The following is a 108,844-nucleotide window of genomic DNA, read 5'->3' as shown; positions in this document are numbered from 1 at the left end:
GACATTGTTTTTCACCTTTATGTTTGACTTGGGTCTTTTTTGTATCTTCTATGTCTCTACTTAACATGCTCAGTCGTCTTCTACTCCTCCCTTCCTCCTTCCAGCAAGCCCCCACTGACACCTCTTGTGGGCCAGGCCTTGTTGCTGGGTGCAAGGGAAACAGAAGTGATAGATGCAGAATTGTGGAGTCTTGTCAGAAAAGTCTTCTGAGAAAAGCCAGTGTCCAGGAGATCAGAGGTTACTGTCTATTATCCATAGACAGTATCCCCGACCCTCTGTGGACAAGGCCAAAGGGGACCCTGCTGGGAGGGAAGGTCTGGATTCCACACTATTCTTCCATTGCTCAGCTCTGGGCCTCAACTTTCTATGGGTATAAAGGGAGCTAGCCCATATGTCTCCCGGGTCTTTTGGGGACTCGGATGAGACAAGGAGGGGCAGTTTTGGGGCAGGTGCTGATGTGATCTCTAGTCTTGCCTTCAGGTCACTGGCAGGTGGCCTGGTCTCACCAATGCCCTGGTTCTGCAGCAGTGACTGTGCTCTTTCAAGCAGCATCAGCAGGCCAGGCTCCAGGCATCAGGCAGCGGCCGCGTCGATGGAGCCTTATCGGGATCCACAGGCCCCGCTCTTCGGGCCCCGCCTGGCTGCCAGCCCGACCCCAAACTTTGCCCGTGGTCCCGGGCACCCTGGCAAGGGCTTCTGGATGCAGACCAGCACAGGGCTGGGCACAGGGGGCAGGGGGCAGGGTCCGTCCGCTGGAGGAGTGGGCGAGGAGGGCAGGGAGAGGCCCCCAGCCTCAGGCTGAGCAGGGCCTGCAAACTACCCTTTGGTAAGCTCTCCTGCGCATCGCACGAATTTGGCCCGCAGGAGACCTCCACGAGCCTGACCAGCAACAATGAATGAGTGACGGAGCGGCTCTGGGTGAGCGGGCGCCGCTGGCACGACGGCCCGGCCTGCTTCAGCGACGAGGCATGAGGGGCTGCAACTGGCCGTCCCCACTCTTTGGACCCTGCTTCGTCCGCAGGGGGAGGGCGCGGCCCCCGAAGTCCGTCCCCGGAAAAGCGGTGGCCAGAGGCTGTAACCCCTCCCGCCGAGGCCCCACCCCACCTCTCCCGCCCTCTCTCAGCCAATAGCAGCACGCGTTGCTGGGAGGTGCAGCAAGGGCTGGGCCTATGGGGTGGTGCGTTGTTGGGCTGCGGCGCCTCAGGCCGCACCCAGCTCGGGCTTCTGGGGCTGTGCGGAGGGCTGAGGGGGCGGGAGGCCGGGCAGGCCGGTGGGGGCAGCCGGCAGGGTACGCGCGGCGGACAGGGGGCGGAGCCGGAGCGACGGGCGGCGGCTGCGCTCAGAGCTGGTAGCCTGTCCGCTGCCCGCGATTCGACTCTGAGGTGAGGCCCGTGTGCGGGACGGCGGCAGGCCCGGGGCTCCAGGCCGGGCGGCGGGGCCTGTGGCGGCGGCGCCTGTGGCGGCGGCGCGGAGAGTGGAGGCGGCCCCGGGGGTCTGTCCTGGGCGGGCGGGGGTGGGGTCCCCGTCGTTCGACCGTCGGCCTTGACTGGCGCAGAGGGGCCGACGCCCTGCAGACCCTTCGTCGCACGGGCTAGTCTGTGGGAGCGCCTGGGCAGCTCGTCGGTGGACTGGGTGGTGGGCTTCGGGCGCCCGTGTGGGAAAGGAGGATCCGGGCCGGACGTTGGGTCAGCGCGGTGCTCGCGGCCGCCGGGTCAGTGGCCCGGAGGGCTGACGGCTCCAGGGTTCGAGCACAGGCGCAGACAGACGCGGGCATCCGGGTTCTGCCCGTCTGCTCTCGTGTTTTTGAAAAAACGACAGCTTCTGCCCAAACAAAAGCCATATCTGCCTACGGATGGTAATAGGGTTGTCCTGCAACTTTATTAGAGAAGGAGCTGTTGGTCATCTCGCCCTCTCCTTCCTTCCTTTCTTTTTCGTTTGTTTTAGTGGGGCGGGGGGGGGGTGTCAGAGGGTCTCTGCCTTTAGCAATTACTTTTATTTTTGCTCTTGTAATTCATGGCTCAAGATATTTACCAGGTGTTTGTGTTCACTTCATGCAGTCTTACCTTAAAGTAAGTATTTTGGTTAACCTCCAACGGCTGGTGGTGTGACCATATGATTTTATGCCTAAATGACATAAAGCAATTTGTCCTATCCCCAAGAACCAAAAACATAGCTGAGAGTGGTGTGCAGTGCTGATAAGTTGTTACAGAAAGGTTTTTTTGCGGGTGAAAAATTGGTTAAATCTTAATGGGGATAGGAAGTAGGCTGCTGTCCTCTTTGCTGAACACATCAGTAGAAGCCCCCAGTGAAAACGAGTCGGAGTCAGTGAGCTGGGGTTCAGCAGGCACCAAAGAGGGGAGGGCATCCCAGGCAAAGAGGGTGAATTGTATGAGGGTGGGATTGTAATAGCTGCAGTCTTTAGTTAATGGGCAGGTGCCAGCCCACGTGTAAATTACTTTTTAAAATCCAGAATCTTAGTATTCTGACTGTGGGTTAAACTAGAATAGTAAAGTTGGTTTTTCTTTTTAGCATCTTTATTGAAGTATAATTACTTTACAATGGTGTTTTAGTTTCTGCTGTATAACAAAGTGAATCAGCTATATGTAAACATATATCCCCATATCCCCTCCCTCTTGCGTCTCCCTCCCACCCTCCCTATCCCACCCCTCTAGGTGGTCACAAAGCACCGAGCTGATCTCCCTGTGCTATGCGGCTGCTTCCCACTAGCCGTCTTACATTTGGGAGTGTATATATGTACGTGCCACTCTCTCACTTTGTTCCCAGTCCATTTGCAGATCTGTTCCAGTCCATTCGCAGAAGACGCAGTAGGTCTGCGTCTTCCCGTCTTGCCCCTAGGTTCTTCATGACCATTTTTTTTTTTTTTTTTTAGATTCCATATATATGTGTCAGCATATGGTATTTGTTTTTCTCTTCTGACTTACTTCACTCTGTATGACAGACTCTAGGTCCATCCACCTCACTACAAATAACTCAGTTTCGTTTCTTTTTATGGCTGAGTAATATTCCATAGTAAAGTTGTTATTTAGAGAAGTGGATGGTTTTGGCAGTCCCAACTGCTTTTCAGAGTTTTGTTTTGTTTTGTTTTTGTTTTTGTTTTTGCGGTACGCGGGCCTCTCCCATTGCGGAGCACAGGCTCCGGACGCGCAGGCTCAGCGGCCATGGCTCACGGGCCCAGCCACTCCGCGGCATGTGGGATCTTCCCGGACCGGGGCACGAACCCGTGTCTCCTGCATTGGCAGGCGGACTCTCAACCACTGCGCCACCAGGGAAGCCCTTTTCAGAGGTTTGACGTGGGTTACAGCAGGACAAATGGTATGATTTGTTTTACTGCTTGTGTGGTTTTAGTTACAGAGGCTCACTGAATGACAGGAATCTAAATTCCACCCAGTCTCCAAAAGGTGGGATAGTTTCCTTTCTAAAATATAATTTATACTCCTCACCGTTTCTCCTTTAACTCTTTGATGCTATCCGATATTGGTAAGGTTTTGTTTGGTATTCAGTTTTTTGTTATTGATTTTACTATAAAAACTGTTTCTTTAGATCGGTTATTAGTTTTTAGTTAGTTCTTTCAAGTAGTCCTTGTATTGAATCAGAAAATACTGAAATGCTTTAAAAGATACTTTAAAAAAATTAAAAATAATCAAATATCCAGCCAGTGTTAAAATTTTATTGATCATCATAATTTTTTAACAGTTTGACAGTTAATATAAAAAAGACATTTTTATTATGTGAAACTTAGAGTTTAACTGGACTTGTTTATTTATTTATTTATTTTGAATTTTTGAGTTTTATTGTATTTATTTTTTTATACAGCAGGTTCTTATTAGTTATCTGTTTTATACTTATTAGTGTATACATGTCAATCCCAATCTCCCAATTCATCACACCAGCCCCATCACTTTCCCCCCTTGGTGTCCATACGTTTGTTCTCTACTTCTGTGTTTCTGTTTCTGCCCTGCAAACCGGTTCATCTGTACTATTTTTCTAGGTTCCATATATATGCGTTAATATACGATATTTGTTTTTCTTTTTCTGACTTCACTCTGTATGACTGTCTCTGGATCCATCTGTGTCTCTACAAATGACCCAATTTTGTTCCTTTTTATTGCTGAGTATGTGGACTTGTTCATTTATTTTTACATGTTTAATTCTTCCCACACATGTAGAGAGACTAGTATAGTAAACGTCTCTTTACCCTCATCCAGCTTCAGCAGTTATTAACTCATGGCCAGTTTTGCTTTATCTGTACCCCCAAACCCAGATGTCATATCATTTTAGCCATTAAGTATTTCTGTATGTATATCTATATACTTTTTTTTTTTTTTTTTTTTTTGCGGTACGCGCGCTTCTCACTGTTGTGACCTCTTCTGTTGCGGAGCACGGGCTCCAGACACGCAGGCTCAGCGGCCATGGCTCATGGGCCCAGCCGCTCCGTCGCATGTGGGATCTTCCCAGACCGGGGCACGAACCCGTGTCCCCTGCATCGGCAGGTGGACTCTCAACCACTGTGCCACCAGGGAAGCCCTATATACATCTTTTTAAAAAGATAAATACAGATATCACTATCACAGAATTCCTTATTACCTTCAAATATCCAACTAGTGTTGAAATTTTCTTGATTTTAACAGTCTGAATCAGGATCCAAATGCTATTCATACATTGTGGCTTATTTTAATCCATAGGCTCCTCCATCTTTTGTTATCTCTTGTAATTTATTTGTTGCTGAAATTGGTGGTTTGTCCTGTGGAATTACACACAGTCTGGATTTTATTCTTCTGTAGTTTACACAGAATTTGCTGTAAATGTAATCTAATTTAGTTAGAGCTGAAGGAGTAGTCAGATTCAGGTTTGATTTATTTTTGGCAAGAAGACTTCATAGGTTAGTAGGCAGGTAAGGATTAGTAGTCTTTTTTTTTTAATTGAATATAGTTGATTTACAGTGTTTCAGGTGTACATCAAAGTGATTCACATGTACTTTTCAGATTCTTTTCCAATATAGGTTATTACAAGATACTGAATATAGATCCCTGTGCTATCCAGTAGGCACTTGTTTATCTACTTTATGCATAGTACTATCTGTTAATCCCAAATTCCTAATTTATCTTACCCCAGCCCCCTTTCCCCTTCGGTAACCATAAGTTTGTTTTCTCAGTCTGTGAGTCTCTTTCTGTTTTGTAAATAAGTTCATTTGTATCATTTTTTTAGATTTCACTAAAGTGATATCATATGCTGTAATATGTGTGATATATGATATCATACGTCTTTCTCTGTCTGGCTTATTTCACTTAGTATGATAATCTCTAGGTACATCCATGTTGCTGTAAGTAGTCTTTCTTCTTGTTAGGAGCCCTTGATGCTCAATGTTTAGAGTCATTATTTCATGAGGCATTAAAAAATGTTGATAATTTAATTATATAACTTCATCATTGATTAGCTGAATATTTCTATAAAGAGTAATTTCCCCTCCTTCGTAATTTGGTTATCTTGAATTATAACTCTTTAAGGAAAGGCAAGATAAATGCTTAATTCTGCTCCATTTTTTATTAGTTTTCAAAATAATGAGTTGGTGTCCCCCCAAAATAGCCAATGAATTGTGTATATGTATTTGTGTTCTTGTGAACTCATGGATTTAAACGTATTTGATATGGTTCAATTCATTGTAGACCCTTATTGAGGCTCAACTTGTTCCGTCGTTGTCCAATAGGAATCTGTTCAAATCGGCTCCTAAATCCTTTAGACACAACTCTTAATGGTCTTTGATTGCTCTTCTTTCTGGTATGACAAACTGCACCAGGCTCACCTTGTACATTTTCTGTCCCAGCCCTGGAATCATCATTTCTCCAATGGGCCTTGGTTTCTTTTAATGAAAAAATAGTATTTAGTAATCACAATCTGTGCCCTGGAGTTGTTCATTGCTACTAAGTTGATCATTGTTTCTAGGTCTTTTCAGTGCACACATCATGGATTACTGATACTTCTAGTTGTAAAGCAAGAGGACAGAATTCTATTTAACCTTCTTAATCTTGCACCTGTACAAGACAAACATCTTGATTTTTTTTTTTCTTCTAAGACAAACATCTTGATTCTAATTTTTTTTCTTCTAAGACAAACATCTTGATTCTAATTACTCATTGTTTTATCCCACGCTGTACATATTTCAGTATCAGAAGAGTAATATGAACACTACCACCAACTGATATAAAGTATTTAAGAGGTTTTTTTGCATCCTTATTTGGAATATGTAGTCAAATTACCGTGTTTTAAAGTCACTTTGAATAGTTACTCCATGATTTTGCCACCACTGGATGCATAGTGTTCGTTTTTTATTTTGCTTTCAATGTTTAGGAATTGCTTTTTTTTGATCTTTTTTCTTTTTTTTAATTGAAGTAATTTGATGTACAATATTATATAAGTTATAGATAGTGATAAATAATTTTTAAAGGTTATACTCCATTTATAGTTATTATAAAATACCGACTAAGGAATTGCTTTTTGTCTTGTTTTGTTTTTAGATTCCATGTATAAGTGGGACCATACGGTATTTGTCTTTCTCTGTTTGACTTATTTCATTTATCATAATGTTCTCGAGGTTCATCCATGTTATAGAATGTATCAGGATTTTCTTCCTTTTTAAGGCTGAATAACATTCCATTGTATGTAAATACCACATTTTGTTTATTCATTCATCCCTCAGTAGACAGTTGGGTTGCTTCCACATTTCAGCTATTGTGAATACTGCTGCTCTAAACATGGATGTACAGATATCTCTTTGAAACCCTACTTTCAGTTCTTTGGGATATATACCCCGGAGTGGAATTGCTGGATCATATGGTAATTCTGCTTAAAAAATTTGGGAGAACCACTGTACTGGTTTCCACAGTGGCTGTACCATTTTACATTCCCACTAGTAGAGCAGAAGGGCTCCAGTTTTTTCACATCCTTGCCAACATTTGTTTTCTTTTTATTGATAGTAGCCATAATAATCATCCTAATGGGTGTGAGGTGGTATCTTGATGTAGTTTTGATGTGCATTTCCCTAATCCCACGAGGCTTTTTTTCACTTACCATTTGGCATCCATGCCAGACTATAATATAGACATATTTCTCATTCCTTCTTCCAGTTGCATTGTGCTCCTTTATGTGGTTGTACCATACTTTATTCAAGAAGATATGACTGCTTTTTAATGAACATTCAACACAAATATCTTGTCTGATAATGGCATTTTTTTCTTTTTTATAAATTTATTTATTTATTTTTGGCTGCATTGGGTCTTTGATGCTGTGCGTGGACTTTCTCTAGTCGCAGCAGGCAGGGGCTACTCTTCGTCGTAGTGCGCGGACTTCTCATTGCGATGGCTTGTCTTGTGGCGGAGCACGGGCTCTGGGTGCATGGGCTTCAGTAGTTGTGGCTCCTGGTCTCAGTAGTTGCGGTTCACGGGCTTTAGAGCGTGGGTTCAGCAGTTGTGGCGCACAGGCTTAGTTGCTCTGTGGCATGTGGGATCTTCCCAGACGAGGGTTTGAACCCGTGTATCCTGCATTGGCAGGCGGATTCTTAACCACTGTGCCACCAGGGAAGCCCTAATTTTTTAAGAGCTTATTTGTGAGAAATAATGTTCATGGCAAATTATTAAAGGTTCATCTGTTCCCTTAAAGCAGGGGTTAACAGACTTTCTGTAAAGGGCCAGATAATAAATATTTTAGGCTTTGAGGGCTGTATGATCTCTGTTGCAACTACTCAGCTCTGCTGTTGTTGCATGAAAGCAGCCATAGATGATATGTAAGTGAATGAGCATGACTGTCCCATAAAACCTTATTTATGGTTGCTGAAATTTGAATTGATTTTCGTCTATCATATATTTATGTTTCATACAATTTTTTTTAGCCTTTAAAAATCAAAGCTTGTGACCCTTTTAAGAACAGGCAGTGGGCTGGATTTGGCTTCAGGCGGGGCATCATTTGCTGGTTTCTGCCCGGAGTTTAAGTTTTATCATTAGATCAAACTAGACATCTGCCTCCTGGACTTAATTGTTTTGTCTGCCAGTGGACTTTCTTTCGTTGCATCCTGCTTTGGTCTACAGTAAGGAACTATGTAGGAGAAATACTGTCCTGAGATGCCACGTGGTATTGGTTGCAGGGCTATCACTGGGGGCTTTGTCCATTATAATAAATGAAATAAAGACTGTTCATTCTTCAAGAAATCTTCTTTACTCTTCTTTGAGTAGAATTTTCAACTTCATTATTCTAGTTCTATCCCAGAATGAATTTTTATATTTCATGTTTGTCCTTTAATGTATTTCAGCTGTGGTTCCATAGTAACAGCTACTTGGAGTTAGAAACACCTGGTTACACCTAGCTGTATAACTTTCTTTGCCAAATTAATATTTTTTAATTTAATTTTTATTTTATTTTGGAGTATAGTTGATTTACAATATTGTGTTAGTATCAGGTGTACAGCAAAGTGATTCAGTTACACATATACATATATCCTTTTTTTTCAGATTCTTTTTCCATATAGGCTATTACAGAATATTGAGTAGAGTTCCTTGTGCCACAGTAGGTCCTTGTTGATTATCTATTTTATATATGGTAGTGTATATGTTAATTCCAAACTCCTAATTTATCCCTCCCCCGACCTTCCCCTTTTGGTAACCCTAAGTTTGTTTTTGCAGTCTGTGAGTTTGTTTCTGTTTTGTAAATAAGTTCATTTGTATCATCTTTTTAGATTCCACATATAAGTGATATCATATATTTGTCTTTGTCTGACTTACTTCACTTAGTATGATAATCTCTAGGTCCATCCATATTGCTGTAAATTTTGCCAAATTAATCTTAAGCTAGCATTAAACCTGGCCCAGAGGAAGAACCCAAGAAATGGCAAAGCCCCTTTCCTATCCTTACCTCCATCACTTCCTCCACCTCTTATCCTTGGGCACATCACTTCCCTTTTTCTGAACTTCAGTTTCCCCATTTGTGCAGTGATGATAATACCTTCCTTAACTACTTCAAAGAATTTGTATGATGAGTAAATGAAAAAGTACTTTGTAAGTGATAGGTGCTGCTCAAGTGTGTGATTTATTATCACATATTTAGAATATACTTGGGGGCAAAAAGGAGAGAGGAACCATTGCTGATGGTGCAGTAACTTCTCTTAAATTCACCCCCAACAATTATTTATCTCATGCCTTTTGCGTGTGAAACATTGTACTGAAAAAGCAGATGCTATGCATATTGTAGCTCATCTTGCCAAATGAGATGATACTGTTTGAGAAAATGTAATGCTTGTAATTCAGAGGTACCGTTGCCACAGAAGCTTACTACACAAAATTGTAGATTTGAGCCAAAGGTCTGGAAGCTCAAAACCTTGGGGTAAAATCTTTTAGTTTTACTTTAAAGATGTTGCTTCACTGTCTGTTTTTTGTTTTTTTAATAAATTTATTTATTTTTTGGCTGTGTTGGGGTCTTTGTTGCTGTGCGTGGGCTTTCTCTAGTTGCGGCGAGCGGGGGGCTACTCTTCGCTGCAGTGTGTGGGCTTTTCATTGTGGTGGCTTCTCTTGCTGCAGAGCACGGGCTCTAGGCATGTGGGCTTCAGTAGTTGTGGCACATGAGCTCAGTAGTTGTGGCTCACAGGCTCTAGAGCACAGGCTCAATAGTTGTGGTGCACGGGCTTAGTTGCTCCGCGGCATGTAGGATCTTCGCGGATCAGGGCTCGAACCCATGTCCCCTGCATTGGCGGGTGGATTCTTAACCACTGCGCCACCAGGGAAGCCCTTCACTGTCTTCTTGCTTGCATCACCTCCTACAAGCAGTCTGCTGTCATCCTTATGTTTGTTCTTCTACATAACATGTGTTTTTCTTTAGCTGCTTTTAAGATTTTCCCTATCACTGGTTTTGAGCAATTTTATAGTATTTTGATGTGCTTTTGTATTCAGTAGTTTTTTTCATGTTTCTTGTGCTTGGGGTTCATTGAGTTGCTTTCTTGGATCTGTGGGTTTATAGTGTTTGTCAAACTTGAGAAAATTTTGGCCATTATTTTTTCACGTTTCCTTCTCCATGTTGCCTTTGAGGACTCCAGTCCCATTCATGTTAGACCATTTAAAGTCGCCCCACAGCTCACGGATGCTCTGTTCATTTATTTGTCTTTTCTCTTTATGTTTTGTTCTGGTTGTCTTTTGTTGCTCTGTCTTTATATTCACTACTCTCTCTTCTACAATGTTTAATCTATCATTGATCTTGTTCAATGTAATTTTTCATCTTACATGGTGTAGCCTTCATCTTCAGAAGTCCAATTCATATCATATTTATAGTTTTCATCTCTCTACTTGAGATTTTGAACATATGTAATACAGTTGTACTAACTGTTTTAGTGGCCTTGTCCACTAATTTTAACTCCTCTTTCAGTCCTGGGTTGGTTTGATTGATTTATCTCTTCAATATGGGTCATATTTTCCTGCTTCTCTGCTTGTTGGGTAAGTTTTTATTGGATTTCAGACATCGTAAATTTTACATTGTTGGGTTCTGAATCATTATTTCTTCCTATAAACGTTCTTAAGCTTTGTTCTGTTATGTTAGCAGTAGGACTTTAGAATTTTTCCTGCGTTGGAGATGGTGAATGGCAACATTTTCTTTTTCTTTTTAATATATTAAATTCCTAGCTTCCTTGAGAATCTAAAGTTAGTGAAACAACAACAACAGCACTTTACCTTGAATCATATTTATCCTTTTGTTTTTTATTTCCCCCCATGCTTTGGCAAGTTATTTTGGCAAGTAAAAGGGATGTCTTTTTTTGAATTTTCTATCATCTGAGGTTTTAAAAATTGAATCTAAGATTTGGTTAAGTAGCAGACAGATTAAACATGCTAATACTTGCTTAGTTTGTTCAGTGCTTGCTGGTTAACACATGGCTCCTTAAAATATTTAGGTTATCTTAACATAGCATAATGTTAAACTTTAACAAAACTGTTTAATAGTTAATGCTTGTTCTGACCTACATGCAGGAAACTTGAGTTGGAAGGAATGAAGGGAAGCAAGTTTAACTCAGTTTTGCCCTTTGAGCTTTATTTATTCCAGAAGTACCTTTTTAAACAAGTGTTATGACTAATGTATAATATTGTCTTTGATATCTGTTAGCTTCAAAGTGTTGAGCATATTTTGACATGATTTTGTATGAATTTAAGCTACATAGGAGAAGAATAGCATTTTTAAATACAGTAGGACTGGAGTGTGGAGGACACTTATTTTTAAATTAATTAATTTGTTTTTATTTTTGGCTGTATTGGGTCTTCGTTGCTGCTCATGGGCTTTCTCTAGTTGAGGCAAGCAGGGGCTACTGTTTGTTGCAGTGCGTGGGCTTCTCATTGTTGTGGCTTCTCTCGTTGCAGAGCATGGGCTCTAGAGCGCGGGCTCAGTAGTTGTGGTGCATGGGCTTAGTTGCTCCGCGGAATGTGGGATCTTCCCGGGCCAGGGATTGAACCCGTGTCCCCTGCATTGGCAGGCGGATTCTTAACCACTGCGCCACCAGGGAAGTCACTTAACTTTTAACTGAATAGTGTCTTGAGAACGTAGTCTGCCAGGATAAAATGACAGTAATTTTTAAAATGTTATTTTGCAAGCATGTTTTCCATTCTGTAGCTTTCATTAACTTGCAGTCCCATCTCTTCACCTATAGTTATTGAGCACCTACTGTACTCTGGGTACTATTCTGGGCACTGAACAGAGCAGGGAATGAGACACATTTTCCTTTCTTGGGAACTTATATTCTAGAAAGAGAGGTTATGTAATGAAGAAATACTGTAATGTCAGATAGTAACAACTGCTGTGAAGACCATGTAACTGGTTAAGGGAACAGGATAAGGGAATGGAGAATGGTGGCAGCAAGGATCTGTTCCAGATTGGGGAGGGAGGTAGGCTTCTCTAAGGAGGTGATGTTTGATCAGAGATCGAATCTGTGTGCATTTGGGGGAAGGCATCTGGGCAGCAGAGACCCGTCTCACTGTACATGGTTTCTTGTTGCCTGTTGGTGGGGGCAGGCCATGTAGGCTAGACATCTGGAAAAGAAAACCCTCGTGGGCTGTGAACTCGATGGGGAAGCAGAGCATGTGCTGTTTGCCCGTTTCCCTATACTTGGGTAAGGCCTGGCGCTGGGTAGTGTAGATATGACATTGATTGTTTTGGTGGAGCCCATGTAATAATGACAAAATTATTGTTATTATTAGTAGTGTCATAATTAAATCATGAAGTTTAATAATAGCCACAGTTAATTTTTACTGAGCACTCCATGGGAAGTATTGTTGTTGTCCCATTTTGCAGATGAGGGAGCTGTGAGACGGGTTAAGTATTATAACTTGTCCAAGAGCACACAGCCAGAGTGGTGGTGTGTACCTATACCTCCTTTAAAAAATAAATTGTTACGCATAATGATATTGATTTTACTCCTCCTTAATACATCTTGGCGAATACTCCGTAGCAGCACAGATAAATCTATTTCGTTCTCTTTAATAGTCTCAGGTATTTCGTCGTAACAATACAATTTGTTTAATCACTGCTGTATTGATAGGTATTAGTTTCCAGATTTTTACTGTTGTAAACTTTTTCAGCTATTTGGTATAGTGCTGGGTATTAGGGATATAGTGTCTGGATGCAATTTGCCACTCAAACTGTGTAGCCCTGGATCAAGCTGGTGAAATTCTCTGAACTCATTTTTTTCTTTGGTTGAAACAGAAGTAGTAATAGTAACAGTCTTGTCTAACTAGAAGTGTTGTGAGGCCACAGTGAGAGAACTTTTGAATGCATGTGGTACATAGGTATGCTGTCAGTGTGCGTTTCCTCTCCTTTCCTCCTTTTCCAGTGTATAGACCAGGGAGAAGCAGATGTTAAGTGGGAAAGGCACAGAAAGGCAATAAAGAGTCCTGTTTACTAGCTACTCCCACTCTTTTTTTTTTAATAAAGCTATGTGCAGAGATATTTTTGTTTTGTTACAGCTGTATGTATTTGCAGCTTAGCAAGAACTTTGTGGTTAAGCCATGCTTTCCAAGATTAGAAAATGTTTTAGTTAATAGGCCAACCTTGTTCCCAGGTGATACCATTAATCAGGTTATTATTGTATAGAGCTTCAGGCAAGAAGGGAGGGTAGAAATGATTCTTTTTTTTTTTTTTTTCTTTTTTGCGGTACGCGGGCCTCTCACTGCTGTGGCCTCTCCCGCTGCGGAGCACAGGCTCCGGACGCGCAGGCTCAGCAGCCATGGCTCACGGGCCCAGCCGCTCCGCGGCATGTGGGATCTTCCCGGACTGGGGCATGAACCTGTGTCCCCTGCATCGGCAGGCGGACTCTCAACCACTGCGCCACCAGGAAAGCCCTAGAAATGATTCTTGAGTCTCATAGAATGAACTCCTTTTAAGACTGAGTGTCTACTTCAGTAGGAGAGATGTGAAGGTAGTCCGTCCATCTTTAGGGGAACTAGATGACCCCTCCATCCAGATACTCTCTATCTCAGTTTATTCTGAGAATCGTCCTCAGGAACTGAAGCACAACGTACACTGACAATGTAACCACTGGGAATGTCTCTGACCCAGGATGTCTGGAATATTGAATGTGCTCCGTTTTCTGCATAGGGTGTTTGACTAATTGTTTTGGAAAGCAGGGAATTTCTTCAGGGAAACATTTCTTTTCCAGCATTTCATCAAGCGATAATAGTATGAATTTTCTTTGTCTCTAGTTTGTAAATGACAGTAGTCACATTTAGGAGATTTATTAATTCACTGAACTTTTAAAAGGCCTTTAGTGTGCCAGGCATTGCACTGGGCATTGGGAATCAAACATAACAAGAACACAGGTCCCACTTCAAGGGCTCTTGGCTCTTCAGGTCAGACAGAGAGGAAGCCCATGAGGATGAGTACACAGGAACTCCTGCTAGGGCCTTCTCTGTAGGGACACGAGGTAGATCTCTGTTAGAGGTGTCCAGATCACTGAGATGTTTCATATCACTCACTCACAGTTATTTTTACCATTTCTATTTTATAAAAATCAAACTAGCAGTTTTAAAGTATATTTTACTTTTTCTTGGTGGATAGTTTTCGTTTTGATTGCTTTGTGATGCACTAGGGTGAAGTAGAATCCTCATGAAAATAGTGCGGATTTTGCTGACTACAACTATGGCAGGTTGCCAGTACCTTTTTCATAAAATGAGTTACTTGTACGTTATTTCAGCTCTTGACCCCAGATTTATTGCGCTGTGAAAACAGCCATGACATCATCTTTTTTTTTTTTTTAAAGGCAAAAAGGAAAAATCCAGTTTTGGGTATATTGCCTTTCTTTTTTTTTAATATTTATTTTTTGGCTGCATTGGGTCTTAGTCACGGCACATAGGATCTTTCATTGCAGCGTGTGGGCTCTCTTGTTGTGGCACACGAGCTCAGTAGTTGTGGCACGTGGGCTTAGTCGCCCCGCAGCATGTGGGATCTTAGTTCCCCAACCAGGGATTGAACTGGCGTCCCCTGCATTGCAAGAGGGATTCTTAACCACTGGACCACCAGGGAAGTCCCCCATGACATCATCTTTATTCTCAGTAAAAATCAAGGCTGAATGATAGTTGCAAGAATAGATAAACATGAGTTACATCGTATGTGATGTATGTTTTTTTTCCCGTGAAGGAGCATGTGGTTTGTGCTTTTATTTTTTATTTTTTGGCCATGCCTCACAGCTTGCAGGGTCTCAGTTCCCCATTCATTTCTGGGCCACAGCCGTGAAGGTGCTGAATCCTAACCACTAGACCACCAGGGAACTCCCATAAAATTTAATTGTTTTGGAAAGCAGGGAGGTGCAAGGTTCTCTATACTTATAATGATCTTTTGATTACATTATTCTTTTTTTTTCTATTTACTATTTGCTAATTTTTTGACTGCTTTGCCTGTTTTAATAATTGAGCAATGTTTTGGTGTTAATCTACCCATTATGGGTTAATCTATCCATTATGATGGTAGATTTGTCAATTTTTCTCTGAGTTTTTATAGTTTTTGCTTCATATGTGTTGACACCATTTTAATAGGCATATATATGTATCTTCCTGTTGAATTGAAATATTTTTTCGTTACTTAGGATAGCACTTACATTCTAAAGTAATGCTTTTATTTTCCATGGTCTTTATTGTCTCACATTAATATAGATACTCCAGCTTTTTTTTGTTGTTGTTTGCGTGGTATACCTATTTTCATCCATTAGCTTTCAAACTTTCTATGTTCTGTTCTTACGTTTTATGGGGATGTTAGCTTTTTTGTGGCTGCTATAACAAATTACCACAAACTTGGTGCCTTAAAACAAGAGAAATTCTTCTCTCACAGTTCTGGAGGCCAGAAGTCCAAAATCAGAATCACTGAGCCAAAATCTGTGTTGGAGGGAACATGCTTCCTCTAGACCTTCTAGAGGAGAGAATTTGTTCCTTGACTCCTACGGCTGCCAGTATTCTTTGGCTATAGCTGCATCACTCCAATCTTTGTGTCCCTGATCAAATTGTCCTCTTTTATGTCTGTGTAGCCAAATCTCCCTCTGCCTCCTTTTTGTAAGGATACTGGTGATTGCATTTAGGGTCCACCCAGATAATCCAGGATAATCTCACCATTCCCAATACCTTAATCACATTTCCACAATCTTTGCAATGTAAAGTAACATTTACAGGTTCCAGGGATTAGGACTGATTTCTTTGGTGACCATCCTTCAGCCTACTACAATGGGTATTATGTCTGGCTTTTAACTGGCATAATACATTTACATTTATTGTGATTCTGATAAATTTGTACTTCTTCTGTCATCTTACAATTTGTCTTCTATTTGTAATTTTTTTCCCTGCATTCTTGCCTTTTTGAACAACCAAGTAGTTTTGTTTGTTTTTCATTATGTACTCCCTTTGTTTGGTTTGGAAATTACATACTCTATTATGTTCTTTTAGTGGTTGCCCTTGAAGTTTTACCATGCATATTTAACAAAGTGAAATTAATTTCATATTCCACTACAAGAGAAAACAAAGATGTTAAAATACTTTAATTCCAATTAAACTCAATGATCAAGTTACATGCTACTCTGATCCAGTATTTTAGTCTAGCCTTTTTTTTTTTAGCCTCATAAATTGGACAGCATCATCACTATGTTTTTCAAAAACATTTTTAGATTTACTTTCCCGTTTTCTTTACTCACAATGCTTATTGCATTTCTGATTTTCTTCCTGGGATCATTTTTTCTTCTTTAAAAGCTCCTGGGCTTCCCTGGTGGCGCAGTGGTTGAGAGTCCGCCTGCTGATGCAGGGGACATGGGTTCGTGCCCCAGTCTTGGAGGATCCCACATGCCGTGGAGCGGCTGGGCCCGTGAGCCATGGCCGCTGAGCCTGTGCGTCCGGAGCCTGTGCTCCGCAACGGGAGAGGCCACAACAGTGAGAGGCCTGTGTACCGCAAAAAAAAAAAAAGCTCCTTTACTATAGGTCTGTAGGAGGTACCTCTGTTTTTGTTTATCTGGAATGACCTTATTTCACATACATTCTCGAAAGATAGGCTTGCTTGGTATAGAAATCTAGATTGACAGTTATTTCCCTTTCAGTAGTTTCTCTACTTTTGTTGTTTCTGTTACAGGTTTGCCAACAGTCTAATTGTAATTCCTTTGTAGGTGATGTCTTTTTTTCCTCTGCTTTTATTTATTTATTAACATCTTTATTGGAGTATAATTGCTTTACAATGGTGTGTTAGTTTCTGCTTTATAACAAAGTGAATCAGTTATACATATACATATGTTCCCATATCTCTTCCTTCTTGTGTCTCCCTCCCTCCCACCCTTCCTATCCCACCCCTCTAGGTGGTCACAAACAACCTAGCTGATCTCCCTGTGCTATGTGGCTACTTCCCACTGGCTAACTGTTTTACGTTTGGTAGTGTATATATGTCCATGCCACTCTTCCTCTGCTTTTAGAAAAAAATTTTTTGCCTTAGCTATTCTGAAGATCTGTTACAGTATTTATGAGGCATGGATTGCTATTTATTTTGCTTGGTATTTGTCGATTCGTGTCTTTCAGTTATGTAAAATTGTCAGCCATTCTCTCTGGATACTGACTCTTTTCTATTCTTTATTATCTCTGCTTGTAACTCAGTAAATGTGTAGTAGATTTTCTTATTCTGTCCTTCATATCTTTTCTGTCATAATTTGCATCTCCTTGTCTCTCTGTGCTGGTTTCTGGATAATTTTTTTCAAACCTGTCTTTTAATTCATTGATTCCTGTATGTAAACAGGAATCTCTCTCAAAGCTGTTACTAATTCATTAGTTGATTAAACTTTTTTTTTCAAATTATTTCATTTCTAAAAGTTCTCTGTGGTTTCTTTTTCAGCTCTGCCTGCTCATTTTTGGTAGTCTCTGTGACTTGTCGTATTTATGACTAATTTGTTTTTTAAACATTTCATACATAGTTTTCTGTGTTCTGTGTTATAATTCTAGTATTTGAAGTCTTTGAGGGCTTGGACGTATAATTTATTTTTTTCAGTGCCTGTCACTCATGGAGATTGTTTTTGGGTTTACTGAATTTTTGACTTGGACCTCTATTTGGTTGATCTTAACCTGTGGAAGAACCTGGGGAGTCAACACTGAGGATGTTTTTTCCTGAGAAGATTGTATTTACTTCTACTGTGAGCCAAGGTTATTCAGCCTGAGACCAGTTCCATCCCCTTGCAGAGTTCAGCTCGTCAGCTCCTCCTTTTTTGCCTCTACCAATGCAGATTTTTGTTGTTTGACCTCTGGTAATGTCACTTTCTGTGAGTGATTCCAATTCAGAGTTCTAGTTTTAGTCTCAAGGTTTTGGCTGTTGTTGTTGTAGTTGTTGTTTAGCCCTTGGAGGTTTTATGTATTTCGTACTTGCAAATCTTATTTGAGTGGTAGGGCCTCACATATTTCTTACTTGAGATCTCCAAGTGGTATTTATTAGTAATGGAAATAGTGGTTGTGCATTGGTTTAAAACTTAAGAAAAGCATGTTTAGTATGAGGTGATTCTAAAATGCACAGTTAGAGTTCAGTGGAGTGAGTGAGGTGTTGATGTTCTTGGTACAGGAAGGAGCTGGCTACAGGTTGGCCAGCATATAAGACTTGGCTAAAGTCATTTGCTCAGTTTTGTCATCTGTAAAATGATCAGGTGGCTTCTCAAGTTCTTTCTGGTGCTAAAAATGTATACTTCCAAGGTTTCTTCTTACTGCTTTTTATTTCTGTTATATTAATTTAAAAAGCATTATTTAAGATCTGTGTTCAGAGCATTGTGTTAGGAATTTTGGAAGGTAAAGCATTGTAATAGCTGCTGCCTCAGTAAGCTTGCAGTCTAGGAATTGTATTAAAAACTGACAATAAAGAGCAGTGATATAGTCTGTGAGAGGGAACTCTAAAAAGTGGTGCGGCTGTGTGTTCCCTGTGCACGTTGCGGAAGACAGTTAATTAGTGCCCGTCATAGAATGTTCTTCCAGGGTTCTTTTGAAAGAGCTTCAGTCAGTCTTTAAAGATGCTGCTGCTGCTTATAATAATAATGACTACCATTTATTCTATTGTTTACTGTGTGCCAAGCATTGTTTGAAACTTTTGACATAAATTAACTCATTTAGTCTTTTTTTAAACTTTATTTATTTATTAAAAATATTTATTTGGCTGCGCCGTGTCTTCGTTGCAGCATGCAGGATCTTTGTTGCGGCATGTAGGCTCTTAGTTGCAGCATGTGGGATCTAGTTCCCTGACCAGGGCTCGAACCGAGGCCCCCTGCATTGGGAGTGTGGAGTCTTAGACCCGGACCACCAGGGAAGTCCCAACTCATTTAGTCTTAGACCAAGGAAGTAGCTAATAATATCATTCCCATTGACAGATGAAGAAACTGAAGCATAGAGAGAGGTAACATGTGCCTAAGGTTACATAGCTAGTAAATGGTAAACTGGGATCAGAACCCAGGTAGCTTGGCTTTAGGGTCTAAACTCTAGATATGAATTGAGCACATTTATTAATCAGTTAGCATTGAGAGGCTAATGGAATTTTGATGAAGACCCAAGCCAGATTCTTTCTGTACCAGTGTTATCTCACATATTTTGGAAATATAAACAGGATAGGGTGCATTAAAGTCCACTTAAATTTGTTCAGTTGAACAGATGTTTGGTTGACTTATCTTTAGTTGCCTCACCCAGAGTTGTTTTCAAAACCACACCCAAATCTCTTTCAGTAAGTTACAGTGCAGTATTGGTTTAGGGATTGAGTTAGAGTGAGAAACTTCACTTATTAATTTGTGCTCCATGTGTTGATAGAACACGATAGTGTTTATAAAATGTTATTTTTAATTAAAATGATGTTTTTTAACTTTTAGTTGGTTAAACTTAATGTTCTTGAAGTTTTTAAAATGAACTTTTTTTAGCATGTTACTTTTACATCCTCATCAGATACTAGATAATTAAAATATTTCCTGTTTATAGGGTACCCACTATGTGCCAGACATTGCGCTAGATATTTTACACTTATTATTTCTGATTGTCCCAACAACCGTGGAACATGACTTGAGTGTATTTTATTACAAATGAGGAAACTGAGGTGGAAAAGGTGATAGGGTAGATGACAAGGCAGTAGTGGGGTGCTGCTGGTGCAGAGTTGGAAGGTTCATCAGTGGGGCCTGGTGGGGGGTGAAGAAACACACCTCTAGGTTTCCAGGGAGAAGGGATTATTGGCAATGAGATAACTGGAAGACATTCATCAAAATAAATTCCAGATGGATTCAGGAGAAATGTTTAAAATTATAGAGACTGTAGAGAAAAAGCAAAGTAAAATGTTTTTCAGAGTAATGCCTAAAACTTTCTTGGAACATTTTATTAGACATGTGCCTAGGAAGCAATGATAACTTTCTCTTTAAAAGCAGAAGAATTCAAAGGAAAAGGTCTGCAGACCTAAATATGTAAAATGTTAAAATATTTGCTAATTGAAAAATAAAATTATAGAAGGTAATAGTCTGGGAATGTCAAATATGATAAAAGGTCAGTGTAGGTATACTATTTTTTTCACATTTGTAGGAATAAATACATCAAGATTTCAATAGATAGATAGGTAGACAGAGAAATTAATAGACCCTAGTGGAAATTTCAGATGTAAATAAACATATAAAAAACATTCATTCTTACCTACTAATCAGAGAAATACCAAATAAAGCAGCCACTTCCGATCCATCAAAAAAGGGAAATTTTTCTGATACCTCTGCTTTCTTTTCAGAGTATGTGAGCCAAAAAGGAAGTGAAACTTTATATTTAATCCTAACCCATTTGGAGGGTTTCTTACACTGTAAACTTTCCTTTCCAATGTTCCACTGTTTCGTTTAGCAACCGCTGTTTGAGCTCCCACTCTAGGCAAGGTCCTGCAACTAGGATTTTCTAAAAGGGTCACATTTTGGGGGATATTTATTTTATTCGTGCTGTTGCAGTTATTTGAGAGTGTGCTTTGCATTTTTATTGGCTTGATAAGATATGCTGTAGTTTTTCAGAAGTGTTCTGAACTGTATGGAAATCATTTTGAAGTATGTCATGGCTTTGGCACCAGCGGAGAATTACCTCCCCTAAGTAAATGAAGCATTATTATTCATTTGAGGCTTGGGGTTGGACACTTGACTAGATGGACCATTTCTTTCCTGTATTAACCCCAGAAGGTCAGGCTGCAAGGCCAAAGCGCCAAGATTTTCCTAGACACACAGTGTACTATATTTGGGAAAGAATGAATTATTTGTTCATTTCAAAACTGGATCAAGTTCTGGTTAGATGTGACAGTATTGCTTAGCTAAGTATGAATTCAAGGTAAAAACATTCTCATCTTAGGCTAATGTTGTTAGTCCCTCCTGATGTGTTTAACTAGATTGCAGAGTGGCTTTTTTCTTCCTTATCAAATCTGCGTAGAATTCTCTGTACTCACATGTGGCTGGTCAACCTGTGCTTCCTACTTCCTCAGCTGGGTCTCTGCAGTCTTTCTGGGCCTGACTCTAGTACCGTTAAGTCTAGAATTCTCCTTTTCTTACTTCCTGACCTTTGGGAGTTATACTTGCTTGAGTCTCCAAAACCAGTCAGCTAGACACAGATACACCTTCAGCTTTGTGTACCAACTTTGGGAATTGACGTAATTCTTGGAAACATAATACCCAGGTAACTCAAAACACAAAACCCAATTTGATATACAGATTGTTGGTGTGCAGTCTGGAACCACCTTGTGAGTGGTAGACTGGGATTTGGAGTCTGTTCAGTAGCTGCTTGTACCCCCAGAGTCTCTTCAGTTGTACGTCAGTTGTGATTGAAAGAGGCAAAGTGATGGCTTTTCTTAGTCAGATGCCTCTGGAATCCAAACTTGGATTAGCATTGCCAGTCCAAGATGTGAGACCTGGATGTGTATTTGGTCCTTAGTGTGTGTTTATTGAGGGACTTCTAGGGGTTAGCCTTGTGAAAACAGTAGTGACTGAGACAGGTGAGTCTGCTGCCCTCTGGGGGGTTACAGTCTACTAGGGGAGACAGACGGTGAATTTCTAAAGGTAGTACTAATAACTAACACTTAGTGTGTGTAGTTAGTGTGTCAGACACTGGTTCTAAGCATTTTACATTCATTAACTGTTTGAGGGGGTACATTTGTTAGCCTCATTATTTCAGATGTGGAAACTGAGACCAGGGGAGTTAAGACATTTTCCCAAGCTTACAGAGCCAGTAAATGGCTGAGCTGGAATTTGAACTCAAACAGTCTGGCTCCAGAGTCTGTGCTCTGAAAGTAGGGATAAATCCTTGAGGGGAAAGAAAACCCAGGGTGATTTGAGAGAGCTGGGAGTGGGGGCTACTCTAAATAGGGGAGTAAGGGAAACTAATCTCAAAATTTGGTCTCAGAATTTGGAGGTGAAATTTGACCTGAAACTTGACCGATAAGGAGTAGTGCGCTCAAAGGAGCTGGAATAAGTTTGTTCTGGGCAGAGAATGGTCTAAAGGCTCTGAGGCAGGAAGGAGCTGGGTGTGTTTGCAGACCAAAGGAAGGCTAGTGTATCTGGGACAACAAGGCAGAAAGGTGTCTGGAGGCCAAACTGGGAAGGTCCTTGCTGGCTGTGATCAAGATTTCAGATTTTACTCTGGGGACTATGGCAAGTCCTTGATAAGAATTAAGCAGGGGCAGGACCTGATTTGATTATATTTTTATGGAGAATGAGTTATAAGGGTTTGAGTCCAAGCAGGGAGACTAGGCTGGGGGAAGATTAAGAGTTCTGTTTTGGACGTAAGGTATGAGTGGCCCTCCTTGTATCTTTGTTTGCTTATTTACCAAAATATAACTGAAATATCTCAGTGCTTAAAGAAAAGGATGATAAACGGATTTAGTTTTGTCCCCCTCTCCCACTCCAAACAGAAGCCAGTCCTCACTCCTGGCTTGGCTCTAGCTGTCCCTCTGCTGGAGTGCCTCTCACCCTCGCCACCTGTGATGTCACCTCTGGGAGCCTTTCCTTCTTAATGTTGCCACTGACCCCCCCCCCGCCCCGCGTCTTCCCAGTCCCCTTCCATGGCACTATGTGATTTACTTATGGGGCACGTTTATTGCCTGGCCCCCTCTGCCAGCATATACATTTCCTGAAGGCAGAAATCTTTGTTCTGTGCATTGCGTCTCCCAAGCATCCAGATTGAAGAACAGTGCCTGGCCTGTGTTAGCTTCATGGTAGGAGCGCAGTAGGCATTTGATGACGTTATCCTTTGGCTTCTACTTCAGTTGCATTTGAAAAATTATGTGGGATCTGTCGCTCTGTCTGTGGCCCAAGTGTGGATGGAGCCTTTTAGAGTTTGAATTCTCCCCTCTACCTCAGTAGTGTCATGTTTGTTGAAATGGTGCCATTTTGATTAAGTAAAAACTAATATATGGGGCTTCCCTGGTGGCGCAGTGGTTGAGAGTCCGCCTGCCGATGCAGGGGACGCGGGTTCGTGCCGGGGTCCGGGAGGATCCCACATGCCGCGGAGCGGCTGGGCCCGTGAGCCATGGCCGCTGAGCCTGCGCGTCCAGAGAGGCCACAACAGTGGGAGGCCCGCGTACCGCAAAAAAAAAAAAAAAACTAATATATGCAATTTGAGGCATGATTTTCCTTTGTCTCAATTTGTTTTTGGCCATTTTTTCATATGGTTTAAGACTTTCATAATTTTCCCCTTCAAATATCATTTGGAATTTTTAAAGGCTTCAGAAGTTATTTCGATATTAACATAGGAAATTTCTATGGTGGTAGTGATAATGAGAAATAAATTATATATACTAGAAATTTTTTTTTTTTTTTTTTGCAATACGCGGGCCTCTCACCGCTGTGGCCTCCCCCGTTGCGGAGCACAGGCTCCGGACGCACAGGCTCAGCGGCCATGGCTCACGGGCCCAGCTGCTCTGCGGCATGTGGGATCTTCCCGGACCGGGGCACGAACCCGCGTCCCCTGCATCGGCAGGCGGACTCTCAATCACTGAGCCACCAGGGAAGCCCTAGAAAATATGTTTTAATATATTTTTGAAACCAGTTGCAGTTGTGACAGAGATCAGAAATTTTTAATTATTTGTCACAAACAATAAAAACCATGTTAGCAAGAAGCAGTTTGGTGTTGTGGAATGTCCATAAGCCTGGCCAGGACACTTTGGCCCTAGCCTTGCCCAGGAATCATAGCCACCCTTTAATGTGTGTCCACTGTCTACCAGACACTCAGCTGAATGCTCTTCAAATGGCATTTCTGATTCTTACGATAACCCTCAAGGTTGCCATGACAACACCCGTTCATAGGTGAGGAAACTGCGGTCCAGAGAGAAGTTAAACAACTTCAGAAGTTCAGGATCACAGTAGTAAGCAGCGCAGTGGACATCAGACTTGGCCTCAGCCTGACTCCAGACACACCAGGCTGCTGCTTTCTGCCTGTTATACTCCCTGTGTGCCCAGGGCCGTCTTCTCCCTTCTCCAAACCTCAGTTTTCCTAATTTTATTTAATTAAATTTAATGAATTAATTAATTAATTTTTGGCTGCACCACGCGGCATGTGGGATCCTAGTTCCCTGACCAAGGATCGAACGCCCCCCCGCCCCCTGCATTGGAAGCGCGGAGTCTTACCCACTGGACTGCCAGGGAAGTCCCATCAGTTTTCCTACTTTTCAAATGAAGGGGTTAGATTTAAACTACAGTGGAGATGTTTACAGCACTGACTCAGAAGGGCTCTAAGGGTCCTCATGGCTGCTCTGCTGCTGGCAGCTCTTTAGTTCATCACACTTTTATTGAGCACCTCCTGTGCACCAGACAGCAGTGTAAGATGCTCAGACGACGAAGGGCAGAAAACCTGGTCTGCCTCTTGGAATTAGCAGGATGGTGTGTTCCCCTAATAGCTTCAGACTTTGAGACCAGTGTGCTAAGTGCCCTGTTCTTCAGTAGTAAACCTTGCCTGTCGTACCCTCACGTGCAAAGGGAAGTGCATCAAATCCCCTTGATTCCTTATAGGATGAAGTGCTCTCTTGTGCTTAGAGGCCAGGAACTCCACTGCTTTTTGTAAGATGGAAGTACGTAGCGGCTGCACAGTAAAGCCGGTACTGATTTATGGAAATATTCAGCCGTAAATGCTTCTGATACGAACAGAATCATTTTGGAGGACTGACTATGAGGGGCTCATTAACCCTATACATTCTTAACTCAACTTGAGAGTTTGGTTAACTTACTATCTCTGCCTTAGGGTAAAACAGTCTCTTAGAGCCTACATTTTCTCACCTGTAAAATCAGGATAGGGCCACTCTAGTAAAGTACTTAACAGAATATATATTAAACTTTAAACAAATGTTCGATGTCATCATGCTGCTGGAAGTACAAGGTACTGTGTACTCTGTTCATTTATACCTTCAAGGATGCTTATGATTTTATTTATGTTCTTAATGGTGTTTTATTTTTAAATTTTTCTTATTTTTATAAATTTAACTTTTAAAAAGTATATATGAACAGTAAAGACTCTCCTGGCCATCTCTGTCCTCCATTCACCCAGATCCCATTCCTTACAAGTATAAACCACCATTTTAAGTTTCTTGTACATTCTTCCTACATTTCTTTATGCAAATACAAGCAAATGTATTTTTCTTATCCCTCCTTTCCCCACCAAGTGGTACTATAAATACATCATTCTCTGTATCTTGCTTTTTTTCACTTGATAGTATATCTTTATTTTTGTGAAAATGAGACCATCTAAGAATTTGTGTGCTCATAATTATTTCATAGCATAAAGGGTTTTCAGTCTCCATCAGCTGACCTGATTACTTTTCAGAGAAATTTACCTTTGGCAGATTTTTACTTAGACTAATTGTTGTGATTTCATTTTATTTTATTATTTATTTATTTATTTTTGGCTGCATTGGGTCTTCGTTGCTGCATGCGGGCTTTTCTCTAGTTGTGGCGAGCGGGGGCTACTCTTCGTTGTGGCGCGCGGGCTTCTCATTGCAGTGGTTTCTCTTGTTGCAGAGCACAGGCTCTAGGCGTGCGGGCAGTAGTTGTGGCACGCAGGCTCAGTAGCTGTGGGTCACGGGCTCTAGAGCGCAGGCTCAGTAGTTGTGGCTCACGGGCTCTAGAGCGCAGGCTCAGTAGTTGTGGCTTGTGGCCTCTAGAGCGCAGGCTCAGTAGTTGTGGTGCACGGGCTTAGTTGCTCCACAGCATGTGGAATCTTCCTGGACCAGGGCTCGAACCTGTGTTCCCTGCATTGGCAGGCGGATTCTTAACCACTGCGCCACCAGGGAAGTCTGTTTTTGTGGTGTTTTAATCTTCCTTACTTACAGCCCTGCCAAGGTTTCCCCCCTTCCTCCTTCCCAGAAAAATAAGCAAAAATCCAACTCAAACCCTTACATTGTAAGCACCCTCATGGAATGAAATTCAGGAAAAGTTTTGTTTCAATAAAACCGTAAATTTTGAAAGTCTTCATTAGTTCAGCAAAAATATAGTTAAAAAAATAAAAATAGTAAAGTAATTGAAGGACAATAACAGTATCATGAAGGATCTAAAATAGAGAAAGTGGTTGATGCTGTCAGAGGATAAAGTTGAATTCTACTTTTTTTCTACATGTAGCTGTTCTGGGCGTGGGTAACTCAATATGTGCATCAGTATAGTAACTATAGTGGAGACCGTCCTGTGGTGTGGTGGTTATTTGTTAAATTGTGAGACACCATGTATAAAATTACTTCTCCCAGATTCCTCTCCTGAAATCTGAATTGTAGTTTCCTTTGTGGAATTTCTTCTTGAAAGCACTTAAGAGTATACTGATCAATATTTGCTCACATGCTATCTGAAAGTAGTGGATGTTACTTCAGATACATTTTTTTTGGATGAAAGCAGAATTTTGTGAAATTAGTAATGGAGAATGATTGTGTATTCCTTTCTACCATTCACCCACTTACCCGATGTTTATTGAGGCCTGTTAATGTGCTAATTAGTGGGGAGATGGTGCTGAGTTAGACAGTAGACCCCGGTGTGCTACCTGCTCTCGGCCAGTATCCACATTTTGACTTCCTGTGTGGCAGTTGATGGATGAGCGTGGTTTAGGCGGTCTTGGGTTCAGGTCCTGATTCGGCCTTTTATTTATCTTGTGGCCTCAGGAACTTGAAACTCAGAGTCAGCTCTTCCTCTGCAGGTTGGGAACTCGCAGGGTTGTTTGAGTGAACGAGTCTGTGTGGAAGTGTGTACTCTACAGTGGCCTGTGGTACTGTCCTCATAAAATTCACGTGTTGGTCACTCTTTTGATCCTTTGCATTTGCTAGTTGCATTCTCCTCAACTGGATTTGGGGAATATTTGGTTTGGAGTTTGTGAGTCATGGAGATGTCATGGAGATCTATCCTGTTTTATCATGTTTTCCCTAAGGTGCTTTCAGATACATTGTCTCATTTAATCCTTAGGTTAGGGAGATATTTTTACTTTATAGATGAGGACTTCGTAAGTGATGACATTATACAGTGGAACAAGTGGGACTAACCACTGATACCTAGCCCAAGGGCCTGTCCACTACCCAGTACTGACCCTTGGACTGGAGAATCCTCTCATCAGCACAGGAAGACCATTTGGTGAGAAGCAATTAAGAGTGCAGTCTCTAAACCATAGTCTTTTTTTTTTTTTAATAATTTTTATTGGAGTGTAGTTGCTTTACAATGTTGTGTTAGTTTCTGCTGTACAGCAAAGTGAATCAGCTATATGTATACATATGTCCCCTCTTTTTTTGATTTCCTTCCCATTTAGGTCACCACAGAGCATTGAGTAGAGTTCCCTGTGTCTAAACCAGTCTTAATTTCAGATTCTTGCTTCTCCACTATGGCTGTGTAACCTTAAGCAAGTAACTGGAGTCTCTGTAATAATACACCAGAAGATTGATTAAGTGCTATAGTAAAAGAAAAACAACAGCTGCTATATAACTATATAAAAACATAATAAAATGTGGAAGATTTAGGCTGGGAATCTGTTAACAAATCATTTATCCTAAAGGAGAGAGGAAGCAAGAGGACCCACCCAGATAATTCCTCAATGAAAGGAGCATAAGAGCAGGCGACAAGGCTAGGAAGCACTGCTTTGATTCAATTTTACCTTTTTTGTTTGTTTCTTTCTTTTCTAATTTGAGCTTCCTGGACATATGATGGTGAGAGGTAGTGTGTGGCAGAGTTAAGAGCAGGTGCTCTGGAGCTGGGCAGCCTGGGTTCAGATCCTAGCAACCCCACTACAGGCTCTTAACTGCATTGTGCCTCAGTTTCCTTATCCTTCGGAAAAATGAGTTAATACATGTAAAAGATGAGCTTTAGATCAGTAATTACCACTTAGTAAGCAGTGCTTATCTTAAAGGGAACTTTTGAGCAGTTTCATCTGCAAGAGAACATCTGGAGACACAGGAATAGAAATGATCCGATCAGAGTAATTAAAGGCTTTTACTGAGCTGTGAGTCCTGAGCAGGGCACACTCAGCTTGAAGCTGTGAAGAGGAGTCTTAAACATAAGGTAGGTGTTTGTCCTTTAGGGGAACTGGAGAACTAGGCTAGTAATGTTGGCAGTGAGGGTTGTAACACATTATGGTTGTATTCTGTTTTATTTGGGAGAGGGCTCAGTGTTGGGCTCCTTTGTCAGGAGATTTAGAGACTCCCCTTTCATTGACTAGCTGGGCACCCCTTCCACAATTGAAGGTTTCTGAGAATTTGTAATGGATTTCTGGCGGGGACTTCCTTGTCTCTTCCACTTTCCTACCTGAGGCGCTGGACGGGGTGTGGACTGTCTCTGCAGCACTGTTCCCAGCCCTTTGCCTAGGCTTGGCCATCACTGTTAGCTCTGCCAAGCTTGTAGAAAATCTTGTCACTCTTCCCAGCAAAGGCGCCACTCTATTTTTTACGCTTTTTTCTGGCTTTATTGAGGTATAATTGAAAAATAAAATTGTAATATGTTTAAAGCACACAACGTGATGATTTGATATGTGTATATATTGTGAAATGATTCCCACAATCCAGTTATTTAACATATCTATCACCTCACCTAGCTGCGCTTTTTTATTTTTATTTTTTCTGGTGAGACCACCTTCTGTTTAATTAAGTGTGGCCTGATGGTGCCCTTTCATTCTGGGTGCAAACCTTATGGAGCCCTCCCAGAGATGTTCATTCACCAGGTGACTGCCACCTGCCCCAAGCCAACCTGGAAGCACCTGCTTAGCTCTAAGCGTCACTTCCGTGAAGCTTTCCATCAGCGTCCTGGGGCAGCCCGCTCCATCAGTGTCCCAGGGCTGGCATGACTGGGCGGCTTGAACAGCAAAAGTTTATCGTCTCAGTTCTGGAGACCAGAAGTGCAAGATCAGGGTGTCAGCAGGGCCAGTTCCTTCTGAGGCTGTGAGGGAGCCTCTGTTCCAGGCCGCTCCCCTGGCTGCTGGTTTGCTCGCAATCTTTGGTGTTCCTTGGCTTGTAGATGCTTCACCTCAGCTCATCTCTACCTTCATCTTCACATGGCCTCTCCCTGTAGTCTTGCCTGTGTCCAGATGCCCTGTTTGCATGAGGACACCAGTCATATTGGGTTAGGGGCCCACCCTTCTCCAGTATGACATCATCTTAACTAATTACCTCTGCAGTGACCCTGTTTCCAGATAAGGTCACATTCTGAGGTGCTGGGAGTTAAGGCTTTAACATGAATTTGGGGGCGTACAGTTCAACCCATAATACCCTCTCTCTGCTTTTTCTACCTCCCCCTGGACACTTTTGGCCTGCTGATATGTAAGTAGATTTCTCTCATGGCACCAAGAGTATTTGATTACATTTATTTATCTGTGGTCTCCTACTCATTTTGTAACTTTTTATCTCTGCTGCCTTGTACATGATGTGGAAAGTAGCTCTGGTGGAGATATATTAAGTACCTGGAGTTACAGAAATAGAGGAAGATACTGCAGAGGTCACCTCTTATCTTGTTTTCCTGTTGACGGTACCAAAGGCTCTCTGGAGTTGGCTGTGAGGTGGCCAGGGACACCAGCAGAGGCTGCCACTTCTGTTACCGTATGAGCATGTTTGATACCTCCTGGTTTATTTTCCATGGCGTGATAGCTCAGTGTCACCTGGCAGTCTTTATGCTCTCTGAGATTGTTTGAAGAACATTTAGAAACGGAGAAGACCCTCTAGGTCTTCAGCATTCGCCTGACCCAGAGAATTTTGTTAACGGCCACCTTCTTGCTTCAGCCTTTGGTTTGAGTGTTCTGTTTTTAGGGATTCAAAAGTAAATCATGTGAATGGTTGGAATAGTTAGCGGAATGTCTGTGCCAGAAGGGAGATGCCAAGAAATAATTGAATCTGCTCCCAGAGCTTTAGAATTAGCTCATTAGATACGTTAGAGAAAAGAAATTTGTCTGGGTTCTGATCTGAGGTTTAGTTACATGTTAGTGAGGGTGCATTGTCCTGGGACTGGAATACCTTTGCTAAGAAAGAATATTCCAGGGCACGCTTTTTGTTATTTCCAGAATAAATAACATTCTAGGCAGAGTGGTATTTTCTGTGGTGTTAGTAGAAAGGGGAGGTTAATCTTAAAATATCGTTTCATCCCGTATCAGTCATATCTGTCTGAAAGAACATGCTGAAATTTGTTCATCTGAAGGCAGACAGAGACCAGCTTATGAAAGGTCTGGAGGTACTTTATTCTATGAGCAAGGAAAATTATGGAGCATTTCAGACACATACGAAATAGAATAGTATAATGAGCCCTGCTTTATCCTTCATCCAGCTTCAGCAGTTATTAACTCATGGCTGGTCTTGTTTATTTTGTGTAACCCTTACTCTCCCTCGACCCCATATAAGTTTTAGGCAAATTCCAGATGTCATATTATTTCATCCATAAATATTTCTGTATGTATCTAATACAACCATAATAATATCACACCTAAAATTTTTAACAGTAATTCCTTAATGCCATCCAAGTCCACTTGGTGTTCAAATTTCTAATTGTCTCAAATGTCATTTTTAGATTTTTATTTTACAGTTTACTTGAATCAGGATCTGGCAGAGATCCTCCTATTACCTGTTGGGTTTTAAGCAGGGGAATGAATGACATGATCTGACTTATATTTTGAAACTCTCTCTGGCCTCACTGTGAAAAATGGATCGGTGTGGGGGTTGCTAGGAGACTGGAAGTGGAGAAACTAATTAGGAGGCTACTGTGTGTCCAGGAGGTGAGTTGTAATTATCTAGATTAGAGTGATGTGGTGGAGATGGAGAAAAGTGGGTGAATGTGAGATGTAACCCGGGCAGGCCGAGCTTGTTTGTCATGGCTCAGCCAGACTTTTGGGTTCTGCTGGGTGTGTATGTTTGTTTATTTGAAAGTATTGTTCCCAGAGATTTCATTGATTTCAGTATGAACATTTTAAGTTTAGTGAAATCTTAACATTTTTACACAGGTTAAATTACAGCAACTTTATGGAATGCTGAGATAGAGGAACATTAATCCCTACTTCTCTTGAATCAATTTATTCAACTTTAATACAGCTTATTTGCCATTATTATCATCTTGTTTATATGTGACTACAGTGATAATATTGATAACTTTATATAATAGGAAATTTATAGTTTTTCACTTAAACATGTTACAGTCTCGTGTATTCTGCTAAAGAATATTCATAGTTTCATAATACTGTATTGAGCAGATTATGTTATAGCCATTCATGTATTATTGGATGTTGATCTTTTAAAATTATTCTAAATAATGTTGCAGGAAGTTTTTTTTGCATCTGTATTTTTTCCATTTCTTTTTTAAAAATCTGGATTAAGTAATGACTTCTTTGTAGAGATCTTCCTAGAAAAATTTGCTGTCTTAACACACACTTAGAAATGACATCAATGAAACCTGAAGCCGTAATTGACGAAAACCAAGTACAGGCTTTTATTTTTTTAAAGAGTGTCTCTCTCTCTCTCTCTCTCTCTCTTTATTTATTTGGTTGAGCTGGGTCTCTTAGTTACGGCAGGCAGGTTCCTTAGTTGTGGCACACGGGCTCCTTAGCCGTGGCATGCAAATTCTTAGTTGTGGCATGCATGTGGGATCTAGTTCCCTGGGCAGGGATCGAACCTGGGCCCCCTGCATTGGGAGGGCAGAGTCCTAGCCGCTGCGCCACCAAGGAAGTCCCCAAGTACAGGTTTTGTACGTTAAAAGTTGGAATTATGTTTATTCTTGGTTATTGGTCTCAGAATATGTATACTTTGATTTAAGTTTATAGACTTCCTTATTGAAGGGAGACCACATGCATATCTGGTCTTCAGTCTTTATCTTCTCCCATTCATATGGCAATTTGTAATAAAATGAGAGAAATCTCTGCCTTATCATCAGCATGTTGGTTTTACAAAGATTCTTTTCTTTCAGTCAGCTCTGGGAACCAGGAAGAAGCTATAGTTGCCTTTAAAATGTTCCCCTGTGTCCTTATTTACTGATGAAAATAGCTTAAAATTAGGACTCATTTGATAATAGAGAACTCATAATACTGTATATCCTATTGTCTTTTTTTTTTTTTTTAATTTTTGGCCACACCGCATGGCATGCGGGTCCCCAACCAGGTATCGAACCTGAGCCCCCTGCAGTGGAAGAGTGGAGTCTTAACCACTGAACCGTCAGGGAGTCCCTTTTTTGTTTTTTTGAAATGCTGAAGTGGAACATTTTTATCATGGGCTCAGAATGGTCAGCTTCTTTTATATCTAATGAAGAAATGTCAGATAACCATTAATAATGTTTTTGTTCTTTGGGTCCTTCTTTTAGAACAAACTAGGTTAAAGTAAACAGATGACACTAAACATTTTAAAGGATATGTTCAGAGAAGGGTAAGTTTTAAAGACTATGTTTTAGGTCATTGGTTCACTTATTCTGTTTTATTGCCTTTTAGTCACTGATTGTTTTCATACTTTGTCTTTAAGTCCTTGAAATAGTGTCACTTCAAGTATGCTCTTCTATCATATCTTTAGATTTCAGAAAAGCAATATCCAAATCAATCTTTTTCTTTAAAAAAATGTTCAACTGATTCTTTGGCTTTTGGTACCACAAAATATATATTTTTAATAAACTATTCTTTAAAGCCTTACTATTCAAATTGCTGTCTGAGTCCAGTGGCACTGGTATCACTTGGGAGCTCATGAGACATGCAGGATCTCAGGCCCCATCTCAGACCTACTGGATATGAATTTGTATCTTAACATGATTCTTAGGCGATTCATATGCACATTAAAAAGCTAATAATGCCAGCCCCAGATTCCTGGTTGGATCCTCCTGTTCAAGGCATCTATGCCCTCAATTCCATCACCTTGGGAACATTGTTTCCTCTCACTGTCACCATCATCATCATTTACAACATAGCTTAGAGGTTAGGAACAGGAGTTCTGCATCCAGGAGGGCTGCATTAGAATCCAAGACATGTTAACTTCCTAGCTGGGTGACCTAAGTTCCCTTATCTGTAAAGTGAGAAAAACAGTAGTATATTGACAAATAGGGGAGATGAGAGGATCAAATACAGGTAAAGAACAAAGTCTAGCGTACAGTTCTGGCTGCTTTCATTCTCCTTCCCCTTATCACAAACATTATTTTAGATATCTATTGCAGCATAACAAACCATCCCAGGACTTTGCAGCTTAAAATAATTATTTTATTATTCATATTTCATGATTTTGTGGGTCAGGAATTTAGGCAAGGCACAACTGGGCAGTTCTGTTCTATGTGGCATCTACTGAGGTCACTTGATGACTTTCAAGTTTTTTAATTGTTATTTTAATTAAGTTGTATATTCTGGATGTAAACCTTTTCTCAGATATATGATTTGTAAATTTTTTTCCATTTTATGGGTTGTCTTTTCACTTTTTTATGTATCCTTTGAAGCACAAATGTTTTTAATTTTTAGGAAGTCCAGATTATCTTTTTTCTTTTGTTGCTATCATTTTGGTGTCACATAAGACTTTGCCTAAACCAGGGTCTCTTAGATTCACTCCTTTACTTTCTTGTAAGTATTCTGTAGTTTTTGCTGTTACATTTAGGTCTGTGTTCGGTTTGGACTGAATTTTTGTACACGGTGTAAGAAGGAGCACCATTTACTTTTTTAGTTGCTCGTTTAATCACCTCTTTTAAATCCCCACGTTGCTTATCCTCTGTGGCTTGAGGAACTGTTGTTCACTCACTCGCCATTAAAACTCTCTGCCTGTGGGTTCTGAGACTATTTCTCACCTTGTGTCTTTATCCTTTCTTTCTTGTTCTTAATTTATTCAAGACTTTTTAGTTACATACCAGCTATATGGCAAAATCGGTTCTGGGTGCTGGTTCTGCTCCATCTTCTCAACTTACATGCTTCTGCTGGCCAGTTTCCTCTCCTCTCCTGGCCCCACCTCTGTGCTGATGACTTCCACATCAGCACCTCCGCCTTTCTCAGTGAGTCTGTCTCCACTTCTGGACTGTGAGTCCAGCTTCCTTAGAGTGAGGACTACATCTGATTAATTTTGTGCCCAGCACAGTGGACGTAAAAGATGCTCAGTAAACATTGCATATATATATTGTTAAAGCTGTCATTCAGTGGGTTATAAAAGCAGAATGAACTATTTGTATGATTAGTAAAGGTGCTATTTAGAGATTTATAGTTAAAAGATGAATATAATTTAGTGTGTTCAAAACAGCATTTCAAATAAAAGATTGGGATTAAAAAGAGTGTAAAGTGGGACTTCCCTGGTGGTCCAGTGGTTAAGACTCTGAGCTCCCCAGGCAGGGGGCCTGGGTTCAATCCCTGGTCAGGGAACTACATCCTGCATGCCGCAACTAAAAGATCCCCCATGCCGCAATTAAAAGATTCCCCCATGCTGCAACTAAAGATCCCGCACGCCGCAACAAAGATGCCGCATGTTGCAACCAAGACCTGGCGCAGCCAAATAAATAAATAAGTTTTTTTTTTTTTTAAAAAAGACTGTAAAGTAAGTAGCCATATTAGCAGATGTTTAAATTTGAGCCATTTGGGCATCTTTTCAGGTTATTCACAAACTCAAGGACATGCTGACATTTTCTGAGCCTACTATTATTGTTCTTTGAACCAAGAAGGTGATGTTGATGAAGAGCATTTTCCATTTGCATGAATACAGATGTGTGAGCGGCTTCTCTCCTTTGACCTGTGTGGCAAATCCTTTGCAGAGTTGCCACCAGTACTTTTTGGGGACAATATCATGAATCACATTTCTCCAGAAATGAACTGTGCTGCTTTTAGAAGATCCTGTCTGTTTGGGACAATATGTTGACTTGAAACTATCTTGTGGTCAAAATTTTCATATCTAATTATATTTTTTCAGTTTGTCAGAGGATATACTAGCTTTGTTATTGTTTTCTTGTTGTCTGCTGAAGAACAGTGGCAAGGACAAAAACTGCCCTTGTTGGTGGACAGGTGGGCGATGGCTGACCAGCCACGTGCCTCAGAAGCCACAAAGAAGCATCACACGTCATGGCTCTGACTGGTCAGTCAGTCAGGGCATCCTCATGCTGGAGACTGTATTTATCAGGCTGATGTTCTCATTATGAAATGCTACTGGACATTGATTCAAAAACAATACTGTCTTTTGTTTTGATTCTGTAGGAACCTAGAAAGATTGTGCAATGAATGGTGATACTCGGGCTGCAGTGGTGACCTCACCACCCCCGACCACAGCCCCTCACAAAGAGAGGTATTTCGACAGAGTGGATGAGAACAATCCAGAATACTTGCGAGAGAGGAACATGGCACCAGACCTTCGCCAGGACTTCAATATGATGGAGCAAAAAAAGAGGGTGTCCATGATTCTGCAAAGTCCCGTAAGAGAAGCTTTGTCTCTGACCAAGTGTCCTCTTCCTTCTTCCACTACTTCAGCTCTTATGCTCTGTTGTATGTGTCATAGTCCGTTTACCTTAACACAGGAAATCAGTGCCTCGTATATATGTATGGCTGTTAAAGAGTTCAGTTTAGTTCAGGTTATCAGACACACAAATGAAAAATCTTCATTATCGTAAAGGATAGGAGGTGTTCATTTCTCCTTTTCACTCTCTCACTGCTTCGCCAGAGAGTCTTTATAACGACCATTTGAAAATTACTCTTTCCTCCAAAACACCTAGCTTGGTGCTGGGCACTTAGTAGGTCTCAGCAACACCTGATTGTTGATTGATTTTACCTTTAGTTATGGTTGGCATTTGAACCACAGTCACGCCCAGCTGTCTTCTGTTTGCATCTTTAGGTAAAGTAGTGCTGTTTTCATAGTTTTTTCATGTTGATGCTGCTGTCTTTATGTGTGCTTCATTCTTTTTATCCTTTTAATCTGTTCTTGTTTTATTTCCTTAATATTTTGGGGTATCACTTGGCAGATAATTCATTTGAGTTATTTTTTTAAATGTTGATCATCTCTGTCTGCAAGGAACTGGGTACTTAGCATACAAAGCTTATTTGTTTGGTTGTTATTATTATTCATATATTATTCCTCAATAATATAACTTACAGTAAAGTACACAAGTCTTAAGTGTACAGCTTGATGAATTTTGACATATGTATAACACCTGTGTAAACGCCCAGATCAAGTCTCAGACTTTACATTGTAGTCGAAGGAGATAACCAAGGAGCAACAAATAGAAGCCCAGTGCAGGAAACAGCTGGATGATTAGATTGAGTGTGACTGGGTAGAACAAACCTCTCTGAGTGAGGAAGATTTGACCTGAACTCTGAATGACAGGAAGGAGCCGGCCATGCAGGGATGGGGGAGAAGCAGACATGAAATTCCCAGGACAGGAATGAGCTTGAAGAGTCCAAGGGCAGCCAGTGTGGTCTGGGCATAGGAAGTGGGAGTGCGGGGTGTGTGAGGTTGGAGAGGGAGGAAGGGGCAGTTGCCTCAGAGGCTGTTTCAGCCCAGCTCAGGGTACGGTGCAGACGGGAACGGCACGCTTCAGTCTTTGAGTAACTCATTCTGGGTTGGTATACAGAGAGCACCGTAGAGGGCAAGAGAATAAGGTGTCTTTCCAAGCAAGAGGTAGTGGTAGCTTGGGCCAGAGTGGTGGTGGTAGAGGTGGAGAGAGGTAAACTCATTTGTGTTCTGTTTTGAAGGTGGAATAAATAGGACTTGCTGATGGATGGGGAGGAAGAGGTGAGGGAAAAAAAAAAGAATCAGGATAACATCTAGACTTGGCTTGAGCAGTTTTCCTGTGTAAAAGCAACAAGAAACCAAGTGAAAATCACTAAGGATAGAGTGAAGAAGCTAAACTTTCAGTACCGAGTATGTGCCAGGCACTGTGCTGGGGGCACTGGGGATGCCAAGTCCCTACCCACAGGGGTCAAGAACACAGTCAGCATCAAAATGTTACTGACCCACATGCACTGTGGGGTCTGGGAACAGAGAAAGAACCCTAGAGGAAAGACTGGTAAGGCCTGGGCTTTACTGAGTAGAATGTACCCGGTGTTGGTTTTTTGGTTTTAGGAGCGTGGATCGTTCAACTGCAGTAAGGAGTGGGAAGGCCCACCCTGTGTGTACAGATGCTGACAGTTGGGAGATGTGCGAGGGAACCTGTGGAAGTTTCCTTCAGACTGATTCTCTGTTCTCAGTGGAATGGCAAGTGGAGGCATCTGCTTAGAATGGGCACGGGGAGTGGTGTAGAGAAGGCATGGAGAGTAGGCGAGAGAATGGGCAAGAAAGGTCAGGAATGATCCCTGGGTTAATGTCAAGGGTGCACTCAGGTCAGTGGTCATGGATTTACAGTGAGACAGTGCGGTACGGTCTTCGTTTTTGCCCCCCAGCCACTTTCAGCAGCGTGAATAGAAAGGGTGTGAAGAGTTGAACTTAACATGGGGTTGGGATTTTGCCAGATGAAATGGTAGAGAGTTGAAGTTGTAAGCAAGGGAATGGCTATAGTTTTAAACCAAGGGCCTAAGCTGAGTGAGAGAGGTCAGGACACAGGGAAGGTACGGGATGGTGATAAGGCCTTAGGATCAAGACGGACACTAGGAGAGGGTGTTTGGAGAGCATGTGCTTGGCTCCGAGACTGAAGAGGGGCCCAGTTACTAGAAATGAGCAGGTCTCTAGGGCATGATCATGGAAATAGGAGGCCGGGGTGAATTGGATGACACAGTTGTCGGAGGAGAGGCGATCAGGGAGCTGAGAGGGGAGGGTGTGGATATTTATTTAACCATCCGGAGTTAGGACCAAGCAAGCAAGCAGGCAAGGTCATTGGCTGGTGACTGCTGGTTGAGGAAAGAGTCTGGGGTCCAGATGGGTGGCTCCGGGCCTCACTCACTGGTAGTTGCTAAGCGCAGCTCCATACTGTGCACATATAGGTCATCTGGAATGCTGTTGATACAGAGGGTCCTTTGTACTGTGGATTTTTTCTTTTTGTGTTTTCCTTACTAAGTTTTAAGTTCCTGATGGCAAAGCCATTTTCTTCCTATGTGTCCTCAGTGCCTAGAACAGTGTCAGGTGTTGTAAGGTGACTCAGGGTATTTAATCAGTCCCCTACTGTTTAAAATGTAGACTGTTACCTGTTTTCCCTTTTATTGGTAATAATGCTGGAACGAGCATCCTTATGAATAAGTCTTTGAGCACATCTGTGATGAGTTCCTTAGAAAAGATTCCTAGGAATAGGATGCCTGTTCAAATTTTTAAGCTTTTATCTTTTTAAATTACTGTCCAGAAAGAATGTACTTATTTATGCTCCAGGTAGTGATATATTGAGACTATCCATTTGCCTTTCCAGCACTGGATGAAAACAAACAGAAAATTAGTCTATGCGATAGTTACCCTTGCCTTCCCAAGGAACAGAAAAGAAACGATATCTCATTGTTTTAATTTGCCTTTTATTAGGCTTTCTGTGAAGAATTGGAATCAATGATACAGGAACAATTTAAGAAGGGGAAGAATCCCACAGGCCTATTGGCATTACAGCAGATTGCAGATTTTATGACCACGAATGTACCGAATGTCTACCCGGCAGCTCCGCAGGGAGGGATGGCTGCCTTAAACATGAGTGAGTAGTTCCTGACTTGGTATACATTCTTTGTCATTTTCCGGGTAAAATTTCCTAATATTTTCCAATGTGAAATAGATGAGCACACACTATGTAATACATAGAATTGAGGTTTTTTTAAAAATTGAGTTTTAGTTGTAGTAAAAGATAGGCCTAAAAATGTCTTGACTATAGAGGGCTCCTTTTTTATGAGCCAGTGAGACTGTTATTTCTCAGGCAGGTAACTTTTTATGTGGCTTCTCAGACCCTTTATGAATTAAAAAAAAAAAACTAATTAGAAATAATGCTTGGGGAGTAGCACATTGATTTTGATTTTGCCTGAACTTATTTCAGTCAAGCCAACATTTCTTTTTTTTTTTTAAATAAATTTATTTATTTCATTTAAAATTTTTGGCTGTGTTGGGTCTTCGTTGCTGCACGCGGGCTTTCTCTAGTTGTGACGAGCAGGGGCTACTCTTGGTTGCGGTGCGTGGGCTTCTCATTACGGTGGTTTCTCTTGTTGTGGAGCACGGGCTCTAGGCGCACGGGCTTCAGTAGTTGTGGCTCATGGTCTCTAGAGCGCAGGCTCAGTAGTTGTGGTGCATGGGCTTAGTTGCTCCGCGGCATGTGGGATCTTCCCGGACCAGGGCTCAAACCCGTGTCCCCTGCATTGGCAGGCGGATTCTTAACCACTGCGCCACCAGGGAAGCCCCAAGCCAACATTTCTTATCCACCATTCCTCACTGCTCTTCGCAAATGAATGAGAAACAGAAAAATTCCAAAAGAAAGCTAGAAGAAAACTGTTGGGTGGGTGAATGTGAGCAAAGTTAGTTAGCAAAGATAATTGTGCAGAGATGGCGCTTTGCCGTGGCTGTTGAATTTGTAAACGTTAACATGACAAGGTGGAGCCCAGGGTACCTTGAGCATCAGCTAATGTGACCTGCTGTGTACTGTGCCCTGGATCAGTCTCTGATGTTTCTAGTTGGATAATCAGCTTCTGACTACCAACTTAAGGTATTGGTTTGCGTTAGATCACCTGCCATGTGCTACTTACCTGTCTGTTCTCTGGTATTCTTAGAAGTTGATTGACATTCACCTGAGTGATAATATCATTAATGTCCAGAGAGTGTTAAAAATCACATGTAATTTACTAGCTCACACTTCCATCCTGAAGTTGAATGGTAGTCACTAGGTTTTCATGTTTTCACATGGATTCTTATTTATTTATTTATTTATTTATTTAATTTTATTTTTGGCTGCGGTGGGTCTTTGTTGCTGCACGCGGGCTTTCTCTAGTTGCGGCGAGCGGGGGCTACTCTTTGTTGTGGTGCACAGGCTTCTCATTGCAGTGGCTTCTCTTGTTGCAGAGCACAGGCTCTAGGCGCATGGGCTTCAGTAGTTGTGTTGCGTGGGTTCAGTAGTTGTGGCCCACGGGCTCTAGAGCGCAGGCTCAGTAGTTGTGGCGCATGGCTTAGTAGCTCCACGGCATGTGGGATCTTCCTGGACCAGGGGTCGAACCCGTGTCCCCTGCATTGGCAGGCGAATTCTTAACCACTGCACCACCAGGGAAGTCCTCACATGGATTCTAGTGATATTTATATGAATTAGATAATAAAGGACAATGTAATATATTTACTCACATATTGTTTTCTAGTCAGAGATAAAGGAAATTTTAATAGTGCCACACCAAAAAAAGAAGGAAGAAAAAAATCTAGTTTTAATTGTATCTAATAGTTTACTTCTCACATATAAAAAATTTTAATGTGAATTTTAACCTTTGTTGTGGAATATAACGTATGTAGATGGCATAGAACAAAAAGATATATAACGTATGAATGGTTTAAGGTGAACGCCTTTATAACCAGCACCCTGGTTAAGAAATAAAGTTTTATCAGTTGCTTGCCCTCTTAAAAGGAATCACCGTCTTGACTTGAATGGTATCACTGCCTTGCTTTTCTTTATAGTTTTATCATCCAAATGGTTATACTTAAATATATTATGGTTTAGTATTTGTCTTTTTTTACTTACTGTCTCTTCAGCATTTTTAAAGCTACAAGTTGCCCCTCCATCTCTCTTTTTCTCCTCGCACTTTAAAGGAAATGGGTTTTGTTGACCTGTAGAGTTTGCTACAGTCTTGAATTTTACTGATGCCATCTCCATGGTGCCCATTATGTTCTTTTTTCTTTTGTATTTACAGTAAATTGGTAGCTGGGTCTAGAAGCTTGGCTGTATTTGGATTTTGTTCTTTGGCAAGCTCACTGCATAGGTGGCACTGTGTTCTACCCGCAGGCACATAAGCCTGCTTGTTGCCATTTGTGCTGTAGCAGCCATCATTGCTCAATGCCTAGATCCGTTAATTTAACAAAGGTTCCAAGATGGTGATATTTTAATTTTGTCATTCCTTCTTCTGTATTTACTAGTTAGAACATTTCTGTAAAGAGAAACTTCTCTGGGAAATGGGGCATGACCAGAAAGGGGGCCGCCTCATTCTCTGTCACTCAACGCATGATTGCAGGGAGGCTGGTGCTAAACCATTCATAGATGACCTGCTTGTTGGTCAGGGTTTCATACGGAGCAGAGCAGCTTCCTTGCTGAGATCTATTGGAAGTCAGCCCTCAACCCACACGCACAAAAAGAAACTTCCTCTCAGCTCTTTTGCTTACCCCGTGGTACGGTTTGTATAAAGGTAACTGTTCAAAACGAGAAGTTGGTTTCCTGTCATCTTCTAAAGTGACCAATTACTATTTCTTTAATATTATTTTGCATGCATAGGTTTTTAAAAAAATTTATTTATTTGGTTGTGTCGCGTCTTAGTTGTGGCAGGCAGGCTCCTTAGTTGCAGCTCACAGGCTCCATAGTTGAGGCTCGAGGGCTCCTGTGGCTCGCCGGCTCCTTAGTTGCGGCACATGGGCTCCATAGTTGTGGCATGCGGGCTCCTTAATTGCAGCTTGTGGGCTCCTTAGTTGCGGCTCTCTGGCTTCCTTAGTTTTGTGGCATGAGAACTCTTAGTTGCAGCATGCATGTGGGATCTAGTTCCCGGACCAGGGATCGAACCCGGGACCCTGCATTGGGAGCACAAAGTCTTAACCACTGCGCCACCAGGGAAGTCCCTGCAGAGATTTAAATATATTTAATGTGTTTCAAAACATTGCAGTTATCCTTTTTGATACTACTCACATTGTCCCACCTTTGACTAAAGAGAACCTCTCCAAGTTGACTCCTGAGCCTAGTAGTCTTTGACAGCTTCCAGGCCACCTCCTGTAGGAGATGTTCTAGGCTCATCTTGTACATTTCCTGCCCCAGATCTGGAGTCAGCCATTTCTCTAAGAAACCTTGATTTCTTTTTGTGAGAAATGAAATTTTAGTCTGGGTGCTAGAAATGCTCTTTGCTACTGACTGGTTAGTTATTCTTTTTAGACCTTTTTAGTGGATAGAGCTAGGAAATATAAATTACCTTTTGGAGATTTCCTAAGAATCCGCCTGCCAATGCAGGGGACATGGGTTCGAGCCCTGGTCTGGGAAGATCCCACATGCCGCGGAGCAGCTAAGCCTGTGCACCACAACTACTGAGCCTGCGCTCTATAGCCCGCGAGCCACGACTACTGAAGCCCGCGCAACTAGAGCCTGTGCTCCCCAACAAGAGAAGCCACCACAGTGAGAAGCCCGCGCACTGCAACAAAGAGTAGCCCCTGCTCACTGCAAATAGAGAAAGCCCGCGCACTGCAACTAGAGAAAGCCCGCGCACAGCAACGAAGACCCAATGCAGCCAAAAATAAACAAATAAATTTATTTTTAAAAATTACCTTGTGATTTGTATACTATATTGATAAATTGGAATTGTAAGTATAATTATAAATATATTGGAATTATAATTCCAATTAAAATTCAGGTCTAAGGGGTTTTTACTTAACCTCTTCTATCTAACATTTGTTTTTCTTTCTTCTACAACAAGAATTCTGGTTCTCCAGGACACCAGGAATAACAAAACTAGAATATTAATAACTCATTTGCTTTCTCTCACATACCCCACACAGTATCAATCCTATACCAATAATATGTTCTCTCTTCATGTTTTAAAATAGTTATATTCTCTGTTGTCAGAGCATATAACCATTATATGTTATGGTCTTGTTTTTACATTCATTTTGTGTTACAATTAATAACTTAATTCTGTAATAAATATATATTTAATGCTCACCACCAGTCCTTGTATCAGTGCCCCTTTAGTCAATTTGGTTGTCTGAAGTTGCTTTTATAGTAGATTTCCCAGAAAACACTTGTGGAAAGGATTTCTTCATTCTTGCGTTGTGGCCTTTATATGTCAATGTTAATTTGGTTTAGTTAGTTTGGGTATAAAATCATTGGCTCACATTTTCCTATTTTGTGTATCTTAAATGCATAATTCATTTTCTTAGAATTTGAAGACAATCTTTCCATATAAGTTACTTGGTTTCTTTTCCTTGATGCTCATAATCTATTTTCCTTTTTCTTTAGAGTCCAGAAATTTTACCAGAATATGTCTTGGTGTTTGTCTTTCTGGGCAGTTTTCTCAGATGATGTGCCCTTCCAAACCTTTTTTATTTTCAGAGTGTTTTCTTGAATTGGTTTTTAATATTCATTCTGTTCCCTTGCTTTTGTTTCCTGGTATGCACATGATGGATTTTCCTTGTCTGACTTCTTTAACTGTCAACGTTTTCTCAAGTTCTTTTTATCACTTTCTTCATTTCTTTATGATTTAAAAAGTTTTTCTCCTCTTTCACCTTTACGCTGTTTTTAATATTTATTTTTAAAATTATTTTTCATTTATATCTAATTCCTTTTATATTCTAGCCCTCATTTCTGAATTTTTCTAATTATATTAAACATTTTTCTTATCTTTTATTATTAATGCCTTTCTTTATCTTTTATGAAATAATAGGTTATAGTTTTCATTTGTTTTGTGGATATGTTTTTTGTGCTTTTGTTATGTGTAGGAATGTGATTTTGCTCTTTTTTCTTTTAATAATTTATTTTTAAAATTTATTTAATTTATTTTTGGCTGCATAGGGTCTTCGTTGCTGCGTGCAGGCTTTCTCTAGTTGTGGAGAGTGGAGGCTACTCTTCATTGTGGTGTGTGGTCTTCTCATTGCCGTGGCTTCTCTTTTTTTTTTTTTTTTTTGCTGTACACGGGCCTCTCACTGTTGTGGCTTCTCCCGTTGCGGAGCACAAGCTCCGGACGCGCAGGCTCAGCGGCCATGGCTCACGGGCCCAGCCGCTCCGCGTCATGTGGGATCTTCCCAGACCGGGGCACGAACCCATGTCCCCTGCATTAGCAGGCGGACTCTTAACCACTGTGCCACCAGGGAAGCCCCCGTGGCTTCTCTTGTTGCGGAGCACGGGCTCTAGGCGCATGGGCTTCAGTAGTTGCGGCGCGTGGGCCCAGTAGTTGTGGCTCGTGGGCTTTAGAGCCTAGGCTCAGTAGTTGTAGCACATGGGCCTAATTGCTCCACAGAATGTGGGATCTTCCCAGACTAGGGCTTGGACCCGTGTCCCCTGCATCGGCAGGCGGATTCTTAACCCCTGTACCACCACGGAAGCCCTCTTTGAATAATTTTTGTGTGGTATTTGATCATGATATTTTTCTGTTCATTTTTACATGAAATTAGTTTTCCTGGAGGAGTCCAGTTCAGGAATCCTGACTCTAGAGCTCCCTCTTCTGTTGTTTTTGTGAAGTGCTAAAAAATATGGCAGCTTATTTAATTCTCCTCCCTTGCTTTTATCTGGGTCTTTTCTCTTTTCTTCTTTTCTTTTCTCTCGTTCCCAGCCCCATATTCCCCTCTCCTCCCCTCCCCTCTTTTTTTTTGTAATAAATTTATTTACTTACTTACTTATTTATTATTTTTGGCTGCGTTGGGTCTTTGTTGCTGCATGCAGGTTTTCTCTAGTTGCGGTGAGCGGGGGCTACTCTTCGTTGTGGTGCGTGGGCTTCTCATTATGGTGGCTTCTCTTGTTGCAGAGCACAGGCTCTAGGCACGGAAGCTTCAGTAGTTGTGGCTCGTGGGCTCTAGAGGGCAGGCTCAGTGGTTGTGGTGCATGGGCTTAGTTGCTCCGCTGCATGTGGGATCTTCCCAGACCAGGGCTTGAACTCGTGTCCCCTGCATTGGCAGGTGGATTCTTAACCACTGCGCCACCAGGGAAGCCCCATAATGTATATGTTTAATACTGTAAATGTCCTTCTAAGTTTTGCTTTACTGCATGCTACAAATTTTATTACCTTTCTGTTATTGATTTCTACCTTAATTGTATTAATGTTGGGGAACTTGGTCTTTATGAAATAGTCTTTGACGTTTTCAAGACTTACCTTATGGCCCATTGTGGGACGATTAATATCTCAACTATTATTTGATTTACATTTGACAAGAAATATTAAATCTTTGAGTCTTGTTTCTTTTTTCATTTCAGGTCTTGGTATGGTGACTCCTGTGAATGACCTTAGAGGATCTGATTCTATTGCCTATGACAAAGGGGAGAAGTTATTGCGGTGTAAACTGGCAGCGTTTTACCGACTAGCAGATCTCTTTGGATGGTCTCAGCTTATCTACAATCACATCACAGTGAGTATTAAATGGGGTAGTAACTGAATGATAAGTGGAGTAGTATGTGTCTGGCACCACCTGTTTTCATTTAGGGGGAGAGGGAATCTGGCTGAGCTGAAGTAAATCTTGGAACACCTTCCTTCTGATTGCTGACTGCAGAGTATAATAATCTGAGAATTAGCCAGTTTGAATTAAAAATTATGAGAACAGTAGTTCTTTAAAACTCCTTTCTTGCTTGCTCACCTAATAAATGAGTGTTTACCAAATTATAGGCAGTTCCTAAAGTTCTTTTTATGCCTAAAAAATCAAGAATGAAGATGTTTTCTTTCCTACTTGGACCAAAGCCTTCTATCTCTCATATTTATTTCTTCAGATATTCCAGTTTTAGCCATTTTTCAACATTATCAGGACCTCTAGTTTCTTCAATTCATTCTTTTTTTTTTTTAATTTGTTTTTGGCTGCATTGGGTCTTCGTTGCTGCGCTCAGGGTTTCCCTAGTTGCAGCGAGCAGGGGCTACTCTTGGTTGCAGTGTGCATGCTTCTCATTGCGGTGGCTTCCCTTGTTGAGCACAGGCTCTAGGGCACGTGGGCTTCAGTAGTTGTGGCGCACAGGCTCAGTAGTTGTGGCTCAAGGGCTCTAGAGCGCAGGCTCAGTAGTTGTGGCTCGTGGGCTCTAGAGCACAGGCTCATTAGTCGTGGCACACGGGTTTAGTTGCTCTGCAGCATGTGGGATATTCCCGGACCAGGGCTCAAACCTGTGTCCCCTGCATTGGAAGGAGGATTCTTAACCACTGCGCCACCAGGGAAGCCCCTTATTGGATATTTTAAATTATTAATATAGTGTGTGCTTATTGTGGCAAGCGTCCCTTACACAGACGTTGAAAGAAGAAATCATAATCCTGTGAATACTCTTGTCCCCCTTGAGATATCCAGCATTAACAGACATTTAAATCGTTTTACCCTTTTCTCCATACTCAACACACTCAGTACACACAGTACTTAATACACATGTGTAGGTGTTTTTTACTTGTGGACTCATAACCAGCAGTGCTTAGTTCAGCTTCATTCATTTTTTTTTTTTAAGTATTTATTTATTTGTTTTGGCTGTGAAAGGATCTTAGTTGCTGGATGTGGGCTTCTTAGTTGCGGCAGGCATGCTTTTAGTTGTGGCATGCATGCAGGATCTAGTTCCCTGACCAGGGATTGAACACGGGCCCCCTGCATTGGGCGCACGGAGTCTTACCCAGTGGACCACCAGGGAGGTTCCCAGCTCCATTCTTGACTCCAAGGAATGCTCTTTGATGGTAGTCTGAAGCCCACCTTTGTGACTAGTGCACTGTGCTTCTGGGACGTGGTAGGGATCTTTGCCAGATATACCGAGTTACCCTCCCCTCTTTTCTCCACATTGCCGCTAAAGTGAACCTTTCAAAACGCAGACCTGACCCTGTTGTATCTATGCTGTCTTGCCTGTGGAATGTCACTTCCACCCTAGAACACCTGCTTTATTTCCCCCACAGCAGTTACCATCATCCATACTGTACGTTTGTTCGTCGTCCACATCAGCTCCATGAAAGGAGCCTCCGGCTGTGTCCTGGGAAGAATTCCTGTGCTGGGCACAGAGGAGGCGCCTTTTGATATTTGGTCAGTGGATCCAGTTAGCCTCCCACAAGAGCTGGCTCTCTTCCTTGTGCCTGCGTGGAAATTGCTGGCCTCTGTGGCTAATTATACTTGACAGAACGTCTATGTAGATTTTTTTTTTAAATAAGTTTATTTATTTATTTTTGGCTGCATTGGGTCTTCGTTTCTGTGTGAGGGCTTTCTCTAGTTGCGGCGAGCGGGGGCCACTCTTTATCGCGGTGCGCGGGCCTCTCACTATCTCGGCCTCTCTTGTTGCGGAGCACAGGCTCCAGATGCGCAGGCTCAGTAGTTGTGGCTCATGGACCCAGTTGCTCCGCGGCACGTGGGATCTTCCCAGACCAGGGCTCGAACCCATGTCCCGTGCATTGGCAGGCAGATTCTCAACCACTGCGCCACCAGGGAAGCCCCTGTGTAGAGATTTAATGCTAAATGGTTGCCTAAAAATTAGTTCCATGAAAATATTACATCGCTAAGAGGAAATGTAATCCTTGGCTTAATGCCAGCCTTACATTCTCTGGGGATTTTAAAAGCTGTTTACTACTAGTCCTATTATGAATGCTATTTAAATAAGTTTGAATTGCTTAAATTGATCATTTTTTTCCCCCTTTAATTATTTAGGACTTGGCAGAATTAAAACATTAGTTAGGGGCTTCCCTGGTGGCGCAGTGGTTGAGAGTCCGCCTGCCGATGCAGGGGACACGGGTTCGTACCCCGGTTCGGGAAGATCCCACATGCTGCGGAACGGCTGGGCCCGTGAGCCATGGCCGCTGAGCCTGCGCGTCCGGAGCCTGTGCTCTGCAACGGGGGAGGCCACAACAGTGAGAGGCCTGTGTTCTGCAAAAAAAAAATTAAACATTAGTTAGGTGTTTACTTTTCTGTAAGTGATCTCTTTGGGACTTAACACTGAATAAAAAAGAAATTCAAGTTACAAAACATATTTCTTATATCTTGTGAACTAGAGAATCTTTGAGGAAGAAAGTTTTTGTTTTTTTAACTATTTATAGCATCCATATTTTGGTTTCACAGTCTAGGCATTATCATATATAGATTTAACAGAAAAGAAATATTAATAGTATCAGTGCAGCCAAAAAGTGCCAACAGGTCATCGTGCCCTTTCTTTGAAGGAGGGCAATAGGGATTTTCTGCTAAAGGGATTTAAAAGTGCTAACAGGTGTTAGAGGATTGGAGATGATTGTCTGAATTAATCTCTGTCTTAAGATTGCATTGGATTTAGAGAAGCTTTTGAGCGGGGGTGTCAAAAGACAGGATAGCCCAGTTGGCACATGAGGTGGGCTTCCTCTCTTGGTGGCTCTTAGCCAATGGCAGGGTCTTTCCATCCCTAAATGCCTCTGGGTGTCAGTGGAATGCTAGGTTCACCTCCATTCTGGATTCCAAGGAATGCTAACCCTCCGAGGTGGTGGGCTCCAGAGGTGGCAGCGGGTCCACAGTGACTGTGTTCTGAGGACATGATAGGGATCTCTGCCAGAGATAGTGAGTCGGGTGTATTGTGTTTTCGGTGAATGACGTTAGCGCTCATTCCTTGTGCACAGAGAAGGGGCATTACATGTGGGAAGACTCGCAGTTAGACCAGTGCTACGCCATCAGGGACTAGAAAACTTACTTTGAAATGTCCTCTCTTTTTTCAGTCTACATCAGTATTTAGCACTTTCTCCTTTTTGTTTCAGATTCTGAAGATTGTATATTTTAAGCTTTTCCATTATAATATGTAGATCTGTTAAGCTCACTCTTGGAAATATATGTTAAAGAAAGAAGTCAAAGAAGAAAACATGATGTATAAATATATTTATTATAGCATTATCTGTAATAATAAAAAAATTTGAGTCTTAATATCCATCAGTAGGTGGGAAATGGCTCAGTTATTCAACATCAGCTTGAGGGAATGTTACATATTATGAAAAATAATTGATAAAGACCATCTGAAACCATGGAAAATAATTATTATAAAAGAGAAAATATAAAATGTATACTGTTTATAGCTATATGAATTATGTGTGTATATATATATATACACATAGACAAAGAAAAAAGTGAGTAAAACTGGCTATGTAGTATTTTTTTAATGTGGGACCTCATAGCATGAGCGTGCTTCTAAAACTTATGTGGAGGAAAAAAGGCCTAGAATAGATAACTCCTGAAGAACTAGGTAAGGAGATATTTTTTCCTATCAAGTGTCAAACTTATAAAGTGATGGTAACTAAAATAGTGTGCTTTGGGGAAAGGCAGAAACAGATAAACCAGTGGGACAGAGCCCAGAACTAGATCTTTATGTACTGAAATCAGATATACAGGGACTTCACTGGTGGTCCAGTGGTTAAGACTCCACGGTTCCAGTTCAGGGGGCCTGAGTTCAGTTTCTGGTCAGGGAACTAGATCCCGCATGCTGCAGTGGAGATCCTGCATGCCTCAACTAAGACCCGGTGCACCCAAATAAATAAATAAATATTAAAAAAAAAAAAAGAAATCAGATATACAAAAGAGTCTGCATTGCAGATCATCAAGGGAAGAATGATGGACCAGGCTGTAATTGGTGCTGGCACAATTAGATTGAAAAATCAGAATTGGAAAATTGTATTGGATTCTTACCTTATACTGTATAGAGTCACAAAGCAATTCCAATGAATTAAGCATTGAGTGTGAAAGATAATACTTAAAAAATTTTAGGATCTGTATAAGTGAAAATCACTTACCTTTAACCTCTGACTTAAGGAAAGTTGTCTTAAGACACAAAAGCACTTATCATAAAAGAAAAGATGAATAAATCATTTGACTACATTAAAGTAAACAAATTTCTCATCATTAAAAGACACCATAAAGAGAGTGAAAATAAAAGCTTACAACCTAGAAGATTTTGCCTCACGGTTAGCCAACAAGAAATTAGTATCCAGAATAGATGAAGAACTATCAGTAAGCAACCAGTATAAAATGGACAAAAGACAAGGCAATTTACAGGAATTTCACAGAAGGGGAAATGAGACTGGCTTATAAAAATATGAAGTGTTGCTCAACTCAGTTGTAACTGGGAAATTATAAAGTCACGATGGAATACCATTTCACAGACATCAGATTTTAATTTTTAGGAAAGATGGTTGTAGAAGCACAGAACTATCATATACTACTAGCAGGAGTGTACATTTAATTAGGCCCTTTGGAAAATAATTGGCTTCACCTCCTACTTTGTTACCCTGGAGAAACTTGTACCATGTACACTAGGAGACAGGTATAAGAATGTTCATAGCATTGTTTTTAATGGCAAAATGAAAACCACGTCCATTGACAGAAGGTGGATACATAAATTGTATATTCATCCAATAGGCACTATACAGCAATGAGGATGAATAAATTATTGCCATGTTGTATATCATCTGCAGGAATCTCAGAAACAGTGTTGAGGAAAAAAAGTCACCGAAAAATACAGTATGATTGCAATTACATGAAGTTCACAAACAGATAAAAATTAAGCAATGTATTGCTTAGGGATGAATATATATAAAGTAAAACTGTAAGGAAAAGAAAGAAAATGCTTAACACATAACTCAGGATAGTGATTACTTATGGGATATGGGGAGAAAGAAACAGCTTCAGAAATATTAGATTTATTTTGTTTCTGAAGCTGGTTGAAAGGTACATGGACATTTGATTTATTATTTTACTTAAGTTGTACGTATACCTGCTAAATACTTTTTTACATGCATGTTTCAAAATAAAAACTTTTAAAATAAGCAAAAATATCTGACTTGGGACTTCCCTTGTGGCACAGTGGTTAAGAATCTGCCTGCCAGTGCAGGGAACACTGGTTCGATCCCTGGTCTGGGAAGATCCCACATGCCACAGAGCAGCTAAGCCCATGCACCACAACTACTGAGCCTGTGCTCTAAGAGCCTGTGAGCCACAACTATTGAGCCCGCGTGCCACAGCTACTGAGCCTGCGCTCTAAGAGCCTATGCGCCGCAACTACTGAGGCCCGTGCACTCTAGGACCCATATGCCGCAACTACTGAGCCTGCGTGCTGCAGTAGCTGAAATCCGCGCACCTAGAGCCCATGCTCTGCAAAAAGAGAAGCCACTGCAATGAGAAGCCCGCGCACCACAACAAAGAGTAGCTCCCGCTCGCCGCAACTGGAGAAAGCCCACGTGCTGCAACGAAGACCCAGCGCAGCCAAAAAAATAAATAAATAAAATTAAAAATATCTGACGTTTAATTTTTCCCTGTTTCCAACCTTATTTTTCTTCATCCCAGCCAATAAATACACAGTAATTCCTTGTTTAAGTTTTGTTTTGACCCAGTTTGGGAATTGGGGAATTTGCATACTTTTGATTTAGATAGTTAGAAAGATCAACATCTATTATAAAATAAAAGAACTGACTTCAGCCTTAAAAAACCTGGCTAACTTAAAATTAATGGGAAAATATTTGGGGGAAAGGCCCAAAATTATGGAAAGGCCCAAATATTTCTGGCCCCTCGGTAGTGAAAGTGTGGAGTCCTAACCACTGGACTGCCAGGGAATTCCCAGCATTTTTGAAACAACTAAAAAGGAGTAGAGACCTAGTAGTAGAGATTTATAGAGAATGGATATTGTAGAGATGGCTTTCCTACCACCATTAATAATATTGCAGTAGTGTAATAGTTAAGAGATGCCATCTATTGAAAGCTTTATTGTGAGCACAAGCCCCTTTCATCCCCACTTCATGGGTGAGGAGGCCAGGAGCCCAGGGTCCCCAGAGCAACATAGACAGTTCTGGGTTCTAACTCAGGTCTTACATGACTGTGGGTCCGCATTCTAGTGTGCTGAGGAAATCCAGTGAGTTTCGTGTGAAGGTGACATGGAGGAGATGGGATAGTTTCAGATGTCCCAGGACTAAACTACAGTTTAGGGCAGAGGTAGACCTCGTTCTGTGTTGCACACCACAGACAGATTTCTGTTCAGTGTAAGAGAGAGTGTTTAATGATTAGGCCTCTCCAGCTTCTGTTTGTTTACTGCTGTACCCTAGCCTCCAGGTGCAGAAGGCCACCGGGACTATTTGCTGAATGAAGGAACGAGGCCGGCCGTGTGAGGGCATCACTGCACTGTCCAAGCAGACACCCCTCCGCCCCGTGTGTGTTTCTTTTGGGCCACTATAGAAGTCACTGTGCTGGTTAGGAAGTTGGACTAAACAGCATAAGGCCTTTTCAACAAACATTGAATTCCACCTACCTGACCCTAGTTAGAATTCTTAGCCCAGTAGTAAATGTGTTCCATCCTAATAGCTTTGGGAAGTCTTTTGAGTCTATCCCCAAATCATTACATTGATAAAAATTAGACTAAATTTTTGTGAGGGCAGGACTCCCCCCGACCCCGCACTACATGACTAGCATCTAGCACATATCCATCATATGTGACAAATCTGTATTGTTGAAAGAAAACTATATTGTGGAAGGAAGAAAGATACCAGGGGAGTAAGGATGTGATGTGTAGAGACTTTTGGTCAGGCAGAAAGGAAGAATGCTCTCTTATTTGTGATTTTTATGATTGTTCACTATCCTATAGGTTTTGAGTACTTAAAAAAAAAACAAAACATTTTGACTTTTAAAAAGTAAGGTTTGGTTTTCATTATTACACCCTTGAGGAGTGTCACCTTTTTGCACGTGATACTGGCTTGGTAGCCACCAGAAGGTTTTTTCTTTATAAAGTTAATTATCATGAATGTGACCAAGATGCACTTCATGTACCCAGTAAGTTACTACAACATAATAACAGAAAGCTTTCAGTACCCCTTAGCTTTGTGATAGGCACTGTATTTAAGTGAGACCCTATGTAGCTCAGTTAATGCTCACAAAAAAACCGTGAGTCTGTGGACTGAAAGAGATGCAAATAATTTCAATAGGATTTTTGAGCTAACTCAGTAATTCTCCACACAGACCAGAGTGAGCTCCGAGCAGGAACACTTCCTCGTTGTACCTTTTGGACTTCTCTACAGTGAAGTGACTGCATCCAGTTTGGTAAGAATGTCCTTCTCTTCTTGGGCATCAAGTATATGTAGGTCATGTTAGGTAATTAAATACTGTCTAATCTCGTTAGACATGTAAAACCCAAGAAAGAGGAAAAACTCTATGTTTTGTGTGATTAACTCAGGGAAAAACTTTTATAATTAGTTATAAACACTTTAAACTTTGGTTTAAGTAATTTCTAGTTAGGATAACATGAAATCCTCTTGATATTTAAGATTTTGCTTTCTTATTTCAGGTTAAAGTCAGTCTACAAGGAGAGGCAGTGGACCGTGGAAGTACTAATCTAGGGGTAAATCAGGCTGGCTTCACGTTACACTCTGCCATTTACGCTGCACGCCCAGACGCGAAGTGCGTTGTGCACGTTCACACCCCAGCAGGGGCCGCGGTGAGTGCGCTGCCCTGGTAGAGACTTCAAGTTTAAAGCCGTTCAGTGAGCGGCACTTCACGTTTCCTCCAAATTGCCCTCTCCTGTTGCACCAAGTCAACAAACCTCATTTTGTTGGATTAGAAAAATCTTTTTTCCTCACTACATTTGACTTTCTTAAAAGAATATATTTTAAGGGGTCCATTTACTATCTGATTTTGAAAAACATGTAATAAGTCTGAAAATGTTGTAAGACTCAACGATTAGAAAAATCAGTGTTGAAGAGGGGAGTGAGATTTCAGCGTATGGGAGACTGGGAAGTGCAGAATGACAACAGTGAATTGAGACTCCTTGGTTGAGAAGAGAAGTGGGAAGAGGAGGGAGGGTGAAGTGAGGTGGTAAGTGGGGGACGCTGGGCTCAGGCAAGGGTTTGTGGGATGCAGGAGACTTGAACCTGCTTGACGGTCTGAGGGGAAGGCGCCAGGCCTGTGATGGAGAGGTTGAGGCTGAGAGACACACCGGCCAGCCTCCACAGATGATCCGCCTGGATTTAGCGAAACCCAGGCTGGATTGTGACTGGGGAGAGTAATACCGGGGAAGGGAGTTCCCTGGTGGTCCAGTGGTTAGGGCTTGGCGCTTTCACTGCCCTGGCCCGGGTTCAGTCCCTGGTTGGGGAACTAAGGTCCCCTCAAGCCGTGTGGCGCAGCCAAAAAATAAAAAAAGAAGGGGGACGAGGGCACAGACGCTGCAGACTCTTAGGAGACGTGGCCGTTGAGCCCCGAGCTTGCCAGGAGCCTGCCCCATTCTGATCGCCAAGCCTGGACCCTGCTGGTGCACACAGGCCACCTGACCAAGCCTCGGACCCCTCAGTATGTATGAAAGTGTACTTTCTGGTTGTTGGCACAGTCATGTGAAAGCGAAGCACTCAAGAACTGTCTAGAATTGTCTTTTTTATCACCAGTTTTATACTTTAATGACTTCCTGGGCTTATTTGTTTGACAGATGACCTCATTGATTAAGTAATACTGAATTTCACTCTGTCTTGATGTTTTAATATCATAGATCTTGGGTTGTTGGGATGAATGTTGGATCTGGTTTGTTTGTTTTACTTTGAAGATATGGTTCTTGATGTCAGCATCAGTTTTATTAGTTATATCATTCTCCAAATGATGTAATTTTTTCTTAAAAGAATGCATGCTCTTCCAACCCCAAAAAATCCATGCCAAAAAAAAAAAGAAAAATCCATGCATTTTAAAGAACCATTAGAGGTACCTTTGAGACTGTGGTTATCACAAATAGCATGTAATTTGTTTTAAAAATTATCAAAGTAACTTTACTTTGTAAGGAAATAACTTCTTATAGAAAGGCTGATATTGTGAAAGGAATTAAATATGGTACTGCCTTTTTTGTGGTATTGTCTTTTTAGATTAACTTTTCTGTAAGAAATTGTTACACTTACATATGTATTATTTAAATCTTTGGGGCCTGTTAGTCTAGGTAGAAGACCTTTAAAATTAGCATATTCTAAAGTCAGTTTGGGAAAGTTAAGGAAATTAAAGGGCTATATGGACACTTTGATTTTTCACTTAAATAAATGTAGAGAATTTATACAGTATAATATCCTAAATCTTTATAAATCTCCTTTTATCTGACTTTCAGGTGTTCCTATCTCACCTACAACCTAAGATGAAAAGTACACAAAACCTTAAAGCTCTTCAGAAACCCCTCTTTGCAATGTTGTGACTCATTCAGAGGAAGCCATTGTCTCTCCTTGCAGTAGATCCAGGACTCACCTTATTAAATCTGAGCTCACTTGGTGTTTACAGTCAGTGTGGGAGAAATCCAGAAATATGTGGAATTTCTTTTGAGGCCTTCCGTGACAGTGGTAGCTTTGATTTTTAAAAATAGATTGGTGGTGAGCCCCAGAAGTAAGGTTTATCTTAAATTCATGGGTTCATTCATTTCTGAAAGGAGAACAGAGTAAAATATGTTCCCCCCATTACGTTTTTGAGGAAAGCATTTGCCGTGTCGTCAGTGGAGCTCCTGATTCGTCTTCGTTGATGGTGCTGCTTGTTCTCTAGGTCTCTGCGATGAAATGTGGCCTCTTGCCAATCTCCCCAGAGGCACTTTCCCTTGGAGAAGTGGCTTATCATGATTATCACGGGATTCTGGTTGATGAGGAAGAAAAAGTTTTAATTCAGAAAAATTTGGGGCCTAAAAGCAAGGTCAGTAGGCATCTAATCTGGTATTTAAATTACAGAGGAAAGAAGAAAAACGTTATCTGTCTTCTTGCCTAGGTCCATAGAGCTTTCCTGTTTCCTCCCTTTAGGTTCTTATTCTCCGGAATCACGGGCTTGTATCCGTTGGAGAGAGTGTTGAGGAGGCCTTCTATTACATCCATAACCTTGTGGTTGCATGTGAGATCCAGGTAGGTGGTGGCCGTTCCGTTTGGTCTATAGTATACTTAGGTGTTTGTGGGGTTCCCATAGATTTTCTTTTTTTTTTTTTTTGCGGTACGCGGGCCTCTCACTGCTGTGGCCTCTCCCGTTGCGGAGCACAGGCTCCGGACGCGCAGGCTCAGCGGCCATGGCTCACAGGCCCAGCCGCTCCGCGGCATGCGGGATCCTCCCGGACCGGGGCACGAACCCGTGTCCCCTGCATCGGCAGGCGGACTCTCAACCACTGCGCCACCAGGGAAGCCCTCCCATAGATTTTTGATACTTGTTTTGCAGCAGTGAGTCTGTGAGCGATTTCTTTGCTAAAGATGAGCTCATGGATTTGGAAGATGACCAGGGAAAATGCCATTTCACTGATTTAAGTTGGCAAATGATTATTGGGCTTTTCATTTCTAACTTTTAATTTTTCAAATACATAAGTCACTGCCATTGATGGAGTACTAGCATATGCCAGCCCTGCTATCAGGTGCTTTATTTATGTTACTACATGTCATTTCATTTGAACTCCACACACTCTTTTTGAAAAAGTGGGTGCAGGGAGTAGAGATGTGCCCACAGTCTCACAGCAGTGGGCTCTGCTTATGCTGAGTCTGCTCGGCCCCTATGTGCGTTCCTCACTGTCACTCTGGCTTGTGTCTGTGTGGTGATGCAGCCCCCAGTCCCCTTCATATGGCCTTGGGAGGGCTTTGTCTTCCCTTTTGTCCTTCTAGTATGAGTGCCCAATATTTTTTCATGCTAAAGAAAACCTTCTGAAGATTACCTTGTGATTTGTCTATCAGTGTCTGTCTCACATTTTTTATTCTTATAATGATTTGGTTTCTTTTGAAACCTACATTTCTGTTGAAGTGATCTCTCATGGGCATCTGACCCCGTTGATCAGCAAGGAACTCCAACTGTAGTGTTTGCTTGTTTTGGAAAAGGTTCGAACTCTGGCCAGTGCGGGAGGGCCAGACAATTTAGTCCTCCTGGATCCTGGGAAGTACAAGGCCAAATCCCGTTCCCCCGGGTCCCCGGCAGGGGAGGGCAGCGGATCGCCTCCCAAGTGGCAGATTGGTGAGCAGGAGTTTGAAGCGCTCATGCGGATGCTGGATAATCTGGTAAGAATGTTGCCACCACTTGATGATACAGCGCTCATCCCAGCAGCCAAATGTTAGTGTTTTCATAGTGAGTGAAATAGTATTGTGAAATTGCTGTCTTCATGCATTCATTCATCAGAATGCTTTCACTCTCAAGTCATGAAGAAGCACCAGGGCAATTTAACTTCTAAGCTAAACTACGATGGAATATACAGGTGAGGGTTTCTTGTCTCCTTTTGTTTTTTAAAGGTAATCTTGTTTGGACTGTGTGGGGTCAGGAGCACAGAGAATGCTCTGCTCTGCTGGATGAGTAACTCCTCGAGTAGCAGGGTCAGCCCTGTACCCGTCATCCCGCAAGCAAGCTGTCGAGGGGACTTTCTAAATCAGTCAGCCGAGTGTCTTGTTTTTGTTTTAACAGTAAATTCTAGGTATTCGGGGCCTGACTGCTGTGTTCCACACACTTTGCTGCCAATTTATTGCGTGGGAGACCCTCTGCTGCTTCCTGCGGGGACGTGGAGCCCAACGTGGTACAGGAGCATGGCTGCGGGGCTTTTAGCATAATAAGAACGTTCTAATAGTACATGGCAGGATGTGGTCTGTTAGGTGGCTGCAGTGAGGGATGTCATCCTTTTGCAAGGATCAGGGAGGAAATTTATGTAGAGGGTGGCACTTGAGAAGGACCTCAAAGAAGAGGTAGAAGCATGGCAGGCTGAGTTGGGGGAAGGAAAGCATCCGTAGCAGAGGTGAGGGCACGGCTGGAGACATGGCAGCACGACAGGGTCATGTCTTTTAGGTCCATCTCTGATCTCGCCAAGTTCTCTAAATATTCACAACAAGGCACTTAGGGTCAGAGCAATCACATTAAAAGACAAATGACTCTGTGATGGGGCCCTTTTCCTGCTGCAGTGTCATACCTCTTCAATAGGATTCAAGAGAGTCTCCTACTGCCACATGATGTTAGGTGCTGGAGGAAAAAAAGACCTGTCGTGGGCATGTGGGACAGAGAAGACACTGGAAGGGCATGTTGCCAGCTTCACATTAAGAAAGTCGCCACAATTGGACCAGGTCACGGGTGGGATGGGTGGCTTCAGGAAGATCTTGGAAGAAAAAGAATTCATGGATCTGATTCAGGGTATGCTAAGTGTCCTCAGAGGGTTCTTCTCACTGAAATTCTTTGGACTTAGGAGAATGTTCATTGCTGGAAAGGGAGAGCTGGGAGTTAACTGCCTAGAAGTGATGGTCACAGGAGTAGATTTGATCAGTGGGGGAGGGGTGAACCTCCCATAACTTCTGCATTCATTTGCTCAGTAAGTGGGTTGCATTAACTGACCACCTAGTCTTGAGCCTGTAGCCGTGACCAGGACACAGTTCCTGCCCTCAGGGAGTTCATGGCCTAGTCAGGGAAGTGGACAAACAAGTCCCGGATGCCGTCCGGCACCTGTGACGTGTGCACTGACGGAGCACGAAGGCAGCTGCAGGGCGGAGGGGGCGCGTGAGCCGGGACTGCTTCCAGAGAAGCAGCCAAGAGGAAGAAAGCCCACCGAGACGCTGAAAGAGGCAGGCCAGGACAGTGCAGTCTCAGGGAGGTCACACCCGGAGAAGGTTTGAGAGTGGGTGGTGATCGCTCAGGCATCTGTATCCAGAGTCCGATACCCCAAGGGGCCCGGCAAGGTGAGGAACGCTGGGGTGACCCAGGCTTACTGGCCCTTCTTCTGTCCTCTTAGCAAATACTTCGACGTTCACTGCGCTTATACCTAAAAGGCGGGGAGCGGGAGGGAGGAATAAAAATCAGGAACACCAGCCTGCCACATCTTGTGCACTCAGTACATTCTGGAAGGTGGAGAGAGAGAGAATTAAAATTAGTGACTCCAGTTTGATAGGGGAGGAATATAAAGGATGAAAGATTAATAAGCAAGATGACAGGAAGGGTGTTTTATTCAGTGCGCTTAACATGCACAGGTTATTTCTGACATTAGAAGGCTGTGTGGTTTATAAGAAGTAAAGTTGGATGGCGGTCACTGATGCTAGTCCCTGTTTTAATTTAACATTCTGATCAACTGTATGTGTTTGCTAATAATTGAGTAGGGTAGAGAATAGTTGAGGGTTCTCACACTATAAGGAGTAGGTCATATAAAGTCCATGAACATTTCTGACATAGAAAGTCAGAAGAAATGCTAGTTTGTTTCCCGATCAGGATATCATTCCAGCTTCTCAAAGAAGGGATGAATCCATATTTTTAACTATAAGCCATATAGGAGGTCTGAGGGCTGAGTATTGCTTCTGATTTTGGTTTGGCATTTAAAGGAGAAGAATAAAGAAAAAGCCCATCCCCCCTCAGAATAAAATTTTGTGATGTCCTGGATGGTTTATTCTGAAGTCATGAAGATTACTCAAGATTCCCAGCTCTCTCAGCAAGAGCACACTTCAGTTAATAAGAACTGTATTTTTCTGAAGATAGTCTTTATAGCTGAGTGGTTATCTTTTATTATTCTTCAGCAAAGCATGTTCATAAATGGAGAAGTTGCCAGTGCAGACATTTACCTGTCTTCCTGAGGGTAGTTACGAAACAAGAGTAAACAAAACAACAACCAACTCCATTCAGGGGTTATTACCACCCTTTTTTGAATGTATTAAGGGAATGATTGGTAATAAAGGTGGTGACCCCCCATAGAGGGCAATCACCCAGAGGGGGAGAACTCCCGAATTGAGAGGAATGCTTCTACAGTACTTGGCAAGTAGAGCGCCGCCACTGACTCATCCTACGTGACTAGCCCTGTGTAATCCTTTCAAATCTTAATTCTCTTGTCATTCATTGTGAAGCTGCCATAAGTGACCTGGTCGAGGTATGAAACTATGGGTCAGGAGTCCAGGCACAGCTGAGCTTGGTCCTTGGCTTAGGGTCTCACAAGGCTGCAGTCAGGGTGTTGGCCTGGGCTGGGTTCTCATCAGAAGGCTCTACTGGTGGAGGATCCAATTCCAAACTCCTCACATCATGGGCAGAATTCATGTCCTTACAGCTCAGGAGTCATGGCAGCTTGCTTCTTCAGAGCCAGCGATGGGCAGAGAGACTTTCTCAAGACGGGTGCTACACTCTTATGTAACATATCCCATCACCTTTGCCCAGTGCTGCTGGTTTGAAGCAGGTCGCTGGTTCCCCTCACACTGCAGGGGAAGGGCTTTACAGGAGGTGGGGGCCTTTGGGGGGCCACTGTAATGTCTGTCCGTCACAGCTTCTGAATGCTCAGCTCTGGAGAGGAAGGATGAGTGAGACATCATCCTTGCCTTGGAGATGCTGTCTGTGGGCTATTAGCACGCAGGTGGATCAGCACGGTGGGCTCAGTGCCATTACAGAGGCGGGAATTAGTCGGGCAGGTGTTTTAAAGCACAGCAAATGGTCGTGAAACAGGGTTGAAGGTTAATGCAGATATTGTTATGTTCAGAAGTAAAGTAATTTCTCCAGGTACCAGTTGTCATGAGGTGTACTTGTTTGGTCTTCCTGAAAGATTTTCACTGTGACTTAACAGGTTAAAAAAAAATGTTAAGTAGGCTGATTAATATAACTTATACTATAACCAGCAGCAAGTAAACCCTGGTCTTTTAAATTTTAACTTTTTGTTGATATATATATATATACACATATACATATATATATATGTATATGAATAGGAGAGAGTACCTGTTTAAGTGTTCAGTTTATTTTTAAAAACTGAACACACTGTGTAACCAGCACCCATATCAGAAAACAATACCAGCACCTCAGAACCTCGTATCCCCCTTTGAGTCTCTTACCCCATCCCAAGGGTGACTGCTATGCATCCTTCTAACAGCAAAGATTGGTTTTGCCTCTTTTTTACTTTTTATAAATGGAATCATACAGTATATTCTCTCACATTTGGTTTCTTTCACTCAATACCGTATTTGTGAAGATTCACCCACATTTTGTCCTAGTAATATTCTCATTGCCGTGTCATGCTCTGCTATGTGAATACACCACCGTTCATCCATTCTACTGTTGATGGACTTCGGGTTTTTCTACTTGGGGCTTTGGGAATAGTGCCGCTGTTAGCATTTTCATACCTGTCTTTTGGTGAACATATTTGCGTTTCTCCTGGGCGTGCATGTACATAGGGTGTGCATATAGTCAGCTTTTGTAGATATTTCCACACGATTTTCCAAAGTGAAACTCTTGTTTTCAGATCTGAAATATTGACTGTGTCTCTCTCTCTGGCCCCTAGGGTTACAGAACTGGCTACCCTTATCGATACCCTGCTCTGAGAGAGAAATCTAAAAAATACAGCGACGTGGAGGTTCCTGCCAGTGTCACAGGTTACCCCTTTGCGAGTGACGGTGATTCGGGCACTTGCTCTCCTCTCAGACACAGTTTTCAGAAGCAGCAACGAGAGAAGACAAGATGGCTGAACTCTGGCCGGGGTGACGATGCTTCTGAGGAAGGGCAGAACGGAAGCAGTCCCAAGTCGAAGACTAAGGTGTGGACGAACATTACACACGATCACGTGAAACCCTTGCTGCAGTCTCTCTCGTCCGGTGTCTGCGTGCCAAGCTGTATTACCAACTGCTTGGTCTGTGCCTACTTACTGTTCATAGTTAGATGATGTAGAGCACGTCTGGCAGCTGGGGCTTCGGAGGCTTTGGGAACCTGGCCCTCTGACCCGGGGCTAGGCGAGCGTTCCCCAGTAACCTTCCTTAGCCTGAACCCAGACCCACTTTCGCATCAGATATAATTCAAGTAATACTGTCTGCTTGAAACTGCTTAAGATATGTTGTTCCTCTGCAGTCATTCCAGCATTACCTAACTCCGTACACAGCAAAAATGCTACATAACTTACATGGATTAACCTAAAAGTAGGAGCTGTCATTCAGTTCAAATTGTATTTGAAGACTCTTTAATACTTCAGGACAAAAAGATGGGTGAAGCATAACCTCTTACTTTAATGTCGTAAACTCAGCTGTTTCATTAAGTCACTAACTTAAGTCTGTTCTTTAAAGTCTTAGTGTTTTCTTAAGCAGTTTTCCCTCGTGGCTCGTGGGCATCTTCTTAGCTGACCCTCGTCCTTTCTCGTTAGCCTCCTCCCCTGTTTGCTGTCCCAAAGCCTCCGAACGCTCTCAGCCAGCTACTTTCTGCATGGACTGTTGCATGTGAGTAGACGGCCATAGTGGAGAGTCTTCTGACTCCTGCTGGGTGTGGCATGACCCAAGTGCAGCCAGGCTATCCGCAGGCACCAGCGACAGGCGCTGAGGCGAGCTTCGTGTCAGGAGTAACGCTGCCCTGAACGCTACTTTGCCGTCTGGTGCTCAGACGTCCCTGGGCAGCGCTAGACCTGGACAGGCCACTGGCCCCTGCATCAGAGTAGGAGAGGCCCTCAGTGGAGCCTCTTGTGAAGAGACGGAGGCTGGGACGCACGTGTCTCTGCATGATTAGTTCCATAGGAGTTGAGGAGAGATCAGCCTAGTTGTGCTGAAACAGGACACCAAGTAAGCAAAGCGGGCCTTCCTGTTTCCCTTGTAACAGTGCTTTTGCTTTATAGATTTATTTAAAAGAAATAAGTTCTGTCTTCCCCAGGTGGTTCTGGTGTTTTCCTGATGCACAGTTGTTGAGACAGCCTCTGTGCTCCTAAGGAAATGTGTCACGTGGCAGAGACTCTGCGTGAATATGGCCGGGGTCGGTCGGTGTTTGAGCCCGTCTCCCCTTTCCTGCTCCCTCTCACCCACTTCCTCTCTCTCTCCCTCTGTCCCTTATTTTCTTTTTTCATTTTATTTGTTTAGTTTGTAACTTATTTCACTTGTTAAAGGGAGTGGGCCTAAAAACAACTTCTGCTGACCACATACATATGTAGTGCTGAATTGCTGTGATGAATTTTTCCAAAGTGTATGTGTAGCAGCAGCTTTGAGCCTTATTTACTATTAGCTTGAAAAAAATATTAAATTGCTTTAGGTATTTTAGTCACTGTGTACATTGAAGGGGAGACTTTGTTCAACTTCTAAATTTGTTTCTTACTGTTCTGGAGTAATACGAATTCCATGCGCTGTTTTCAGGTTGGTATATTAATTTATAATAATTATTCTTAAGTTTTCAAACTTGTTCAAGTTTCTGAGGTTGTTGTTTTAATGTTTTAACTAAAAATTATTTTTAATAAGAAGCTGGAGTTATTTCTATCTGAGGAGATAAAGCGTCAGTGAGTATCTCGCAGCTCATGCCCATCCCACGCTGCCTTCACAGCGGCCCAGCATTGGACGGTTTTGCTGCTTTCTTTAAAGTCTCGGTTTATGGCTATCTTATTGCCTCTTGAAAATATTCTGAAAGGCATAACATTTGCTCTCTACGATGGGCTTGTTTTAGTGTTCAGTGCCTACTCATGCCTAAGAATTAGAATTTGATTAAAAATCTCATACTTGATTGGAGGTCCGAAAAAAAAGTACGCATGAAAGGTGCAGCATGCTGATATAACACGCACTGGTGTCTAAAACAGCCTTCCAGGAAGGGTTCATGAGCGCTTTAAGTTCGTTTGGGACGTTTTTGTAACACTCAAAAGTATTAATTATATAAAGTGTTTGACATCACCAAACTCCTCCGCAGGTAGCTACTGTATAAGTCTTCACACAGTAATCTTCTTGGGTTGAAATAGCTACGCAAACAGTACATTCTGGTGCGGTAGTTTATTTTAATGCAAAACTTTGGTGATGCCCACTCTTGCCTCACCGCACAGAGTCTCCCCTCACCTGGACAGCAGCATCACACCGCTTCTCATGACCCTGTCATCTCATGCTTCCAGCTGGCTTTGGTGTTGAGGACTCTCAGAGTGGTGAACCAGTGTGCTCTGAAGGGTCCCCCACGGCTTGTCCGAGGGAGTCATGGGGCATAGCTCTGTCGTCAGCCCGTGTCGCGCCCTAGATGTCAGCTGGGCACTCTGGCTGGCACTTGCCAGTCAGTCACAGCTCTGGCTTCCAGCATTACTGGTTTCCAGCCACTGCAGTGACCCAGGCGGTGTGGTCATTGGTTCACTCTCTGTGAAGTTCGGTGCATGACCAGATGTGAGAGGAGTTGGACAGACTGGATGCTGTGGTGTCACTTACTGTTGTCACGATTCTGACTTTTCAACTGTCCTTGCTATTACAGTGGACTAAAGAGGATGGACACAGGACTCCCGCCTCTGCCGTCCCCAACCTGTTCGTCCCACTGAACACCAACCCAAAAGAGGTCCAGGAGATGAGGAACAAGGTGTGCACTGACTGCCACCAGCAATCGGTGGAAGCTGACATGTGTGCGGGAGGAGGCAGCCCTGGGTGGGGCAGGAGGCCTGCGGCTGCAGGGGGAGAGGGTGTAGCTCCAGGAGGACCTCTGCTGCCACCACGTGACTGCCGAGGTCCTCCCTTCACACTGCTTTGCTGCCGTGCTGACGAAGTGCAGTGGCAGTGCGTGAGCAGCAGACGCTTTGGCCCTCGTTGTTGAACCAGCACCTGCTCACATAGCAGGGCAGAATTGAAGGTGCAGAGCCTGTTCCTGGCAAGAACAGCCTTTGCCCCCTGCCTTGCAGGGTTCATTTGAAGAGTTAGAACGTTTGGTATATTGGAACATGAGATCCACCAGTGTTCACAGTGTCACTAAAAGATGGGCACACAGGGGGTGCCTCCCCTCAAGTTAGTGAGTTCAGTGAGGTCTGTGCCTGCCGAAGTCATCTGGAAGGGGCCCTCCATCTCCTCAGACCCATGAATTACTAATCGGGCTGGACCAGCACCGTTAAGCGGGCACGGTGGTCACGCAGGACCCACTGGGGTGCAGGGCAGAACAGAATAGCAGCTTGTGCTGGGGCCCAAGAGCACAAATGGTGACTTTCAGCCACAGCGAGGTTTCTCTGTACTGTTGATGTGTGTTTCCCTTCTTGCCATCCTCAGATTCGAGAGCAGAACCTACAGGATATTAAGACCGCGGGCCCCCAGTCCCAGGTGTTGTGTGGTGTAGTGATGGACAGGAGCCTCGTCCAGGTGAGAGCTCAGAATGTCTCTGACGGTAGTGGGTGGTGGCTCTAATGACTGCCTGCTCCAAAATTATTCTTAAGTTGGGAGAGAATGACTATGAGGTAAGTGTCCTAGGCAACCAGTTTTCTTTGTTCAAAGTCTTCATGATAAGAAGTAACCCAGCCACTTTTCCTTGAGTGGTAGACCAAGCATAAGCATGCCCAGGGCCGTGTCCCCCTCCAGCCCAGCTCCACATCGTGCATGCCTGGCTCAGGGCCTGGGTTCGCCCGGTGTTAGCGGTGAACTGTGTACAACGCTGGAAGAGGGTGGGTGTCGTGGACTTTGGTTCTTGTATAGATTGCTGTCCACAACAAAGTGCTGCTTGGGGAAAAGTGCAGAGGGTTCCTGTAAATGTGGTCCACATTTACACGCATTTCTGTAAAAGGATTGTACCTCATGGCACATTGAAGATAATTGTGTAAGTAGTTATCTCTGAAAATGAAGTTGCCACCGAATGTTTTAAACATGACTCACCGGGGTTGGTGATTGTTGTTGCATTTTCTGACGTTGGCCAGCTGTGGTCCTGGTTCTGTGGCCCGTGTTTGCACGTTGCACCGCCATCACCGCTGCATCGCTGTGGACGGCTGTCCCGCTGCATGCTCTCAGCTGGCTCCATCCTGTGCTCTCGTTGATGTTCCACAGCCGGGCCTGGTGGGCTCTGACGACTCAGTTTACTGTTGCAGGACGCGCCCCTCTCTGACTGTACGGAAACAATCGAAGGGCTCGAGCGTACAGAGCAGACCTTTAGTCCCGCTAAGTCTGTCTCTTTTAGAAAGGTACTCACCGCCCCGTCCTCAGCTACCTGTCGGCACACCCTGCTCTTTACCCCCCCCCCGCCCCCACCCGTTGCTCTCGCTAGGTATTGTCTTAGGTACCGCAGGAGCTTTAAACGGATCTCTCAGTTATTTGTGAGATCGTCCAAAAGGTTCTGTTCTGCTTCTTTAAATACAGCATTTTGTATGAGGTTATTTTTACAATTTTTAGCATTTTTATGTTGTGCTGAGAAATGGCTGACCTTAGGGATGTTTCTGAAGTTCTGCATGTGACTTTGGCTGGTGCATGCTTTGGGGATTGAGGAGCTTGCCTTTTCCAAGGTGCCAACTGCAGAAGGCTCACGGGTGGGCCACGAGCGTGTCAGCTCCCCCGCGAGACCTACCGCCTTCGCTTCTCAGCTGTGACCGCGGGTGAAATGAGTGTGGCAGTCAGAGGTTGTAGGATTGAAAGACGTCGTTTCAGAGGGATGGGAAATGAAACAGGACAGTCTTTGCCAGCCCTTGTTGAGGAAATGTATTTTTACCTTAAAAAAATAGAAAATAATGGGCCCTAGATTGTTTTAAATGTTGCAAGGGGGAAGAAATACTTATGAAAATTTGAAACCCAGAATTGTAATTTCTCTGTGTACGTGGGTGCCTGACATGTACAGTAGGTGGAAAATGTATCTGGTGTAACTTGCCCAGGTGGAAGGAAACCCTCTACACACTCAGGCTGCTGATGTGCAGAGCCAGAGTGGCTGCCCACGTGGCTGAGTGTCTTAGTGGTGTGTACCCTGTGTTCAAAGGGAATTTTCAGGGTCTCTTTCGATTAATACACCCCCAGTGAGAGGCAAATATGATTTTATCAATGTTCCCATTGCCAGAGAAATCAGATCTGCACTAATGGTCCTATCTTCCTGTCTGGAAGCCCTGCTGATGACATTTCCTTGCACATTTATATATTAATTCAGTGGGCCCCAGTTTTCCTTGTCCTTAGAGAGTACTTCCAGCTGCCATTCTTAGAGGAACTGCTCAGAGCAGGGGAGAAAGATGGCTTCTTACCCCTGGTGCTTGTTTCTCATGTTGCTCCTTTGGACCAGAAGCAGTTGTGATCTTGTTAGTTCATAATTCTTTCTCTCAGATGCGTCCAAGTGTGTTGAGTCCATGACCCCAGGGTGCTTACTGTGAAAGCCCCAAACCACCTCCAGCTTTGTGGGCTCGAGCCAAATTCCTAGCCATTGCTGTGCAGTCTCTCCGGCATTACACTGCACTTGGTGGTTTCTGCGTGCTGCTGTGAGGGCTGTATGCAGGGTGGGCCGGGGAGCTGCACTGGAGGGAGCTCTCGTGGCTCCAGTTACAGTCTGGCTCTCGCTCTGCCGAGTGGTGTTCAGATTTGGGGGCGCGTCACAGTCACCTGCGACCGCGTCCCGAAGAGGTGTACGTAGGGCCCCCCTCACGCCTGGCTGGGAAGTTGAGAGTCTGTGGGAGTGAGACTCGTGGAGATTGCGGCGTCCTCCCCGCAGCAGATCTGAGCGGCGTGCCGCTGTGAGTGCCGTGTCCGGTGAGGTTAGCCGAGGAGACTGCTCCCAGCTGGGGGGATGTCGACATCCCCAGACACAGGCTTCTGTCCCTGGTTTTCCTCCCCCATCCTCCTGGCGCTCGCGTTCGCAGCCTTGGTCTTCTTCCCGCGGCGGGTGTCTCCCTCCAGCGGTGAGAGTGTGCTTTGACTCCACCAGCGTCCTGGGCTGGGTCTGTGTCCACGTCCTTTCGTGTGGACCTCAAGTGCAGATGGCGTTACTCCTGGAAGATGGCACTGCTTGCTGGCGAGTTGAGTTCTAACTCGACCAGGGAAGGACTGGGCTTGTTAATGTCCTAAACGCGTCCTCTTCCCGGTAAGGCAAGTGTATGGATACTTGCTGCCCGTTTGAGAACTTGAGGAACAGGTGTTTGGGACTCGGGAAGTTGGGGCTTTTCTGGAAGGACTTTGCTTTGCCTCCATCTCTCCCTCATGGTGATAGCTGTTCACACAGGGCAGGGGGTGTCTTCTGACGGAGGAGGGGCAGTGCGTCGCCAGCCACACCCCGACACTCTGGTTCTGAAAGGAACGCTGAGCCCTGCTGCAGGCGCGCTTGGCTCCAGTGCCGCACAAGCCAGCATGCAGCCCTCTGGACCTCATCACGACTGAATCGAGTCGTTAGAGACCAGGGTGGGAAAGTCTACGCCGAAAGTTGTCCAGCGCGGGGGAGAACTCTTGTGCGATTTGTGTAGCGTAAGCGTCCCTGTTGGTGCGTGTGCCTGCAGCCGCCTGCCGCATGGTAGAAATGCAAGGAGGCCTGCGGCCCAGCTTGTGGACTCGCCCGGTGCACTTGGTGTCGAGCATCTAGTGTGTGTGTGGCCTGGCACCTGGAGTGTAAATTCAAACCTGAGTAGGTTTTACAGGTGAAAACCTGATGCTCAGAGAGGTCAGGGCACTAGACCAGGTTTGCACAGCTTCGGAGCTGGAGCTGTTACCCCACACAGGTGGTGTCAGTCGGGGCAGACGTCGTTGCTGGGCGTCTGTCCTGCTTAGAGCCCGTGGTGGTGGCGGCAGCAGCGGGAGTCTCCGCGGGGCCTGCTGGCGGGAGCAGCCGCTGCGCGTCCTGGTTTCTCGGCCTCGATTGCTCCACAGCGGGCCTGCGTCCCTCTGCATCTCAAGCGTATCTGTGTCTCCTTCCCTCCAAATAGCAGGGTCCCTGTGTCCCTGTATCTGTTAAGAGCTGGTCTGGAAGGCAGTTCGGCCCTCGGCTGAGGAATCTGGAGGAGGGAGCTCCCTGCTGGTGGGGGCAGGAGCCGGCCATGCTGCACCTCGAGGGCCAGGTGTTCCAGACAGATAGGACCTTGCTTGACCACAGGGCATCTCCGTGGCAGTTGACTGAACATTTGATTTAAGTGATGTAAACATTTCTCTGAAAGCTCGAATCTCCATCTCATTTTACTGGCGGTGATACCAGGATGCAAACGCAGTTCTCTAGTTGCCGTAGATCCTAGAATGTTAGTGCTCAGCACGTCTTAGCTGTGGTCAGCCCGGCAGGCCCCTCTTGAGGCCTGTAAAACAGGCCCATGGACAGGAAGGCGCTTGTCTTAGGCCACAGAGCTAACTCGTGGCAGACGAGGATCCGATGCCTGTCCGGGGAGGCTGGGCTACTTCTGAAGGAAAAGCCGGTCGACCTGGGGTCGGGCCCGCTCAGAAGGAGCCCCCTCCCCATCTAGGCAGCTGACTTCCGATCTCGAGGCTCTCTGAGCACAGGCTGCGGATTTCAGCCTTTTCCTTCTCTCCCCTGGGGTCCGTGTCGCTGGACAGTGACTGCTCAGCCCAGGTTCCCAGGGGAGCAGTTGGCCGGTGGGCTGAATTTCCTGGGACTCGGCCTGGCCCTGTCTCTCGTGCACGTCGCTGGCACGCCCTCTCCCTCTGGGGTTCGCCCACCGAGGAGAGCGCTGCCGGGCCAGGCCTGGCATCGAAATGATTGTGGGTTCTCCCGTTTTCACTGGCTTTCAGGAGTTCTCATTAAGTAACGGGCACGTGCTTGGGTTCTGGTTAACTTTCTCAAAACTGAGCCCCAGAGGGTGTGGGGGCCAAGCTGGCGGGCTGCGGGGCACCGAGCTGTGCTGGGCAGGCGAGGGTGGGCGGGCGTAGCGCCCGAGGGCTGCCCGCTGCTCCCTGCCTGTGCGGCCTGGCTGCGTTGGCCTCCTCCTCGAGGGCCGGGCCACCTGTGTGCTTCGCTTTGCTTAAGCTTTCTTTTTTCTTTTGTATAAATTCTTACACTTTTCCAAATTCCTCAGACAAGTGCTGGTGTTTTGTGACATTCTGTTACCTCTTAATGTTTTGCGGTAAGTTAACAGGATCTAGCTACAAATCAAATGCACAGTCAAAAGGACAGAACTTCTCTGTGCTCTTAGAGCATGAGCACATTTCCGAGCACACCCATCTGAGTGTTGTGGTCATGACGTTTTCTCATTTGGGAGGAGGGTAGTCGACTTTAAAAGTCCCCTTTTCCATCCATCCCTGTCTGTCTGTGAGGGGATGGGCCTCTCCCTGGGGTGCTCTACACACTAGATCTGCACGTTGGTGCCTTTGCTTCTGAAATCTGAAGGACTTTCCTAGGAGTCTCTCCCCAGCTGCATGTGTTGCTCAGTCTTCTACTGCTGAAGGCTGCCGCTCAGCCTGAGCCTCAGGGCCTCTCAGGGATGTGTGTGCGCCCTGCCCCACCCTTGCCCGGGAGGAGGGACAGTCCTGGAGCGGCAGGGCTCTTGTAGACCAGCCGTCCCTTTCTGTCCGCAGGGCGAGCTGGTGACAGCCTCCAAGGCCATCATTGAGAAGGAGTACCAGCCCCACGTCATCGTGAGCACCACGGGCCCCAACCCCTTCAGCACGCTCACCGACCGCGAGCTGGACGACTACCGCAGAGCGGTGGAGCGCAAGCACAGGGGCCCCGAAGGTGAGCAGCCCCGTGGGTCCTGGGTGCAGGAGGAGGCAGGAGGACGTGCTCCGCGGGCTCCCCTGTCCTGGGCCGACTGTAGGTGGCCATGGAAGATAAGCGCAGCACGCCATTCCGTGCACATTCTGCTCTGCTCCCGGAGAGAGCGGAATAGAGCAGTCTGTTCCCAAGAACAAGGCCGCGTGTGGCGGAGGCCGGCCCGGGTCTGTGACCTGCGCCCCTGCACGCAGTCTCCTCCCACCTTCATCTCAGCTGAAGTCACGGCTTGGAGTTTTCTGACGGACTCCTTTCCTCCATAAGCCCGAGAGCTCCCTGGCTGGGCGTGGTCACAGGCCCACGGAGGAGCGAAACCCTGTGAAGGGTGTGGCCAATGCTGGTGCAGCCTTTGTTTCTCTCGGTAGCTCACTGACATAGGAGGTCATATTTTTGCAAAACATGTTGGGACTATTTTACAACAAAGGAAAGTAAACGGCTCTGAGAGCCAGAACCTCTGGGAGCAGCTTGTTTCAAACTTCAGGGTTTTTTTTTAACATCTTTATTGGGGTATAATTGCTTTACAGTGGTGTATACTTCAGGTTTTTAAAAGCACATCCAGACATTTTGAGAACTAAGAGAGAAGCCAGCCTCCCACTGCCTCTGACACGAAGGCTCACGGGTCTGAATCACTGTCCCTGAGTGCCCTGGGTTGGTTACCACGAAGACCCTGGGGCATGACGTCCCCTCCAGGAAGTTCATGCTGCTGTCCCCGGGACCTTAGTATGGACCACGCTTCTTCCTCTTGGGAGCAGCCCTCCTGGAATGGAAATCCCACAGTTACCCTCCAGGTCGATGGGGGACCATCCTGGGAACTATTCCTGCTTCAAACGCAACCTCTGATTTGCCCCAATTTAACTTTTTTTTTAGTCTTGTTTTAGACCGATTACATAATGCATCACATAGCTGCTATTGGAATTTGAGTTGTGCAAAAAAACTGCTGCTGAATTGTTTTTCAGTGTGTTACACCATCACTGCCTGTCGCTTGGTTATATATACATTAAAATTAAGGCTTGCTGCACATAGATTCAGAGTGAGCCTGATCTTCTGGTCACAGCACTGATTCTGATCATCTCCTGAGCGGTGCATGCAGCCCTGCAGAAAGCTCTGTCTGAGCTGTGGCCATAATTACTTGCCTTAGAGTAAGAACTGGTGTGTGGGCCTGAGCTATTGGTCCTGTAGCCTAATCCCAGTTCCTGGGCACATATATGTGTGTCTTCCCTTTGGACGCAGACCCTTCCAGTGTCTGGGAAACCTGGATTTTTTTTTTGTTTGTTTGAGTTAAACCACAAGATACAAATATTTCCTCTATATGTGAGGCTCCATGAGGAGTGATGTCACAGCAAGTGAGTGGATGTGCATGGGGACAGCTGTGATCATGCTGTGCGATCACAGAGCTGTCAGCAGTGGGAGTGGCAGCCAGGGGCCACTGCCAGGAAAGCCCTGCCCAGCACTGGTGCTGGCTCTGGGCACGGCGTGGGGGGCGGGCAGTGTGTGCCGCAGTGATCGCAGGCTGTCTGCGAGGCAGCACCTCAGGCACGAGGAAGAAAGCCCCTGGCCTTTGGCTGCTTTTCCGGCTGAAGGAATTTGTTCCCTCAGGCAGGAGGTGTGAATGCCTCTGTTTAGAGACACCTGGCTTCAGGAAGGGAGCTGCAGGCTTGGGGGACTTGGGGAGGCAAGTTGGTCCAAAGCTATTAACATGAAAAGTTTCAATGAGAGAAGGAGATTTAAGGCATTAAGATAATACTGGTATATATTTTTCCCTAAATGAGAGGTGGACTTGGAATCTTCTGGGTCCTGAGTCCTACCTAGTTCTTGTAATTTTTCCTCTGGTCCTTAGCATACTTCACTATAGAAAATAGAAATACGTGTTACAACTGCCAAGTTTAAATTATTGGTAGAAAATGCTCTAAATAACAAATTAAAACCAAGGTCACACTCCTGTAATGTTGCCTGAGGTGGCAAGTAGGGCGAGGGTGCTTGGGACCCTGGGCTCTTGCCCAGCAGTGGGAGAGGCAGGATGGTGAGGACATGGGGAGGGGCCCCTCACTAGAGGACAGGAGAGGACAGGCGGGGGGTCACGGGTCACAGCCCGTCACAGAGGCAGCTCTGGCAGATTCTCAAACCGAGATCCACAGCCCAGTCAGGAGTGGCTTCCTTTGTCCTCTTGGGTAGGGATGGGGAAAAGGTTGAGGCCAGCGGCTGCGAGCCCTTCCCTTCTTGGGCTCTTGCTTGCGGCCTGAGCAGCGACCCCGCCCCCCCGCCCTCCCCGAGGCAGCCCGATGGGCAGGGCGGGAGGGCCCGTCCGCCCAGGAGGGGGCGAGGGGAGGCCCGCCGTGTCCAAAGGCCTTCACCGTGCTCTTTCCGCCCTCTGTGCACCTGCAGAGAATCTGGACGAGACTAGAGAAGACAAAGAAGAGAGCCCTCCAGAGCCCCCTGCTGCCCCCCACGCTCCCCCGAGCGCCCCCATCAAGCTGGAGGAAGGTGAGCCCTGGGGTGGAGGTGGGTGTGCGGCTGCCCCGTGTGGGAGGGTGGTGCACGGCCGCCTGGGGCGGCATCGCCAGGAGGGGCCGAACTTCGTGGCTTTGTGTAAGAAAAGCAGCTGAGTGTGGCAGTAGTTGAACTGACACGTAACAGCCGAGTGCGTTTGCATGGAAACCAGTACATCATCCGCTCTGAGCTTGCCCAGCCTCCTCCGCTCCCGTGTTGGTTCTGTCCGGGGTAACTTGAGGCCACACAGATTCGTTAGCGTGACGTCACAGGTGGGAGGACAGTCGTTGGGGATCGGAACCTGCCTTCATTCTCGATGTCAGTTTTGCCCACTGCTTGCACGTTTCCTAAACCTTCCTGTGCTCGGATCAGCCCCGGAAACGTCCTCTGTTGTGTCTGGGCCACAGGGCTGCATTCTTTGGCCATATTTCCCAGTCCGTGGAGAGTGCCTGCCTCCCCTGGCCTCCCAGACCACCCACCGTGTTTCTGTGACGTGTGGCCTGCGTGTCTGTCCCTCGGTCTTGTACGTTGTGCTTCCCGTGCCTGTCGGGAGCCTGTGGCCCACCTCCTGCCCTTTTCTGTGTCCACAAGAATGGCCTGGCCATTCTCCTTCTGTAACCCGATGGCTGTGACTGAATGCATAGATTCTCTACCTGTGCTTTTCTCTTCCTGTGGCTGCGTTACAAACAGGAGGTGGATGTGCTAAAGAGTACCTGTTACCATAGTAAGTACCGCCTGCTGCCTGGCCCTCTGCTGTTTAATTGGAATTTCCCTGTGCTTTGCCTCATTCCTCTGCTTCTTTGTTGCTTATTAATTTTTGTTTTTTGTTTATTCAAAATAAAAACAAAGGCCCTTCTTCTACCCAGTTCCTCCATTCTGGGCAGTGGCCTTCCTGGAAGGGGCTGGGTCCCCCTGAGCTGTGCGGTGGGCAGCCTGTCCTCGAGTCCCCCCAGGGCCGAGGTGGCACTGCTCCAAGCACTCTGGGTCTCAGAAGTTTCAGAAGGACCACGTGGTCCTGCTGAGCCTTCGAGACAAGTCTACACTAGACTCAGGCTGGGATTTTGCCCCCTGCTGCACGGGGGTCGCATGTGTTTGGATCTCTGCTTAAACTGGGTGCTTAAGCTTAATTTGAGGGGGTGGAAGAGTGACATTTAGTGCTGTTTTCCCAATGTGACATTTGTCAGATGGTCAGAGTTCCCCTGAGCACCCACAGGCCACCTCTGCATGCTTCGCGGAGTGAGTCCTAACTGCTCCCGCCCAGTCCCGTGCAGCCGCGCCTCCGCAGCTCAGCCCAGCCTCTGGTCACCTCCGGGCGTTTGGCTAGATTTCCAGGCACTGAAGGTTTGCTGTTACCTAACCTGCCAGTGGCTGGTACCTTGGTGGACTATTTTAAAAAATCTACAAAACTGGTTTCCCCCAGGGTCAGTTAGAAACCAGTCCTCAGGCTGTTTCTTTAAAGTAAGTTCCATTTGGTTCTTTTATGTTTCCATGTTCAAATTGTTAAGGGGGCTTGAATTTTTTGTCCCTTCCCTTAGCGTTCATCTCTTTTTTAACTCTCCAGCCTAAAATGGCCTTTGTTTGGTGTTGATGTTGGTCTGGGAATCAGCTCGTAGTTTTCTACCAGCTGCCGCAGCTTTACATAGTTGTCTCCTTGGGGGAGACCAGGTGTGGATACAAATTTAGGCTTGACTTCAGGATTACTAACACATGTCCTTTAAAAGCGTTCAGGTGTTTAGCGCAGACGTTGCAATACTGAAAATGTTTCTACTTGCCTTCGTCACCATCTCTGTGACCGGGGACCGAAGCCCTGGGACGGTGTCTGGCTTTGTCAGCACGTTCTCCATGAGAAGGAGCTAAAAACCACCCTGAGGTTGAGCCCCCGTTTTGCACTGTAAGCTGCAGCCAGCCTGAAGCAGAGTAGATCCTGCTGACAGCTTCTCACTCTTGTTTGGTGCAGGGCGCTGGCCATCCCCCTGGGAGGTCCAGGCAGTCGCTCTCTAACCCCGCCTCTCCCACCCCTCCCCCAGACCTGCCGCAGGAGCCGGCTTCGGGAGACAACAGCGATGCCGCCACCTTCACGCAGACTCTCCCTGACCTGTCCCCTGAGGAGCCTTCAGAAGCGCTCTGCTTCCCGACACTGGAGGAGGAGGAGGAGGAAGAGGGGCTTTGTGAAGCCGGGGGCCCTGCAGGCCCCACCAGGTCCCCTTCAGCGGCCATCCCTGAGCCAGTCACAGCCCAGGCAGGTGACGAGGCCGCCGCCCCGGCTGCCGAGGAGGGGGCTGCTGTGGACCCTGGCAGTGATGGGTCTCCGGGCAAGTCCCCCTCCAAAAAGAAGAAGAAATTCCGCACTCCCTCCTTCCTGAAGAAGAGCAAGAAAAGGAGTGACTCCTGAAGGCCCTTCCTGCACAAACCGATGCCACCAGGCTGTCCCCGATTGTGTCTTGTGCCCTGTCTTCTTGTGTAATGGAATGCAAAAGGCCCACCCCTGCATAGCTAGCACTCCCCTCGCGGCGTGACCGAATCCCCACGGAGACCGGTGCTAACCTTGTGCGCGCGCAGCGGCCCAGCCGGCAGCCTCAGGTGCTGGGGGAGACTTGGTCTCTGCGTCCACCTCCGAGCCCTGCCCTGCAGGGACCAGCATCTCGGCCCATCTCATGAGCCCTTCGGGGACACGCTGTCCCCAGGGGCTTAGCTAAGTCCGGGTTCTGGCTGGGTCGGGGGTGGCCCTGCCAGCTCTGGCCTCCACCGCTCTTGCTGTCCTTCTCTTGTGAAGTAATCCGCGGCCCACCTCTGCTAGGCTCCCTTCAGCCCGAGGTCTCGGGTGACTGCATCATACCTGTAGCTTCTTGCTGGCATTATCTGCTCAGTGATCTCATTTGTTCGGATACACAAAGCCTTGGTCCTGTGAGAACACTCGTGTCCCCGCCAATAGCCCAGGCCACCGTGGCGGACTTTTTGAGAGGTGGGTTTGGGCTGAGCCGGCAGTCCCAGCAGCGGACAGGCCTGTGTACACCCAGGTAACCTATGCATGGTCTCACCGGCCCCCCGCGGCCAAAGCCAGACTTGGGGCTCCGTTCCTTACTCACTGGGGGCTCTCGATTCCCTGTCATAGGGAAGGTGCATCAGGAGGGGAAGAGTGCTTTCTAGATGTTCTTTCAGAAAGTCTGCAGTTCACCCTACACACTGTGAGCGAACGGTCTGTGTTGTGCTTCGTTTTCTCCCCAGGGCCTGTGGCAGAGCGCAGCAGGGCTCCACGCGCTGTCCTGGGGGGTCTGCTCTTAACCGCGGCTCGGCTCGGCCTGGAGGGTACCCTCACTTTGACAGAAGGCAGTTCGGGGTAGGAGTTGGCCCCAGGGGTCCCACCTGACGCCCTGTGCAGTCACTAGTGGAGCCCACCTCCTGCCCTCCAGCGCCACAGTGAATTTCACTGCACTCACATCCCTGGAAGATAGCGGCTAGCTGCTTAGTGGGAACTAGTGGGTGGCCAGGTGTCTCTTCGACAGCGACCTGTCCCAGGAGCTCCAGTGCCAGCCTGTCTCCCAGACAGGTCCCCAGGAGGGGGGAGGGGCCCTCGGGGGACCCAGTGCCCGACGTGGGCTCAGGTCCCACACACTCGACACCCAGGCAGGACCTGAAGCGGCTGCATGGCGCTGACCTCTGCTTTGAGCTTACTGGCAGGCAAGCCACTTCTCTCCTGTGTATCGTTCCATTGCCAAGATGGTGGTAGAGCTCTCCACCCTCACCCTGCACCTCAGTTAACCATGGGCTCTTCCTTTCATCCCTTTTTCTGACCCCAAGTATGCAATGACTTTAATTTCATTTTTGTAGTTTAACTCTTTGTATTACAACATGAAGTTTAGTTGCATATACAGACACAGGCTCGGGAGGACAACTTCTACAGCCTTTCTTCACTGTAACATGTTTTACTCACAAATAAAATTCTTTAAGCAGTTTCCTTGTCTAAACTTGGGAAGCAGTCTTGCATCTTAATTCCTTTTCTTTGTTCCTTTAAAATAGGGCTTCAGAAGTTTATCTTATGTTTTAAAAAAAGATCCCACGCAGTTTGTCACTTTGGACCACGGAGGACACTCTACCTGGAAGTGCCCTGCCCCAGTGCCCGCTTGTTCTTCCACAGGGCGCGGAGGACAGGGTCCAGGCGAGGTGGGGGGGGGGGGGCAAGCGGAAGGGTCGCTCCTCCCCAGTCTGCCAGGGTGCAGGACACCCCCCATGTACCACCTGGTAAGCGCTGACCCCGGGGCGGGGGCAGGGGCAGCCCTTCATCTGCCTGTCCACCCCTCCCTACAGTGCAGAAGGGAGGGAAACGGGCCTGGGCAAAGCCTCGTGCTCTTCCGGACCGTGGAGCTGTAATGTGTGTTCAGCTCAAGCTGCTTCTCCTGGTGCCTGGGGGGGGTCTCCCTGGGCAGTGGGTGTGTCGAGGCAGAGCTGTGCACTGGAGGAAGGCACTGGGTATAAAACAGCTGCTTTATTTGGTCATTCAGAGGCCTGGCTGAACGCTGTGTGTCACTAAGTATAAAAGACAAGTGAACAGAAAGCCTGGAAGGTTTCGGAGTCTGATCCCAGCAGGCAGGTCCACACAGGAGTGTCACAGGCACAAGTGCGAGTCCTGGGCCGCCCCAGGCTGGGGGGCGGGGAGGGAGGGGTCAGGCGGGCAGTGGGGAGCCGTCCTGGCCCAGGCCTCCCACTCCCTGCGTTGGCTGCCCCGCTCTGGGGTAGGCGTGGCTCAGCTACTCGGCCTTGAGCGTTGCTGCCGGTCTCAGCTTCCGCAGGAGGGAGAAGGGGAGCAGGAAGAGCCCCGCGCACACGGTGTAGCAGCCCTGCGCCCCGGCCAGCCAGTACGCTGTGGAGACAGCAGTGGGTGATGGCGACGGTCCCCGCCCAGGTCCCTGCCCACAGGACAGTGGGGCTGAGCCAGGGGTTCAGTAGCTGGGACCAAGGCCGCCAGCAGGGGCTGTGTGGCCTCCAGCTCGGGCCAGCAGCCCCCTGGCCTGGCGGGGCCTCTCCAAGCGCCTAGCACGCCCCGAGTGCTGTCGCGCGGCCCTCACCTGAGGCGGCCACCATGGGCCCCAGAGCCCTGGCCAGGGCGCCCAAGCTTCGCAGCGTGCCCATGACCACACCCTTCTGCCCGGGAGAGCCTGTGGGGGAAAGGGGAGAGGCCGTCAGGTGCTTGTGGGCCACCCAGGGTGACCTCAGGCAAGGGAAGGGCCTCTCACCATAGCTGGCGACCACAGAGGACAGGCAGGGCACCACGATGGCAGCGGCTGGTAGGGGACATCAGGGAGGCGCCCGTCAGCCTGGAGGAGGGGCCGACAGGGGTGCGACCCTCCAGGATTCCCGGCCGCCGGCCCCTGACCGCACCCCCGCCAGCCTGGGCAGGGCCACTCACCGAAGGAGTAGAGCAGCAGCCCCAGGCCCAGCACGGGCAGCGTGTGCCCCCAACCGATGAGAAGGAAGGCGGGGACGAGCAGCAGGATGGCCTGCGGGCGGCACAGCTGGTCTCAGGACCACCCCGCTGCCTCTGCAGAGCTCGGGGCGCCGCCTGCCCCCACGCCCAGGGGAGCCCCCGTACCCGCTTCACAGCTGCGATCTCCCCGCCAGGGCTGATCCGCCGGGCGTAGGCGCCCTGGATGGTGGCCATCGTGAGGCCGATGAAGAAAAACATCTTTCCCTGCTCTAGGCTGGGAGGGGCGAGCTGTCAGCACCCCTTCCCTGCTGCGCCCGTGCTGCTCACACGGAGACCCAGGCAGCCTGGGTGACGGCCCGTGCGTCACCCGTCCTCGGCGCGAGGCACCGCCCGCCCCGGGATCCCGGGCTGGGCCCCGGGGGACAGGCCAAGGTGGGAGTCAGCCCTGAAGCAGCGGGGCTGCGGGGCCTCGGGATGGGGAGAGGGCAGGGCGTGCCCAGGCAGGGTCCTGGCAGGGGCCCCACACTCCCACCTGCTGAACTGGAAGCGCTGGTGCACGAGGAAGCTCAGCGTGAACTCCAGGCCCGAGAACAGGAAAAGATAGAGGAAGTAGACCAGGCCCAGCAGGCGCAGGCTGCCCAGCCCTGCGGAGCAGCGGAAAGGCACGTCAGCGGAAAGGGGGCCCCGAGCAGCTGGCGGGGGGACGCTGGGCAGCCCGAGGGAGCCACAGCCCCACGCTCACGAGGGGGGCCTGCTCCTTACTGACTCCGGTGGGCGGGTCCGGGCCACGTGCCACGGCTGAGAAGCAGAGCAGGGCCAGAGGGCTGAGCAGGTCAACAGCAGCTCGGAAGCCCAGCGTGATGGACGGTGCCTGGAGGGGACAGGATTGAGGAGCCTGTGATGAAGCTGGTGGCGTCCCCAGGCCTCGCAGCCTGGGGGGAGGGGGCTTGACCCGAACCTGCTTGGTCCCTGCCCCCTGCAAGGCCCTGGCAGGCCCGGCCCCCAGTCTACCTGCCAGGCTTTGGAGGTGTAGGGGGTCTGGGGAACGCAGGGGCCCCAGGAGGCACTGTGGTCCCAAGAGCGTCTGGACACCAGAAGCGGGCAGCTCGGCCTCCCCAGCACCTGGGCCCGCGACGGGCCTCCCCGCAGGCCCCGGAAGCGAGCCCCTGTGCCTGTCTGGCTCCCACCTTACCCGCTTCTCTGGGGGCAGCGTCTCTGGCAAGAAGCAGCAGATGAACAGCAGATCGGAGACCGCGAAGAGCAGGGCCAACCAGGGCGCCGTCTCCACGGGCAGGGAGGCGCCGAGCATGGGGCCCAGTGTGAAGGCCAAAGAGAAGGCCACCCCGATGACTGCCTGGGGAGAAGACTGCCTGAGCCAAGCAGGGAGACCCAGGCCCTGGAGCCCCTCCACCCGCTAAGCCCCCCAGAGTGCACTCACCATGCCCCTGCTGCGGGCAGGAGACGAGCCCAGGTCGGCGACAATGGCGGTGGAGAGGCTGACGTTCCCCTTGCTGATGCCCCCAATCATCCTGGAGGCCAGGAAGGCCGCAAAGCTCTTCGAATTGGCCCACACGGCATACGAGGTGGCCAGGCCTGCCTGCCTCAGGGCAGGGACCAAGGGCAGGCATGGTCACTGGAGGCCAGGAGGAGCCCACAGTGGGGCCAGCGAGCCCAAGCAGTGCCCTGGGACCCTGCCCTGTTCTGCAGCATCCAAGGGCCACTTGTGTTCCCAACGTCCCCGTGGCAGGAGCAACTCTGGCACAGCCTCGCTTAGCCACAGAAGCCACTGCCCCCCCAAACACCACCCCCAGGGGGCAACGAGGGCCAACGAGGGGCCCTGCTGGTGGGCGGGAAGAAGCTCCCGTCTGTGGGCACCCGTACCAGGGACAGCAGCATCACGGGGCGCCTCCCCAGGCAGTCAGAGATGGCCCCCGTGAGGGGCGCTGACAGGAACTGCAGGAAGCAGAAGATGGAACCAATCAGACCTGGAAGACACAGAGATCACAGTCACCACGCTGCCCAGTCCCCAAGAGTCGGACCATGCTGGGCCCTGCACCCCCAGGCCGTGGACCTTGAGCTGAGACGGCCCCAAAACCGCCCACCTGGAGAAAGAACAGACAGTACCCAGGAGCGAGAATATGAGAACCAAGACCTGGGACTGAGAAGGGAGGGACCAGGAAGGCAGGACCCGAATGGGCCCCCAGCCCCGGCTCAAGAACCATACCTCCGAACAGGACGCTGTTGTACCTCTTCTCGGCTGGCATCCCAATGGCTGAAGCAAACCAGTCCACCCCGCGCTGCCACGAGCCATAAAGAGGATCCTAGGGCACAAGGAAGTGTGACGGGCTGGGGAGTCCCTGAGGGGCTTGGAACAATGGACATCCATCGGGGGTGAAGCGGCATCGGGACCGGGGGTGCTCACCTGCGCACGGCCGTGGCTCTCCAGCAGCGCAGGCAGCAGGGGCAGCAGCAAGGTGAAGGCCAGGAGGTCCAGCAGGAGGCCGAGGAACACCACAGCGACCACTCGGGTTTCGGGTGCCGGCTGCTGGTGGATGGGCGGGCGCGGGGTGCAACTCCCGCCGGCTCCCCAGCCCATGATGGGGGCCGCTCCGATCCGGCCTGGCTGAGCGTGTGGCGGCTCTGCAAGACGGCACGTCGCACGAGGGCACGTTTGGGTACCCCAGCCCCACACCCACCTACCTGGGGGGGAAAACAGTCCCCAGCTCCCGCCGTGCCCCAAACCCGCGAAGAGCTAGCGAGCGCCTAAAGGGTCTGCCTGCCCCGTGACCCAACACAGGAGTCCCTCTGTGCACCCTTCCCCCGACCCTGGGCAGCAGGAAACGCAGGCTGCGGGCGTTACGCAAAGAAGCCGCAGCCCCGGAGGCCAACCGTCCCAGGGGCCGGGGTGGGGCATCGCGGCTCCGGTACCTCCCCGCCCCCGCCGCCACCCCACGGTCCCGGGCGGAGCGGCTGGGGAAACTGAGGCCCGGGCGGGCGGCGGGGGCGGCCCCGCGAGCCGGAGAACAAGACACCCGCCCATCCCTGGTCGCGCGCCCCGTCCCGTCCTGCACCTGCGGGTTCCGCGCTCCGCACAAACGGACGGACGGAAGGAAGCGGAATGGACCGGCGGGCGGACAGCGCACGCCGACCACGCCACGCCCGCCCGGAAGTGGGCGTGTCTCCCAGTCGGAAGTGGGCGGCCCTGCGCGCCCTCTTCCGGCCGCTGGGCGGGGCCTCGGCCGGTCCTCCAAGGCCGCGCGACTTGGCCCTATAACGGGTCCGGCAGCGGCTTACCGGTGGGAAGGGATCCAACCGGAGGCGCCTGACAGGCCACAGTTCCATTTGCCCCCGGACACTGCGCCCGAGTGACGACCCGCCCGCTGAGGACCTCGGGGTTTTGGGCGCTCCGTCTGGAGGGCCGTTGGGCGGGGTCCACCCTGACCGGACCCTCCTCACATCGTCCACTCCCGTCCAAAATACGCCCGCAGATGCGCGGGGGCGCGGGTTCGCCCACCCTGGGGCCTCGGCCGGGCCGGCGAGGAGGAGGAGGGGGCGTGAGGTCAGGACTTTCCGGTGCCCCGCCTGCCCCGGGGTCAGCGGGGAGGAGCAGGTGCCCCCAGGGCGCGCTCGGTCCTGGGGCCGCGCCGGGGGAGACCCAACGGCAGCTGGAGGTTCTGGACTTCTGGACCTGCCAGCACCTCCTGCTTCCCTTCCGTCCCTTGAAATTCAGGCGTCTGTGGCCGAACTATCCGGAAGGACAGTCCACCCCGTCAGCTCAGCACTCATGCACCTCTCCGAAAACGACACTAAATTTCAAACATCCAAGCAGTCACACTTTGCCTAACATATAATTGTTCCACCTACGACCAAAGAGAACACGTGTTAGCTCTCCCTGAGGACACGCGTTCCTTTATGGAGGCTCAGGGGATGCTCGCCTCTTCCACCTGAGCCGTGCTGCCCCCCCTTAGAAGCCTGCACGTGACACAGCGGAGGTAAGAGCTGGTGGGCGCGCGGCAGAGGGGAGGAAGAGCTGGGCAATATGTCGGCAGATGTACTCACATGGAAACACTCTGGCTTCATAACCACCTTCTTCCACGACCCCTTCTACATACGCCCCTTGGCAAGGAGTAGGAGGCAGGGTTGGGACGGGCCATCCACATGGATACTGACATTTCCAAGGACTGTCCCTGCAGTGGAGTGGAGAGGCCAGGGTGGGCAGAGGTGGGTGTGCTCGGGCGACCCAGGACCCAAAGCTGGGGCTTTATCAGCTTGTTGCTGGCACGTTCCACCGCCACCCGGGATCAGCGGCTTGGCGAATTTAAGTAGCAACAGCTACAGGAGAGTTTACGTGAGGGTGGAGTCTTGAGTCTGCACGATGTTAACAGCAGGCCAGGCCTACACAGCGAGGTGAAGCCAGCCCCGTTTGTGGCCCCGACACCTGCCAGGGCCTTCGAGATCTGTGGAGCCACGCACCTGGCAAACACCTATCTCTGAACAATCCTAGAAAAAAGGTAAAGATGCAGAAATCTCATCCAACGTGGTCTCATCTGTCCCTTCCGCCTGCCACCAGGGGGCGCTCTGGCCCTGTCCCTCTGCCCTTCTGAGCCCCAACACGGCCTAACAGCGCCCCAAATCAAACTCCCGATTCTCCCCACCAGCCTCCCTGTTGGGGGAGCCAGAATCAGTTACCCTCTTCCCACATGTCCAGTCTCGCTAATCCTTCAATCTCTCCGTGGTCACTTCTGTGGCTGTGACCTCGGGGATGGGCTTCATTTTCTAAAATTTATTTCTGGCTCTGTTGGCTCTTCGTTGCTGCGCGGGCTTTCTCTAGTTGCGGCGAGCGGAGGCTACTCCTTGTTGCAGTGCATGCGCTTCTCATTGCCGTGGCTTCTCTTGTTGCAGAGCACGGGCTCTAGGCGCGCAGGCTTCAGTAGTTGTGGCTCGTGGGCTCTAGAGTGCAGCCTCAGTAGTTATGGCGCACGGGCTTAGTTGCTCCATGGCATGTGGGATCCTCCCGCACCAGGGCTTGAGCCCGTGTCCCCTGCATTGGCAGGCGGATTCTTAACCACTGTGTCACCAGGGAAATCCCAAGGATGGGTTTCTTGATGTTGAGTGTTAGGGCCACCCGGCAGGGCTGCCAGCTGAGGGTGAGGCCTCTGCCACGTGCCGCATGGTCACCTGGGGTGTGAGGACCAGTGCCTCACAGAGACTGGGGGCAGGGCACCTCTGCACCCCCGCAGGGAGGCAGCATTCTGTGCAAGGCCGTAGCCCCCAGCGCCGCGAGGGCGGGCAGGTGGCTCCTGTGTCTTTATGAAGCCTCCTGGGTCAATGCAGATGCAGCCCAACCCCTCCTGCCTTCACAGCGGCCTGGCACTCCAAAGCATTAATCAAGACTGGGTATGGATTGGGGCAAAGCCGATCATGGCTGCTGGGGTGCCGGGATTACGGGTGATTTCTAAACTATGTGCAAACTTGTTTCACTGATGACTGAAAATTCATGTAACATTAAGTAACACTGAATTCTACACCTCAAGGCAAATACGCTTGGTTGACCAAAAACATTAGCCTGAATCCCATCAGTCCCAAGCCTCGTGATTAACTGAGGACTGTCTGGAAGTGAGGAATAGAGGTGATTCTCAGTTTATCCGCATGTAGCTCCCACAGAGGCTTGGCCGTGTTCCCAAAGTGCAATATGTCAGGAGAGGCGTTTTAACATGAAGCGAAGTACAGGAAAATACCTTGACGCTACAGCACCCCTTACGGCATTCATTACATAGCATCTCCTTGTCTGATTCATAAAACATAATTTATTTTTTGAACTTCTTCCTCTTCAGAGCCTTCCATTCACCTTCCTGTGTGGCCAGGCTGTTAAAAAGCTGCTTCACTTTTCGTTTTCTTTCCGCGTCCCTTTAAAAAAAAAAAAAAAAAAAAAAAGCCCATTTTTGGATACATTTTGGAGGACATCTTGCCCTTTTTCCTATCTGACTCAATAGCAGTTCACATCCGCGTGGCCCGCCCTCACCCCGGCCCAGCACCCACACCAGCCCCTGCCAGACCCCGTCGCCCCTCACCGTTCCATGATCTCCGAGAGCTGCATCCGGGCCAGGAACTGGTTGTCCTTGCGGATCTCCCGGACGGCGCCTTTAAACTCTCGCCTGTGCTTGTGGATCAGTCTCTTCCTCTCCTGCTCCTCCTTTGTGCAGCCCTGCTTCTTCCCAAACTCGAGGCTGAAGGTGCAAAGCCGGCCTTGAGGGCGCAGGGTCTGCGCACCCAGAGCCTGCCAGGCCCCGGTCAGGGCCGCCCCCAGCCACAGCCCCGGACTCCCCAGGCCCCTCTGGGGCTGGGGTGCTGGGAGGCCTCCGTACTCACACTTTGACCAGCCGGGGGGTGAACAGCTTCAGCGGCACCGGCTTGCTCTTCTCACAGACCAGCGGCCGATAGTGCTTCGGCTGCTTTTCCATTTCCGTCAAAATGCTCCGACTCAGCTCCTGACACGTGAGGAAAGCTGACACCGCCGGGCCTGCCCACCGTGGCCTCCGGAGTTCCTCCCTCCGGGCCGCCCCTTCCCCTGGGCCCGGCGACTGCAGGTGCAGAGCCACTGTGCCCAGACGGCCCAGCTCTCACGAAGCTTCCACCTTCCTGCAGCGTCCTCGTGGCATCTGGCCTGGTGGGACTTCAGACCCACAGACCCATTGAGCAACAGAACGGTCTCTCCCAGAGGAATGTGGGGAGCACACGATGGGGACCAGCCCATTCGTACAGAGGGGAGCCCCCAGGCCAAAAGGCAGGTGCCCCTCATGGCTTCCTGTCGCCTGGTGCAGGGCAGTGGGACCATCCTCAGAACCCGAGTGACCTGGGAGGGGCGCGGGGCCTGGAGCCGCTGCCCAGGCTGAGGGGGGCGGCTGGCCTTGATTCCTAGCGCCAGAACCCCGGTGACAGAAACGCCCGCCAGCCTGCCCCAACTCCGGGACACGGCCGCGCCATGGGAGGCCTCACCTGGAGCTCGGGCGGGCAGCTGCGGGCTGCCAGGTGCTCCATCAGGAGGGCTCGCAGGGGCTGCACGATGTCGTGGAAGGAGGGCAGGGTGCCATAGACGGTCACACAGCGCTGCACCAGAGCCAGACACACGGCCAGGCAGGACAGCCTGCATGGGTGACACCCGGCCTCAGGCAAACAGGAAGGAAGGGCCCCTCCCCGTCACCAACAAAGCCCATCATCTTGGCAAAGATGAAAACCTTCCACTCGTGGGCCTGGGCCGCAGGACCCTGAGGTCAAACATCTGCCCTGGGCAACGGCTGCAGCCCGATGGCTGATGGGATCAGGAGTTAAAGAAAACATCCTGCTTCCCTGAATAGGAAAGAACGTTGCGGGAAATGCAGCAACAACTTGGAAAGAGTACTCGGTGTTTTTTGTTTTTTAAACAGAAGAAAAAGTTTAGTAACACATATACATTTCTTGGGAGAGACCCAAGAAAACTGACTCACTCACTACAATGGCTGGAGCCCTCATCTTAAACAAACCCCGTTGTAGTTTTTAAATTACTAAAACTATTTCCAGTATCAAGCAGATATACTTTGAAAATCACACACATTCTGGGAAAGTTAGGTTTTCATGGAAAAAAACGGCCATCAGGATGTGAACAGACATTTCTCCAAAGATTATGAACGTGCAACAAGCACATGGAAAGATGCTCATTACTAATCATTAGGAAAATCAAGGCAGAATCGTAATGAGACACCACCTCATACCCATGAGGATGGCTACCATCAAAAATCCAGAAATTACTAAGTGTTGACAAGGATGTGAAGAAATTGGAACCCTCATACGCTGTTGGTGGGAATGTAAAATGGTACAGCTGTGGTGGAAAACAGCATGGAGGTTCCTCAAAAAATTAGAAATAAAACTATCATCTGACCCAGCAATTCCATCTCTGGGTATAAACCCAAAAGAACTGAAAGCAGAAACTGGAATAGATACTTGTACCCCCATGTCCACAGCAGCCTTATTCAGAATAACCAAAAAGTGGGAGCAACCCAAGTGTCCACTGATGGATGAATGAATAAACAAAATGTGGTCCATCCACACAACGGAGTATGATTCAGCCTTAAAAAGGAAGGAAATTCTGATACCTGCTAAACATGGATGAACATTGAGGACATTACACTCAGTGAAATAAAATAAGTCACAAAAGGACAAATCCTGCGATTCCACCTATATGAGATGCAGCAGAGGAGTCAAATCCACAGACAGAAAGGAGGATGGTGGGGCTTGGGGTGTGGCGTGGGATTAGTCTTTAATGGGGACAGAGTTTCAGTTTGGGAAGATGAGTAAGTTCTGGGGATGGAGGGTGGTGACGGTTCCTTAACAGTGTAAATGTACTTAAGATGCCACCGAACCATACATTTAAAAATGGTTAAGATGGTAAATGTTATCTGCATTTTAACACAACAAATAAATGTCAACAAAAAAATTCAAATAACCATAATTTTTTTAAAAATCAGAGGACTTAGGAGAAAAAGTCCTAGTCCCCTCCTCATTCTACTTCTACAGACTGAAGGATGTGACCCCACAAAATACCCCTGTTGAAACCGAACCCCTATCGTGGTGGTATTTGGAGGTGATTATGTCTACCAGTCCAGGAACACAGACGTGTTTCCCTTCATTCATGTCTTTGTTAAGTACTTTCAACAAATGTTTTGTAGTTTCCATCGTACCAGTCTTCCACCTCCCTGCATAAGCTAATTCTTAAGTAATTTTATTCCTTTTGATGCTATTGTAGATGGGATCGTTTTTGCAATTTCCTTTCAGACTGTTCATTGTTTGTGTGTAGAAATACAACTGACTTTTGTACGTTGACTCTGTATCCAGCTACTTTGCTGAATTCACTTATCAGATCTGATAGCTCTTCTGTGGAACCTTTAGGATTTTCCATATATAAAATCATTTCATCTGCGAACAGAGATAACCCGGGTGCATCTTCAAGGCTGGGTGCTGGGTCACGTCTGGCTTGCAGCCTGGCCCCTCGGAGGTCTAAGCTGGCACCACGGCCCGGAGCCCCAGGCCCGCACGTACCTGGTGTGGTTGGCCTCTGTCTCAGTCTGGGCTTTCAGTCTTCCTGCCCACTGGAGGGGGAGGCTTCTCCTGTGCCACGTGGTCATGGCCTCCTCGTCAGAAACCAAGAGCAACTCCGAGTTCTTCCCAAGTGCTCTGAAAGGGTGCACCAGAGTGTAACCTGGATTCCAAGTGGGACAGGGACAGAGTCGGCCTCTGAGGCTACCGGGCTCGCAGGGCAGGCTCTGCAGGGTGAAGCCTTTGGAAGTTCATTCTAACAAACATGTGCTGTGCTTACCACCAGAGACGAGCGACAGCTTTGACAGGGGTGTGTGGGCCAAGTCCAAGCTCAGACTAGGCCCCTGCCCTCGTGGGCAGACTAGACTGAGTATCAGTAAGAAACGACAGACAAAGGAAAAGCAGAGGAGGGTGAGGCGGGTTTGTCAGGAGAGCTGGGGCGGTGGGGCAGGGTGCAGAGCTCACCAGGCCAGAGAAGGCCTGCTCCAGAGACCCGGGGAGCGAGCAGGACTTAAGCCCACCGTTACTCAGAGGAGCAGTCGAAGCAGACGGAAGGGACTGCCGGGGAGGGTGCCAGGCCGGGTGCGGTCCAGGCACGGCAGAGTGGGCGGTGGCTGGGCAGAGGGTGGGGGGCATACGGGTGACAGCCAGTCTGATGACCAGTCCCGACTCCAGCGTCCAGTGCCCTCCACCGGGGCCCCTCCTCCAGCAGTGCAGCCACCCTGACGTCTCCCTGGGGTGTGGCTGTCCCCCCCGTGCCCATCACCACGGCTGGCAGAGAGGATCCCACAGCGTGGGGCTCAGAGAAATCAGGCAAGTGTCCATGTGAGGTTACGAGGAGAAAGTGGAAGGGCAGGGAAGGGAAAAGGAGGCCGGGAAAGCAGCCCCTCTAGACACGGAGGAGCGAGGGGACAAAGGTGGGCAGCTCCTGGAGGGCGAGGGAGCCGTGAGTGGGCAGAAGCGTGGGGAAGAGTGTCAGCATCCTGTGTGGGGGAGGGGAGGGGAGGGTGTGATAGTTCCGAAGAGCAACAACTGCTGAAACCCTGTCAGAATACTGCGGTCCACGATCTCCTTCCAACATTCAGAACACTGTAGGAACTACAGGAGCGGCGCTGCTGACTGGAGCCAGACCGTGAGCTACGCAGTTAAAGTGTTCTTGTTGCCACATAAAATGAGTAAAAACAAAAAGGTCAATCTTTTTTTTTTTTGCGGTACGCGGGGCTCTCACTGTTGCGGCCTCTCCCGTTGCGGAGCACAGGCTCCGGACGCGCAGGCTCAGCGGCCATAGCCCACGGGCCCAGCCGCTCCGCGGCATGTGGGATCTTCCCGGACCGGGGCACGAACCCGCGTCCTCTGCATCGGCAAGCGGACTCTCAACCGCTGCGCCACCAGGGAAGCCCCCAAAAAGGTAAATCTTAATGGATGTATTTTATTTACCCTCCCCCCCAAATACTGTTTCAACACACAGTCAATACAGTAAACCTCAGTATTTTATATATTTCTGGTAGGTAGTCTTGCCACCTGGGGGGTACTTTACACTAAGCTCAGACTCCCCACACGTGGAAATGGGCTACTGTGCTGGACAGATAAAGTGGGATCCTGATTGTTTTCAAAATGTGGGTTTACACACATCCACACAGAGGGAAAAAAGGATGCTACTCTGGAGGATGAGACTTGAGACTCTTTTGTCTTCTTTCTAACTTCCCCACATCCTAAGCTTTCTACAATGAATACCGATTCCTATTAAAAGTCTAAAGTACAGTATATTTGCAAACGCTGCCTCCAATCAACTCACCTTGGCTCTGCTTGTTGGGAGTTGCGATGTAAAGAATCCCAACAAGAAAATTGATGAGCTCAGGTATGAACCTCTGGGACAGAGACACATAGTCCAGGAACACGCAGCACACGAAGAGCCCCTTCACCACGTCTTGGAGGGACTGGATGGGACACTGGCAAAGGAACACAGGGCACAGTGTCCACTTGGGAACAACATTCACAACACTGCGCCAGGCAGACAGCCTGGCTTCCGTGGGAAGCCGCAGGCCCCGACCTTCCTCTGCACGGAGGGGAGCACCGCCCCCACGGCAGGATCGAGGCGCGTGGCATGCAATCAGGCACAGAGCCCTGTGACCGTAAGGTCCCACCCTTTCGGAGCGGAACGCTGATAACTGCCACAGCAAGTGGGTACCGATCACACGCCCCCTCAAGGAAAACGGAGCTATTTGGACTTTTAAAGCCAAGAGGGGAACAGAACCCCAGATCAGACACGATGCCCTCATGCGCTTTCTGGGGTCACACCCTCTGCCACCTCGCCCGGGAGCTCTGGGAAGGAGCTGCTACGCAGGCCTCGCTGACGAGCCTTTCCTACTCCTGCCCCAAGGAGCGCCAGTCTCCGCGGCCCCGCTCAGCCCCTGGGAGGGCTGGCTCCGATGGGGAGGCCCTGACGTACCTTGGTTAGCAGCTGGCTCAGACACAGCAGCGCAGGCGTGACCACCGGGTGCCGGAAGTCAGAGGTTGGAAACAACATCCCAGCAATTTTCAAGTAAACGAGCTGGAAAGAAAGCGCCACCACACGGGCTAAAGAAGGGAGACAGCCTGACGCGCACCTCTGGGCTGTTCTGCGGAGACCAAGACCACCACCCGCCGGGGGCGGGGACTGCAGGCTGCCCGCGAGCACCAGGCCCCAGACGCTGGGAGCCAAGTGGCCGAACATCACCCTGTCAGCTCACCACCAGCCACTCAGAGGAAAGCCCACCAGCTGGTCACACACCCTGGGACCCTCACCCTCGATGTTGCCTTTAAAACCCCTCCCCTGAGGCCCTCAGGGAGTCCGTGTCTCTTGGGCACGAGCTGCCTGCAGTAAACGCTGCACGTTTCTTCCTCACAACCTGGCACCAGTCGGCTGGCTTTGCTGTGTGCCGGGCAAGGGTGGGCCCCAATTTGGTTCAGTAACATCAACTCATGAATCCTCACGCCAGCCTACGGGTCAGGTACCACTGAGCCATCACTACCGCCTACAGCCGGGAGAGGCCAGGCCCACGCAGCCCAGGATGGAAGCCCGGGCAGCCTGCCAACCCCCCTGGCCTCCCCACTACTCCTCGCCAGGGACAGGCTCCGGGGAGGCAAGGCTGGATACCCTCGGCCACAGCTCGGGCACCCACCTACCCCAGGTCACACAGAGAAAGGGGCCGAGGCCACAGACACTGGCTCAGATGCCTTCCCAAGGAGTCTACTGACCCACTGACATAAAGCCGAACTTTTTTTTTTTTTTTTGTGGTACGCAGGCCTCTCACTGTTGTGGCCCCTCCCGTTGCGGAGCACAGGCTCCGGACGCGCAGGCTCAGCGGCCATGGCTCACGGGCCCAGCTGCTCCGTGGCATGTGGGATCTTCCCAGACCGGGGCACGAACCCGTGTCCCCTGCATCGGCAGGCGGACTCTCAACCACTGCGCCACCAGGGAAGCCCTAAAGCCGAACTTTTAAGTTCCTGCCCGTCGCCGTTAGTTCATTTCAACACGAAGACCAGAAAATGGAACGGACTGAGCAGTACTTCTTCAGTGACCAGAGCTGACGACACGGCCCACGGCTGTCGTGAAACGGTCAGAAACCTCAGAGAGGTCAGAGGTCGCTGTGCACAAGCAGGTGGAGCAACCAGCCCACAGGTTCAGGTCCTCAGGAAAACACACCCCAGGTCTGCCATCAAGACTAAACACGGCACCGTTCACGGAGAAGTCAAACCAGGAACTTTGCTCCTGAGCCCACATTAGCTAGTTGTTAACAGGTCAGCAGTCCTTCCAGGTCTGGCCCAGCGTGCCCTCCAGATGGCTGCGGAGGCTCTGGGGCAGACCACCCTCTTGAAGCCCCCAGCCCCTCCGTGCCATGGCAGCACACTGGACAGATGGTGGCCGCGGGTCAACGGCCAGATGAGACACGCCCCTGGCTTACCACGTCCAGGCCCGGGAAGGCCGCCCGGCCTGTGGTCTCAACCATTCCTTCCATGTCGTGCATGGCATCTCGGAGGACAAATTTCACGGCGCTGCTTGCGGCTTCAGGAAACATCTGGCAAAGGTTATACAACTGCCTGTTCATCAGAGACATGTCAGGGGAGAATGTCCGTAGGTAACAAAAACATAGAAACCCCCTCAAACCACCCACGTTTATCATCTTCCTGTGAAGTCACCTGCCGGCTGAGCTGGAGCTGGAAGCCCCTGGATGAATGCACTTTTCCTTACTGACACCTGGCTGGCCGTCTCGGTGATCCAGGTAGTTTTTCTAATAGTGTTTTATAATAACCTATAATCACTTTTGCTATTTGCTAAGAACCTGGTCGTAACTTCTCAGTACTGGTGGCAGAAGTAGCTCTGTTTATACAAGTAACAGCACGGGAGGCATATTCTAAGGGCCAGACGTGGCTGACAGTCCTGAACCCAGTGGTACCTCACAAGCACTCCTGGGGGCAGAGGCTGGCACGGGGTGGAGGCGTGTGCAGGTGGCCAGCCCGAGGGTACCACCAGGCACCTGCTCTCACGGACCCTCCCAACTGAGCACCCTGCCCGCTGCGCCCTGCTCCAGCCACCACGGGGCCAGGAGCCACCATGCTGCTCTGCTCTCACGGGGCCTGGTGCAGAGCCCGGCCCGGGGACCCCGCGCAGGACAGCAGCAGGTGGGCGAATGGAACAGAAAATTTGCCGTCAAATATTAATAAACTGAAGGGGCCCTCCCGTCTGAAAGTCGCTTCGTTTGCAGTTAAAAGCAGGTCCCATCTCTAGGGCAATGGGGGCAGCGCGTCAACACGACTTAGGAGCAGGATGGCGTACGGAAATCACCGCAGCTGTGCGAGCTGTGGGTCCACTGGCAAGGCTGCCTTAATAACTCCGAAGTTATTCTACAACTTTACTAAAGGGCACAAAATTTGTTCAACTAGCCCCACGTTCCAGATAAGGCACCCCGTTTTCACTTACACAACCAACTTGTTGATTCCGCCAAGGTCTGGAGGATCACTTGTAGCCAAATCTCCGACGTATTCCAAAAGGAAGCCAAACAGTTTCTGCAGGAACAGGGTCGGGGCCAGAGCTCAGGGCTGAGCCCAGAACGGAGCTGCGGCACAGCACGCCCTGCCCCCTGTGCCCCCGCACCGGGTGGGGCGTGGGCCTCAGGGCCAGCGAAGGGGGCATGTGACCCAAGGCAGGCACACGGGCGAAGAGCACAGGGTCTGGGTGCTGCCTTGGCTGGCGGGCAACGCCTCAGTCCTAGACCAGGAGCGCGCCGGCCGGGCGCCAAAGAGGACGAGGCACGTTCCTAGCTATCTACTTCCCCAAGCCTGGCTTTGCTGCGTGACGGTGCGCGCGGTGGACTCAGTGTAAACTGAGGTCAACAGCTCGGCCTCCTCCTGGGCCTGCCGTGGCCCTGGAGCTGACGCACACCCAGGCCTGGCTCTCTGCCCCCTGACCCACACCCCACCGTGAAATCTCGCGGCCGTAAGCACGGGGTGCACTTCAGGACCACCAGCTTCACGGTTACGACGCCCACACAGACCAGGGCTCTTCCCTGACACTCCCAACACTGCAGACAAACAACTCAGCGTACTTCTAGTTTTGCTTTGTTTCCCACTGCGAGACTTGGATGGTTGCATTTCTGAATTCTCTCCACAACCAAAAGCTGCTCTTCCGTCGATCTTCCCGATAATAAAGACTTCAGTTCCTCGTAGGATTTGGGAGCTATCAAAATAAACACAAAACACACTCCACGCTTAACTTGTCAAATGAGAATTACGTTTCTGGTAACAGAGATCAAAACTGAACACAAATTAAATAATACAACTTCTTTTACTTCATCCAAAGAAATACTTCCACCTGTTTTATAGAACCACTCATTTTGTGTAATTACCACACTGCTTCTAACGTGTGCCCACGTGCCCGCCAAGGGTGAGGCTCGAGGAAACTGGGCTGGCTGCAACAAGCCTCGACGAAGAAATGACCCCAAGCTCCCCTCCAGGAGGAATCCCGCCAATGCCCGACACGGGGAGGGAGGAGGGGACAGTGCGTGGGCGGGGTGGCCGCCAGGACCGTTCAGAACAGGCTGGAAGCTGGAAGGAGCCCCGCGAGCAGTGCAGCGTCACGCCTGAGATGCCCCCGGCAGCCAGCTCCACCCGCCGGTTCAACCGCTCTGGAAACGCCCTTAAGTCGCAGGACAGCTTAGGCCTGCGGACTGGAACCGGATGGGGTGTCTGCACGTGGGACAGAGCAGCCCACCGTGTGCTACATGCCATGTCACGAGGCCTGAGCCCGACTCCGCGGCCACCCTTGCCCACAAAGGGCTGACTTGTCAAGCGGCAGGGACCTCCGCCGGCGGCCTGCAGAACTGCTGCAGCCACATAGCAGAGGCTGACGTGCTGCCCAGAGCACTTGGGTCAGATCCCAGGGGCGTCACAGAGAAGGATGACTGTGCCTGTCTGCCAGCCAGGACAGCACAGACGGGCTGTGCCCGTGTGTCCAGGCCCGTACCCTGTCCCACTCCATGACGCATCCCGTGAGGCAGACGCCACCAGGTCACTGCGGTCACTCCCCAGTTGTCTGTCTACCTGCGAACATATAGGGCAGCTCGGCCCTGGCAGCCTCCCGGTCGTCGGCTGCCGATCGCTCCCCGGGATTCGGACGCTGCTCCTCCTGGGTCCTCTCGCTCCCGTCCTTGCTCTGCATGTCAGACTCCAGGCCTGAGAGGCCGTCCGGGCCATCGCTCTCCTCTGGGTCCCCCTCGCTCGAGCCTTTGCCCTCTTCCCCTTCGCTCTCACTGCTACTGGCTTCCCCGCTTGGCTCTTCCTCGACGTTCATCCTTCCATCCTGGGAACAGAGTGTGGGAACCAGTGGCATCACTCCTCAGGGGACAGCAGCTGGCACAGCCTGTGACCGTGTCTGAGGGCCGTGCACGTGCAGACACTTTATGCTACTTGTCTGCCAGGAACACGCGGCCCGGTGCTGCACCGTACACGGGCGTGGGGCCTCTCTCCCACCTCCTTCGGGGCTGCTACACGTCACGGGGCTAAAGGCCTGGGAACCGCAGTCCCCACACCCTGCCGCCAGGACTCTGGGCAGGGCTTGTCTCTGCTGGGGAGCGGCGGGGGTCCAGGATGCGGAAGGCGCCCCAGCGGACAGGCTCCGGCTGCTATGAGTGTCTGGCAGCCCCAGGAAGCTGGGGCTTCCTGGCATGTGGGCTGCACACGGAGGTGGTGGGACCTCAACATCGGAGGGTGACCCCTGACGACTCCCCCAGATAACCCAGTGTTTTGCAAGCACCCGGTTTCCCGTCTTGGAACCCTTTCTGCTCGAGACCCCTGGCCTTCTCCTATCTTCCTGCCCCGAGTGGGGCCGACGCTCTGAAAGGGGAGAGGAGTATAGAGCTAATGGGGCTCGCGGATGAAAAACCTCACCAACTTTAGAAAGAGCCCCAGAGAAACTGCTTCTAAAAAGACTCACAATTTCCACCTGTGGTAAACCTATCAAGTGAAAAACCAGGAAATGTGTTGCTTTAAATTAAAAAAAAAAAAAAGGAAACGAAGGCAAACATCTTACTTTGTAAGAAAGCAAACGCCTGTCATCTTTGTCTAGTACGAAGCCATCACTTAAGTCATCCGCCGACATGTGTTTCGGTCTCTTAATACGTTCGTCCTCCTCCTTTCCAAGCATCCTCCGGAGTCTTTCAGCCTGAGCAGGAAAGACAGAAAAGCTGTCTGCCGTGCTGTGAGCACGTGGCAGGGACGCACGCTCCAGGCTCCCTCGGCCATCACAGCTGCTTCAGGCCTGCCTTCTGCTTTCTTCAACCAGACACGCAAACCCTTGGCAAGCATCGTGTGGAAGACTTATTTTAACAAAAATAAAAATACTGCGGCAGAAACATGTTCCCGTCACAAGGAAGGAAAAGCTGTCACCCTGGGGGCTTTCTGGCCAAATGATGGTGGCCAACCATCGGCTTCACTCACCACCAGGCCCCAGAAGAGGAACAGGACACCTTACACTGAGGTCTGCATCCATTCAACAAGCAGCTCAGCTACTCTGTCCCTCTGAACCATGCAATGGCCACAGGAGACGGCCCACGAGGGGGGTACTGAAAAGGCCAGATGCACGACAGTATGCCTCCACTTCATTTTTGTTTTGTAACGTAAGGAAATTTAAAAAACCTTTAAGAGAAAAGAGGTGAAAAGGTAGTGCACTATATCGCTAGCAGCTGTTCTGAGGTAAAGGGATTAGAAAGAAAGTCATTTTTAATTTGTTATATTGGGTATTATCTGCATTTATTTTTCCTTTTACAGTTAAAAAAAATAAAACAAACTTGTTTAGACACTAAAAAGATTTCACTGGTAAAACACAGCACACCTCCAGCCCATTGAACACAACAAGGTGCAAAGGGCCTTTCTGGTAGTAGCAGCTTCCCAGAGCAGCCCTGCCCCGCCCCCTGCCTCGCCCCGCCCCCCGCCCCGCCCCCTAGACACCTCCAGGCACTTGAGCCGCTCCCGCTCCTCCTGGGCCAGCTCCTCCTCCGTCTTCATCCTGTTAGAGGGCGGCGCTTTCATTTCAAAGCCGAGCTCACGAACCATCGTGTCGTATGCGTCAGGCTAGGGCAGAAAGAAGGGATCGTTTTTTTAAAGAAAAGACCTGCATGACGAGCTTCCCGCACATCCCAGTCGTGGCTGGACATCTTTATGGAAGAAGCTAAACCACGGCCTAAGTCTTTTCTTCTTGTGTGACAGAGGCCTGTTCTAATCAGTCTCGAGGACGCCTTTAGGTCACATACAACTATTTGCTCCTCGAAAATTCTTAAAGTATGTCTGCTTTAAGAAAACTAAAACTTGGGCTTCCCTGCTGGCGCAGTGGTTGGGAGTCCGCCTGCTGATGCAGGGGACACAGGTTCGTGCCCTGGTCCGGGAAGATCCCACATGCTGTGGAGCGGCTGGGCCCGTGAGCCATGGCCGCTGAGCCTGTGCGTCCGGAGCCTGTGCTCCACAACGGGAGAAGCCACAACAGTGAGAGGCCCGCGTACCGCAAAAAAAAAAAAAAAGAAAACTAAACTTTGCTCATCTAGGCATTAAGCCCCCAAATGGGATTTTGGGGGAAGCAACAGTAAGGTCGACTCACAGATGTGCAGATGGCCACACGGCAAGGTAATCTGGTGAAATCCAAGTATTTTCTAGAAACCAGCAACTCAAACGAATGCACCTTCTCTGACAATTTAGACTAAAAGCAATGTGGTAGGAACCAAATATTGTCCAGGGGGAAAAATAAATAAATGTATATATCAATACACATACCAAGTCTTCTCATACCAAGAAACAACCATTTTCTTTACTTTCATTATTCTGGAGTAGATAGTGAAGTAACTTTTAGTCTATTTCCACCCTGATGTAACACACGTCAGATACCTCAATATAAAAGTTTAACAGAAAACTTAAGTCCTAAAAGGGAGAACAGATGTCTGGCTCCCCCTCTTCTGCAGAGAAAGGCTGGGTCAATGGTCGTGAGCCCAGGCTGCCTGTGAGGTGCTGACCCCACCTTGGGTTTCTCCTTTCCACCTCTGCTCTCGGATGTGGGTGTTTTACGGGCCAGGAGAGTCTGGATTTCTTTCCAGTCTTGGTCTAGCTTCTCCGTGAGTTCAAGGGCGTCTTCTCGTTGAGCCTGTCTCTCCCTCTGGGGAAAAAGAACAGAAGGCACCCCATTACTGCCGGCCTCCAGCAGACGTCCAGGCCCCACTGGACAACCGCTCAGCCCAACATGCCGACGGGGAAAGAGACCACGAGAAATCAGCATCTCAGGATCCCATCACGCAGAACGAACTTCCTGCTGTAAAACTGCTCTTCTAGATGCTCTGAGCAGTTTGCCTTTAGCAGAAGCAGTGATGTTTTGCGACTCTTGATACGTGCCACAACACTAAAACCAACCCTCCCCCCAAACCAAAACCAAAACCCCAAGAAACCATCAGAAGTACATGCTTGGGGCTTCCGTGGTAGTGCAGTGGTTAAGAATCCCCCTGCCAATGCAGGGGACACGGGTTCGAGCCTTGGTCCAGGAAAATCCCACATGCCACGGAGCAACTAAGCCCCTGCGCCAAAACTACTGAGCCTGCACTCTAGAGCCTGCGTGCCACAACTACTGAAGCCCGTGTGCCTAGAGCCCGTGCTCCGCAACAAGAGAAGCCACCGCGATGAGAAGCCCGCAAACTGCAACGAAGAGTAGGCCCCACTCTCCACAACTAGAGAAAAGCCCGCGCGCAGCAGAAAAGACCCGACACAGCCAAAAATAAATAAATAAATAAATAAAATTTAAAAAAAAAAAGAGGAAGTACATGCTTGATGAAACTTAAAATGCATTTTGTATTCCTATTCAAAGTGAATGCTTTTATTGAATTCATAGAAAATATTAGACACAGCCTAAACCGCACAGGGAGGAAAGACTTGAAAGTGTTCAGCAGCGAGCCTGCAGCGAGAACGGCAGCGGACGCACCTTCTCCTGCCTTGATTTGGCGATGAGCTCCTCGATCAGCTCTTTGCGTGACTTCGGCTGTTGCCCCTCCTCGCCATGCTGTTGAGAGGTCTTCTTGTGAAGCGGCCCACCACCTCCTCCAAAATGGGCCGCCGTCAACTCAGCTGCAGACAGAGAGCAGAAAACCCCTCTGTGAAGCCAGGCCCGGCTGCGAAGTGGGTTTTGCAGTCGCTCTGCCAGCGTTTCTCCAAGCACGGTCCTAAGAGCAGACTCCACGTTTAAGAGAAAACTCTCACCCACGGCAGGTGAGACTACAGGCACAGCGACACAAACCCCCAAGATGAGCCCCTCCGAGAAAACCCAGAGGCATAAAAAGACCAAACAGCTGTGATCCAAGTGACTGGAAACACCAAGAACCTGTTTTCCAATGTGTTAACGTCTCACAGAAGATGGGCAAACGCAAACTAGCTCCTGCCTGAGTCCTAAGCGGGCGTGCCCAGGACCAGAGCCACTTCACACCCTCCCTGTGTCTCACAGAAAGTCCCGGGGGCAGGGGGCGGAGCCAGCTACTAGAGTCACCGATTCCTAGGCTGCCTGAGCTACCAGGGAAGAAGAGAGAAAGAAAACATTGGGAATCGTCGATTTTGGAAGAGAAAGAAACTTTAAAAAAATCCAATTTCTTGGAAGAGAAAACAGAGGCTTAGATGCTAAGCAACTGACTTCAGATCTCATCCAGTAAGAGAAACAGCTCCTGCCTGTGGCCCTCTAGCCCCGTCAGGCCCACAACCCGCCGTCTGCGCCTGCGCTCCGCCACCCCCATCATGCCTCCTTCTGGAAGCTGCTCTCGCTCTCCCTGCAGTAGACTCTGGCCCGATTTAAAGGCCAACGCTCACTCCTCTGGGCAGCAGCTCCCTCCTCCAGGCAAGGCTGTCTGCGGACTTGGGCCCCCACTGCCCTCCTGATGCCTCCCCTGGGCTAACAGGTACCCCAAACACCCCTGCGCATCCTGCTTCCTCTCTACCACCCTCGCCTACAAGAGAATTTCAGGAAGACCTCTTGGCCTGCCCTAGCCAACTCTGTCCTTCCCCACTCAAGTCCCTCCGGCTCCCGTTCCTGAGTAAAAGCCAAAATTGTTCCCGTGGCCCCGGGGGCCCAGCCCACCTGTCTGTACCATCGCCCCCTCCAGTTGCCAGGCTCCTGGCTGGTCCCAGACTGTGACACCACCAGAGGCCTGCACGACAGCCACCTCCTTCGTGACCCTAATCAGGACTGCCTGGCGTGTCCCAGACCGCTCCAACTTCATTTCCCCCACAGCACTTCTACTTCCGACCGGCCTGCGGGATTTAGTGATTATTTAGTTTACTGTCTGGGTCTCCCCAGAAAACTGAGCTGCAGGTAGGTTTTACTCACTGCTATTTCCCCAGAACCAAGAGCACTGCCTGGCACATGCTGAATAAATGAATCAGTGAATGAGTGACTCCTCTGCTTCCTGCAAAGTTCAGCATATTAGAAAACACTATCATTTAGCATTCTACTAATTCGAGATTGTTTACAATATTTTCTGAAAATAAAATTTACAAAACATTAACTAACGACGTGGTAGTATATAAAAGATTCCAAAAAGGATTCTCGGAGAAAAGAAAAAAAAAAATCCATCAGTGTGTTTATACTGATGATAGGATTTAATTAGAAAACTAGGGTTGATTTTTAAGATGAAATTCTCCTAATCTAGGAGAACACATAAACTATGTAGTTGAACAAAACAGAATGTTTCCTAATGATTCATTTTAAAAGGTACGGCAAATATATTTATTTTCAAATATAAGAGGTTACCTGGAAATGTGCAAGTCCCCTGGATTCTCATGAGCTCATACTAAACATCAGAGGAGGATAGGAAACCTCAAATAAACAGTTGAGTCCCCAGGACCCAACACCTGGCAGAATGGGAATCCAACTTCTCCTCTAGTCAGCCAACCGTCACAGCCTATCATACCAACGAGGCCGAGGCCGACACCTTGTGATGAATGACCAGGCCGCCAAACGTTAAGGTGCCACGGCAGTCCCCTTCGGTGACAGTGAAGGTGAACGTGTTTAAAGCGAGGCGTGCATAAAAAGTCCTGAACGATGGAAAGTGCGCAGAGAAAGGCCCTCCAGGTGAGCCATGTCCCCTCCTCAACCACGAAGCCTCAGCAGAGTTGAGGTCCGCCTCCCGGTGCTGTGGACAGAACCACGGGCTGCCCTAATTCCTAGGCCTTCTGCCCCCGCATCACCCAAATACCAAAAAGCAGTCATGGGCTTAACGGCTTGGCTTTCCACACACCAGAAAAACCGCTGAGTCAGTTTCAGTTTTGTGCAGCTTTGTTCTGAAGATGCTGACTAGAGGATATTCTAAATCATAAGGATGCGAACTTACGACATGACCGCAACTTTACAAAAGGGCCCAAGATGATCAGACCTGAACCGAGTCCTAACTCAGTTCAGTTGTATATCAGTGTTAACTAATGCCACGGTTTAACCTGCTTTGTTATTATCTATAAATAAGAAGCTCAGGACTTCCCTGGTGGCCCAGTGGTTAAGAATCCGCCTGCCAATGCAGGGGACACAGGTTCGAGCCCTGATCTGGGAAGATTCCACATGCCGAGGAGCAACTAAGCCCGTGAGCCACAACTACTGAGCCCACACGCCTAGAGCCCGTGCTCTGCAACAAGAGAAGCCACCGCAATGAGAAGCCTGCGCACCGCAACGAAGAGTAGCCCTGGCTTGCTGCAACTAGAGAAAGCCTGTGCGCAGCAACGAAGACCCAACGCAGCCAAAAATGAAATAAGTAAATAAATAAATTTTAAAAAAGAAATTAAAAAGAAGCAGCTCAATGTTACTTCCCCCACAAAACTGTCATAAGCGGTTCCAGAGAAAACAAAGACTAAAAGAACTAAGTAAACACTGTTAGTGCACACATTGGGTCAGAACTGGTAACAGTGGTAGCAAAGCACTGTGGGTTAGTACAGAAGAGCTGTCCTAGGGGTTAGCGAGGTGGGTTTTACCCACAACTCTGACTCACGGGTTGGTCAAATCATATTGTTTCTCTGAGCTCACCGGGTAAAATAAGCTGGGGTGAAGTTCAAACAAGAGGAGGGACACTGAGGTGCTTTCTGTGACAGACAGACAGCAGGCTGTCTATCTTATCTACATATACACATTCTTAGAGATCTACACCTGCATTTTCTAGGTGTGCAAGCAGGGCAGAAAGAACGTCAGTGCTAAGCAGACTGCCCCTGATCCCAGGCCTCACCCGACAGCACTCCTCGGTCCTCGGCATCGCTGTCGCTATCGACAATGTCATTATGCTTTTCAATGTCTGCCAAAGACTGGCCGTAATGAGTCAGTTCTTCATCTTCATTTAGGTTGTAGATGCTTTTCTTTTCGTGTTGTCGCTGACAGAATAGAAAAAATGAAAATCAGTCTCCTAAAATTTCCACATCCATTTAACATCAAAAAAAGAATGATTTTTTCCCCCATTTTTGTGCAATGTGACAGTGTAGCTTTAAGATTATTCTGGGTCATTTGAGCAATGATTCGGATATAAACAGAACCCACAGAAGGTAAATAAATCAATGGGCCACCCTAAGGCACTGGGAAATCGTGCAGCTCTACCCACCAGGAATGCTCCACAATCCACTCGACCCAGCTGAAGGCAGCAGTTTAGTCCAGAACCCCAGGACGCATCACTGCCGGGCACTCTGGTTAAGATATTTATCCACCTAACTGGTATGTGCAAGAGGCTGCTTCCCCCTTGGTCTAGACAGGCAAGATACACGACTGAAGACCCATCCACTGTGCACTCACAAAAGTATAAACAAACAAGGGGGAAACGGCCTTCTCTTTGTATTTGACTTCTGTGTAAAACTACAGCAAAAGACTGTTTTCCATACCTGTTGTTCCAGAGCAAACCTCTTCATCATCTTCTCCTCCGGGCTTATGTTGCTATTGTATTCTCCAAAGCGTTTATCTCTAAATACGTTGGACTTATCCCTTTCTTTGTATTCCTTTAGCAAAGTCTGGGTGCGCTGAAAAACAGATCATAGAACAATCTCTCACCGGTCCTGGCAACTCTGAGCTCTGACGGCCTGGCAGTCTTAGTCACCAAAGGGGAGGTGCTTCCACAAGGGGACACAACGCTGGCTCTAAGGAACTGGAAAATGCCATTTTCTATGCCTCAGGCCCCTGAGACAAACAGTCCAAAAAAGGCCAATCTACTGGCTGGAAAGACTGATCTCAATTACCAAGGAGAAACTGGGTCGCTGCCATACAACGGCAGCAAAGAGGATGATGTCTGGAACCCAGGGGATTCTCTAGGGTGTGTGTTAGTACTTCCAGGCCTAATACCAAAGGTTAAAGTAAAATGATGGCAACCAAAAAAAAGCAGACAATCGAGCAGAGGTCACTCCACCCAGGTGAAGAAGCCAGAGGAGTTCAGGTTCTAGCCGAGTAAGGGGAGCAGGGAACAATGATCTGAGAGGCCATTTATGTCAATGACGACGTCACGATCAATTACAGACACAGACTGCAGCAGCACTGCCTATCTGCTCTTTGCTTGTTATATACGTGCCATTATGTGTATATACAGTCAGTCTTTGCTATTTGCAGATTCTGTATTTATGTATTTGTCTATTGGTAAAATTTATGTGTAGCCCCAAACCAATACTCTCAGCACTTTCTGGGTCATTCATGGACATGCATGTGATGCCCAGGAGGTGCAGTCGAGAGTGAGGACTCAGAACCCCACCAGCTGCACCACTTCCCAGCGAGGACTTTGGGAAGCGCCTACAGCCTCACCTGTAAAAAGGAGAGAATGGCAGTTCCTACCTCAGGCTCTTAAGGAGAAATGAGAAAACTGAGGCTTACATGATAAAGGAAAACATGTCTAGTCTGGAGCCCATGCAATGCCCATCCCCACATCTGCCCCCACAAGCCTGCCCTGGGGTGTGTGATGCAGGGGTGCATCGGAGTCGGCTATAAGTTTGTCTTGTCTACTATTACTGCCAGCTCCTTGCAATAAGGACGATGTTTGATTCAATTCAAAGATCAATTGGGGGGACTTCCCTGGTGGCGCAGTGGTTAAGAATCCGCCTGCCAATGCAGGGGACATATGTTTGAGCCCTGGTCCGGGAAGATCCCACATGCCGTGGAGCAACTAAGCCCGTGCGCCACAACTACTGAGCCTGTGTTCCACAACTACTGAAGCCTGTGTGTCTAGAGCCTGTGCTCCACAGCAAGACAGGCCACCGCAATGAGAAGCCCATGCACTGCAGCGAAGAGTAGCCCCTATTCACCACAACTAGGGAAAGCCTGTGCACAGCAACGAAGACCCAATGCAGCCATAAATAAATAAATTTATTAAAAAAAAAAAAAAAGAAAAGATCAGTAGGGGTTTCCCTGGTGGTGAAATGGTTAAGAATCCGCCTGCCAATGCAGGGGACACAGGTTCGAGCCCTGGTCCGGGAAAATCCCACATGCCGTGGAGCAACGAAGCCAGTGTGCCACAACTACTAAGCCTGCGCTCTAGAGCCCATGAGCCACAATTACTGAGCTCACATGCCACAGCTACTGAAGCCCGCGCACCTAGAGCCCGTGTGGTCTATAACAAGAGAAGCCACCGCAATGAGAAGCCCGCGTACCGCAAAGAAGAGTAGCCCCCTCTCGCCGCAACAAGAAAAAGCCTGCGTGCAGCAACAGACCCAAGGCAGCCAAAATAAATAAATAATAAAATAAATAAATTTATATATAAAAAAAGATCAACTGGATTACATGCTGTGGGACAGAACACAGATTATGAGCCCATGAAGGCAGGGCCAGGTGTTACTTTACCTTTACCTCTCCACCTGCTAGAACACAGCTTAAACGTTAAGTGCTCAGTGGCACATAAAGGCTTCACAGGTGTCCAAACCCAGTGCAAACCCCAGCCTTTACCAGCTGTGTGACCCTGGGAAATTTACTTGACCTTTCTGTGCTTTAATTTGTTCACTAACTTACTAATGTCTCCTCCTCAGAGTAACAATAAATATCGTTAAACAAACCAATGAGCATGTCTCAGAAGCTGCAGAGAGAATGCCACCCGAACTGAATTTCAAAGTACAGAATACTCTGGAACCGTAAGCACAGGAAAGCTGGAGGCTACGAGACTTTCCAAGAAGGCAGCATTTCAGTTACCCTGCAAGGGACAAGGTTGTGCGCTTCAAAGGACCGATACATTCCTTCTTCAAACATCTACTGAGCATGTAATCCCCTATCCTGTCCCTAACCAGCGGAGCTCAAAGTCTCAACGAGGGCAGGTTTTAAGAGGTTCGCACAGGGGCCGCGGCAGCGCGGAAGTGATGAACTCTGCCTGAGCTGGACTTGTGTGTGGGTCTCCAAGGAGGGACGGCGGTTTTGCAGGGGAATGTCGTCCCCGCCCACGCAGAAGCAGAGGCACGAAGATGAAAACAGTCCAGCTGACACATGGCATACACGATACACGACGTCTCACTACTCCAGGCGCTGTCCCGAGGACTCTAAGTGGACGCTTCCCATTCTCCCGGCGGCCCTAGGATGTACGTACCACCATCATGGCCGATTTACAGAAGGGAAAAAGGGCACCGGAAAGTAAGTCCGTAGCTCGCCCAAGCCTGCCGGCGGCCCCTCGGTGCCGCAGGGGTTCGAGGAGCAGGGCCGTGGGTGGTCCCGGCCGGCAGGCGGGGCCGGGGGGACCCACCCCGGAGGGCCCGGCGCCCCGCTCACCTTCTGGAGGGCCCGCGCGCGCGACACCCCGGGCAGCCCCACGTCGTGGCGCGTCTTCCTGCCCAGGACCTGGAACTTCTGCCGGTTGACTTTCACCTCGAACGGGTTGGCGCTGGGCCTCGCCCGGCAGCCCCGCGCGCCCGCCGGGGCCCCGGGGGCCTTCCCGCGCGCTCCGGCAGACCTGGTCTTCCCCATGGCAACACGCGCTGCACCTCGGGTCGCTGACGAGGAGGCGGCAGCTACAGCGCGCGCTCCCTCCGGAGCTACCGCGCGGCCCAGCCGCCTAGGAGTGCCGCCCCCGTCTCGCGATAACTGAGCCAGCGAGACGTAGGAACGTTGGGTAAAATACTGACAAGCCCCCGCTCAGCTTACCCGCCCATAGGCTGAGCAACTACAACTCCCAGCAGGCCGCGCTCGCGCCCCACCGCCTCCGCCCCGTGCGGGGCCTTCTGGGAGCGGTCCCGGCCCGCGCGGTAGCGCTCCCGCTTCGGGGTCCGTGGAGCGCAGCGCTCTGGCTCCCTCGTCTGGGGAGCCGTTGGCCGGAGCCGTCGTCGCCGGGGGGTGGTTCCCCGGCCAGTGAGCGCCTCCCCGGGCGATGGGGTCGACAGCCCGGGCCACGGCGCGGCGGGGGTGACCGGGGGGGCTCGGCCCGACCCCTCCTGGGCCGCAGTCCCGGGTCCCGAGGGCGAGGCGTCGCGGCGCCGGCAGCGTCCGACGCAGCGGCGGCGGCGGCAGCGGCAGAAGCAGCAACAGCAGCAGGAGGACGAGGAGAAGCGGCGGCCCAGTGCGGGACCGGACCCGGCGTTGGGCGAGCGATGCGCGGAGGCTGCCCCACCGCCGCCCCCGGTCGCCACCTCGCCTCCTCGAGTCCACAAAGCTTGGTCGCGGCGGCGGCGGTCGTCCATGGAGCTCGAGAACCTCTTGGCCAACTCGATGCTGCTGAAAGCGCGCCAAGGTGGGTGCACAGCGGCGCCCCGACCCCCGCTGGAGTCCTGATCCCCTTGGGACCTGAACCCTGGTCCCAAGCAGAACCCCGACCCTGCTGCGGACCCCAGATTTTCTGTGGAATCCGGACCCGGGGTCCGCGCAGCCTCACTCTCAGCAGTGGTCAGTCGGCGAGTGGTCAGCTTGGGCACGTAAAGCTTAAGCCGCCCCGTCCCCTTTCGGCGCCTCCGGACGCAGGTGAAGGTGGCCTGCGCTCTGCTCTTGTTAGTGTGAGCTTGTTCCCTGTCCTGCTCTTCCTCCGGAACCTCGGGTCGCAGTGTGGCTTCAGCACCAGGCGAGCCGTGTTCTGTCCCCGAGGGAGGAAGCCGGACCGGCGAGCGAAGCCAGCAAACAAGAACCGCGCCTTTGTGCTCTTTAAAGGACCAAGAAGAAAATCCTGTAAACTAACCCGGGAGACCCTTCCGTTAGTGTTTTTAGAGTGTTACTTTAACATCGATTCTTGGTTTTGAGGTTTAGTGGTGTCCGAGACTTTACGGTGTGTGGAGTGGGTTTTAGCCCGACTTAGAGATAGATTGAGCACGTTAGTTACAATTCACCCTGATAGCAACGTAGAAGCAGCAGTTGGCGCAGCCCTTCTGCTCAGAGACCCCAGGAGTAGAGTTCTCTGTGGAATACCGAGCGTCCCCTCTCCGGCCTCCCGAGAGATGGGAGAGCGGGCGGCAGGGACCACCCATAGTTCTTCCGCAGCTTCCCTCTTAGGGAGTCCGGGTGGGAGCAGCGTAAGTGCCCACCGAAGGATGTATATTTAAGACAACCTGGAAGAAGTGTTTTATGCTCCATCTCCCAGGGCTTCAGGATTCCTGGGCGCAGATGTCGGCCAAGTGGTGCTCCTGGTGACTTGGATGCTGTTGAGAAGCATCAATAAGTTCATCTTGTGCTTAGAATAGTGTATAACGTTCTGTGAGAGAAATTAACCTGGAACACAGCTATTTCAGATTTGGGGGGTTTGTTTTCTTTTTAAGCTCCCCCGCTTCCCGTTTGTATCCCAAGTGCCTTTCAAGAGGAAAGGTGTTGATTAGGATTGGCTTGATACGGAGGGAATAAAGCATGTTCAAGTATGGCTGCAGAGCCTCATGATTGATAGCTAAGAATAGCTACCGTTAATGAGGGATTGCTTTGTCCAGGCATCGTGCTCAATTCTTTATGGACGTTATCCCAGCTAGTTCCTAGGCCTAATTCTCCTGTTCTGTAAAGCTGGACTTACAACCATCCTGCTTCATGGTGTTGACGAGGGGACTGCATGGAATAACGTGGTACAGTGCTTGGCGCTTAGAAAGTGCTCAGTAAATAAGCATAGTAGTTGTGGTTGTAGATTTTATTATGTCCAGAGTCATGATGAAAAGCTGGCATTTTAACATTGCAGTTGTGATCATTTAATTGACCTTGAACCTGATTCCTTGTCTCATTCTTAGACTTTCCAAAAGCATAGCTTTTCTCTTCCTGAATTCCCACATGCAGGAGGTCCTTGAATCTTGTTTATCCTTAAGCTTCATTATTTCTGTTGTCCATTTCTTTGTCTCTGTCTTCACCCAGTACCCCCTTAGATGGTTCTCGACACCTCGTAAGTTGACTGAGGGCAGTGGTTTCCTAGCTGCTCTCTACTTCCAGAGCTGCTTCTCTTTTATCATCCCCAATGCTGCTAGAACACTTTCTAAAACCCAGATTTGTTCTCTGTTTAAAATTTGGCCCTGGAGCTTCATTCCAGGTCAAGAACAAACGCCTTAGTTCATCATGGCCCACAGGGTCCTGTCTGACCACTGGCCTGCTCTCCTCTCCTTGTCCACAGCAGCTGAGCGTGTCACACCACTTCACGCCTCCAGGCTTTTCTTTTCTGCCTGCAGTCGTCTTCTTCCTTCCTGTTCCAGCTCCAGAGTCTTTTCTGGGGAACGTCCACATTCCTGCAAGAGGCCTGGTCACTCCATCCCTTGAGCTCCGTCCCTTGAGCCACTGCTGTGCCCAGGAGGAGCTCTTGCTGCACTGGGCATCCCCCGGGGCAGCTTTGGGTCTCCCCTTCTGTGTCACTGGCACCCAGCGCTGTAATGGCACTCAGTCTGTTCTCTGCAAATTCCAAATGCTGGCTGAAGGACAAAAGAGCACATCTTAGGAAGTCTCTCAGTACTGGTGATAACCAGAAATTGAAGTTTCAAAATAAGCTATCTTTTTAGACTAGCAGTCTGGAAATAGGGAGCAAAACCTGAGATTTTATTCAACTTTGGGATGTCAGTTGGCTCCATACTTGTAAATGCTAAGTGCTTTTTATTTTGTTTTGAATGAACGTTTTTATTGTTTTTATTAAATCAGTATTATTTTATTATTCATTTTTTTTAAATTTTATTGAAGTATGGATGATTCAGTGTTGTGTTAATTTCTTATTAAGTCAGGATTAAGTGTTTAATTGTATCTGCAGCGCAGCCGGTAGGTTCCCTCTCCATGTTTACATGTTCATCACTAGCAAAGACAGCAGGGCCAGCCAGCACTAGTTATGAGGTTAGCCAAAGGCCAGGCACGCGTGCGTTTCTTTCAGAATGTAAATCTTTGTCTCTACCGAATTGAAAGAGAGTCCTAGTTCAAAGGACACAGGACAGTGTTACCTTTGCTGCCCCCTTACTGCTGTGCTAACTAGTCTCACTTCCTGGCAGAGACACTGTGCTTGAGCTTTTGCATTGTAAACCTACATCTCTTGTTCTGAGTGTTGTTTTGAAAAACAATGCTCCCACATTCACGTGGGCTAAACATGGTGCAGTCTTGTAGGAGTGCCTCTCATAGAGCCAAGGACAAAATCAGCTCCACCGCTTCTGTTCTATGTGTTTAAAAACACATTTCCAAATAACCAATAATTTTTGAAAATCAGAGAATAGAAGGACTTTTAATAAAGAGCCCTAACCTTCTCCATTCTACTCCTTCTACTATAGACTGAATGTTTGTGTCCCTGCAGAATGCATATGTTGAAGCATAATCCCTAGTGTGATTGTATTAGGAGATGATTAAGTCATGAGGGTGGAGCCCTCGGAATGCTACAAGTCCCTTTTAAACAAGACCCCGGGGAGCTCCCTTGCCCCTCGTGCCACGTGAAGACACAGAAGACACCGTCTATGAGCCAGGAAGCAGGTCCTCACCAGACACCAAAGCTGCCAGTGCCTTGATAAATAAATTTCTGTTGCTTATAAGCCACCCAGTCTGTGGTATTCCATTATAGTGGCCCAAACAAAGACACCTCCCCAGGTGCACCACATTGATTCTTTTCTTGGGTTCTATTTTAGTTATCTTCCTGATTACTGTTGCGTTTCTAAAGTATAGTGTTGATCAAATTCAGACTTTTCTGAGCCTCATGAGGAGATAGCTCACTTAAACCAACTCCATCTTCTTTTCCCTTATCAATATAATTATATCACTGTTTTTAATTCTTGTATTGGTTATCTTTATAACTTAAAAAATTAAGCTTAGGGGCTTCCCTGGTGGCGCGGTGGTTGAGAGTCTGCCTGCCAATGCAGGGGACACGGGTTCGGGCTCGGGTCCGGGAGGATCCCACATGCTGCAGAGCAACGAAGTGTAGCCCCCGGCTCGCTGCAGCTATAGAAGGCCAGTGCGCAGCAATGAAGACCCAAAGCAGCCAAAAATAAATGAATAAATAAATAAATAAAATTAAGCTTAGGGCTTCCCTGGTGGAGCAGTGGTTAAGAATCCACCTGCCAATGCAGGGCACACGGGTTTGAGCCCTGGTC

The 108,844-nt window shown here is 47.7% G+C and overlaps 3 protein-coding genes across 16 annotated transcripts; 1 reads left to right on the top strand and 2 right to left on the bottom strand.

Annotated features, from left to right (window-relative positions):
• The first annotated feature begins 1,255 nt into the window (after positions 1-1,255).
• ADD1 (adducin 1) lies at positions 1,256-76,357 on the top strand. Of its 11 annotated transcripts, none has more exons than XM_027103862.1 (16): positions 1,258-1,382; positions 35,109-35,323; positions 38,344-38,506; positions 44,927-45,078; positions 52,615-52,695; positions 52,940-53,089; positions 55,150-55,293; positions 55,398-55,496; positions 56,445-56,621; positions 60,836-61,180; positions 63,736-63,837; positions 64,512-64,601; positions 65,318-65,410; positions 69,705-69,861; positions 72,280-72,378; positions 74,412-76,357. In XM_027103862.1, exons 2-16 carry the CDS (start codon positions 35,129-35,131, stop codon positions 74,774-74,776), a joined length of 2,412 nt encoding a protein of 803 aa, XP_026959663.1. In that variant the 5' UTR covers positions 1,258-1,382; positions 35,109-35,128; the 3' UTR covers positions 74,777-76,357. The 11 variants fall into 11 exon arrangements, with proteins under 11 accessions (XP_026959669.1, XP_026959667.1, XP_026959663.1 ...); XM_027103869.1 differs by lacking the exon at positions 74,412-76,357 and adding an exon at positions 73,075-74,396; XM_027103865.1 differs by having other exon boundaries at positions 1,261-1,382; positions 60,836-61,087.
• Positions 76,358-76,847: 490 nt separating this feature from the next.
• Positions 76,848-81,002, bottom strand: SLC75A1 (solute carrier family 75 member 1). Of its 4 annotated transcripts, XM_027103888.1 has the most exons (13): positions 80,878-81,002; positions 80,229-80,446; positions 80,031-80,127; positions 79,688-79,791; positions 79,245-79,403; positions 78,999-79,160; positions 78,569-78,677; positions 78,339-78,450; positions 77,972-78,080; positions 77,789-77,879; positions 77,616-77,663; positions 77,448-77,537; positions 77,130-77,242 (listed from the first exon to the last, which is right to left on the bottom strand). In XM_027103888.1, the coding sequence occupies exons 2-13, from the start codon at positions 80,400-80,402 to the stop codon at positions 77,130-77,132; spliced, it is 1,368 nt and encodes a 455-aa protein (XP_026959689.1). In that variant the 5' UTR covers positions 80,403-80,446; positions 80,878-81,002. The 4 variants fall into 4 exon arrangements, with proteins under 4 accessions (XP_026959687.1, XP_026959688.1, XP_026959689.1 ...); XM_027103886.1 differs by lacking the exon at positions 80,878-81,002 and having other exon boundaries at positions 76,848-77,242; positions 80,229-80,506; XM_027103887.1 differs by lacking the exons at positions 77,616-77,663; positions 80,878-81,002 and having other exon boundaries at positions 76,848-77,242; positions 80,229-80,506.
• A 2,591-nt stretch (positions 81,003-83,593) lies between these two features.
• NOP14 (NOP14 nucleolar protein) lies at positions 83,594-104,406 on the bottom strand. Its single transcript, XM_027103861.1, has 18 exons — positions 104,118-104,406; positions 101,273-101,407; positions 100,633-100,774; positions 97,365-97,507; positions 96,417-96,551; positions 95,360-95,482; positions 94,443-94,574; positions 93,455-93,713; positions 92,461-92,591; positions 91,836-91,921; positions 90,820-90,955; positions 89,325-89,426; positions 88,671-88,824; positions 86,879-87,038; positions 84,803-84,950; positions 84,176-84,294; positions 83,878-84,033; positions 83,594-83,713 (listed from the first exon to the last, which is right to left on the bottom strand). The coding sequence occupies exons 1-18, from the start codon at positions 104,310-104,312 to the stop codon at positions 83,614-83,616; spliced, it is 2,556 nt and encodes an 851-aa protein (XP_026959662.1). The 5' UTR covers positions 104,313-104,406; the 3' UTR covers positions 83,594-83,613.
• Positions 104,407-108,844: the final 4,438 nt, after the last annotated feature.

Source organism: Aethalodelphis obliquidens, unplaced genomic scaffold (genome assembly GCF_003676395.1).
Source record: "Aethalodelphis obliquidens isolate GAN/ISIS:26980383/991018 unplaced genomic scaffold, ASM367639v1 scaffold6, whole genome shotgun sequence".
NCBI classification, from domain to species: Eukaryota; Metazoa; Chordata; class Mammalia; order Artiodactyla; family Delphinidae; genus Aethalodelphis; species Aethalodelphis obliquidens.
Note: the sequence above shows the minus strand (reverse complement) of the source record. Positions and strands in the feature narration are given on the sequence as shown.

Bases quoted from the DNA above. Each gene is read 5' to 3' on its own strand.
- ADD1 (XM_027103862.1), top strand. From the start codon at position 35,129: ATGAATGGTGATACTCGGGCTGCAGTGGTGACCTCACCACCCCCGACC. The intron at 56,622-60,835 runs GTAAGAATGTTG...TCTGGCCCCTAG, and splicing joins TGCGGATGCTGGATAATCTG to GGTTACAGAACTGGCTACCC. The intron at 64,602-65,317 runs GTGAGAGCTCAG...TTACTGTTGCAG, and splicing joins TGGACAGGAGCCTCGTCCAG to GACGCGCCCCTCTCTGACTG.
- SLC75A1 (XM_027103888.1), bottom strand. From the start codon at position 80,402: ATGGGCTGGGGAGCCGGCGGGAGTTGCACCCCGCGCCCGCCCATCCAC. The intron at 80,128-80,228 runs GTGAGCACCCCC...CTTGTGCCCTAG, and splicing joins AGAGCCACGGCCGTGCGCAG to GATCCTCTTTATGGCTCGTG. The intron at 77,243-77,447 runs GTGAGGGCCGCG...CTGTCTCCACAG, and splicing joins GCCCATGGTGGCCGCCTCAG to CGTACTGGCTGGCCGGGGCG.
- NOP14 (XM_027103861.1), bottom strand. From the start codon at position 104,312: ATGGGGAAGACCAGGTCTGCCGGAGCGCGCGGGAAGGCCCCCGGGGCC. The intron at 89,427-90,819 runs GTAAGCCAGGGG...CTTTCTTTCCAG, and splicing joins CCTTCCCGGGCCTGGACGTG to CTCGTTTACTTGAAAATTGC. The intron at 88,825-89,324 runs GTACGTCAGGGC...TTCCTTTGCCAG, and splicing joins TGAGCCAGCTGCTAACCAAG to TGTCCCATCCAGTCCCTCCA.